The sequence below is a fragment of the Coregonus clupeaformis genome, chromosome 31 (assembly GCF_020615455.1).
Source record: "Coregonus clupeaformis isolate EN_2021a chromosome 31, ASM2061545v1, whole genome shotgun sequence".
NCBI lineage: Eukaryota > Metazoa > Chordata > Actinopteri > Salmoniformes > Salmonidae > Coregonus > Coregonus clupeaformis.
The window spans coordinates 20,331,127-20,475,305 of NC_059222.1; the positions used below are offsets into that span (position 1 = coordinate 20,331,127).

General features: G+C 42.8%; 4 protein-coding genes across 5 annotated transcripts; 2 read left to right on the forward strand and 2 right to left on the reverse strand.

Annotated features, from left to right (window-relative positions):
• Positions 1-10,300: 10,300 nt before the first annotated feature.
• LOC121547228 (protein FAM234A) lies at positions 10,301-28,345 on the reverse strand. The gene is made up of 12 exons (XM_041858388.2): positions 28,230-28,345; positions 27,357-27,638; positions 26,985-27,095; positions 23,698-23,880; positions 23,297-23,421; positions 22,937-23,069; positions 19,402-19,534; positions 19,055-19,198; positions 18,729-18,810; positions 18,450-18,602; positions 18,079-18,181; positions 10,301-12,185 (listed from the first exon to the last, which is right to left on the reverse strand). Exons 2-12 carry the CDS (start codon positions 27,604-27,606, stop codon positions 11,974-11,976), a joined length of 1,629 nt encoding a protein of 542 aa, XP_041714322.2. The 5' UTR covers positions 27,607-27,638; positions 28,230-28,345; the 3' UTR covers positions 10,301-11,973.
• Positions 28,346-45,139: 16,794 nt separating this feature from the next.
• Positions 45,140-72,161, forward strand: LOC121547227 (putative RNA-binding protein Luc7-like 1). 2 transcript variants are annotated; one of them, XM_041858387.2, is made up of 11 exons: positions 45,224-45,358; positions 46,736-46,806; positions 47,943-48,037; positions 59,680-59,778; positions 59,930-60,040; positions 60,172-60,315; positions 70,367-70,543; positions 71,013-71,101; positions 71,281-71,322; positions 71,426-71,590; positions 71,738-72,161. In XM_041858387.2, exons 4-11 carry the CDS (start codon positions 59,683-59,685, stop codon positions 71,883-71,885), a joined length of 972 nt encoding a protein of 323 aa, XP_041714321.1. In that variant the 5' UTR covers positions 45,224-45,358; positions 46,736-46,806; positions 47,943-48,037; positions 59,680-59,682; the 3' UTR covers positions 71,886-72,161. The 2 variants fall into 2 exon arrangements, with proteins under 2 accessions (XP_041714320.1, XP_041714321.1); XM_041858386.2 differs by lacking the exon at positions 46,736-46,806 and having other exon boundaries at positions 45,140-45,358.
• Positions 72,162-74,382: 2,221 nt separating this feature from the next.
• Positions 74,383-85,496, reverse strand: LOC121547946 (epidermal growth factor receptor kinase substrate 8-like protein 1). The gene is made up of 15 exons (XM_041859347.2): positions 85,411-85,496; positions 82,979-83,115; positions 82,567-82,631; positions 82,335-82,464; positions 82,077-82,165; positions 81,925-81,999; positions 80,965-81,113; positions 80,226-80,370; positions 80,035-80,087; positions 79,825-79,933; positions 79,226-79,351; positions 78,913-79,066; positions 78,405-78,570; positions 76,289-76,421; positions 74,383-74,885 (listed from the first exon to the last, which is right to left on the reverse strand). Exons 2-15 carry the CDS (start codon positions 83,067-83,069, stop codon positions 74,799-74,801), a joined length of 1,572 nt encoding a protein of 523 aa, XP_041715281.1. The 5' UTR covers positions 83,070-83,115; positions 85,411-85,496; the 3' UTR covers positions 74,383-74,798.
• Positions 85,497-113,261: 27,765 nt separating this feature from the next.
• LOC121547225 (vesicular glutamate transporter 1-like) lies at positions 113,262-136,966 on the forward strand. The gene is made up of 13 exons (XM_041858384.2): positions 113,262-113,744; positions 124,663-124,915; positions 125,597-125,715; positions 125,825-125,939; positions 126,296-126,383; positions 126,702-126,788; positions 128,181-128,323; positions 129,383-129,532; positions 130,130-130,262; positions 131,513-131,623; positions 133,424-133,551; positions 133,865-133,934; positions 134,326-136,966. Exons 1-13 carry the CDS (start codon positions 113,683-113,685, stop codon positions 134,610-134,612), a joined length of 1,746 nt encoding a protein of 581 aa, XP_041714318.2. The 5' UTR covers positions 113,262-113,682; the 3' UTR covers positions 134,613-136,966.
• The last annotated feature ends 7,213 nt before the right edge of the window (positions 136,967-144,179 follow it).

The following is a 144,179-nucleotide window of genomic DNA, read 5'->3' on the forward strand; positions in this document are numbered from 1 at the left end:
GAAACTTTTGATATTGACCAAATACTTATTTTCCACCATAATTTGCAAATAAATTAATTAAAAATCCTACAATGTGATTTTCTGGAATATTTTTTCTCATTTTGCCTGTCATAGTTGACGTGTACCTATGATGAAAATTACAGGCCTCTCTCATCTTTTTAAGTGGGAGAACTTGCACAATTGGTGGCTGACTAAATACTTTTTTCCCCCACTGTATATATATATATATATATATATATATACGCAACACCAGTTATTAGAAGTACTTATTTGCAAAATAAGTTACCTTTATTGAAGTTGTTTGATATTAAAATTATTTTTTGAGACGCCCATTTGTTTGCGAAAGTTGTCAACTATAGTTATTACCAAAAGTTGAGTTGGAGATATATTACCAAGATATACATTGTTGTGTGAACAACATGTTGGCTTTTGGTTGAAAAACACTTAAAAATATGTAACCAGAAACAACTTTTAATATTTAATATGCAAACACTGAAAACATACCTCAAATAGGGAAGATGTGATCTTTAAAAGGGATGGCAATTTGATGAAATCTTGTTTTATCTTGAATGTTTGAGTATAATCCATAGTTGGCGTTGTATTCCTATACCCAGTAGGATTTTGTTGCATGGACAAGTTACCACGGTTGAGCCACAATATAGCCTATTTCTTACCCTTGTACTGTATATGACAGAGGAGGTGCATAGTTTTTTTGAAATGCTGTTTTATGTACTTGATTTTAAAATGTCAGTCTGCAGGTATAGGCTTCACACTGCACCTCAGTCATGCATTGAGTGGCTATTACTGTATGTGTGACATTTTGTATTTTATTTTTTAAATCTTGTTCAAATACAGTTGAAGTCGGAAGTTTACATACACTTAGGTTGGAGTCATTAAAACTTGTTTTTCAACCACTCCACAAATTTCTTGTTAACAAACTATAGTTTTGGCAAGTCGGTTAGGACATCTACTTTGTGCATGACACAAGTCATTTTTCCAACAATTGTTTACAGACAGATGATTTAACTTATAATTCAGTGTATCACAATTCCAGTGGGTCAGAAATTTACATACACTAAGTTGACTGTGCCTTTAAACAGCTTGGAAAATTCCAGAAAATGATGTCATGGCTTTAGAAGCTTCTGATAGGCTAATTAACATCATTTGAGTCAATTGGAGGTGTACCTGTGGATGTATTTCAAGGCCTACCTTCAAACTCAGTGCCTCTTTGCTTGACATCATGGGAAAATCAAAAGAAATCAGCCAAGACCTCAGAAAAAAATTGTAGACCTCCACAAGTCTGATTCATCCTTGGGAGCAATTTCCAAACACCTGTAGGTACCACGTTCATCTGTACAAACAATAGTACGCAAGTATAAACACCATGGGACCACGCAGCCGTCATACAGCTCAGGAAGGAGACGCGTTCTGTCTCCTAGAGATGAACGTACTTTGGTGCAAAAAGTGCAAATCAATCACAGAACAACAGCAAAGGACCTTGTGAAGATGCTGGAGGAAGCAGGTACAAAAGTATCTATATCCATAGTAAAACGAGTCCTATATCGACATAACCTGAAAGGCCGCTCAGCAAGTAAGAAGCCACTGCTCCAAAACCGCCATAAAAAAGCCAGACTACGGTTTGCAACTGCACATGGGGACAAAGATCGTACTTTTTGGAGAAATGTCCTTTTGTCTGATGAAACAAAAATAGAACTGTTTGGCCATAATGACCATCGTTATGTTTGGAGGAAAAAGAGGGAGCTTGCAAGCCGAAGAACACCATCCCCACCGTGAAGCACGGGGGTGGCAGCATCATGCTATGTGGGTGCTTTGCTGCAGGAGGGACTGGTGCACTTCACAAAATAGATGGCATCATGAGGAAGGAAAATTATGTGGATATATTGAAGCAACATCTCAAGACATCAGTCAGGAAGTTAAAGCTTGGTCATAAAAGGGTCTTCCAAATGGACAATGACCCCCAGCAAACTTCCAAAGTTGTGGCAAAATGGCTTAAGGACAACAAAGTCAAGGTATTGGAGTGGCCATCACAAAGCCCTGACCTCAATCCTATAGAAAATGTGTGGGCAGAACTGAAAAAGCGTGTGCGAGTAAGGAGGCCTACATACCTGACTCAGTTACACCAGCTCTGTCAGGAGGAATGGGCCAAAATTCACCCAATTTATTGCGGGAAGCTTGTGGAAGGCTACCCGAAACGTTTGACCCAAATTAAACAATTTAAAGGCAATGCTACCAAATACTAATTGAGTGTATGTAAACTTCTGACCCACTGGGAATGTGATGAAAGAAATAAAAGCTAAAATAAATCATTTTCTCTACTATTATTCTGACATTTCACATTCTTAAAATAAAGTGGTGATCCTAACTGACCTAAGACAGGGAATTTTTACTAGGATTAAATGTCAGAAATTGTGAAAAACTGAGTTTAAATGTATTTGGCTAAGGTGTATGTAAACTTCTGACTTCAACTGTACGTGTATATTTCATGTAGGTACATTTTAATAAATACAATTAAATACTTTTAAAACCAAGTGACAGAGTTGGTCTTGGTGTCATGATGTCAGACATCTAATACTACTTCTCTTCAATACCCCAAAAAACAAGAGGGACTCTTCAGTTCGATAAATATCACCCGAGGCACTTTAATGCAGAATCTGCAATGCAATTATTCTCTTTGATAAGGAATGACTATGGTATTCAGTTTTACTCTGCACACATTCTAGAGGAGCAGTACTTAGAGAAAGGGTAGCAGAGGACCAACCTGGATTTCTACAACTCATCCAAACATATTGCCGTGAAGATGAGTTCTTTGGAGATGCCTCTCAGATTGTCCCTGGGAAAGTCCCCTCCTCCCTCTGGTCTTCCCATTTCTGAACCTGGGGGCAAACAGGTCAAATAAACATTTACTTGACAGACCATAGTACAGTCCCTGAAAAAATAACTAAATGTTGACGTAGTTGTCACAGACCAATTATCTTGCATGATTTGAATTGGATTTGGATTATGTACAATTTCTAACAGTTTGTCCAATACTAATATCTAATTTTGTAATGGGTCGGACTAGGTCAATAATCTCTAAGAGAAATCTGATGTTTGAATATTAACTCAGCTGACTAAAGAGTTTGCCTTTGTATGGCCACCATGGTCTATTTGCTTGACTAGATAAGGCCGGAGTCATGTATAGCTCAGAATAGGGCAAATGTTTCTCCGCTAATGTCTATTGTACCAGCAATAGTTGAAATTTGATTGAAAACAAACCCCCCTCTAAATGATGTCTTTAACACTTTGAACCCAGTGACCCCTTCAATAAAAAATTTACATACTTGAAATTCAGTTAAGTGTACATGTGTGCAAATCACATTATGTACCTTAATATCCTGTGGTTTTGCTTGTTGAATGCAGAACAATGTGTAACAGGATGGTTGAACAGTGGACACATTACCTCAAATTACCTTATACTGTACTAAACCAGTCAACCCATAGCAAATGTGTTATCAATACTTCTGAAATCCTTTGCAATTAGCTTCAGGATATTTAGCTAATGAAAACGCATATTTGCTTAAAAGCATTTACCCAGGAAATGGGGCACAGTGATTTGTAGACGCTCTTATACCAGTCATACGGGGCAGTGTCGAATCCTTTAACATCCAGGGATTTTTGGCAGCAATGATAATCTATAAATATAGCAACAACAACGGAGATGTTAGGAATAAATGTGTACATCTATGAGTTCGGGGCAAGGGTCGTGGTCATGTAAGTGGTCTTGTGGAAATCTAAAGAAATTGGATTACAGTCCTCTAAAAAGATTGAGGTCGTGGTCTTTAATCACCTTTGGGAGTTGACGCATTCTCAAATAGCAGTTTTCCTTAAAGAGCCTATCTGCAGTTGCTATTTCCATTTTTGGATGTATAAATTAATGTTAAACACTACCGGTCAAAAGTTCTAGAACACCTACTCATTCCAGGGTTTTTCTTTATTTTTACTATTTTCTACATTGTAGAATAATAGTGAAGACATCAAAACTATGAAATAACACATATGGAATCATGTAGTAACCAAAAAAGTGTTTAACAAATCAAAATATATTTTTTATTTGAGATTCTTCCAATAGCCACCTTTGCCTTGATGACAGCTTTGCACACTCTTGGCATTCTTTCAACCAGCTTCATGAGGTAGTCACCTGGAATGCATTTCAATTAGCAGGTGTGCCTTCTTAAAAGTTCATTTGTGGAATTTCTTTCATTCTTGATGCGTTTGAGCCAATCAGTTGTGTTGTGACAAGGTAGGGGGGGTATACAGAAGATAGCCCTATTTGGTAAAAGACCAAGTCCATATTATGGCAAGAACAGCTCAAATAAGCAAAGAGAAATGACAGTCCATCATTACTTTAAGACATCAAGGTCAGTCAATACGGAACATTTCAAGAACTTTGAAAGTTGCTTCAAGTGCAGTCGCAAAAACCATCAAGTGCTATGATGAAACTGGCTCTCATGAGCACCGCCACAGGAATGGAAGACCCAGAGTTACCTCTGCTGCAGAGGATAAGTTCATTAGAGTTACCAGCCTCAGAAATTGCAGCCCAAATAAATGCTTCACAGAGTTCAAGTAACAGACACATCTCAACATCAACTGTTCAGAGGAGACTGTGTGAATCAGGCCTTCATGGTCGAATTGCTGCAAAGAAAACACTACTAAAGGCCACCAATAAGAAGAAGAGACTTGCTTGGGTCAAGAAACATGAGCAATGGACATTAGACAGGTGGAAATGTGTCCTTTGGTCTGGAGTCCAAATGTGAGATTTTTGGTTCCAACCGCCGTGTCTTTGTGAGACGCGGTGTGGGTGAACGGATGATCTCTGCATGTGCATTTCCAACCATAACGCATGGAGCAGGTGTTATGGTGTGGGGGTGCATTGCTAGTGACACCGTCTGTGATTTATTTAGAATTCAAGGCACACTTAACCAGCATGGCTACCACAGCATTCTGCAGCGATACGCCATCCCATCTGGTTTGGGCTTAGTGGAACTATAATTTGTTTTTCAACAGGACAATGACTCTCAGCATCCTCCACTGCTAGTTAAGTTAGAAAATATGACCTTACAGTGTTAGGCAAGTATATTAAGGTTATAATATTGTAGAGAACAATCTAGCTAATGATTAATTCTATGTAATGTATAACGACATAGGGCAAAGAAAACTACTTTTTGACCTTAATTTCGTAGCACCCTCTTGAAGTGCCCCGTTTTTCTCTACATTGTTGTACAGTAGTGAGTGGACACCCTATAAAATGTAAATAATGTTAGCTAGCCTTAATCCCATTGAGAACTTGTGGTCAATCCTCAAGAGGCGGTGGATAAACAAAAACCCACAAATTCTGACAAACTCCAAGCATTGATTATGCAAGAATGGGCTAACATTCCTTGTGCTTTCTAACGTTAGTATAGTAATTAGTCAGCTATATTCAGTGACAATAGTCAATAGTAATAGCTAAGATAATTAATTACCTTCGTCCTTCTTGCGTTGGTTAGCTAACGTAGTGGCAGCTAACGCTTGCTGTTAGCTAGCCGGGCTAACTTAGCTAAAACGAAACAAACTTAATTTTTTTACATTTTTTACAAATACACAAAATACATGCAACACACTCAAATATATATAAGATTGTCCCATTATAATAGGTTTTCGTTAGATTATTTTTGGAAACCTTCAACGAGTTAGTAAACCGACAGTCGAATAGTTCTGGGCCTTGTCAGTGTTCGCAGGCTTGCTTTGATCCCGGTAGTTTTGCGCGCTTGATCCTAGTCCAGTCTCCCCATTTTTTGATGGACATTTCTCCCTTTATCAAGCATCTCTGATAAAACAATTTCCGGCAGACTGCCTTAATGTACTGTTTTATTGATACGTTTGATTTATTTTAAGCAATTGGCTGTTTTATTGATACGTTTCATTTATTCTAAGCAATTGGCATATGTCTCAGCATTATGTGATTCAGATTTGCATGTTAATTAAAAGTGTAGATGAGTGAGTGAGTGAAATGTGCAACTGGTGGGATGTGAACCGTGGTCTCCCACTTATCCAAAGATTGGATGTGGAATTGCATTTTTATGAGACGCCATGTCGATGTATGATCCAAATCATATTCAATAACTTCATTACACAAATCCATGAAGGGAAGTGAACAAATGCACACTTCAGGAGAAAGGACAGATTAATGGGACAAAGGCAGCGGCATTTTGGAGGCGACCCGGACTCATGACTATCAAATTTCATGCAGGCTTTTTCCAAAAGTGCCAGGGTTAGAATACTGTAGCTGGTGTACTTTGTGATCTTGGATATGCTGCCACTAATTACTTTTCTCTCTCGTAAATATTACCTAAGGGACAGAGATATGCTCGGGCCTACCCGGTTGTGTCTGATTCACCAATGCCTCCCTTCCTGTGACCTGAATTAAACTATCTGCCTGCACAGCATCTCCTGCCCTGTCAGCACCACTGACAGCATCTTGACTGGCTGCATCACCGCTTGGTATGACACTTTCTGCTTTTCACCCCTACCTACATGTGCATTGTACTTCAATCACCTAACCAAACCTACATGTACATATTACGTCAATCAACTCAACTACCTCTTACCCCAGTACACTAACTCAGTACCAGTACTCCTTGTATATAGCCTGTATATAGCCTCGTTATTGTTATTTTATTGTGTTACTATTTTTCTTTTTGATCTATTGTTCATTTTCTTACTTTTTAACTGCATTGTTGGGAAAGGGCTGTTCACAGTAGACTCTACATACTTGTTATATTTTCACTCAATTTGTATTCTTCAGTGTTTATTTACTGTCACAGAGGGTAGGTCCTCCTCTTCCGGGTGGAGAGACAGACTGTTGCGGTACGGTTGGGTGGAGAGACAGACTGTTGCGGTACGGTTGGGTGGAGAGACAGACTGTTGCGGTACGGTTGGGTGGAGAGACAGACTGTTGCGGTACGGTTGGGTGGAGAGACAGACTGTTGCGGTACGGTTGGGTGGAGAGACAGACTGTTGCGGTACGGTTGGGTGGAGAGACAGACTGTTGCGGTACGGTTGGGTGGAGAGACAGACTGTTGCGGTACGGTTGGGTGGAGAGACAGACTGTTGCGGTACGGTTGGGTGGAGAGACAGACTGTTGCGGTACAGTTGGGTGGAGAGACAGACTGTTGCGGTACGGTTGGGTGGAGAGACAGACTGTTGCGGTACGGTTGGGTGGAGAGACAGACTGTTGCGGTACGGTTGGGTGGAGAGACAGACTGTTGCGGTACGGTTGGGTGGAGAGACAGACTATTGCGGTACGGTTGGGTGGAGAGATTTCTGTTAACAGACGTGTAATGTTCAAAATAAGGTCTACTGTTTTGATGTGAATGCTTCAATGTTTTTAAATATATGTAGTTACTGAAAGTCATTTACCTCTGCTGTCTTGCAGTATGGTTGGTTGGAGAGATGTCTGAGACAAAATGAATCACATGTTACCATTAACAGATGTCTAATATATGTCAGACTTCATTTGAAAGTTCCGGCTCAAAAGTATGACACTACAAAATAAGGTCCACTGTTTCGATGTGAATGCTTCAATGTTTTTAAATACTATCAAGTTACTGTAGGCCATTTACCTCTGCTCTGTGACACTTCCAGGTGAGCTTATTGGAGAAACTTATGTGAGACAAAATTAATCACGTTAACAGTAACAGACGTATAATGTATGTCACACTTAATTTGAAAGTTCTGATTCCAAAAGTATGGCCCAATTCCAAATCAACCCCTAGACCCCTCAAACTCAACTCTGGACCTCGAAGTCAGTTCCACTGCATTTCTTCATTGTTCCCCTCTAATCAGGGATGGATTTAGACCTGGGAAACAAGGTGTGTACAATTAATTATCAGGTAGAGCAGAAAACCAGCAGGCTCCGACCCTGGTAGGGTAAGAGTTGTATACCCCTGCCCTAGACCCTCCTCCCTATGAATTTGAGGAGATCTGAGAGGATTGGACAGGTGTAAGCAATTTGGAAATAATTCCAATTAGCTCTCTGAAAGGCTAGGTGGAAGTTTCACCATATTGTTTAGGCCCATCAAATCATCTCAGATCTCCACAAGTGCATAGGGTATAGGGGTCCATTTGGGATTGGGCCTATGACAACAACATAAGGTACATTGTTTCGATGTGAATGCTTCAATGCTATTAAGTTACTGTAAACCATTTACCTTAGAGGTTAAGTAGGTGTTCACAAGTGGTGGTGTCCCACAATTGCTCCATCTGTAAAAAAGGGAAAACAGTCGCCAAGAGATTAGATAAGCGGACTAGTAGCTGTAGGAGCAATCCATTTTCGTGAACGAGGTGGTGTACCTAATAAACTGTCCGGTGAGTGTACATTGTAGTAGTAAAGCAAACCTGCTCACTTTTAACTAGTAGACATCTGGACAAAATGGAGCTGCAAATGAGACAAAGAATCAGAAACCGATTAATCACTTAGTAAATGTATTGTTTTCTCATGCACTTATCAACTCTGTAGTGGCCTTCTGTTAAACTGCTTCAAATACAAGGTAGAGAATTACAGTGACTAGAAGATAACTCACATGGTGCAGGTGGAGAAACTGTCCAAGCAAGCTAAAAGTAAAACAGAAAGTGATGTTAAAAGAATCAATTTCTATATAAATTAAACTTTTTATTCAATTGTGACCAATTTAATTAATAACTCATGTGATTCAGTGGAAATAATGTGATATACAATTTTTTTTAAAGCTCTCTTTACTATTTAATTGCAATATCTTTCTTATTTACATGACGGGTCATGTGACTTGGTTACCATCGTCAGGTACTAGCCAAGTAGCCTAGTCATTCAATAAATCAAATCTATCGCCATCCGTTTCAAAATACTCAAAAATTATAACCCAATTTATGACATAGCAAGAGGGTTATCAGACCTCATTTGTCAATATCCATGGAAATACGTTTTTAAAGTTGTTTATGGTCAGACCTAGCTAGCAGCCAATGCAGCTGGAGAACATGCTAGAGCTAAGCTAGCTAACTTACGCATAAAAAAATAATAATCTGCCTACACAACAGGTAAAGAAATACTGTAACTATGCTACCCCCTAACATGTTCATATAAAAACACTGAACCAAAATATAAATGCAACATGTTGGTCCTATGTTTCATGAACTGAAATAAAACATCCCAGAAATCTTCCATACGCACAAAAAGCTTATTTATTTCAATTTTTTGCACAAAAGCATTTCTCCTTTGCCAAGATAATCCATCCACCTGATCATTACACAGGTGCACCTTGTTCTGGGGACAATAAAAAGCCACTCTAAAATGTGCAGTTTTGTCACACAACACAATGCAACAGATGTCTCAAGTTTTGATGGAGCGTGCAATTGGAATGCTGACTGCAGCAATGTCCACAAGAGCTGTTACCAGAGAATTGAATGATAATTTCTCTACCATAAGCTGCCTCCAACATCGTTTTAGAGAATTTGGCATTACCTCCAACCGGCCTCACAACCCCAGACCACGTGTAACCACGCCAGCCCAGGACCTCCACATCCGGCTTCTTTACCTGCGGCATCGTCTGAGGGGGGGGGGGGTGCTGAGGAGTATTTCTGTCTGTAATAAAGCCCTTTTGTGGGGGAAAACACATTCTGATTGGCTGGGCCTGGCTCCCCAGTGGGTGGGCCTGGCTGCCAAGTGGGTGGGCCTATGCTCTTCAAGGCCCACCCATGGCTGCGCCCCTGCCCAGTCATGTGAAATCCATAGATTAGGGCCTAATGAATTTTTTTCAATTGACTGATTTCCTTATATGAACTGTAACTCAGTAAAATCTTTGAAATTGTTGTGTTTATATTTTTTACAGTATAGATGGACAGACAAAGCCTTTGTATAGACACATGCGCTCTGTCGGGTTGTACAATTATTACCTACACATAGCTGAGGAATACAGAAATTCAGAGAGGACATATGAATTTAAAAATCATGACTTCTCTTATAATCACATTAGAGGATCTGGAGGTGTGGCCTTATATTAGCTCGGTTTGGACAGACCGTGGGTAAAAGTGTCATGCCAGTTAATCTATTATGCTGTACTCTATTAATAAAGGTTAGGCATGTCAACTGCTAGTTCTTCAGTCATAATGCAACTGAAATAAGTGTGTGACACCAAAGAGCCAACTAGAGTTCCATTGTTAAGACAGTCAACATTTTGTTACAATATTTAGATTTACAGTGGATGAGCATCGTTCCTGACAGGCTGACCAGATTCAATTTCATCTTTAATAATATATTGGTACAGGTAAGCATTTTCAGAAATGACATTTATACAACTTGTATAAGAGAGCAGAGTTGAGCGTTCCACAGCTACCCTACACAGTACACTATAGGCTAAAGATAATCTCCAAATGAACCCGAACAAACTCAAGAGACCCGTGTCACTGCGCAACAGTCTGCTCTGTCACATAATGTCGAACCGCATTAACCTTAATTTAGGCAGGGTGGAGTCCAATTGAGACCAAGCCCACTGGGCACACACTGGTTGAATCAACGTTGTTTCCACGTCATTTCAATGAAGTTAATTGACGTCTGTGCCAAGTGGGAGGTCTCTTTTACAAGGGAACCCTGTATGACAAACAATATAGGATTCTGTGTAAAACTCCATTTACTATGGGCAATTGGTAGCCAGGTCCCTCCCCTCTGACCTTCTCCTCCAATGGGTTTTGAGGAGGCAAGGAGGGAGGACACGAGGAGTTGCAATTGAGATGCTCCCTATACATTTATAGATCTAGAGATTAAGTAATAACGCTGACCCTAGTGAGACGTGACCGACCCCTCGTCAACCCACGTAGGTAAGTGGGTTTGCTGTAACATACCTGTATGTCCCTTTAATATGCATTATAGACATAAACATTGTCATTGTGTACTTACTAATAATATTTAGCCTTTTTTCAAATTCAATTGAAATTCCAACAATTAAAAATAAATCATAGATAATAGATAGTCAAATGAGAAGGAAAACCAGCTCAAAAGGAAGCCTGTTCTACAGGTTCAATATATTCATGTAAGGCAAACGATAAAAAAAAACAAGAGCATTAATTATTTTATGAACCCCATGAGTATCTTTTAAAGCTTTCTACATCTCTCCTCGTCAACTTGTGCCTGGTTTGAACGTCAACACACAACGCCAAACAGATCACCAGAGACGTTCAACTTTCAAGGCTCGAGTCCCTCATACAGGGCCTACAGTTCTATCAATGTACATTTAATAGACCTTAATTTACAGCAACTTGAAATAGTACAGTACCTGCTACTAGTTTCATCTGGATTGTCATCTAGCACAGTACCCTCTGGCTAAAATATAAGGTTATGACTTTTTATATACTTGCAATAACCAGTGTTGTCCAGCTCTTTAGGGCTATTAGTGCCTCTTTTTGTGGCATATCATCAACACTTAGTCACTTTAACTGTCTTTAAATAGCCTCAAGCTGCAAGAGAAAAGGTTTCTAACAAGTAGTTGTGCATAAATGCATTAAGCTACTTAATAATACCATCCTGCCTGGTTGGTATGCCCTGGCAGTCTTGTGAGTTTTGCAGTTATTAGTTGCATAGACCCCAAGCCAAGTCTGTCTCTACTAAGAGACTTGTCCATTTGTGCGCTAAGAAAACTGAGCTTCGCAGCGATGCTCAAAAGTGCTTAGTTAAGGAGACGAGAAATGTAGACAAAATGTGACCATTTCTCTATAGGAGAAGAGCCGTTTGTAATCTGATTGTCATGACGACAGTCTGAATACATGGTCAGCCGAAGAAGGTTTAGTTGTCAGCAGTAAGGTAACCAGTTTGGTTGATTGTCAGAACTAATGGTTGTCAAAGCTATTGTAATAATGTACACAGCTTAGATACATCAGCAGTAATGTTGTCATGGTAACAGCGGCCTGTCACTCGTCACTGAAGCGCAGTCTCTGGAAGGCCTCTTTGATGTCCTCGTTAGTGTCTTTGCTGCTCATGGAGCCCATTCGGAGGACCCGGCTGTCGGGGACGTCTTGTTTCAGCTTGCGCTTGCTGAGGACCACCGTACCCTCGGCCCCCTCCCCCTCGGGCCCCGTAAGCAGGATGTAGCAGGCGTGACGCCCCCGCTCCAACAGGGTGGCTGGTACAGGCAGGAAACACATAGACAACAAGTCATTTACCACACAGAGAACAGTCATTATCCGGAAGTACAGTAGACTAGGGCCCGGTTTCCCGATGGCAATGGAACTTAGGCTTACGAATGTTTTAACGGATGTGTCGTAAAAGATGACACACCCGTTTCCCAAAACACCACGCAGCACACTCGTTACAAAGTGAAACTTAACTGTGTCGTTACAGGTGCTGTCCAGTGCTGAAAACGATTCCAGAATATATAGGCTAAAGAGCTCCCTGTACCTCTTAAATGTATGTCATCTTTTTTATACAATACAGTTTTCCCATCAAGATAATACATGTTCTGTAGCCTATTATTCATGTGGGTTTTCCATGTGTTATGTATTCTAAGTGTTTTCTAGTGCTATTTTGTATGCAATGTTTATATACATTTTGCATTTCTTCAGTTTGTGTCAACTGTGAGCAAGAATGAATTGAGCCAAAGTCGTTCGCTGTTTAGAAAATATCAAACGTGACCTAAAAATAGGATCATGATTTTCGTAATTGCTCGACAAATCATCGTAGCCTAACGGCAGGCAGGTATTGAGCTTTAAGTAGGCCTATAGATATTCTAAAATTCTATAATTAAACTTGAAGTAGCCTAGCCTACGCTACAAGTTAAGCGACGTTGCCATTTACCCAATATGTTGATCTTTAGGTTATTGGTTAAGCGATAGTGAAATGCGTGAGCTTTGAGATAATAGTAGCCTATAGGCTACAAATATTGAATCGGCTTAGTACTTGGTAGGTCTATCGATTGCACATACATGAAAGTGATGTCAATATGTAGCCTTTTTGAAATGGCGCCGGAGGGAATGGCTGCTGTTTTATGGGCTCTTAACTAACCGTTTCTATTTTGTTTGTTTTTTTCGCATTGTTTACATTTACATTTTAGTCATTTAGCAGACGCTCTTATCCAGAGCGACTTACAGTTAGTGAATACATTTTATTTATTTATACTGGCCCCCCGTGGGAATCGAACCCATAACTTATTTTGTACATAATGTTGCTGCTACCGTCTATTATGACCGAAAATAGCTTCTGGACATCAGAACAGCGATTACTCACCTTAAATAATTTTTCTTTAACGAGTCGGACGACAGGGATTTCCCCCAGACAGGGTCCTCATCCCAGTCATTCACAGGGGGAAGAGACGGAGATATCTCGGAAGGAGATCGGGGTGCCTGATAAGGCTAATCTGCCTTTGCCATCGGTACTATTGGCCAACATAAAATCGCTGGATAATAAAGTGGACAAACTAAAAGCACGTATATCCTACCAACGGGACACTAAAAACTGTAATATCTTATGTTTCACCGAGTCTTGGCACGAAGACATGAATAACATACAGCTGGTGGGTTATACACTGTATCGGCAGGATAGAACAGCAGCCTCTGGTAAGACATGGGGTGAAAGTCTATGTATATTTGTAATCAACAGCTGGTGCACGATATCTAAGGAAGTCTCGAGGTTTTGCTCACCTGAGGTAGAGTATCTCATGATAAGCTGTAGACCACACTATCTACCAAGAGAGTTTTCATCTATATTCTTCGTCGCTGTCTATTTACCACCACAAACCGATGCTGACACTAAGACCGCACTCAATGAACTGTATACGGCCATAAGCAAACAGGAAAACGCTCATCCAGAGGTGGCGTTCCTAATGGCCCGGGGACTTTAATGCAGGGAAACTTAAATCCGTTTTACCTAACTTCTACCAGCATGTTAAATGTGCAACCAGAGGGAAAAAAGGAGTACACCACATCAGTCATTGGCTTCATCAATAACTGCACAGTGACTGTACATACATACCCCAACCAGAAGCCATGGATTACAGGCAACATCCGCACTGAGCTAAAGGGTAGAGCTGCCGCTTTCAAGGAGCGGGACTCTAACCCGGAAGCTTATAAGAAATCCCGCTATGCCCTCCGACGAACCATCAAACAGGCAAAGCATCAATACAGGACTAAGATCGAATCGTACTACACCGGCTCCGATGCTCGTCGGATGTGGTAGGGCTTACAAACTATTGCAGACTACAAACGGGAAGCACAGCCGTGAGCTGCCCAGTGACACGAGCCTACCAGACGAGTTAAATTACTTCTATGCTCGCATCGAGGCAAATAACACTGAAACATGCATGAGAGCATCAGCTGTTCCGGAAGACTGTGTGATCACACTCTCATTAGCCGATGTGAGTAAGACCTTTAAACAGGTCAACATTCACAAGGCCGCAGGGCCAGACGGATTACCAGGACGTGTACTCCGAGCATGCGCTGACCAACTGGAAAGTGTCTTCACTGACATTTTCAACCTCTCCCTGTCTGAGTCTGTAATACCAACATGTTTCAAGCAGACCACCATAGTCCCTGTGCCCAAGAACACTAAGGTAACCTGCCTAAATGACTACCGACCCGTAGCACTCACGTCTGTAGCCATGAAGTGCTTTGAAAGGCTGGTCATGGCTCACATCAACACCATTATCGCAGAAACCCTAGACCCACTCCAAAATTGCATACCGCCCCAACAGAGCCACAGATGATGCAATCTCTATTGCACTCCACACTGCCCTTTCACACCTGGACAAAAGGAACACCTATGTGAGAATGCTATTCATTGACTACAGCTCAGCGTTCAACACCATAGTGCCCTCAAAGCTCACCACCAAGCTAAGGACCCTGGGACTAAACACCTCCCCCTGCAACTGGATCCTGGACTTCCTGACGGGCCGCCCCCAAGTGGTAAGGGTAGGTAACAACACATCCGCCACGCTGATCCTCAACACGGGGCCCCTCAGGGTTGCATGCTCAGTCCCTTCCTGTATAACGACGAGACAGACCTGAGAGACCTGGCCGTGTTGGTGCCAGGACAACAACCTCTCCCTCAACGTGATGAAGACTAAGGAGATGATTGTGGACTACAGGAAAAAGAGGACAGAGCACGCCCCCATTCTCATCGACGGGGCTGTAGTGGAGCAGGTTGAGAGCTTCAAGTTCCTTGGTGTCCACATCACCAACAAACTAACATGGTCCAAGTACACCAAGACTGTCGTGAAGAGGGCACGACAAAACCTATTCCCCCTCAAGAGACTGAAAAGATTTGGCATAGGTCCTCAGATCCTCAAAAGTTTCTACAGCTGCACCATCGAGAGCATCCTGACTGGTTGCATCACTGCCTGGTATGGCAACTGCTCGGCCTCCGACCGCAAGGCACTACAGAGGGTAGTGCGTACGGCCCAGTACATCACTGGGGCCAAGCTTCCTGCCATACAGGGCCTCTATACCAGGCAGTGTCAGAGGAAGGCCCTAAAAATTTTCAAAGACTCCAGCCACCCTAGTCATAGACTGTTCTCTTTGCTACCGTACGGCAAGCGGTACCGGAGCACCAAGTCTAGGTCCAAGAGGCTTCTTAACAGCTTCTACCCCCAAGCCATAAGACTCCAGAAAAGTCACTTTATTAACTCTACCTACATGTACATATTACCTCAATTACCTTGACTAACCGGTGCCCCCGCACATTGACTCTGTGCCGGTACCCCCTGTATATAGCCTCGCTATTGTTATTTTACTGCTGCTCTGTAATTATTTGTTACTTTTATTTCTATTTTTTTGGGGGGGTATTCTTTCTTAAAACTGCATTGTTGGTTAAGGGCTTGTAAGTAAGCATTTCACGGTTGTATTCGGCGCATGTGACAAATAAAATGTTATTTGATTTAATCTAGCCATCATATAATTTGGTTGTAATTTTTTTATGTATCCTTGCTTTGCTTGTTTATAACATTGCAAACTTTTTAGGCTAATTATATTCAACTATTAAGTTTTAGGCGGTCACAGAGAGACATCTTCCTTCTATGTTTATTGGAGATCTTCTGTGTTTAAAGTCAAGCGGGAGGGCAAACGGTGATCTAATGACGCACTTCTACGAGTGGTCTAAGGCAGGCGTTAGATAATGAGCGTTTTCAAGTGCAACGTTAATAAAGACGGTTTTGGGAAACATCTTGGAAGTGTTAAGATGTTCTTACGTAGGTTCTAACAATGAAATTAGCCTTAAGATGCTTTTGGGAAACCGGGCCTAGGGCGGTGTCTGAAAACTTTACTAGCTGTCAAATCCTTGCATCCACAGTCCTTTTTTCCTCAATTCCTCACCTCCCTCTCAAAGAGTATTGGAGTAGAGGATCGAAGGTCCCTCCCTCAGACCTCCTCCAATGAGCATTTGTGAGGGAGGTGAGGTAGTAACGTTGTCAGACAACCTAGATACAGTGGGGGAAAAAAAGTATTTAGTCAGCCACCAATTGTGCAAGTTCTCCCACTTAAAAATATGAGAGAGGCCTGTAATTTTCATCATAGGTACACGTCAACTATGACAGACAAAATGAGGGAAAAAAATCCAGAAAATCACATTGTAGGATTTTTTATGAATTTATTTGCAAATTATGGTGGAAAATAAGTATTTGGTCAATAACAAAAGTTTCTCAATACTTTGTTATATACCCTTTGTTGGCAATGACACAGGTCAAACGTTTTCTGTAAGTCTTCACAAGGTTTTCACACACTGTTGCTGGTATTTTGGCCCATTCCTCCATGCAGATCTCCTCTAGAGCAGTGATGTTTTGGGGCTGTCGCTGGGCAACACAGACTTTCAACTCCCTCCAAAGATTTTCTATGGGGTTGAGATCTGGAGATTGGCTAGGCCACTCCAGGACCTTGAAATGCTTCTCTACGAAGCCACTCCTTCGTTGCCCGGGCGGTGTGTTTGGGATCATTGTCATGCTGAAAGACCCAGCCACGTTTCATCTTCAATGCCCTTGCTGATGGAAGGAGGTTTTCACTCAAAATCTCACGATACATGGCCCCATTCATTCTTTCCTTTACACGGATCAGTCGTCCTGGTCCCTTTGCAGAAAAAACAGCCCCAAAACATGATGTTTCCACCCCCATGCTTCACAGTAGGTATGGTGTTCTTTGGATGCAACTCAGCATTCTTTGTCCTCCAAACACGACGAGTTGAGTTTTTACCAAAAGTTATATTTTGGTTTCATCTGACCATATGACATTCTCCCAATGCTCTTCTGGATCATCCAAATGCACTCTAGCAAACTTCAGACGGGCCTGGACATGTACTGGCTTAAGCAAGGGGACACGTCTGGCACTGCAGGATTTAAGTCCCTGGCGGCGTAGTGTGTTACTGATGGTAGGCTTTGTTACTTTGGTCCCAGCTCTCTGCAGGTCATTCACTAGGTTCCCCCGTGTGGTTCTGGGATTTTTGCTCACCGTTCTTGTGATAATTTTGTACCCCACGGGGTGAGATCTTGCGTGGAGCCCCAGATTGAGGGAGATTATCAGTGGTCTTGTATGTCTTCCATTTCCTAATAATTGCTCCCAGAGTTGATCTACAATTTTGTTTCTGGTGTCCTTTGACAGCTCTTTGGTCTTGGCCATAGTGGAGTTTGGAGTGTGACTGTTTGAGGTTGTGGACAGGTGTCTTTTATACTGATAACAAGTTCAAACAGGTGCCATTAATACAGGTAACGAGTGGAGGACAGAGGAGCCTCTTAAAGAAGAAGTTACAGGTCTGTGAGAGCCAGAAATCTTGCTTGTTTGTAGGTGACCAAATACTTATTTTCCACCATAATTTGCAAATAAATTCATAAAAAATCCTACAATGTGATTTTCTGGATTTTTTCCCTCATTTTGTCTGTCATAGTTGACGTGTACCTATGATGAAAATTACAGGCCTCTCTCATCTTTTTAAGTGGGAGAACTTGCACAATTGGTGGCTGACTAAATACTTTTTTTCCCCACTGTATAGACGGTTAATTTGTTCCCCATAATAATATTGTTTTGCTAAAGCATGTAACTCACCTTTAAATGCGATGATGTGGTCTATGATGTTGCTCTTCTCCAGGAGAACTGTGGAGTAGAGGGGGTGCATCATGTAGGAGTGCCGCTCCTTACTCAAATCGCTCTGGAGGAAAGCATTCATTTAGAAACAGGTCAGAATGTCTAGAGAACAACACTATGACTGATGTGAATGTGATTGACCACGGTTCAAACCCTGCATGCCACAAGACTGTGCTAGCCCACTGAGCTGAAGCCTAGGCATTAGCTCAGGAAGCTAAGACAAGTCTTCAGATTCTCAGTCAAGGTTACATGAACACAGAGTAAGATGTAACGACATGGAGATCAGTAAATTATCTGTTCTCATAAATTCACTGTGAAGTCAATGTACTCACTGTGGAATTGGCCTCTGAAGGCATCACCCCCCAGAACATGAACACAGAGAAGGAGTTGATGGTGTTGACCGAAGCTGGCTTGGGTGAGTTGGGACTGGCCAGTAGGATGACCTCCCATAGCGTTCCCCCAGTGTTTCCATCCAGGATCACCACCTACCATTCACACAGACCATGGATGGATGTCACATTCAATTCAAATACTGCAGGAGTGGAAAAACATGACATACTCAGCAGATAAGCTGAATATATTCCAACGCTTCCAAGCTGGTCCCAACTTACCCTTTTAATGCCGTTACCAATTTCCTCCTCGATCACTATGTCTGGTGTCCCATCTTTGTTAAAGTGGCCAAATGAAGGCTCACTGAGTGGAGAGGAGAAACTTGCTTAAAACCCTCCCATTCAGTAGATGTCATTGGCTCAAATACATTGGTTATCACGGTTGTCATTAGATAAGAAATTTAGAGCGTGGCAATTTACTACAAATGCCAAGGAATACAAGGAGGTTGTTAGTCCTGATAAGCCCATTCAATACTGTGTATCGAGTAAGCTCCCTAACAATGTTAACTAGCTAACCAATCAGTGTGTCGGGTGATGTCGTTTTTTACCTGAGGATTGTGCTGATGTTGACCCTCCACAGTGAGTTGAGACTGTTGCCATCCATCAGCTCCACACTGCCCCCAGTGACCAGTAGCAGGTTGGAGAGACCCTCTGCCTTTCCTGTCATCAACACATGTCTCAATGACCCAGACCTGCAGAGGAGGAATGACCATCAAAGGAAAGCCTCAATGTTAGCATTAGCAATTCATTTCTGTCCATGGTCCAGGTTATTGGACATAGGAAATGATCATTTAACCACTAAACAGTTGCTATATTGGTGTTACGTTTGCCCCCAAGTTGTGATATTCGGAGGCATCGTGAGAATTGTGTATTAGCGTCTACCTGCTGCTCTTACTCATAGATTGGTACAAGGCCAGAGGAGTCATTGGCTTTGCTCTCCCAGTGCTTGTCCTTCTTGAGGCCTTTCTCCATGCCTGCCTTAGCCTGGGCTGCAATCCTCCACAGGGCCAGGCCATACAACCCTGAGTCTGGGGAGAGGGGACAGAGGCAGTGGCAATGGTTATATAACATTACACTAACATCACACTAAGAATGGCGCCGGAGGGGATGGCTGCCATTTTACAGGCTCCTAACCAATTGTGCTATTTTTCCATGTTTTTCCGCATTGTTTGTAACTTATTTTGTACATAATGTTGATGCTACATTCTCTTATGACCGAAAAGAGCTTCTGGATATCAGAACAGCGATTACTCACCTCAAACTGGACGAAGATTTTTTATTTAATGTGTCGGACACGAAGGATATAATGTTGCTCCTAGACAAGGCCCAAATCCAAGTCATTCGCATGAAGAAAATAAGGAAATACAGGGGGCGGAGATCAGGGTGCCTTGTGAGAATTCGTCGGCGAGTGGGTAACCTCTACCGTCCGTTCTATTAGCCAACATGCAAGAATAAACTGGATGAGCTCCGTTCGAGACTATCCTACCAACGGGACATTAAAAACTGTAATATCTTATGTTTCACCGAGTCGTGGCTGAACGACGACACGGATAATATATAGTTGGCTGGGTTTTCCGTGCATCGGCAGGACAGAACAGCTATGTCTGGTCAGAAGAGGGGTGGTGGTGTGTGTCTATTTGTCAATAACAGCTGGTGCGCGATGTCTAATATTAAGGAAGTCTCAAGGTATTGCTCGCCTGAGGTAGAGTACCTCATGATAAGCTGTAGACCACACTATCTATATTTTTCAGAGCCGTCTATTTACCACCACAAAACGACGAAGGCACTAAGACCGCACTCAACGAGCTGTATAAAGCAAACAAGAAAATGCTCATCCAGAAGCGGCGCTCCTAGTGGCCGGGGACTTTAATGCAGGCTAATTTAAATCAGTTTTACCTAATTTCTAACAGCGTGTCACATGTGCAACCAGAGAAAAATAAAACTCTAGACCACCTTTACTCCAAACACAGAGACGCGTACAAAGCTCTCCCTCGCCCTCCATTTGCAAATCTGACCATAATTATATCCTCCTGATTCCTGCTTACAAGCAAAAACTAAAGCAGGAAGTACCAGTTACTCGCTCAATACGGAAGTGGTCAGACAACGCGGATACTACGCTACAGGACTGTTTTGCTAGCACAGACTGGAATATGTTCCGGGATTCATCCAATGGCATTGAGGAGTATACCACCTCAGTCACCGGCTTCATCAATAAGTGCATTGACGACGTCGTCCCCACAGTGACAGTACATACATTTCCCAACCAGAAGCCATGGATTAGAGGCAACATCCGCACCGAGCTAAGTTGCCGCTTTCAAGGAGAAGGACACTAATCCAGACGCTTATAAGAAATCCCGCTATGCGTCAATACAGGACTAAGATTGAATCCTACTACACCGGCTCAGATGCTCGTCGGATGTGGCAGGGCTTGCAAACTATTACGGACTACAAAGTGAAACCCAGCCGCGAGCTGCCCAGTGACGCGAGCCTACCAGACAGGCTAAATGCCTTTTATGCTCGCTTCGAGGCAAGCAACACTGAAGCATGCATAAGAGCACCAGCTGTTCCGGACGACTGTGCGACCACACTCTCCACAGCCGATGTGACCTTTATGAACAGGTCAACATTCACAAGGCTGCGGGGCCAGACGGATTACCAGGATGTGTACTCAGAGCATGCGCGGACCAACTGGCAAATGTCTTCACTGACATTTTCAACCTCTTCCTGACCGAGTCTGTAATACCTACATGTTTCAAGCAGACCACCATAGTCCCTGTGCACAAGAAAGCAAAGGTAACCTGCCTAAATGACTACAGCCCGAAGCACTCACGTCGGTAGCCATGAAGTGAAACCCTAGACCCACTCCAATTCGCATACCGCCCCAACAGATCCACAGATGACGCAATCTCAATCGCACTCAAAGGAACACCTATGTGAGAATGCTGTTCATTGACTACAGCTCAGCGTTCAACACCATAGTGCCCACAAAGCTCATCACTAAGCTAAGGACCTTGGGACTAAACACCTCCCTCTGCAACTAGATCCTAGACATCCTGACGGGCCGCCCCCAGGTGGTAAGGGTAGGCAACAACACATCCGCCACGCTGATCCTAAACACAGGGGCCCCTCAGGGTTGCGTGCTTAGTCTCCTCCTGTACTCCCTGTTCACCCACGACTGCGTGGCCAAGCACGACTCCAACACCATCATTACGTTTGCTGACGACACAACGGTGGTAGGCCTGATCACCGACATCAATGAGACAGCCTATAGGGAGGAGGTCAGAGACCTGGCAGTGTCGTGCCAGGACAACAACCTCTCCCTTAATGTGAGCAAGACAAAGGAGATGATCGTGGACTACAGGAAAAGGAGGGCTGAACACACCCCCATTCACATCGACGGGGCTGTAGTGGAGTGGGTCGAGAGTTTCAAGTTCCTTGGTGTCCACACCAACAAACTATCATGGTCATCACACAAAGAAAGTCTCCCTCAGGAGACTGAAAAGATTTGGCATGGGTCCCCAGAGCCTCAAAAAGCTATACAGCTGCACCAGCGAGAGCATCCTGTCCGGTTGCATCACCACCTGGTATGGCAACTGCTCGGCATCCGACAGTAAGGCGCTACAGAGGGTAGTGCATACAGCCCAGTACATCACTGGGGCCAAGCTTCCTGCCATCCAGGACCTATACACTAGGCGGTGTCACCCAAGTCATAGACTGTCATCTCTGCTACCGCATGGCAAGCGGTACCGGAGCGCCAAGTCTAGGTCAAAAAGGCTCCTTAACAGCTTCTACCCCCAAGCCATAAGACTGCGGAACAATTAATAAAATGGCCACCTGGACTATTTGCATTGACACACCCCCCCTTTGTTTTTACACTGCTGCTACTCGCTGTTTAATATCTATGCATAGTCACTTTACCCCTACCTACATTTACAAATTACCTCGACTAACCTGTACCCCCGCACATTGACTCAGTACCGGTACCCCCTGTATTTAACCTCATTATTGTTATTTTATTGTCGTTTTTTTTTTTTTTACTTTTTTTCGTTTGTTTATTTTGTAAATATTTTCTTAACTCTATTTTCTTAAAACTGCATTGTTGGTTAAGGGCTTGTAAGTAAGCATTTTAGGATAAGGTTGTATTCGGCGCATGTGACAAATACTATTTTATTTTATTTGGATTTGAGATCAATATGCTGTGGGCTGTTGCCAACCTGCCATATAGGACCCTTATATCAATATAGTGGGATAACTCACTGATCGGTGCACTAGGTCACATACAGTAGGACTGAAATCAATGTGTTCTATCACATAGAATGTTATGAGATCAATAGTTTGGTCAGTTAGTTATTGGCTTTTTAAATGATACACTAACAGCAGATCAAGAACTGTGTTCACTAGCATGCTGTGGTAAATGATGGCTTGCTCACCTTTCTGCAGCAGTACATAGTGGGAGCCTTTCCCTGTGGAGTGGAGGAGATGCATGGCACTCTCAGCTGTGTCCAGAACCACCTCTGAGCCAATCTGGACACCCGTCTTTCCTGAGAGGATCGCCAGCTGTGTCTAGAAAGCAAAGCATAATAATAGAACGAACTGACTTGAGGTCTTCTGTTAAAAGGTACTGGCACAGAGATTGCCATTCTATATGTAAAGCTCACATTTTCTAACATTATTGTACAGTGTTTTAAAGCAGAAATCGAAAACATAAACCTAGTCTGAGCAGGTGTCATAAGGCACACAGCTGGTGAGTGAGTCTATCCTGAGACAACGAGGATGCCCTTCAGGTTTACCTGCGTTGGGCTGGGGGCCACCAGAGCCACGTCGCTGACCCCATCCCCATCCAGGTCTGGGACACTGAGGACTGGTAGGGTGCTGCTCAGGTTGGGAGGCTGGGGCCACGACCACGTCACCACTCCTGTACAGAAATACCAGTTATTCAGAATGCACTCACAGCTACAACCCACCTCCATTAGAAATCATTTTTAAAAAATAGAAAGACAGTTTGTCCCACTTTTCTTTGAAGTGAGTCTGGTTACAAAATAGTGATGAGACACCAACCAAACTATGCAATAGTGGGATATGAAGGCACATATTTGTGCAGTATGAGAGGTGTGAGGAGAGAAAGTATGATTGCTTGAAGTGTGACGTTAGTAGAGATGGAGGTGAGTAAACGAGAGTCTAAGTCACTCACCAGTGTATTTGTCGATAGCAGTGAGCTGGTTGGAATGGGACAGCAGGCAGCCTCTGTCCATCTCTCCCAGCCCGTCCAGACCACAATGGGCCCAGTGGAACTCAGGGGCCAAGGGCCGCTCCCACAGAGTCTCGCCGTTGGTCCCTGCTACCGCCGACACAAACACACAAGGTGTGTCCAGACCTGGAAGACGTAAAAAGCACACCTGAATCTCACAGACACTACAGGTTTTACAATGACACAGCAGACACGATATGGGGTAGAACAATTACAGTAGGTTCATTAGTAGGAAAAAGGTAACAGTATCTTTGTATTGAGGAAACTTGTCTAGCCTGTCTTCTAGAAATATTTGGCTGGCAGCCTCTACTTTAACTGGACTCTCAGTGAAACCATTCTACAAAAGAAGCTACAGCACCTTCAGAAAGTATTCACCCCCCTTGGCATTTTTACTATTTTGTTGCCTTACGACCTGGAATTTAAAATGGATTTTTGGGGGGTTTGTATCATTTGATTTACACAACATGCCTACCACTTCGAAGATGCAAAATATTTTTTTCTTGTGAAACAAACAAGAAATAAGACAAAAAGAAATTACTTGAGCGTGCATTTCTATTCAACCCCCCAAAGTTAATACTTTGTAGAGCCACCTTTTGCAGCAATTACAGCTGCAAGTCTCTTGGGGTATGTCTCTATAGCTTGGCACATCTAGCCACTGGAATTTTTGCCCATTCTTCACGGCAAAACTGCTCTAGCTCCTTCAAGTTGGATGGGTTCCGCTGGTGTACAGCAATCTTTAAGTCATACCACAGATTCTCAATTGGATTGAGGTCTAGGCTTTGACTAGGCCATTCCAAGACATTGAAATGTTTCCCCTTAAACCACTTGAGTGTTGCTTTAGCAGTATGCTTAGGGTCATTGTCCTGCTGGAAGGTGAACCTCTGTCCCAGTCTCAAATCTCTGGAAGACAAACAGGTTTCCCTCAAGAATTTCCCTGTATTTAGCGCCATCCATCATTCCTTCAATTCTGACCAGTTTCTCAGTCCCTGCCGATGAAAAACATCCCCACAGCATGATGCTGCCACCACGCTTCAATGTGGGGATGGTGTTCTCGGGGTGATGAGGTGTTGGGTTTGCGCCAGACTTAGCGTTTTCCTTGATGGCCTAAAAAGCTCAATTTTAGTCTCATCTGACCAGAGTACCTTCTACCATATGCTTGGGGAGTCTCCCACATGCCTTTTGGCAAACACCAAACGTGTTTGCTTATTTTTTTTCTATAAGCAATGGCTTTTTTCTGGCCACTCTTCCGTAAAGCCCAGCTCTGTAGAGTGTACGGCTTAAAGTGGTCCTATGGACATATACTCCAATCTCCGCTGTGGAGCTTTGCAGCTCCTTCAGGGTTATCTTTGGTCTCTTTGTTGCCTCTCTGATTAATGCCCTCCTTGCCTGGTCCGTGAGTTTTGGTGGGCGGCCCTCTCTTGGCAGGTTTGTTGTGGTGCCATATTCTTTCCATTTTTTAATAATGGATTTAATGGTGCTCTGTGGGATGTTAAAAGTTTAGGATATTTTTCTATAACCCAACCCTGATCTGTACTTCTCCACAACTTTGTCCCTGACCTGTTTGGAGAGCTCCTTGGTCTTCATGGTGCCGCTTGCTTGGTGGTGTTGCAGACTCTGGGGCCTTTCAGAACAGGTGTATATATACTGAGATCATGTGACAAATAAAGTTCACCTGTGTGCAATCTAACTAATTATGTGACTTTTGAAGGTAATTGGTTGCACCAGATCTTATTTAGGGGCTTCATAGCAAAGGGGGTTAATACATATGCACACACCACTTTCCCGTTATTTTTTTGGGGGGATTTTTTTAAACAAGTTCTTTTAATTTTTTTTATTATTCACCAATTTGGACTATTTTGTGTATGTCCATTACATGAAATCCAAATAAAAATCAATTACAGGTTGTAATGCAACAAAATAAAATAAAGAAAAACGCCAAGGGGGCTGAATACTTTTGCAAGGCACTGTAAGTATGTAAGTATTGCTGTAAGTATTGCTTTGCTTTATCTTGGCCAGGTCGCAGTTGTAAATGAGAACCTGTTCTCAACTGGCTTACCTGGTTAAAAAAAGGTGAAATAAAAATAAATAAAAAAGTATTCTGTAGCCTCTGTAGCTCAGCTGGTAGAGCACGGCGCTTGTAACGCCAAGGTAGTGGGTTCGATCCCCGGGACCACACATACACGAAAATGTATGCACGCATGACTAAGTCGCTTTGGATAAAAGCGTCTGCTAAATGGCATATTATTATTATTATTATTATTCAACCCCCTGAGTCAATGCATGTTAGAATCACCTTTGGCAGCGATTACAGCTGTGAGTCTTTCTGGGTAAGTCTCTAAGAGCTTTGTACACCTGTATTGGACAATATTTGTACATTATTCTTTAAAAAATTATTCAAGCTCTGTCAAGTTGGTTGTTGATCATTGCTATGAAGCCATTTGAAGTCTTGCCATAGATTTAAGCCGAAGTAACTCAAAACTAACTAGGCCACTCAGGAACATTTAATGTCGTCTTGGTAAGCAACTCCAGATAATATTTGGTCTTGTGTTTTAGGTTATTGTCCTACTGAAAGGTGAATTTGTCTCCCAGTGTCTGTTGGAAAGCAGACTGAACCAGGTTTTCCTCTAGAATTTTGCCTGTGCTTAGCTCTATTCCATTTATTGTTATCCTAAAAACCTCCTTAGTCCTTGCCGATTACAAGCATACCCATAACATGATGCAGCCACCACCATGCTTGAAAATACGAAGAGTGGTAATCAGTGATGTGTTGTGTTGGATTTGCCCCAAACAACACTTTGTATTCTGGACATAAAGTTTTTTCTTTGCCACATTTTTTGCTGTTTTACTTTAGTGCCTTATTGCAAACAGGATGCATGTTTTGGAATATTTTTATTCTGTATGTGTGGGGTACTGAGATGAGGTAGTTATTCAAAAACCATGTTAAGCACTTATTGCACACTGAGTCCATTCAATTTATTATGTGACTTGTTAAGCTAATTTTTACTCCTGAACTTATTTAAGCTTGCCATAACAAAGGGGTTGAATACTTATTGACTCAAGACATTTTAGCTTTTCATTTCCACTGACATTATGGGGTATTGTGTGTAGGACAGTGACAAAAAAATCTGAATTTAATCCATTTTAAATTCATGCTGTAACAACAAAATGTGGAAAAAGTCAAGGGGTGTGAATACTTTCTGAAGGCACTGTAAGACCTGCTTTCCTAGTACCTGCGTCAAAACAGCTGATGTTCTGACTGCCCTCCGAGTCCTTCAGGACAAACAGCACATCCATCACTTTGTCTTTGCTTGCATCCTCTATGGCCAGGAAATCATAGGTGGCTGTGATGGAGAGAAAGGAAGTACATTTAACCTTTTGGGTAAGGAAACAAACATTACATCTAGGGCTGTTTTCCCAGACACAGTTTAAGCCTGGTCATATACTAAAAAGCTATTTCAATTAAACTATTTAGAGACGTTTTAGTTCAGGACTAAGCTTAATCAGTGTCTGGGAAACCGGCCCATAGTGGAAAAAACACAAGCGTTAACACACTTCTTAACTTGCCTTCTCAGGTATAATGTGTTACTGTATCTCTTCCTCACCTGCTTGGGGGAAGGAGCGGTTCCAGAAGGTGAGATATTGTGGCCGGACGGGACAGGGGATGATGAAAGAGAAGGCGAAGACTAGGATGAGGCAGAGGAAGAGGGAGAGGAAGAAGGCAGCCGTCCTCCAGTGGGACAACTTGGCCAGACCCAACTTCTTCTTGGTCTGAGCTGGTGGTGCTGCTCCACCACCCTCAACCTCCCTCTTCAGAGGGTCGGCTTCTGTGGCATGATCTGTTGGCTCCATCATCTCCTCAACAATGCATCACAGTCCAAACAGACCTAAACACAGAGCAAATGTGGTGTAGGGGTTAGAGGAACGGACACAAACCTGCACCGCCCCTAGTTTTGACACAGTACCAAAGATATTCAGGGCTGCCTGTGGGACTCCAGCCATCTCACTCCAAACCTTTTCAAGTTTGCCTCCAGAAATTTCTGAACAGAACAATAATATGCTTAACCCATGACCTAACACGCACTGTTCATATCCTGAGGCAGAATTCCAGTGTTTCACTCTAGCTATTCACTCTGACTCCATATGGCTTTGGATTCACCACTTCCGTAAACAAATAACTATTTGGCTAAATTAATAATCCATAGCATGTACATTTAGCGAGTTCATTTCGTGATCCATTGAAAGCCTATAGGTGTCAAGTTATCAAAACTCAAGTTATCAAAACTCCTAGCTAGCTACCCGCTAACAGTTAACGTTGGCATAGCTAATCTGCCATAGCTACTGGCTACAAAACGTATTCGTCGGCATTCTCTCAGACAAGACTAGCTAGCTAGTAGTGTCACCATTCATTTTCCAGCTCATAAATAAAGAAGTCTCATTTATTTCAATTAGCGGGTTGAATTAATTATTTATCTTACTTTAGATGCTACTTCTGTCCGTGTCTTTGTCTGATCCAGAACTGTCAACACAACGTCACCTGCGTAAACCATTCACACGCACCCTCTACGGGGAAAGTTACAACCGGATGCATCCAGTTTTCAGGAGAATTGGAAAGAGAGCCTGTCTTCTTCGGTGGGGTTTATCGGCGGTTGGCATCCAACATTATGGTGCATTACCGCCACCTACTGTATTGGAGTGTAGGCCAGAGACCGGGAGAAACGAAATCCTACCTGCCAGCCCCGTTGCTCTGAAAGAAAACCAAATATTTGAGACTATATCTAATGACGTTCTACTCAATATACTCTTTAAACTAATTTCCTGTATCCCCTTTTCCCTCATACTATATCTCAGCCTCTCTCTTTCCCTCTGATACTGCCCACACTGTAGCAATACATGCTCCACGGTCTCTGTTTCCTAGAAATAATCACACTTTCCTGTTGGATGCTTTCCTATCACATTTAAGGTCTTATTCAACCGGCTGTGTCCCATCTTTAATCTTGTAAAAATAGCCTCCTCTCTTCTGTCCCTTCCTGCCGTCCTCTGTACTTGAAATAAATTGCTTCCCTTAGTCAAATCAAATGTATTTGTCACATGCGCCGAATACAACAGGTGTAGACCTTCCCGTAAAATGCTTACTTACAAGCCCTTAACCAACAATGCAGTAAACTAAATAGAGTTAAGAAAATATGTACTAAATAAAATAAAGTTATAAATAAAATAAAAAGTAACACAATAAAATAACAATAACGAGGCTATATACAGGGGGTAATGTGCGGGGGTACAGGTTAGTCGAGGTAATTTGCACATGTAGGTAGGATAAAAGTGACTATGCATAGATAATAAACAGCGAGTAAATAGTCCGGGTGGCCATTTGATTAATTGTTCAGCAGTCTTATGGCTTGGGGGTAGACGCTGTTAAGGAGCCTTTTTGACCTAGACTTGGCGCTCCGGTACTGCTTGCCATGAATCAGAGCAAATAACTACTCTGTCTGGCTTGACCTCCTCCACCCACTGCAAGGCCATCAGCTCCGCCATATATACAGCCAAATTATCAGTAATTTCGTTTCCTGACTGCCACCCCACATTCCTGCACTACAAATACTGACCCAGTACGTCCTGTCCTTGGATCTTTTGAACCATCTGTGTAAATGGCCATAAAATCCTGATACACAGTATCCAGACGTCGCTTAAACAAATCAGATGGATCAACATCCTCCCTATCTTTCTTTAATATCGCCAACACTTCTAGATCAACTACTGGAGGCAGGAGTAGCCATGGTCGATTTACAGGAATAGATAGAGAGCCTGTGACGAGTTTTCCGCTTTTGGAAATTGAAGGTGAACTTCTTCCTCTTCTTCTATGGTATATTGGCGATCGCACCATTTAATGCGGGATGAAAATAGGATTCACAAAAATTTAACTAAATACCAAAAAAACTACCAAACTACCAATAAATAAATAAAATAAACTAAATCAAACAACCTTTCTGAACAGATCTGACCCCTACACAGGCTCAAGGGGAACCTGGGAGGGTCGGTCTTCCAGCGCCAGTACGCCTTGCAAGTCTTCAGATGTAAAATCCTTAAGGTCATCCAATTCGGAATTCCAACTCGGGAACTCTGGCCTCTTTCTAGAGGTCCAACTTTCCGACCTGAAGATTACTGACGTCATGATTTTACCTCTATTTTTTCAGAGTTCCCAGTTGTTTTAAACACGGCAATACTGACAAAATAGCCTACATGTCTCGCCGCCCTAACAATGGGAGTCCTTGTCCACAAAGTGGCACGGCCAGCTGTCTAGCTCCAGCCTATCCTTTCTTTGGATTGGTGTTTACATGTCATTATTGTAATCCTTTTTTGAATATTCGATCTATACTTTACTTTACTATTTATATGTTTGACAAATTTACTTTTACTCCACCACATTCCTAAAGAAAATAATGTACTTTTATGTCCACCGGGAGTCCATCGATCCGGAAGACGTTCTGCACCATGAGCTGGGCAGTCTCTTTGGCAGAGGAATTAAATGGGCGGCTTTGGAAAACCGGTCCACCACAGTAAGGATGACGGTGTTGCCATCAGAGGGGGGCAGGGGGGAGACCAGTGACGAAGTCCAGGGATACACTACCAGTCAAAAGTTTGGACACACCTACTCATTCAAGGGTTTTTCTTTATTTTTATTATTTTCTACATTTTAGAATAATAGTGAAGACATCAAAACTATGAAATAGCACATATGGAATCATGTAGTAACCACTTATTTTTTTAAACAAATCGAAATATATTTTATATTTGAGATTCTTCAAATAGCCATTCTTTGCCTTGATGACAGCTTTGCAAACTCTTGGTATTCTGTCAACCAGCTTCATGAGGTAGTCACCTGGAATGCAATTCAATTAACAGGTGTGCCTTCTTAAAAGTTAATTTGTGGAATTTCTTTCCTTCTTAATGTGTTTGAGCCAATCACTTGTGTTGTGACAAGGTACAGTGGGGAAAAAAGTATTTAGTCAGCCACCAATTGTGCAAGTTCTCCCACTTAAAAAGATGAGAGAGGCCTGTAATTTTCATCATAGGTATACGTCAACTATGACAGACAAAATGAGGGAAAAAAATCCAGAAAATCACATTGTAGGATTTTTAGTGAATTTATTTGCAAATTATGGTGGAAAATAAGTATTTGGTCAATAACAAACGTTTCTCAATACTTTGTTATATACCTTTTGTTGGCAATGACACAGGTCAAACGTTTTCTGTAAGTCTTCACAAGGTTTTCACACACTGTTGCTGGTATTTTGGCCCATTCCTCCATGCAGATCTCCTCTAGAGCAGTGATGCTTTGGGGCTGTCGCTGGGCAACACAGACTTTCAACTCCCTCCAAAAATGTTCTATGGGGTTGAGATCTGGAAACTGGCTAGGCCACTCCAGGTCCTTGAAATGCTTCTTACGAAGCCACTCCTTCGTTGCCCGGGCGGTGTGTTTGGGATCATTGTCATGCTGAAAGACCCAGCCACGTTTCATCTTCAATGCCCTTGCTGATGGAAGGAGGTTTTCACTCAAAATCTCACGATACATGGCCCCATTCATTCTTTCCTTTACACGGATCAGTCGTCCTGGTCCCTTTGCAGAAAAACAGCCCCAAAGCATGATGTTTCCACCCCCATGCTTCACAGTAGGTATGGTGTTCTTTGGATGCAACTCAGCATTCTTTGTCCTCCAAACACGACGAGTTGAGTTTTTACCAAAAAGTTATATTTTGGTTTCATCTGACCATATGACATTCTCCCATTCCTCTTCTGGATCATCCAAATGCACTCTAGCAAACTTCAGACGGGCCTGGACATGTACTGGCTTAAGCAGGGGGACACGTCTGGCACTGCAGGATTTGAGTCCCTGGCGGCGTAGTGTGTTACTGATGGTAGGCTTTGTTACTTTGATCCCAGCTCTCTGCAGGTCATTCACTAGGTCCCCCCGTGTGGTTCTGGGATTTTTGCTCACCGTTCTTGTGATCATTTTGACCCCACGGGGTGAGATCTTGCGTGGAGCCCCAGATCGAGGGAGATTATCAGTGGTCTTGTATGTCTTCCATTTCCTAATAATTGCTCCCACAGTTGATTCCTTCAAACCAAGCTGCTTACCTATTGCAGATTCAGTCTTCCCAGCCTGGTGCAGATCTACAATTTTGTCTCTGGTGTCCTTTGACAGCTCTTTGGTCTTGGCCATAGTGGAGTTTGGAGTGTGACTGTTTGAGGTTGTGGACAGGTGTCTTTTATACTGATAACAAGTTTAAACAGGTGCCATTAATACAGGTAACGAGTGGAGGACAGAGGAGCCTCTTAAAGAAGAAGTTGCAGGTCTGTGAGAGCCAGAAATCTTGCTTGTTTGTAGGTGACCAAATACTTATTTTCCACCATAATTTGCAAATAAATTCATTAAAAATCCTACAATGTGATTTTCTGGAATTCAGGGCATTGTATGCAAAGGCCTATGGGCTTAGATGTCCACTGTATGATATTCATATTTAAAAAAAAATATATAGCCTATATAAAGGAAGAGAAGCATAGGCCTAGCCCCAGAGAGATATGCCAGCGGCATGCTACAACACTGACATGCATTTATTTATGTCAGATATCTGCTACACAGATATAGATGTACAGAAAGAGGTTAATTCATAAATGTTCTATCATAATGGTTTGTAAAAAGATAAGCATTATATTGTTAGATTATAGGAGTAACTTTGGTAGGCCTGAAACATTCTTCCGCACCTCAAGTTCAACTGTTGGAGTCAATTGGAGCACCAGTGCACACTGCCTTCATATCATAGGCTTCAGTAGCTAAAGCTTAATAATAGTGACACCAAACCTTCACAAATGTTTCTAAACTTTAGTAGGGTAATATCAAAAGTAAGTCAAGCCAATGTTTATAGGGAACATACAAGCAGGCTGTTATATTGCGGCAAACATAGTATTACAGTTGGAACTTAATTAACAGAATGAAACAAAACACTTGTGAACTGGTTTAAACCTTCACAAAAGTTTTGAACAGGCTATATTGCAGCATTTACCAACAAAGGCAAGTGCCTACCATACCCAACAAACAACAGAAATAGGCTAATGTTAGGCCCTATTTATTTTACAACAGACCTACTTACAGTGGGGGAAAAAAGTATTTAGTCAGCCACCAATTGTGCAAGTTCTCCCACTTAAAAAGATGAGAGAGGCCTGTAATTTTCATCATAGGTACACGTCAACTATGACAGACAAAATGAGAATTTTTTTTCCAGAAAATCACATTGAAGGATTTTTAATGAATTTATTTGCAAATGATGGTGGAAAATAAGTATTTGGTCAATAACAAAAGTTTCTCAATACTTTGTTATATACCCTTTGTTGGCAATGACACAGGTCAAACGTTTTCTGTAAGTCTTCACAAGGTTTTCACACACTGTTGCTGGTATTTTGGCCCATTCCTCCATGCAGATCTCCTCTAGAGCAGTGATGTTTTGGGGCTGTCGCTGGGCAACACAGACTTTCAACTCCCTCCAAAGATTTTCTATGGGGTTGAGATCTGGAGACTGGCTAGGCCACTCCAGGACCTTGAAATGCTTCTTACGAAGCCACTCCTTTGTTGCCCTGGCGGTGTGTTTGGGATCATTGTCATGCTGAAAGACCCAGCCACGTTTCATCTTCAATGCCCTTACTGATGGAAGGAGGTTTTCACTCAAAATCTCACGATACATGGCCCCATTCATTCTTTCCTTTACACGGATCAGTCGTCCTGGTCCCTTTGCAGAAAAACAGCCCCAAAGCATGATGTTTCCACCCCCATGCTTCATAGTAGGTATGGTGTTCTTTGGATGCAACTCAGCATTCTTTGTCCTTCAAACACGACGAGTTGAGTTTTTACCAAAAAGTTATATTTTGGTTTCATCTGACCATATGACATTCTTCCAATCCTCTTCTGGATCATCCAAATGCACTCTAGCAAACTTCAGACGGGCCTGGACATGTACTGTCTTAAGCAGGGGGACACGTCTAGCACTGCAGGATTTGAGTCCCTGGCGGCGTAGTGTGTTACTGATGGTAGGCTTTGTTACTTTGGTCCCAGCTCTCTGCAGGTCATTCACTAGGTCCCCCCGTGTGGTTCTGGGATTTTTGCTCACCGTTCTTGTGATCATTTTGACCCCACAGGGTGAGATCTTGCGTGGAGCCCCAGATCGAGGGAGATTATCAGTGGTCTTGTATGTCTTCCATTTCCTACTAATTGCTCCCACAGTTGATTTCTTCAAACCAAGATGCTTACCTATTGCAGATTCAGTCTTCCCAGCCTGGTGCAGGTCTACTATTTTGTTTCTGGTGTCCTTTGACAGCTCTTTGGTCTTGGCCATAGTGGAGTTTGGAGTGTGACTGTTTGAGGTTGTGGACAGGTGTCTTTTATACTGATAACAAGTTCAAACAGGTGCCATTAATACAGGTAACGAGTGGAGGACCGAGGAGCCTCTTAAAGAAGAAGTTACAGGTCAGTGAGAGCTAGAAATCTTGCTTGTTTGTAGGTGACCAAATACTTATTTTCCACCATAATTTGCTAATAAATTCATTAAAAATCCTACAATGTGATTTTCTGGATTTTTTTTCCTCAATTTGTCTGTCATAGTTGACGTGCACCTATGATGAAAATTACAGGCCTCTCTCATCTTTTTAAGTGGGAGAACTTGCACAATTGGTGGCTGACTAAATATTTTTTTCCCCCACTGTATAACCTCAAACTAAATATGGAGCACACAATTAAAAAGACAGATTACATTTAATTTAGCCAATGAAAAAGTCTCAACAGAATTTAACAAAACAGGTTTTGCATATTTAAAGAACTGGTTTCGATTAATAGTCTTACAATAATAACAATGATATACAATAACAATAATAATGATTTAACAAATTATTATAAATAACTTTAAGTTCCAAAATTGCATCCTACCTGAATAGGGACTGGCACAGTAGCCTACATTCTTCTCATCTTAGTCCACTACAATATAAAAACTTCTATTAAATTCCCCTTGTAGGCGTTTCACTATAGGCATACTCTTTTTCCTCTATCTTTTATTTTACTTAAATGAAAAAGCCCTCCATCTTCCCAATCAACAGTAGCCTAGGCCAAGGCTCCTCTGTTGCTCTCTCTCTCCTCAGCAGCAGGCGCACATGCTCAAGGCTTGAGAGAATGGTGCCGAAGCGTGAATTCAGGGTGTAGGCTATGATAGACAGCCTCTCCTGGACAGTAGGGCCTGGTACAATTTGTTTTATCAGCCAAATGGCGGCAATTACCAGCTAAAGGAAACCCTGGAGCATTTCCCCATCCGTGTTGTTTCCATCAATTGACTTGTTGCAGATACAATTCTGTGGGTAAATACATAGTGCAGATAAAAATACCTTTTGAGGTTAAATAAAAAATACAAGTTAAATGGGTTTCCATCGCATTTTCAACTCTAGGCATACTGATGGTTTTGTCACAAAAAATGTTTCATAGGTATAGCAATGTGCCCACTCCGGTGTTGCAGGTTGAGTATTGGTACGTGCACTCTAGTCAACAGCTTGCAGATATAGTGCAGGTATAAGCTACTACATGATGAGATTATTATGGACAAAAGTACGAGATTATTTTTATTTGTCAAATGCCACCTAAGCATCGATCATCATGTCACCAGAATAAGACCTTCGATATTTATTGAAAGGAGCATCAACCTCATCACTGTGCACTTTCACCACCCTGTGAAGCTCATAATAATGTATTTAAACTGTAGCCTAATAAACTGCATGCTTTCCCATGATGTGGTGGCATTTATTATCAGACATGTAGGCTACTTTACTTGCATAGAAAGGTTGGATGGAAACCTGATTAATGTCAAGACATTTTGAGGATGCTAGAATTATATTTTGAGGAAGTACACCTGCCTACAGGAAACGTTTGAATTAGCCTAATCAGATTAAAATATTGCGACTGGTTGTGTTTATGCCACATATAAAAAAGTTAAATGATACATATTTCGGCTATACTGAAGCGTTAGGTTCTAGGTGAGCGAGAAATAGGCTCTCAGATTGGAGAAGAGGCAGAGTGTGTGTTAAGCTTTCCTGAATAACTGGGCCTGCCGGGAGCAACAGTATGTGACCACATTATTATAGGAAGACTTGGGAGAACGATGATCCGCAACAGACAGCGCATTCAGTATCAGAAGTAAAAATACAGCCAGACTGGCCTGCTACTGTGCCTTTCTAGACCTTATAAACTGTCGAGAGTAGACCCACAACTGATCCAAATCGAATGAAACATTCAAATCACAGGTTTTTTTCGCCATTATTCAAATGCAATTGTTTTCACTGCAGCCTACAGCAGGCTGGAATGTTGTACTCAATTGAAAACAATACTGCAATTATTCATTGCATTGTGGTGTTGTAGGCTTGCTTGTTTAGGTAGGATAATTATATTGTCCCTCAACAAGATCAATAGGGAAGATTTTTGAGCTGTGTGCCTCGTCTTCACTGTTCTTTTATGCGCAATGATGCACCTGGCCTCTCCGCAGCCTTTCAGCTATTCATATTTGTTCATGGCGATTCATATAAAAAAAAATATGCAGATTTGAATGTTTTTATGTGTGGCATGATTGCTAGTTAGCCTATTGCAGATCATGCAAGCAGATGAGGAAATGTGGCTAGGATGGAAGAATTTATATAGTAAAACCTGCAAAAGAGCGAATGTAAACCAGGGGGAAAATGCACCACCCTCCCCTGTGCCCAATAAAAAACCACACAATCCTCCCCAAAGCAAAAAAAAAGGTTGACACCCCCCACGTAAATTGCAATCTGTCCCTAACTGGCTAGTTTTGTCTTGTCTCTCCCTGTCTGCCATTAGATATTTCCCGGGGGACAAATCCCAGAACTAATATCCCTACAGGTGTCGGCTACATGTGGACATTGCACAAACATGGCCAGCTTGAGTGTAGATACATTTATTACAAAAACAAAACATTTTCTGCTGTAAATAGGTTATCATATTGATTTGCTTATAAAGACAGTATGCCTACACTTTACCTAGCAAATGAAAATAAGTTCTGTGTAGAGTACAACCACAGATAGAACAAGGAACATACAAATCTTTGGTACAACTTCAGCTGTCCCAGAACTAACATGGCATTCTGTTCTATTTCTATAGTGTAAGGATTTGGCTGTCTAACCACACACTGACATACACAGCTCTCTAGGTGAGGTTCTGTCTTCAAGTCTCCAGTGGGTGATGAAGTCCCTTCCATCTATGTAATGTATTACAGGTTATGGACAGCAAGCTGGCTAACATTAGGCGACATCCTACCAAACCTTATCAGGTGCAACGTTAGCTATGCAAGTCTTCCTCTATATGACATTACATCACACATTAGGGAGTATGTTGTATGTTGATTTTTTATTTAACCTTTATTTAACTAGGCAAGTCAGTTAAGAACAAATTCTTATTTACAATGATGATGGGGATTTCCCCAAGGGAAAGTGGCTAGTGCTAAGGCTGAGGGTGGTCAATTTAAGGCTAAAACTGCTTCTCGGTTAGAAATCCCCGATCACCAGTGTTGCCAACTCCTCAGTAAGGAAAGTAGCTATTGGCTGTCCTAAAAGTCGCTGAATGACGTCATCATCTAATTTGCATAATTGGCCATATGCATGTAATTGTGAATAATGTCGTGGGAGAGACAAAAAGTGAGTAAAAAACACCCTAAATATGTTTAGAACTACAAATGAACTTTCTTCTGTCGATTCTTGTTTTTTTTTTATGTCACAATTCCAACCCTCCTCCTTTATCCGGGCTTGGGACCGGCAAAAGTGACCCAAAAGAGACACTCTGGCAGAGTTACTTCATTATTATTATTATTTTATTTTTTTACTTTTTTTTAGTTTAGTTTTCTTAAGTTTGGTTTGGTTTTTAACCTTATGGTCCACTTAGGAGCCTTCAACAAGTCACAGTAAAACATTAACATTTGTAACCATAACATTTAAAAACATTTGTTGTATACAATCTACATTAACAATCTAAATGGACCAAAAAGAGACAATAGAAAAAACTGTCAATGGCAATGTGAGAAAATGATGGTAACTAGTCTGGCCCTAATTCAGGTTAATTGTTGTTGTTTTACAGACCACCCTCAACACACACACAGGCTGTGCTGGCTCACAGAAAGAGTGGGTCATCATCATTTTGGTCAAGGCTCTCTGTGGCAGGTTCAGCAACTGAGGGAGCTGACTTAAATGAGTAAGCAGCTGATGTGCCAAAAAGCTGCAAAACATTATCAGGCAGCTGGTGCTCATAGCAAGCCTCACCAGACAGCTTCAGTCCATATCGAATGTACAGGATGGAGTTAAGGGTCTGCAAGGACATCCAATTTTACCACACTCATCTGGCTGAATACTCTCGACTTCAGCATTTGAATGTGGCAAGGACAACAAAGACACAGCAGCCATGGCAAGTTCTTGAAACGGGGTTGATATCAGCTGCATCCCTGAACTTCCAAATCTCACTACAGAAGCCCACTGTGTTTTTTGTCTCATTCCATTTACTAAGATGGATGGCACGCCATTGCTGGACACTCTTGTCTATCTCTGCAGGGGAGTAGCCAAGGAGCTTGGCAATTTTTTCTATTTCTCCAGGGCTCTTCTTGTGCTTTAGAGTTTCCTCCACATTAAAACTGACATGTACTGCAATGCTTCGATGTTGTCCGGCAGTCTCACCCTCAACTCATTAGTGAGGGAGATGGTGAAGGCTACACACCGCTTTCGGACATTGTTTTCATCCTAATAATAATAATATAATAATATGCCATTTAGCAGACGCTTTTATCCAAAGCGACTTACAGTCATGTGTGCAAACATTTTTGTGTATGGGTGGTCCCGGGGATCGAACCCACTACCTTGGCGTTACAAGCGCCATGCTCTACCAGTTGAGCTACAGAGGACCACATCCTCAGGCGCAAGGTGGAGCTCAGCTGCCTTTGACTCAAAAAGGTAACCAAGGTACGGTTTGGGACTGATGTATCCATCTATTGGCCCTTTGAGTACATCAACATTTGCCAGTGGATTCAGCACCATGCTGCTCACAGACTTGATCAGGCTAACCAATGGTCTGATGGTGATGTGGATATACTCGGAATACATATCCCAAAGGAAATAAATGATCTCACTCCAATACATTTTAATAGAAAGTTAGCAAAAATAGATAAGACCTTGCTACCATGGAAAGGTAAATACCTGTCAATTTGTGGAAAAATCACCCTGATTAACTCTTTAGTATTATCCCAGTTTACCTATTTGCTTATGGTCTTGCCTACGCCTAGCGAACAGTTTTTTAAATTATATGAGAAAAAAAGATTCCATTTTATTTGGAACGGCAAGCCAGACAAAATTAAACGGGCCTATTTATATAATTAATTTGAATTCGGAGGACAGAAATTATTAAATATTAAAGCATTAGACCTATCACTAAAAGCTTCAGTCATACAAAAGTTATACTTAAATCCGAACTGGTTCTCTAACAAATTAGTAAGATTATCTCACCCAATGTTCAAGAATGGCCTTTTTCCCTTTATTCAGATTACAACCACTCACTTTAAGTTATTTGAAAAGGAAATAATCTCCCAAATATCACTATTTCTAAAACAAGCCATAGAAAGTCGGTTGCAATTTCAATGTAATCCTCCAGAAACGACAGAACAAATAATGCAACAAATATTGTGGTTAAACTCAAATATACTAATTGACAAAAAACCTTCTTTTTTTTGACAAAATGTTTAAAAAAAGGTATAATCTTCGTAAATGATATCATCGGTAGGACTGGTGGAGTTATGTCGCACATGCAGCTAACAAAAACATATGGAAATGTCTGCTCTACCCAAAATTACAACCAAATAATTGCAGCCTTACCGCAAAAATGGAAGAGGAAAGTGGAAGGGGGAGAAAGTAAGGCATTTGTCTGTCGGCCTTGAATTAAAGAACATAATTGGTTAAGGAAAACTGTGATAAATAAAAAAGTATACCAGTTTCATTTAAGGACCAAGGGATTGACAGCCGTCCCATATAGATTGCAAAATAGTTCGGAAGAGATTTTTGACGTACCGATCCCATGGCATAGTGTTTATGAACTGATACGCAAAACGACACCGGATTCAAAACTTAGAATCTTTCAATTTAAATTATTATATAAAATTCTTGCTACCAATATAATGTTATTTATATGGGGGATACAATCTTCCCAGCTCTGCAGATTTTGCTGCGAAGAGACAGAAGCATTAGATCATTTGTTTTGGTACTGTCCATTTGTAGCTTGTTTTTGGACACAGGTCCAGGAATGGCTAAAGGATTGCAATATTTACCTGGAGCTAACCTTGCAGATAGCATTACTGGGTGATCTGAAAAGTCATAGTCAGTTGATCAATAATATAATAATACTTTTAGCAAAAATGTTTATTTTCAATTAACAATCTGTAGAAACAATGAGAATAGAAAGGTTCAGAACTTTTGTAAAACATCACAGTACAGTTGAAATATATATGGCAAATAGAAATCCTATATGGATGGTGTTAAGAGATAGAGGGGAGGTGTTGAATGGAATTGAAGGATGGGACTAATAACAACTAACAACAAATAATAACAAGATAACTAATAATGTAAGAATACTGTGTCGATAATAAGTATATAGGTTGTAGGTTGGGAGCTTTTGTGAAAGAGCACAGTTAGAAAGATATGGCATATAGAAGCAAACCGGATGGACATCATGAAAATTATCGGAGATGTTGAGAGTAGAAGAAGTTCAGGAGAAAAAACAAACAAAATATAATTATTGTAAAATTGACTGTGTCAATAAAATGTAGATAGTAAGTATAAGCTGGAAGTAGAGGCCTAAGCATTGTTGTTCACTAGTTTACTCCAAGTAGGGAAAGGGTGGCAGGGTTGGAAAGTAATAAAGGGGAATATATATTTTTTAAAGGATATGTATGTGTATGTATGTATGTATGTATGTACAGTGAGGGAAAAAAGTATTTGATCCCCTGCTAATTTTGTATGTTTGCCCACTGACAAAGAAATGATCAGTCTATAATTTTTAATGGTAGGTTTATTTGAACAGTGAGAGACAGAATAACAACAAAAAAATCCAGAAAAACACATGTCAAAAATGTTATAAATTGATTTGCATTTTAATGAGGGAAATAAGTATTTGACCCCCTCTCAATCAGAAAGATTTCTGGCTCCCAGGTGTCTTTTATACAGGTAACGAGCTGAGATTAGGAGCACACTCTTAAAGGGAGTGCTCCTAATCTCAGCTTGTTACCTGTATAAAAGACACCTGTCCACAGAAGCAATCAATCAATCAGATTCCAAACTCTCCACCATGGCCAAGACCAAAGAGCTCTCCAAGGATGTCAGGGACAAGATTGTAGACCTACACAAGGCTGGAATGGGCTACAAGACCATCGCCAAGCAGTTTGGTGAGAAGGTGACAACAATTGGTGCGATAATTCGCAAATGGAAGAAACACAAAATAACTGTCAATCTCCCTCGGCCTGGGGCTCCATGCAGGATCTCACCTTGTGGAGTTGCAATGATCATGAGAACGGTGAGGAATCAGCTCAGAACTACACGGGAGAATCTTGTCAATGATCTCAAGGCAGCTGGGACCATAGTCACCAAGAAAACAATTGGTAACACACTACGCCATGAAGGACTGAAATCCTGCAGTGCCCGCAAGGTCCCCCTGCTCAAGAAAGCACATATACAGGCCCGTCTGAAGTTTCCAATGAACATCTGAATGATTCAGAGGAGAACTGGGTGAAAGTGTTGTGGTCAGATGAGACCAAAATCGAGCTCTTTGGCATCAACTCAACTCACCGTGTTTGGAGGAGGAGGAATGCTGCCTATGACCCCAAGAACACCATCCCCACCGTCAAACATGGAGGTGGAAACATTATGCTTTGGGGGTGTTTTTCTGCTAAGGGGACAGGACAACTCCACCGCATCAAAGGGACGATGGACGGGGCCATATACCATCAAATCTTGGGTGAGAACCTCCTTCCCTCAGCCAGGCATTGAAAATGGGTCGTGGATGGGTATTCCAGCATGACAATGACCCAAAACACACGGCCAAGGCAACAAAGGAGTGGCTCAAGAAGAAGCACATTAAGGTCCTGGAGTGGCCTAGCCAGTCTCCAGAACTTAATCCCATAGAAAATCTGTGGAGGGAGCTGAAGGTTTGAGTTGCCAAACGTCAGGCTCAAAACCTTAATGACTTGGAGAAGATCTGCAAAGAGGAGTGGGACAAAATCCCTCCTGAGATGTGTGCAAACCTGGTGGCCAACTACAAGAAACGTCTGACCTCTGTGATTGCCAACAAGGGTTTTGCCACCAAGTACTAAGGCATGTTTTGCAGAGGGGTCAAATACTCCCTCATTAAAATGCAATTCAATTTATAACATTTTTGACATGACTAGCTGTCAAGTAGCTTAAGAGGATCTACTTGCTCTCCCTCAAAAGCTGTGATGGCCAACTGTACCTCACCCAGCACTGACTTCAAAAAAGTCAGATACAATATGTTTTGAGGATCACTGTACATGGAGTATAAAACCTCAGCCATGTAGCAGTGTTCACTGGACTTGGTGACTGCGAAATGCAGCCTAAGCTCCTCCCACTGGTCCAAAATGCGTGAAACCGCGGGTTCAATGGAGAGCCAACGTGTGGCACACACCTTGGTTATCTGTATAGGTTTCTCCCCACAGATGATGGTCTCATATATGGCCTTGTAGGCCTCCCTGCGCTTTGGAGACACTGAAAACCAGTTATAAGTACTCCACACTACGGGGGATGGTGTCATTGGAATCATGACTTACAGCAAACTGCAGAGAGTGGCACACACAGCGAATAAGAACCAGATCTTTGAGGCCATACTCCTCCTTCAGCACTTTATGGACCCCATTGTTAATCCCCGTCATAACAGAGGCATTGTCAGTCCATATCCCCAGGATTTTCTCTTTTTTAAGACAACACTTCTCGAGGAAAGCCACAACAGCACGGGCTATAGATTTGGCATCTCCTCCCTCCAACTCAACAAGCCCCAGAAATGTTGATACAATTGTCTGCTTGGTGTCACTAAAGTACCTTATCACAACCCCCAGGTACTTATAAACACTTACATCCGTGGACTAATCAAGGAGGAGGCTGAAACGCTGGTCACCCACATCTGCGACCAACTTTTTCAGAAAGTATGGTGCTAGAACACCATTAATCATTTCTGTGCACTTTGTCCTGTGCATTTTGAAGTGGGTAGCAGCACTGGAGTCTGAGAAAGCAGCTCTACATGCTTCTCCAATGTGATCACATGCCAGCATGGAACAGTGTTCAGCGATAGCTAATGCCATCGTGGCCTCAGACTTTTTTGCAGAGTCAATTTTCTTAACCATAAATGGCAGATTGTTTTGGGTGGAACTGTTATAAGGCTTTGCCTTTTGAGTATGTTTTTGAGTTGTCATTTGTTTCTTTACATCACTAAGTTTGGCGTAGAAATCAGCCTTACAATACAGGCAGTATGCCCGTGTATCATCTCCAATAAACGGCTTCAACCAGCCTTTGAATTCAGGGTTTGATTCCCACTCCTTTCTGTATTTTTGAGTGTACAGTTTAGACTGAGACATGATGAGCTAGCCAGCTAGATGTTTAGCTTATGTCACAGAGAGGCACACACACAGTGGACGAGGTGAGTAAGTGACTGAGGCTGTGTGAGTCAAATGCAGTGATTTATTTTTGTGCAGTGATTTATTTTAGACAAAGAACATTTTACATTTACATCCCGCCCTTAATGTAAGCCAGGGCGGGATCAGCCAGCGGCTGACAACTGGGAACTCTGAAAAAAACTAGGTAAATCATGATGTCAAGTGATCTTCAGGTCAGGAAATCCGATTTGTAATTCCGAGTTGGATGACCGTTCAAAAAAAGAGTAATCCCAGGCAGAGCTAGTGTTTTTTTCTTCAGATTTCACAGTTGTTTTGAATGCACTGAAATCGGAAGTTGGTGATTTCCGAGTTCCCAGTTGTTTCGAATCGAGAACCACAGTATGAGTCATAATACCCACAAAGCCTAGCGGTCAAAAAGGAAATGGTTCCAATTTCTTTAAATTGTCTAGAGCAAGTTTTAAATTGACATAATACCTGTTAGCAAAGGTGTCCACTAGAGAGTATGTGCTGGAGCTTGAAGGGATTTGTAGTCTTGCATGATGTCTACTTTGGTTCTAATTAGCATTTTCGAATCTGAGAGTAAATAGAGCCACATATATTGATAAATGTCACCTTGTCCGAGAGAGATTTACATGGTTATCGAAACACAGACCTTATTTTAAGTGTTTTAAAATTTCCCAATGGTAAAAAACGATTGGGACCATTTCCCTGTTTGACCTCTAGATTTTATGGGTATTATGACACCTCCACTGTGGGGCGTTCAACTAGGAACTCGTAAATCTCAATTCCGACCTCAGTGCGTTCATAACATCTGGGAACTTGGAAAAAACAAGCTCCGACTAAAAAAATAATATTTGAACGGTCATCCAACTCTGAATTCCAACTCCGGACACTTTCTAGAGCTCAACTTTCCAACCTGAAGATCACTGACGTCATGATTTGACCTCGTATTTTTCCGACTTCCCAGTTGTTTTGAACGCGGCATTGAAAGTGCCATCTATGCTGCATTCCATGCAGTTTGAGCTACTCCAGGAAGTGGCGTTGCAGGCTAGCTCAGTGCTGCCCCCTCTCATTGAGTAACTCAAATTGAAAGCCGACCGGGGTACTGCATGCTGCCATTAGCAACTAAATTATCCTTATAACTTCTTCTGTGTGCAATTGTAAAATAATCGGTTAAAGGACAATACATGTATTAGAAGAAATTATTGGTACCAAGATTGTCTTCGAAACATTGTTTTATTTATACGAAGATTGACCACGAAGATTGTCATTTTTCCATTCACTATATAATAGGGGATCCTGTTTTCTGCTGACAATGCCTGCAGTACCGCGATCAGCCTTGAATTTCCGTGACTTCAATGAGAGGTGGCAGCACTGAGCTATACTATGGGGGGCAGTCGTTCTCCCCTTGCGGGAAGGAAGACGACAAGCTTAGGTCTAAAATAAGCCCATAGAAACGCATTAATCTTATTTTGGACAGATTTTGGCGAGAGTGAAACCTCTCGCTTCGCTTCTTCCTCTCTGGTTAGGATACGTGAAATGAGCTAATTTGCGTTCAAGTGGCTGTGATTGGTTAGTTCTCTTACCAACCACCACTCCAATTGGCCAATTCTAGCATATGGGCGTGTTTTCAATAATAGAAGGTGTCGTCATTTCCTCAATTGCGAAAGAAGGGCCTGGCGAGATCGTTGAAGAAGCCTGTCCAAAGAGTAAACATATTTCATCAATAATATAGGATACGCCTCAATAGACAGTGTTATCGTATTTGTTGTGGGGAGAAGCTTTAAACAATTTACCCACAGCAATGTCGGCCCAAGCTCAAATGAGAGCTTTGCTCGATCAACTAATGGGGACTGCGAGGGATGGTGAGTAGCGAAAAGGCGGTGGCTAGCTTGTTAGCGTGCTAGCTAAAAGATGGAGCCAGTGGCTTGCAGTTAGCCTAGCGAACTAGTTTTTGTGGCGTGTGTCAGATGGCCATACCTTTAATGAATGGCGTACAAGAGGACGTCTGTGTGATATAAAAGGAGCGCATTCATGATTTGGCCCCGGCCTAGTTGTTGTTTCACGATTTAATGTTTGTATCCATAGCTAATGACGTCCATTTCGCCATTAATTGTTGATAGACCAGCCGTCTAGATCAGTGATTCTCAACTATAGGGCCCCTGGGTGCTTCAGAGTTTTCAAGAGGTCCCTGAAAAATCTGGGATAAAACTCATGTTATAGCTACATTTTCATAATATTTTCAATTAACTTAAGAATGTTAAGTTCTTGCAACAACTTGCCATGTAACTCTGTTTTTAGAACATTGTGGGTATATATATTTTTTTGACTTGAGATACTATTACAATGTTATATGCATGTTTAAAAAAAGAAAAGTATATTTCTATGTAAGTATTAAGCAGTTTGTTGTGCTATGAGGTGTAATGGATGATGATAAACAGGTATCAAAACTGTCAAGCAAATTTACTTTCAAAGATGAGACCACCTAATACCCCCATCAACAAGGTTATACACACAACCCATAATGACAGAGGCAAATGCATCATCCTAAAATGCTTGCAGCGCTACCTCCACAACAATGCCTGCGAAAGTGGGTTAAAATGGCTAATAATCTAAAGCAGAAAACAATGTTTAACAATAAGACATGATCACTGGAAGTAACAATCAAAAATATGAAGTAGCTCTAACGAATAATAACAGTTTTGGAATTGATCACATTTTTTAGATGCTGGACTTAATATAATGTGTTTGAAACACCAAAGGTTAAGTATATATATTATACATAAGAATACCTCATGTTGGAAATACTAGAAAAGCTGATGCAAATAGTAAACTCATTTTAAAAAAGTAGAACTAGCACAATATTTTTTACAGTGTTGAGAGTCTGCATGTCATTGACAGGAGGTTAAAACAGTTAGTCATACAGTGCACAGTATCTACTATATTGTGTAGCATTTGTACAAGCACCACTTCTATAGTAAATGACGTATCTGGCTACAAGGATACAAACATTAAAAATATAACAGCCGCCATTTAGTAAGGATGTAATGTCTACAATGGTAACATATAGAGTCGGATAAGCTGACTTCAATCCATGGTTCGTCTTTGGGCTTAATCAGACTAACAAAGTGAGTTTGTGTCGAGTGAGGTTGTGTGTGAGTGTTGAGATGAATTCAAATTTTTCCCGTACATATGTTGCATACAAATTGAACAATTGTGGCCCCTTTATTTTATTCATAAAGGTTCAGTGTATCTTTGCCAGCCTACATCAATCTGCAAAGGAGTTGCAGAAAAGCCTCATGTTCATCGAGCCGTGAGTCACATGATTTTTAAAGCTGTTATGAATAATAGTAATCCAAACAATTGTTTGCTTTCCGGAAGTTGTTGTACTTTTTTTTTAGCATCACAACAAAGGACATTAAAATCTTCAATGACTCTTTGAATTACAATTTGGAAGTAGTACATGCAGCTTGAACTAAGACATTGTCTGGTTGCACTGAAAGCCAAGGAGCTTTAGACGTCTATTGTCAAGCAAGACGTCTATTGTCAAGCAATACAATCTGACTTGTGTATCATTCATATCAACTTCCTTACTACAGGTATGGGCAAGAAAACAGTTCCCATTTTATACTTTTCTACAGTGGGTTTAAAATTCTGCAGCTGAGGTCTTGAAGATGCAGATGGGTACAGTATATGTTGCAGCTCGCAGTGTGTATAAAACTAACATTTTTTTTCTTGGTTTTATTTTCATTTTCTATGTTCCATTTGTGTCAGGGACTTGCTTGGCGCCACCTATAGGCCAAGCCTAAATCTTTTTTTAATGGCCTTTTATTTTGTTGGAGTTAGTGTGTCAGCTAGATCTCCTCCTAACAGCTGTTAGAGTGACACAGGTAGCCCAGTTACGCTGAGTGACAATCTCATGAGACCAAGGTAGCCTGATGAACACCCATACAGTAACCATAAGAACACCCATACAGTAGGCTTACTACCATGTTGTGATTCTATAGGGCAATATTCTTTAGTTGAACAGGTGCTTTCAGAAAGACATAATGAAAGTGGAAAGTCAGTCTGAGTCTTAGCGAAACGTAGGCCTATATTATTACATGATTCATGTAGTATCGAGGCTCTGGTAAGGTAAGCCTCTAAGTCACGGCAGAAAATACATCAAGCCATCAGGGACACGCCACTCAGGTCCCAATGCAGGCCCCAAGTGGATGTCGTGAATACTGTCCAAAGGCACACATTCTGCCAGTACCATACATTGTAGTTCAATATATCTGTTCATTTCATCCCAATAAGGAGAATCCCAAGATGCAATTGTACAAATTGTCAAATCTATGCCCCTTTACCCTAATATGGGCACACATAGTTATGCTAAAGCATTGGATACCTCGCTCTAGTGGACGAGTATGTGAGGTCTTTCTGACTGTTGGTTTTGTACTGTTTCAGGGGATGAGACGCGGCAGAGGGTCAAATTCACTGATGAGCGGGTCTGCAAAAGCCATCTCCTGAACTGCTGTCCCCACGACATCCTCTCCGGAACTGTAAGCAGACTAAGCACTCTCTTCTTCCATTGTGTCTCCTCCAGGCAGGGACGGCGAAATTTGTTTTTTGAAAGGGGGTGTGGGGAATACGTATTTTTTTTAAAGCCTCATTTAGATATTCTTCTACTCTAAATTTCTGACATTTGGTAGGCTATTTGTTAGTCAACTTGTCTTGTTGCTCTAGAATACTAAACAAAGCCTTGCTCACCAGAAGAATGTCCTACATCGATAAAATGAAAGAATGCATTATCAATAATCTAGTTGACGTTGGTAAAGTTTTCTCTTACATTTCTGCTTCTCTCGTGGAGCGAGGACATTTAGGGACCGGGGAGATTAAAAAGCTGAAATGTCTTGAGTCAATACGTTTTCAACCCCTTTATTATGGCAAGCCTAAATAAGTTCAGGAGTAAACATGTGCTTAACAAGTCATACAATAAGGTGCATGGACTCACTCTTGTGTGCAATAATAGTGTTTAACATGACTTTTGAATGACTACCTCATCTCTGTACCCCACACATACAATTATCTGTAAGGTCCCTCAGTCGAGCAGTGAATGTCAAACACAGATTAAACCATAAAGACCAGGGAAGTTTTCCAATTCCTCACAAAGAAGGACACCTATTGGTAGATAAGCAGACATTGAATATCCCTTTGAGCATGGTGAAGTTATTAATTACACTTTGGAGTGTGTATCAATACACCCAGTCACCACAAAGATACAGGAAGGAAACTGCTCAGGGATTTCACCATGAGGCCAATGGTGACTTTAAAACAGTTAGAGTTTATTTGGCTGTGGTAGGAGAACACTGAGGATGGATCAACAACATTGTAGTTACTCCACAATACTAACCTAAATGACAGAGTGAAAAGAAGGAAGTCTGTACAGAATAAAATTATTCCAAAACATGCATCCTGTTCGCAGTAAGGCACTAAGGTAAAACTGCCCAAAAAATTGCGAAGAAATTAGGGCTGACCCCAATTAGTCTACTGGTTGATTGTTTGGTCGATAGGCTGTTGGTCAACCAATATTTTTTTAGTCGAGCAGTAGCAAATATATGTAACTCTATACGCCCATCTCAGTGAACTAATCCATTGTGGAGGCCTAGACTAAAAGCCAATTTATGATTGATCCGAAAATGTTGTCAGAGGCTCCATATGGAGGGTGTGACGCAATTGTGGCGCCTCCAGAGGCATGCAGAGGCCATATCGAGCTCAGTACCGCATCGCCATGCGCCTCCCAAATGTTGTAACAATGCGGAGGGCTCTGTATAGCTCCGCATTGACATGATTGGTTGACGGTAGGTGGGGTTGGTACATCCTGTATAAACACAAACTCACTTTTACATAAGTATTCAGATGCTTTACTCCAATCAAGCTGTAGAAACATCAAGGATGATCAATGGAGGCAGGATGCACCTGAGCTCAATTTCGAGTCTCATAGCGAAGGGGCTAAATACTTATGTAAGGTATTTCTGTTTATTTTTGATAAATGTGCAAAAATGTCAAACTGTTTTCGCTTTGTCATTATGGGGTATTGTGTGTAGATTTATGAGATAAAAAATATATATATTTTAGAATAAGGCTGTAACGTAACAAAATTGGAAAAAGGGAAGGGGTCTGAATACTTTCCGAATGCACTGTATATCACCAGTAATACATTTACTGTTAATTCTTATAATTTCTAATCAACAATGTTTGTTTGGTTATGGTAATTTCAATTCAAATTGTATTTGTTACGTGCCGAATACAACCTTACCGTGAAATGCTTACTTACAAGCCCTTAACCAACAATGCAGTTCAAGAAATAGAGTAAAGAAAATATTTACTAAAGAAAATAAAAAGTAACACAATAACGAGGCTATATACAGGGGGTACCGGTACCGAGTCAATGTGAGGGGGTACAGGATAGTCGAGGTAATTTGTACATGTAGGTAGGGGTAAAGTGACTATGCATAGATAATAAACAGCGAGTAAGTAGTCCGGGTGGCCATTTTATTAATTGTTCAGCAGTCTTATGGCTTGGGGGTAGAAGCTGTTAAGGAGCCTTTTGGACCTAGACTTGGCGCTCCGGTACCGATTGCCGTGCGGTAGCAGAGAGAAGTCTATGACTTGGGTGACTGGAGTCTTTGACAATTCTTTGGGCCTTCCTCTGTTAATGCGTTCATGTGTATATATTATTATTCCAGTCTTACCATTGTTTGCAGAGTGCACAACCTATGCTACACTTGTGAGAAACAAGTTTTGGTTTATTTCATTCCATTTACGAGTTTTGTCAATTCAGTTTAGTCATTGACAGGAGCTCTCCAAACAAAATACAATGTTGATTACGCATAGAAGTATATAGGCCTATAGGCTACCTGGCCTGCGCACAAATTTGGGGATCTGATAGTATTTCTGATTGGCTTAACGCACCACCACTAATGATCTGTGGAGCTTCTCAAAGTAATGTTTTCTTCACCTCAAACAGCAAGCAAACAAAGTCTGTTTTAACATCTATTGAGAATGACAATAGTTCCTCAATGTAGGCTATTTGAAAAATCTTTCCCGCTCTCTCCTTTTCAATAACCACTCAGCATGAAAGGTAAAAATGTAATGCTCTGATCCAGTGGAAATGTCATAAAATAGGCCTACCTGATTACTTCTTGTCAGTGCTTGACTTGGACTGAAATAGGTTCCAGTACTCATTTTGGGTACCGGTACTGTTTTCTAGTTAGGTGCAGGAGCTCCACAATTCTTTTGAGCTAATATGCTATAAGAGGAACAGGAGCTCAAGTAGTAGAACATTTGAGGTGCCGGTATTTGGCTCCGGTGAGCTCCTGCCCAAGTCAAGCACTGCTTCTTATCCCTTACACAAATGGCCTACAGCTGTGTCTGTCCTGAGCTCACTGGCTCTGGAGAATCTGAGGGCCCAGAATATTTTATACAATGTTGCAAGTTCGCTAGCACAAGCTTCAGGCCGGACCCAAGTTAATAGTTGTTTCAAGTTCGTTGCAGATAGGCCATTTGTAGCCAATGTGATTTATAGGATTATTTTTTTATCCTGGTATTTTCTACCTGCAGCCTGCAATGTTTTTATCTGTTGGCTTTATGTAGGCTATTTTTACATACAGTGCATTTGGAAAGTATTCAGACCCCTTGGCTTTTTCCAAATTTTGTTACATTACAGCCTTATTCTAAAATGGATTAAATAAAACATTTTCCTCATCAATCTACACACAATACCCCATAATGGCAAAGCAAAAACTGTTTTTTAGAAATGTTTGCAAATGTATTAAAAATAAAAACCAGAAATATAACATTTACATAAATATTCAGACCCTTTACTTTGTTGAAGCACCTTTGGCAGCGATTACAGCCTCGTCTTCTTGGGTATGACGCTACAAGCTTGGCACACCTGTATGTGGGGAGTTTCTCCCATTCTTCTCTGCAGATCCTCTCAAGCTCTGTCAGGCTGGATGGGGAGCGTCGCTGCACAGCTATTTTCAGGTCTCTACAGAGATGTTAGATCGAGTTCAAGTCCGGGCTCTGGCTGGGCCACTCAAGGACATTCAGAGACTTGTCCCGAAGCCACTCCTGCATTGTCTTGGCTGTGTGCTTAGGGTTGTTGTCCTGTTGGAAGGTGAACCTTTGCCCCAGTCTGAGGTCCTGAGGGTTCTGGAACAGGTTTTCATCAAGGATCTCTCTGTACTTTGCTCCGTTCATCTTTCCCTCGATCCTGACTAGTCTCCAAGTCCCTGCCGATGGAAAAACATCCCCACAGCATGTATGCTGCCACCACCATGCTTCACCGTAGGGATGGTGCCAGGTTTCCTCCAGACGTGACGCTTGGCGTTCAAGCCAAAGAGTTCAATCTTGGTTTCATCAGACCAGAGAATCTTGTTTCTCATAGTCAGAGTCCTTTAGGTGCCTTTTGGCAAACTCCAAGCAGGCTGTCATGTGCGTTTTACTGAGGAGTGGCTTCTGTCTAGCAACTCTACCATAAAGGCCTGATTGGTGGAGTGCTGCAGAGATGGTTGTTCTTCTGGAAGGTTCTCCCATCTCCACAGAGGAGCTCTGTCAGAGTTACCATTGGGTTCTTGGTCACCTCCCTGAACAAGGCCCTTCTCCCCCGATTGCTCAGTTTGGCCGGGCAGCCAGCTCTAGGAAGAGTGGTGGTTCCAAATGAGACCACTGTGTTCTTGGGGACCTTGAATGCTGCAGAAATGTTTTGGTACCCCTCCCCAGATCTGTGCCTTGACACAATCCTGTCTCGGAGCTCTACGGACCATTCCTTCGACCTCATGGCTTTGTCTTTGCTCTGACATGCATCAACTGCGGGGCCTTATATAGACAGGTGTGTGCCTTTCCAAATCATGTCCAATCAATTGAATTTACCACAGGTAGACTCCATTGAAGTTGTAGAAACATCTCAAGGATGATCAATGGAAATAGGATGCACCTGAGCTCAATTTCGAGTCTCATAGCAAAAGATCTGTCATACCCAAGAAGACTCGAGGCTGTAATCCCTGCCAAAGGTGCTTCAACAAAGTACTGAGTAAAGGGTCTGAATACTTAGGTAAATGTGATATTTCAGGCTGTAACGTAACAAAATGTGGAAAAAGTCAAGGGGTCTGATTACTTTTGGAATGCACTGTATTTGAGAAAATACACATTGGCTACATCATGTTATGGGTATGCTTGTCATTGTCAAGGACTAGGGAGTTTTTAGAATAAAAATAAATGGAATAGAGCTAAGCGAAGGCAAAATCCTAGAGGAAAACCTGGTTCAGTCTGCTTTCCAACAGACACAGGGAGACATTCACCTTTCACCAGGACAATAACCTAAAACACTAGGCCAAATATGCACTGGAGTTGCTTACCAAGTGGCCTAGTTAGTTTTGACTTAAATCGGCTTGGAAATCTATGGCAAGACTTGAAAATGGCTGCCTAGCAATGAACAACAACCACTTGACAGAGCTTGAAGAATTTAAAATAATAATGTGCAAATATTGTACAATCCAGGTGTGCAAAGCTCTTAGACACTTACCCAGAAAGACTCACAGCTCTAATCGTTGCCAAAGGTGATTCTGACGTATCGATTCAAGGGTGTGAATACTTATGTAAATGAGATTTCTGCATTTCATTTTCAGTACATTTGCAAAAAAATCTAAAAACATTATGTTTTCACTTTGTGATGGGGTGTTGTGTTTAGATGGGTGATAAAAAAATAATCAATTTTGAATTCCAGCTGTAAAAACGTGGAATAAGTCAAGTGGTATGAATAGTTTCTGAGGGCACTGTACGTACAAAATGTCTGAATGTCATCAGTTTGACCAGTTTTAAAGAAATGAAAAGCTGTGAAAATGATCCAACATGTTTCTGATAGTATTTCAGTGGATCTTGGATGCATATTTTATGTGGTTGAAAAATGAAATACTGTCAGCTTTTATGTTGCTGAAAAGAATAATCACGTTTAAGGTACACAACAGTCCCTATCCATGCATTCACATTCTCTCAAGATGCTGAAATAGATCAATCATATTTCTCTACTCTTGTTCCTGAGACAATATTAACATTTGGTGTATCATTTTACTGCAAGAAACACTTAATTATGCAGGAGTTAATGGTCTACATATGAGGCCTACAGTCAGTGTCCATACTTCTGGTACTATTCCAACTATTACTGTTCCCGTCTCTACCTCCAGTGCTCTAAAGTGCAACCATTTTGGTCGCATATGCTCCTACATTTTTATATGGAAGCACCAGAGTACCTAGGGAAAAAATCAACCAGATATTAATTATTGTAATGATTAGGCTTTGCTTGTCCCTAGCCCAAACAGTTCAAAACTTATGACCCATATTGCCGGCGCTACGATTTCTTTCCTTCTGGTGGCATATACCATGTCGCAGCCATTCTGAAACTACTCACGGGCATGAACCATTTGTTAACACCTTGTTCAATCATGTTACCTCATTAGCTAAACATAAAGAAAGGAAAAGGGCTTCTTACAATTAAAATGTTCTTTAGGAGATCAATGATCATAGCAATGAATTATTGACAAATCTCTTCAGCTTTAATATTGCAGATTAAACCCTAAATCTATCCAACTAATTGTTTGCATCATTTGTAATGCCCCATTCCCCCCCCCCCCCTTATTTTTCAACCCTACTTACCCCTCCCCTGATTGGAGTAAACTAACGGCCTACAATACGTCTTCTGCTACCGATGACTACGCTGAGTGTACAAAACATTATGAACACGTGCTCTTTCCATGACATAGATTGACCAGGTGAAAGATATGAAGGATTTTGAAGCCTTAAGACAATTGAGACATGGATTGTGTACGTGTGCCATTAAGAGGAAGAATGGGCAAGACAAAACATTTAAGTGCCTTTTGAACGGGGTATGATAGTAGGTGCCAGGCGCACCGGTTTGTGTCAAGAACTGCAACGCTGCTGGGTTTTTCACACTCAACAGTTTCCCGTGTGTATCAACAATAGTCCACCACCCTAAGCACATCTAGCCAACTTAACACAACTGTGGGTCGCATTGGAGTCAACGTGCCAGCATCCCTGTGGAACGCTTCGCCACCTTGTAGAATCCATGCCCCAACGAATTGAGGCTGTTCTGAGGGCAAAAGAGAGGATGCATCTCAATATTAGGAAGGTGTTCTTAATGTTTTGTACACTGTGTATATATGAATGGACAAAGCCATCGATCACGTGACACCATTCATTCCTATGTGAAGACTCAATAACACATTGAAGCCAAATGAAGTCTGTTAAGATGGCGTCTCATGGAGACATAACATGCGAAGTTTGAGCTACTCCAGGAAGTGACGTTACAGGCTAGCTCAGTGTTGCCCCTCTCATTGAGGAACTCTAGTTGAAGGCCAGCTGGGGTACTGTAGGCTGCCATTAGCAACTAAATTATACTTATAACTTCTTCTGTGTGCACCCATTGAGATATCAAAGAGGCGCGACCAGATCTTGTCCCTGTGTGATCACTACCTTCTCTCTCGAAATGAATGACTGAGCACAGAATGCATCCCTATGCGTCCGACAAATAGAATATCAAACAGAGTTCAGAGTGTGACGTCATATCAGAATGGGTGCTTCATCCAATATCACCTGTGACAGCTGTGAGCAGCCAGTCGCATCCCCTCACCAGCCATTAGCCTACTTAGCTGCTTCTCGCCGTCGGTTCCTTCTGCGCATCTCCATCAGTTTTAAAATGTTATTTAGCCGTGATGGTGAGCTGGGATGTGCAGACAGTGATGGGGTTTCTGTTACATTTGTTTTAAATATTAGCGCGGCTTGCTGTGCGAGCGAAATGGATAGGTATCTTTTCATTTCGCCGGTAAGAACAAGCAGGCCAGTCTGACTAGTTTTTGTTGTCACGTAGCCTCTAAATGCCACTGCCATAGAGGACAAATAGAGCACGGTGACATCCATGCTTGCGCCTTTACATCACTGAAATCCGCGAGTTTCTAGCCCAAACCACTCAAAGGTTATGCCCCATATTACCTGAGCTACAGTACCAGTCAAAAGTTTGGACACACCTACTCATTCCAGGGTTTTTCTTTATTTTTACTATTTTCTACATTGTAGAATAATCAAAACTATGAAATAACACATTGAATGATGTAGTTACCCAAAAAGTGTTAAACAAATCAAATATATTTTATATTTGAGATTCATCGAAGTAGCCACCCTTTGCCTTGATGACAGCTTTGCACACTCTTGGCATTCTCTCAACCAGCTTCATGAGGTAGTCACCTGGAATGCATTTCAATTAACAGGTGTGCCTTGTTAAAAGTTAACTTGTGGAATCTCTTTATTTCTTAATGCGTTTGAGCCAATCAGTTGTGTTGTGACATGGTACTGTACCTTGCAAAAGTGTTCATCCCCCTTGCCGTTTTTCCTATTTTGTTGCATTACAACCTGTCATTTAAATTGATTTTTATTTGGATTTCATGTAATGGACATACACAAAATAGTCCAAATTGGTGAATATTTTTTTATTTTTAAGAACTTGTTTCAAAAAATCGGAAGAAATAAATAATGGAAAAGTGGTGCGTGCATATGTATTCACCCCCTTTGCTATGAAGCCCCTAAATAAGATCTGGTGCAACCAATTACCTTCAGAAGTCACATAGTTAAATAAAGTCCACCTGTGTGCAATCTAAGTTTCACATGATCTGTCACATGATCTCAGTATAGATACACCTGTTCTGAAAGGCCCCAGAGTCTGAAACACCACTAAGCAAGGGGCACCACCAAGCAAGCGGCACCATGAAGACCAAAGAGCTCTCCAAACAGGTCAGAGACAAAGTTGTGGAGAAGTACAGATCAGGGTTGGGTTATAAGAAAATATCAGAAACTTTGAACATCCCACGGAGCACCATTAAATCCATTATTAAAAAATGGAAAGACAACAAAGCTGCCAAGAGAGGGCCGCCCACCAAAACTCACGGACCAGGCAAGGAGAGCATTAATCAGAGGCAACAAAGAGACCAAAGATAACCCTGAAGGAGCTGCAAAGCTCCACAGCAGAGATTGGAGTATCTGTCCATAGGACCACTTTAAGCTGTACACTCCACAGAGCTGGGCTTTACGGAAGAGTGGCCAGAAAAAAGCCATTGCTTAAAGAAGAAAATAAGCAAACACGTTTTGTGTTCATCAAAAGGCATGTGGGAGACTCCCCAAACATATGGAAGAAGGTACTCTGGTCAGATGAGACTAAAATTGAGCTTTTTGGCAATCAAGGAAAACGCTATGTCTGGCGCAAACCCAACACCTCTCATCACCCCGAGAACACCATCCAGCATCATGCTGTGGGGATGTTTTTCATCGGCAAGGACTGGGAAACTGGTCAGAATTGAAGTAATGATGGATGGCGCTAAATACAGGGAAATTATTGAGGGAAACCTGTTTCAGTCTTCCAGAGATTTGAGACTGGGACGGAGGTTCACCTTCCAGCAGGACAATGACCCTGAGCATACTGCTAAAGCAACACTCAAGTGGTTTAAGGGGAAACATTTCAATGTCTTGGAATGGCCTAGTCAAAGCCCAGACCTCAATCCAATTGTGGTATTGCTGTACACCAGCGGAACCCATCCAACATGAAGGAGCTGGAGCAGTTTTGCCTTGAAGATTGGGCACAAATCCCAGTGGCTAGATGTGCCAAGCTTATAGAGACATACCCCAAGAGACTTGTAGCTGAAATTGCTGCAAAAGGTGGCTCTACAAAGTATTGACTTAGGGGGTGTGGGGGTGGTCAAGTTTTCGGTTTTTTCACACAAACATTTTTATTTTGCATCTTCAAAGTGGTAGGCATGTTGTGTATATCAAATGATACAACCCCCCCAAATCCATTTTAATTCCAGGTTGTAAGGCAACAAAATAAGAAAAATGCCAAGATGGGGGGGGTACTTTCGCAAGCCACTGTAGGGGTGCTATACAGAAGATATCCCTATTTAGTAAAAGACCAAGTCCATATTATGGCAAGAACAGCTCAAGTAAGCAGAGAAATGACAGTCCATCATTACTTTAAGACATGGTCAGTCAATACTGAACATTTCAAGAACTTTGAAAGTGGCTCTCATGAGGACCGCCACAGGAAAGGAAGACCCAGAGTTACCTCTGCTGCATAGGATAAGTTCATTAGAGTTAACTGCACCTCAGATTGCAGCCCAAATAAATGCTTCACAGAGTTCAAGTAACAGAAACATCTCAACATCAACTGTTCAGAGGAGACTGCGTGAATCAGGCCTTCATGGTCGAATTGCTGCAAAGAAACCACTACTAAAGGACACCAATAAGAAGAAGACTTGCTTGGGCCAAGAAACACGAGCAATGGACATTAGACCGGTGGAAATCTGTCCTTTGGTCTGGTGACTCCAAAATTGAGATTTTTTATTCCAACCGTCGTGTTTTTGTGAGACGCAGTGTGGGTGAACGGATGATCTCTGCATGTGTGGTGCCCCCCATGAAGCATGGAGGTGTGATGGTGTGGGGGGTGCTTTGCTGGTGACACTGTCAGTGATTTATTTAGAATTCAAGGCACACTTAACCAGCATGGCTACCACAGCATTCTGCAGCGATACGCCATCCCATCTGGTTTGTGCTTAGCGGTACAGTCATTTTGTTTCTCAACAGGACAATGACCCAAAACACACCTCCAGGCTGTGTAAGGGCTATATGACCAATAAGGAGAGTGATGGAGTGCTGCATCAGATGACCTGGCCTCCACAATCACCGGACCTCAACCCAATTGAAATGGTTTGGGATGAGTTGTACCGCAGAGTGAAGGAAAAGCAGCTAACAAGTGCTCAGCATATGTGGGAACTCCTTCAAGACTGTTGGAAAAGCATTCCTCATGAAGCTGGTTGAGAGAATGCCAAGAGTGTGCAAAGCTGTCAAGGCAAAGGGTGCCTACTTTGAAGAATCTCAAATATAAAATATATTTTGATTTGTTTAACACTTTTTTGGTTACTACATGATTCCATATGTGTTATTTCATAGTCTTGATGTGTTCAATATTCTTCTACAATGTAGAAAATGGTAAACATAAAGAAACACCCTTGAATGAGTAGGTGTGTCCAAACTTTTGACTGGTACTGTACCTTCTCCCCTTTCTACTGCGAATTGGCACACATTTTATATAATTTTATAAACCATGTCGCTGGCCGCAAGTTTTTGGTTTGATAACAAACAACCTTGTTTAGTCATGTTACCTGGCTAGCTAGCTAACAACATGATACCTTGGCTATGCACAAAGGTGGATGGCACAGGAAAAAAGGGATAGATGGCTACTCAGAGATGCTTTAAAGGTAGGATTCATATGCCTAATCAATGTAATTCTAAGCTAAATCTGAATCAAATCAATATTTTTCTAGTGTTCCTTAAATTCTATTTGGTGCGTCACTTTTGGGAGGGGTGTGTGTGTGTGTGAGAGAGGAAAAAAAAAAGTGTGTGTGTGGGAGAGGGAGTGAGTGAGAGGCTGTGTGTAAAGTTGTCTGAAGAGTAGGCTAAAGATGGTTTCATATAGGCCTAGTGTGCTTTCCCCTTACTGCCACAATGAAATGCAGAACATTATGCATTTGTATTCCTCCTGCCCACAGGTAGGCCTTCGGCCTGGTATCACATCGTTAGTACAATTTTGGTATTGTGACAACCCTACTCTGAAAATATGCACATTTTCTTGCAGTTTCCACAGATTTTTCGTGTTTCCGTGCAAATTCTTTTTTCACATTTTTGGACCCCTTGCCAGTTTGCATCCATGGTTATGACACATCTCTTGCTTGTCACTCAGTCTTGACTTTCTTAAAGAGACAGTGTAGAATTTAATGTAAATCACCTCAATAGGAAATAGTGATTTTAACACAATGAAAAAACCTAATATCCCACAAGTGACTTTGTATTTCAATGCAAGGTATTTGTATTAACATCTTAGCTATTATAATAAACATATCTCTTTACAGGGTTACATATTAGTTTCTAGGGTAGGGAATCTTCATGTTACCCAAATATGATTATTGAATCAGCAGTTGAAGTGAATATTTTGTGACGTGACTGTTAACTTTCTGAAGTAGTTCACTGCAGACTATGTTGGAACTATGGCTGTGTCTTGTCTGGCTGACTTTGACTTCATCAACAGCGTATGGATCTAGGAGAATGTGCAAAGACCCACGACCTGGCACTCCGGGCCGACTATGAAATTGCCTCCAAGGAGAGAGACCTCTTCTTCGAGCTTGACGTAAGTGATATCAGTCAGTTCGATTTTAAATACAACTTAATTTATCCCCTCAGGGGCAAGTAAGTTGTACTTCTCCCAGTTCATTTTACCAGTGCAGCAGTCTGTGTTCCATTGACTTGTATGGAGTTTACTTTTCTGTTGTTGACTATAGGCTGTGGATCATCTGGAGTCCTTCATCGCCGATTGCGACCGGAGAACAGAGTTGGCCAAGAAACGACTGGTTGAGACCCAAGACGAGATCAGTGCGGAGGTGGCTGAAAAGGTGAGAGGGCAAGATTAACCTTGTTCACTGAATCTTATTGTGGAGTGTAAGGATGACATGTTGTTGAAAACTTTCTGATCTTGACGCGATATATGCTGTTGTTGACATGTGTTGTTTGTATTATTCTCCAGGCAGAGACGGTCCACGAGCTGAACGAGGAGATCGGGAAGCTCCTGGCCAAGGCAGAGCAGCTGGGTGCCGAGGGGAATGTGGACGAGGCCCAGAAGGTCCTACAGGAAGTGGAGAAGGTTCGCAGCAGAAAGAGGGACGCTGAGGTGAGGAGGAGGGGTTGTTTTCCTCACGGCATGTTTATTTTTCATCAAATCAATCAGTCAATCAAATCTATTTATAAAGCCCTTTTTACTTTTATTTTTTTATTTCACTTTTATTTAACCAGGTAGGCCAGTTGAGAACAGGTTCTCATTTACAACTGCGACCTGGCCAAGATAAAGCAAAGCAGTGCGATAAAAACAACACAGTTACACATGGGATAAACAAAACGTACAGTCAATAACACAATAGAAAATCTATATACAGTGTGTGCAAATGTAGAAAGTTATGGAGGTAAGGCAATAAATAGGCCATAGTGCAAAATAATTACAATTTAGTATTAACACAGGAGTGATAGATGTGCAGAAGATGATGTGCAAATAGAGATACTGGGGTGCAAATGAGCAAAATAAATAACAATATGGGGATGAGGTAGTTGGGTGGGCTAATTACAGATGGGCTGTGTACAGGTGCAGTGATCGGTAAGGTGCTCTGACAACTGATGCTTAAAGTTAGTGAGGGAGATATGAGTCTCCAGCTTCAGAGATTTTTGCAGTTCGTTCCAGTCAAAAGCAGCAGAGAACTGGAAGGAATGGAGGCCAAAGGAGGTGTTGGCTTTGGGGTTGACCAGTGAGATATACCTGCTGGAGCGCATACTACGGGTGGGTGTTGCTATGGTGACCAATGAGCTAAGATAAGGCGGGGATTTGCCTAGCAGTGATTTATAGATTACCTGGAGCCAGTGGGATTGGCGACGAATATGTAGTGAGGGCCAGCCAACAAGAGCGTACAGGTCACAATGGTGGGTAGTATATGGGGCTTTGGTGACGAAACGGATGGCACTGTGATAGACTACATCCAATTTGCTGAGTAGAGTGTAGGAGGCTATTTTGTAAATGACATCGCCGAAGTCAAGGATTTGTAGGATAGTCAGTTTTACGAGGGCAAGTTTGGCAGCATGAGTGAAGGAGGCTTTGTTGCGAGATAGGAAGCCGATTCTAGATTTAACTTTGGATTGGAGATGCTTAATGTGAGTCTGGAAGGAGAGTTTACGGTCTAACCAGACACCTAGGTATTTGTAGTTGTCCACATATTCTAAGTCAGACCCGCCGAGAGTAGTGATTCTAGTCGGGCGGGCGGTTGCAAGCAGCGTTCGATTGAAGAGCATTTAGTTTTACTAGCGTTTAAGAGCAGTTGGAGGCTACAGAAGGAGTGTTGTATGGCATTGAAGCTCGTTTGGAGGTTTGTTAACACAGTGTCCAATGAAGGGCCAGATGTATACAAAATGGTGTCGTCAGCGTAGAGGGAGATCTGAGAGTCACCAGCAGCAAGAGCGACATCATTGATATACACAGAGAATAGAGTCGGCCCGAGAACTGAACCCTGTGGCACCCCCATAGAGACCGCCAGAGGTCCAGACAACAGGCCCTCCGATTTGAAACATTGAACTATCTGAGAAGTAGTTGGTGAACCAGATGAGGCAGTCATTTGAGAAACAAAGGCTATTTAGTCTGCCAATAAGAATGTGGTGATTGACAGAGTCGAAAGCCTTGGCCAGGTCGATGAAGACGGCTGCACAGTACTGTCTTTTATCGATTGCGGTTATAATATCGTTTAGGACCTTGAGTGTGGCTGAGGTGCACCCATGACCAGCTCAGAAACCAGATTGCATAGTGGAGAAGGTACGGTGGGATTCTAAATGGTCGGTGATCTGTTTGTTAACTTGGCTTTCAAATACTTTCGAAAGGCAGGGTAGGATGGATATAGGTCTGTAACAGTTTGGATCTAGAGTGTCACCCCCTTTGAAGAGGAGGATGACTGCGGCAGCTTTCCAATCTCTGGGGATCTCAGATGATACGAAAGAGAGGTTGAAAAGGCTAGTAACATGGGTTGCTACAATTTCGGCGGCTAATTTTAGAAAGAAAGGGTCCAGATTGTCTAGCCCAGCTGATTTGTAGGGGTCCAGATTTTGCAGCTCTTTCAGAACATCAGCTATCTGAATTTGGGTGAAGGAGAAGCGGGGTGGGGCATGGGCAAGTTGCAGCGGAGGGTGCAGAGCTGGGGGTAGGGGTAGCCAGGTGGAAAGCATGGCCAGCCGTAGCAAAATGCTTATTGCAATTCTCAATTATTGTAGATTTATCGGTGGTGACGGTGTTTCCTAGCCTCAGTGCAGTGGGCAGCTGGGAGGAGGTGCTCTTATTCTCCATGGACTTTAGTGTCCCAAAACATTTTGGAGTTAGTGCTACAGGATGCAAATTTCTGTTTGAAAAAGCCAGCCTTTGCTTTCCTAACTGATTGTGTATATTTGTTCCTGACTTCCCTGAAAAGTTGCATATTGCGGGCGCTGTTTGAAGCTAATGCAGTATGCCACAGGATATTTTTGTGCTGGTCAAGGGCAGTCAAGTCTGGGTTGAACCAGGGGCTGTATCTGTTCTTAGTTCTGAATTTTTTGACTGGGGCATGCTTATTTAAGATGGAGAGGAAAGCACTTCTAAAGAACAACCAGACATCCTCTACTGACGGAATGAGGTCAATATCCATCCAGGATACCCGGGCCAGGTCAATTAGAAAGGCCTGCTCGCTGAAGTGTTTTAGGGAGCGTTTGACAGTGATGAGGGGTGGTCATTTGACCGCGGACCCATTACGGACGCAGGCAATGAGGTAGTGATCGCTGAGATCCTGGTTGAAGACAGCGGAGGTGTATTTAGAGGGTAAATTAGTCAGGATGATATCTATGAGGGTGCCCATGTTTACGGATTTAGGGTTGTACCTGCTAAGTTCCTTGATCATTTGTGTGAGATTGAGGGTATCTAGTTTGGATTGTAGGACGGCCGGGGTGTTAAGCATATCCCAGTTTAGGTCACCAAGCAGTAAGAACTCTGAGGATAGATGAGGGGCAATCAATTCACATATGGTGTCCAGGGCACAGCTGAGGGCAGAGGGGGGTCTGTAGCAAGCGGCAAAGGTGAGAGACTTATTTCTGGAAAGGTGGATTTTTAGAAGTAGAAGCTCAAACTGTTTGGGCACAGACCTGGATAGTATGATAGAGCTCTGCAGGCTATCTCTACAGTAGATTGCAACTCCGCCCCCTTTGGCAGTTCTATCTAGACGGAACATTTTGTAGTTGGGGATGGACATTTCTGCATTTTTGGTGGCCTTCCTAAGCCAGGATTCAGACACTTCTAGAACATCAGGGTTGGCAGAGTGTGCTAATGCAGTGAATAACTCAAACTTGGGGAGGAGGCTTCTGATGTTAACATGCTAGAAACCAAGGCTTTTACGGTTACAGGAGTCAACTAATGATAGCGCCTGGGGGGGTAGGAGTGATACTGGGGGCTACAGGGCCTGGGTTAACCTCTACATCAACAGAGGAACAGAGGAGGAATAGAATAAGGATATGGCTAAAGGCTTTAAGAACTGGTCTTCTAGTGCGTTGGGTACAGAGAATAAAAGGGGCAGGTTTCCGGGCGTTGTAGAATAGATTCAGGGCATTATGTACAGACAAGGATATGGAAGGATATGAGTACAGTGGAGGTACACCTAAGCATTGGGTAACGATGAAAGAGAGAGCATTGCTGGAGGCGCTGATTGAGCCGGTCTCCGTGTGGGGGGTGGGACAAAGGAGCGATCTGAGGCAGGTTGAGCGGGACTGGGGGCTCTACAGTGAAATGGTACAATAAGAACTAACCGAAACAGCAATAGGCAAGTCATATTGACATGGGAGAGAGGCAAAAAGCAATCACAGGTGTTATTTGAGAGAGCTAAGACAACAACTGGTAATGGCGACGAAAGTTTGGGCTGAGGCTAAACAGATAAACAGGATGGGGTACCGTGTAAAGGAACAGTCCAGCAGGCATCAGCTGTGTAGCTGAGTGATCATAAGGTCCAGTGAACAGCAATAGGTGAGTCCGGGAGCAGTTCGATGGCTGCTACGGCACAGGCTGTTGATTGCGTGTGCTAGCGGGCCGGGGCTAGCATATTGATCTTCGTGGTCGTCGCAACGGGAAGCCTGTTGAAACCACATCAGGCAATTACGTCAGCAGACCAGTCGTGATGGATCAGCGGGGCTCCGTGTCGACACTAGGATGTCCCGTCCGGTTGACAGAGAAGTAGATAGCCGGGAGATGGGCCTAGCTCGAGGCTAGCTCAAGGCTAACTGGTGCTAGCTTCGGGACAGTGGTGATTAGCCAATAACAACATCCATTCGGTTGCAGCAAGCTAGTTGCGATGATCCGGTGTTAAAGGTCCAGTGATTCAGTGATTCAGTGATTCCGGCAGAAAATCTGATATGTTCTGGGTCGATAGCGCGCTGTGCAGACTGGCCGATAATTGTCCAGGTTAGAGCTGGCTGGTAGGTAGTGCAGGCCACGGACAATGGTGAAAACCGCTAACGGTGGCTAATAGCAAGTAGCTAGTTAGCTGGCTATTTTCAGCCGGTTCTAGATAAAAAGGTATAAGAAATAATAGAATCCGTTCCACATTGGGTGAGGCGGGTTGCAGGAAAGTATATTTAGTTGAAGGATGAAAAGCAAGATTGAGAAATATACATATATATATATATATATATATATATATATATATATATATATATATATATATATATATATATATATATATATATATATATTAAAACTGGCTATTTACACGAGCACACTACAGAATACACGGCCGCACTGCTACGCCATCTTTGATATTGTAGATGTCACAAAGTGCTATACAGAAACCCAGCCTAAAACCCCAAACAGCAAGCAATGCAGATGTAGAAGCACGGTGGCTAGGAAAAACTCCCTAGAAAGGCAGAAACCTAGAGAGGAACCAGGCTCTGAGGGGTGGCTGTGCTGGGTGGAGATTATAACAGTTCATGGCCATTAAGGCCAGATTTTTCTCTAAGATGTTCAAATGTTCATAGATGACCAGCAGGGTCAAATAATAATCACAGTGGTTGTAGAGGTTGCAACAGGTCAGTACATCAGGAGTAAATGTCACTTGGCTTTTCATAGCCGGGCATTTAGAGGTTGAAATAGCAGGTGTGGTAGAGAGAGAGAGTTCAAAACAGCAGGTCTGGGACAAGGTAGCACGTCCGGTGAACAGGTCAGGGTTCCATAGCCGCAGGCAGAAGAGTTAACTGGAGCAGCAGCACAACCAGGTGGACTGGGGACAGCAAGGAGTCATCAGGCCAGGTAGTCCTGAGGCATGGTCCTAGGACTCAGGTCCTCCGGGAGGGAGAGAGAGAGAATTTAGAAGGAGCATACTTAAATTCACACAGGACACCGGATAAGACAGGAGAATAACACCAGATATAGCAGACTGACCCTAGCCCCCCGGCACATATACTATTGCAGCATAGATACTGGAGGCTGAGACGGGGGGTCGGGAGACACTGTGGCCCCGTCCGACGATACCCCCGGACAGGGCCAACCAGGCAGGATATAACCCCACCCACTTTGCCAAAGCACAGCCCCTACACCACCAGAGGGATATCAACAGCCTACTACCCTGAGACAAGGCTGAGTATAGCCCACAATGATCTCCTCCACTGCACGAGTCAGATGGGTGACAAACCTGACAGGAAGGTCACGTCAGTGATTCAACCCACTCAAGTGACGCACCACTCCTAGGGACGGCATGGAAAGCACCAGTAAGCCAGTGACTCAGCCCCTGTAATAGGGTCAGAGGCAGAGAATCCCAATGGAGAGACGGGAACCGGCCAGGTTTGTCTCTCCAGTGCCTTTCCGTTCACCTTCGCACCCCTGGGCCAGACTACACTCAATCATAGGACCTACTGAAGAGATGAGTCTTCAGTAAAGACTTCAAGGTCAAGACCGAGTCTGCGTGTCTCACATGGATAGGCAGACCATTCCATAAAAATGGAGCTCTAAAGGAGAAAGCCCTGCCTCCAGCTGTTTGCTTAGAAATTCTAGGGACAATAAGGAGGCCTATGTCTTGTGACCGTAGTGTACGTGTAGGTATGTACGGCAGGACCAAATCGGAGAGATCGGTAGGAGCAAGCACATGTAATGCTTTGTAGGTTAGCAGTAAACCTTGAAATCAGCCCTAGCCTTAACAGGAAGCCTTTCCGTTCACCTTCGCACCCCTGGGCCAGACTACACTCAATCATAGGACCTAGCACTGGAGTAATATGATCAGATTTTTTTGTACTAGTCAAGATTCTATCAGCCGTGTTTAGCACTAACTGAAGTTTATTTAGTACTTTAACCGGGTAGCCGGAGAGTAGAGCATTGCAGTAGTCTAATCTAGAAGTGACAAAAGCATGGATTAGCTTTTTTGCATCATTTTTGGACAATGATATTTGCAATGTTACGAAGATGGAAAAAATCTGTCCTTGAAATATTCTTGATATGTTCGTCAAAAGTGAGATCAGGGTCCAGAGTAACGTCGAGGTCCTTTTCTTTTTTTTTAACGACTACAACCATCAAGATTAATTCTCAGATCCAACAAAAGATCTCTCTATTTCTTGGGACCTAGAGTTTAAAAGTAAATCATTTGCAGCCATCCACTTCCTTATGCCTGAAACACAGGCTTCCAGGGTAGGCAATTTTGGGGCTTCACCATGTTTCATCGAAATGTATAGCTGTGTGTCGTCTGCATAGCAGTGAAAGTTAACATATATGGTGAAAACAATAGTGGTCCTAAAACGGAACCTTGAGGAACACCGAAACATACAATTGATTTGTCAGAGGACAAACCATTTACAGAGACGACCTGATATCTTTCCGACAGATAAGATCTAAACCAGGCAAGAACTTGTCCGTGTAGACCAACTAAGGTTTCCAATCTCTCCAAAAGAATGTGGTGATCGATGGTGTCAAAAGCAGCACTAAGGTCTAGGAGCACGAGGACAGATGCAGAGCCTTGGTCTGACACCATTAGATGCAGAGCCTTGGTCTGACACCATTAAAAGGTAATTTACCAACTTCACGAGTGCAGTCTCAGTGGTATGATGGGGTCTAAAACCAGACTGAAGCGTTTCGTATACATTATTTGTCTTCAGGAAGGCAGTGAGTTGCTGCACAACAGCTTTTTCTAAAAAAATTGAGAGGAATGGGAGATTCGATATAGGCCGATAGTTGTTTACATTTTCTGGCTCAAGGTTTGGCTTTTTCAAGAGCGGCTTTATTACTTCCACTTTTAGTGAGTTTGGTACACATCCAGTGGATAGGGAGCCATTTATTATGTTCAAAATAGGAGGCCCGAGCACAGGAAGTAGCTATTTCAGTAGTTTACTTGGAATAGGGTCCAGTATGCAGCTTGAAGGTTTAGAGGCCATGACTATTTTCATGAATGTGTCAGGAGATATAGGATTAAAAAACTTGAGTGTCTCCATTGATCCTTGGTCCTGGCAGTTATGTGCAGACTCAGGACAGCTGAGCTTTGGAGAAATACGCAGATTCAAAGAGGAGTCTGTAATTTGCTTTCTAATGATCATGATCTTTTCGTCAAAGAAGTTAATCACTTCATCACTGCTGAAGTGAAAGGCATCCTCTCTTGGGGAATGCTGCTTTTTTTAGTTAGCTTTGCGATAGTATCAAATATACATTTTGGATTGTTCTTATTCTCTTCAATTAGGTTGGAAAAATAGGATGATCGAGCAGCACTGAGGGCTCTTCGATATTGCACTGTACTTTCGTTCCAAGCTAGTAGGTAGACTTCCAGTTTGGTGGAGTGCCATTTCCGTTCCAATTTTCTGGAAGCTTGCTTCAGGGCTCTGGTATTTTCTGTATACCAGGGAGCTAATTTCTTGTGACCAAATGTTTTTTGTTTTTAGGCGTGCGACTGCATCTAGGGTATTAGGCAAGGTTAAATTTAGATCCTCAGTTAGGTCGTTAACTGATTTTTGTACTTTGACGTCCTTGGGTAGGTGGAGGGAGTCTGGAAGGGCCTCTAGGAATATTTGGGTTGTCCAAGAATTTATAGCACAGCTTTTGATGGTCCTTGGTTGGGGTCTGAGCAGATTATTTGTTGCGATTGCAAACGTAATAAGATGGTGGTCCGATAGTCCAGGGTTATTAGATCCACAATATTTATTCCACGGGACAACACTAGATCCAGGGTATGACTGTGGCAATGAGTAGGTCCGGAGACATGTTGGACAAAACCCACTGAGTAGATGATCGCTCCGTAAGCCTTTTGGAGTGGGTCTGTGGACTTTTCCATGTGAATATTAAAGTCACCAACAATGTGAATATTATCTGCCATGACTACAAGGTCCGATAGGAATTCAGGGAACTCAGTGAGGAACACTGTATACGGCCCAGGAGGCCTGTAAACAGTAGCTATAAAAGGGATTGAGTAGGCTGCATAGATGTCATGACTAGAAGCTCAAAAGACGAAAAACGCAGTATTTTTTGGGGGGTAAATTCACATTTGCTATCGTAAATGTTAGCAACATCTCCGCCTTTTCGGGATGCACAGGGGATATGGTCACTAGTGTAACCAGGAGGAGAGGCCTCATTTAACACAGTAAATTCATCAGGCTTGAGCCATGTTTCAGTCAGGCCAATCACATCCAGATTATGATCAGTGATTAGTTCATTGACCATAACTGCCTTGGAAGTGAGGAATCGAACATTAAGTAGCCCTATTTTGAGATGTGAGAGATCTCTTTCAATAATGACAGGAATGGAGGAGGTCTTTATTCCAGTGAGATTGCTAAGGCGAACAACGCCATGTTTAGTTTTGCTCAACCTAGATCGAGGCACAGACATTGTCTCAATGGGGATAGCTGAGCTGACTACACTGACTGTGCTAGTGGCAGACTCCACTAAGCTGGCAGGCTGGCTAAAAGCCTGCTGCCTGGCCTGCACCCTATCTCATTGTGGAGCTAGAGCCCTGTCTATGTTGATAGATAAGATGAGAGCACCCCTCCAGCTAGGATGGAGTCCGTCGCTCCTCAGCAGGCCAGGCTTGGTCCTGTTTGTGGGTGAGTCCCAGAAAGAGGGCCAATTATCTACAAATTCTATCTTTTGGGAGGGGCAGAAAACCGTTTTCAACCAGCGATTGAGTTGTGAGACTCTGCTGTAGAGCTCATCACTCGCCCTAACTGGGAAGGGGCCAGAGACAATTACTCAATGCAGACACATCTTTCTAGCTAATTTACACGCTGAAGCTATGTTGCTCTTGGTGACCTCTGACTGTTTCATCCTAACATCGTTGGTGCCGACGTGGATAACAATATCCCTATACTCGCCAGTTTTTGCCTTAGCCAGCACCATCTTCAGATTAGCCTTTATGTCGGTAGCCCTGCCCCCTAGTAAACAGTTTATGATTGCTGGATGATTATTTTTAAGTCTAATATTGTGGGTAATGGAGTCGCCAATGACTAGGGTTTTCAATTAGTCAAAGCTAGTGGTGGGAGGCTTCGGTGGCTCAGACCCCGTAACGGGTCAAGGAGAGACCTAATAAGGCTCGGCCTCTGACTCCGACTCGTTGCTTAATGGGGAGAACCGGTTGAAAGTTTCTGTCGGCTGAATGAGCGACACCGGTTGAGAATGCAGACAGCATTTCTTTCCAGAAGCCTTGAGAAAATTGTCCGGCTACGGGGACTGTGCGGGGGGATTTATACTACTATCTGTACTTACTGGTGGCACAGACGCTGTTTCATCCTTTCCTACAATTACATTGCCCTTGCCTAACGAATTCATCAGAAGCTGAGATTGCAGCAAGGCTATCTTCACCAGAAGGCGAAAGTTTTCCTGTATATTATTAGTACAACGACTGCAATAACTAAGACGTTGGTAAAATGTGTTAAATGAAGATTGATTAACAACAAGTTTGGCAGGTAGCCAAGCAGCAACAAACAGCACAGCAGCACGGAGAGAAGTGACGCGCTCAAAAAACTAGCCCGGAATGTAGACCTGGGCGTGTTCAGTAGGGCACAACGTAGCAAAAACATTTTGCAATGGAAAATTAAATGTTTGTTCTTATTGGACAAGGTTAGGTGGAACCGTCCTGTTTTTCACCACACTGAACTCGACCCCCTTCTTTCCTATCCTGACTCAATCTCTTTCTCCATCTCTTCGGTTTTCACCTTCTCAGGAGGAGTACAGAAACTCCATGCCTGCCTCCAGTTTCCAGCAGCAGAAGCTTCGTGTCTGCGAGGTGTGCTCGGCCTACCTGGGTCTCCACGACAACGACCGTCGCCTGGCCGACCACTTTGGTGGGAAGCTGCACCTGGGCTTCATCCAGATCAGGGAGAAACTGGAAGCCCTGAAGGTATGCTCTGAACCACCTCAGACCACATAGCTTACTTAATACACGTAGCGAGATGTGGATGTATAATCCTCAAAAGGGGATTTTTGACTGCTTTCCCCTTTTGAGGATTATACAGGGACATTGTTTGGGATTAAAGCACTGCAAACATCTCCCTTTTGGGATTAATTTTGCAGCAAGGACATTCTTTTTGACATTAGAATGTATTAACATGAGAACACATTTTAATGTAAACACTGAGGCTACTGTCTATGCTGAACACTGAGGCTACTGTCTATGCTGAACACTGAGGCTACTGTCTATGCTGAACACTGAGGCTACTGTCTATGCTGAACACTGAGGCTACTGTCTATGCTGAACACTGAGGCTACTGTCTATGCTGAACACTGAGGCTAATGTCTATGCTAAACACTGAGGCTACTGTCTATGCTAAACACTGAGGCTAATGTCAATGCTCACCATTTTCTATCAGAAAACCGTCCTTGAAAAGCAGGAGAAGAGGAACCAGGATCGTCTGAAGAGGAGAGAGGAGAGAGAGAAGGAGGAGAGGATGAAGAAGAGGTGGGTACAGGTCTTAACTTTTCCAAAATAATGAAATTGATGTAGGCAAATTTGATAAACATGTCTGTGGTGATGGCAGCACTACTTGGAAAATATAATCGATCCGTGTACTGTATGTGGAGACAAATGCAGATATTTTCACTGTGGCATCTTATCAATTGTTTTCTGTCACTTTATAGGACCAAATCACGGAGCAGGGAAAGGAGCAGGGAACATAGAAGGTTAGTATAAGCCACCAGCCATCTACTGCCATATGAACCCTATTGAATACACTATCTCCTAGTTTATTGCTGTATAAAACACTTCTCTGTGTCCGTGCTGCAGGTCCAGCTCTCGCGACCGTAGGAGACGGCGTTCGCGTTCCTCGTCTCGGGAGAGGCGGCGTTCCTCCCGCTCTCGCTCCAGGGACCGGGAGAGGAGGAGACGCCACCGCAGCCGGTCCCGCAGCAAGGGCTGCCGCCACAGCCACGAGCCCAGCTCCAGACACAAGTAGGAGTACACACACACACACACACGTTCCATCTCATTACTTAAACAAGTGCGCACTTAATCATAAAGCTTATTTTCATAATAAATACACATGACAAACACACATACACAGATTTGTGTGTAACAAGACCGTGTTTACGTTTCCAGGTCATCCAGGGATCGAGAGCGCTCCTCCAGAGACCGTTCACGGGAGCGAAGCAGGAAGAGGGGATCCTCGGAGCGGCGGCAGGACAGCAGGGATCAGAACGGGAGGACCGACTCACGCCGGGTTGAGGACAGGGATAGAGACCTTTGACCTCTCTCGCTGTCTCCATCCTCAACACACAACCTCCTTTTGTCTCTCTCTTTCATATCTGTCCATACATCTATTTGAACTCTCCTTGTATGAATCCTCCCTCCATTCCCTTATCAGAATTGTCCAGAGATGTTTTGCTTTGACCGATATTCCAGCCAACCCACTGTCCCAAATACATAGCGCTTATATGACCACAGAAGTATATACAGGTAACTGCCAAAATAAAGGAAACACTTGAGTAAATAAAAGCAGGTGCCTCCACACGTGTGGTTCCTGAGTTAATTAAGCAATTAACATTTCCATCATGCTTAGGGTAATGTATAAAAATGCTGGGCAGGCCATTATTTTGGCTACCATGGCTATGCTCCCATAGGATAACAATGCCCCCATCCACAGGGCACGGAGTGGTCACTGAATGGTTTGATGAGCATGAAAACGATGTTAAACCATATGCCATGGCCGTCTCAGTCACCAGATCTCTGCCCAATTGAACACTTATGGGAGATTCTGGAGCGGCATCTGAGACTGTGTTTTCCACCACCATCAATAAAACATAAAATCATGGAATTTCTTGTGATAGAATGGTGTCGCATCCCTCCAATAGAGTTCCAGACACTTGTAGAATCTATTCCAAGGTGCATTGAAGCTGTTCTGGCCCAACGCCCTACAAAGACACGTTATGTTGGTGTTTCCTTTATTTTGTCACTTACCTGTATATCGTACATGCATATATATATTTTAGTTTCAAGCGTTCAAATATATCTTGGGATAAGGGTGTGGGGGGTTGTTAAACATTGGGCGTGGGGGTACATAAAGTCCTGCCAGTGTATGTTAGATGTGATTGCTGTTGATTACATACATATGATTATATATATTATATAAAACTGTCCTAAATATTAATTTCCTGGAGGAATCAGTAGCCGAAGCTAGAGAAACAATAAATTAATGACCATTGACCATACACTTAAAGAATAGAGCATTTCCATATTGCTGTGTTTTATGATGCTGTTAGTTTTAAACTGTCAGAATTGCTATGTGTGATTAAGATACTTTGCATAATCATACCTCCTGCGTACTGTCCTGGGTGATGTTCATTAGGCACCAAATGAAAGAAACCGGACTGAAACAGGGAGGGGTCACCTGGACTTGTCCAATAAAAAACCTAAATTTTTTATTTCCTGTAAAAACATTGCTAAATGTTTTCAGTTATTGCCCTAATAAACACGACCCAGCAGACTGTCTTGGATTGGCTTCTCCCTGCAAGGCTTTCTTCCCTTCCTAGAGGCTATTTCACAACGCTGGTTGCATCAATTTGCCATTTGATGTTGCACTAAATATTTAATATACCAGTAATCATAGAATCTCTTCTGCACATATCTGGCCTAAGATTGATAAACTAACCCATATTGTTATTTTTTGACTGGATCAGGACATTTGGAAATCAAAGGGAATTTGGTCAGTTGTGAATATCAGTGACCTCATTTCTGTCAGCTTGTGAAATACCCTCTGCTTCTATATCTGTGGTTTATACTGACTGAGGATGTTTATCGCTGGAGAGATTGTAGCAGTTCAATTTAATGTCATGATGACTAATACGGACAAGGTTTTCATACGTTTTAGATTTTATTGTCCTTTGTGTTCAACGGTGGCTAGTTTTTTTTTTTCTCTCCATAGAATTGTACAAGTTTGTTCCAAGTTTTCATGTTGAATACAAATATTAACCCTTATTATCATAGTCTTGGCATGCGAGCGGTCAAGTCTGCATATGTGTGTAGACATGGACTTTGCATGCCTCTCCAATGTTTTGAGTAGTAAATGCTGTTTTGGATTGAAAATGACTGTTCCAGGCTTCTTACTGTATGTGACCCTAGAAGTTGGCTACGTTACCCTGGTAGTCCCCTACGTTACCCTGGTAGTCCCCTACGTTACCCTGGTAGTCCGCTACGTGGCCCTGGTAGTCCCCTACGTTACCCTGGTAGTCCGCTACGTTACCCTGGTAGTCCCCTACGTTACCCTGGTAGTCCGCTACGTGGCCCTGGTAGTCCGCTACGTTACCCTGGTAGTCCGCTACGTTGCATTGGTAGTCCGCTATGTTGCCCTGGTAGTCAGCTACGTTACCCTGTTTTTGGCCTACGACACTTTGTGCTGGGAACATTGTCTTAAGCACAGTAGGTGCTTATGTCCATTTCACTTTCCAATATTTTGATGCTGATTCAACAGTTTGTAAATGTTCTTTCTTTTTTGGTTAAAGTCAGTCACTTGAAGTTGGATGCAAACATATATAAATGATGCATTGCTTTTCCTAATGTGTGCTGTCTGTAGACTTTGTCTGGTCTGTTTGTATTATTTCCTGGAAGATGATTTTCTCTTGAAGCCTGAATAAAAATCCCCGTTTTCATGTATTTACCTAAGATCTGTGTAAAACTGAAGTTCTATTAGAAGAAAAGGCTTTCTTGTCTAATATATTGTGAGTGTATAAAGAATGGACAGAATCAAGACAAGTATACATTAATTTAAGTTGGTCTGCAAATAGCAGGGGGACATGGTACAATTGATTCAGTCAAGTCAACATAGAAAGGAGAGAATATTCCAGAGTACAGCCAAGATAATGGATGTACATTGTCTTAACAGAGGACAATTGCTCATAAAAAGTTTAACTTAAAAGCAAGCATTTACAACAAAAGGCAAAGCCTTGATTCAAGACTAGACAGTCTGACTTGAAGAGCAACCAATTACATAAAATTCATATCGGCATAATGTTACATCCGTCAGTGAATGTCTTTTCATGGATAGAATCAAGACAGTCTTTGTAATTGTGTGTGTGCGTGCATGTATGTGTGCAGGGGTTGTTCTCTTTTAGCATGAGTCTTTTCCTTTTTAGGGGAGTGATACATGATATCTGACACTTGGGTCTTACAGTGTGCTACTCTCCAGTTTCAGATCCACCTTCATCTTCTGCTTTTCCATCACTGCCTCCAGCTCTGTGGCCTTCTTGGCGTCCTGGAAAAACAGCATTTCAATCAGGTACAAATTATGGTAGGTCAAAACATGGAAAGATGACACAACAGGGACATTATGGATTTAAAACTCAGAACTGTGTGCAGCTGGAGTAAAACTTGGAAAATATATTATTTTGTATTAGTTTTATACATAAGATAATGCTGAGGCACACTGCAATCATCATAAGATCTATATGGCACTCATCAGAGGTTGCCTACTAAAATAATTCCCACTTATATGACCCTACACTAAAGTATGTGGACACCCCTTCAAATTAGTGGATTTGTCTATTTCAGCCACACCCTTTGCTAACAGATGTATAAAATCGAGCACACAGCCATGCAATCTCCATAGACAAACATTGGCAGTAGAATGGCCTTACTGAAGAGCTCAGTGACATTCAACGTGGAACCGTCATAGGAGGCCACCTTTCCAAAAAGTCAGTTTTTCACATTTCTACCCTGCTAGAGCTGCACCAGTCAACTCTAAGTGCTGTTATTATGAAGTGGAAACTTCTAGGAGCAACATGAGCCGTGAAGTGGTAGGCCACACAAGCTCACAGAACGGGACCGCCGAGTGCTGAAGCACCGAGTTCCAAACTGCCTCTGGAAGCAACTTCAGCACAATAACTGTTCGTTGAGAGCTTCATGAAATGGGTTTCCATGGACGAGCAGCCGCACACAAGCTTAAGCTCACCATGCCAAGCGTCGGCTGGAGTGGTGAAAAGCTCACCGACATTGGACTCTGGAGTGATGAATCATGCTTCACCATCTGGCAGTCCAACGGACTAATCTGGGTTTGGCGGATGCCAGGAGAAAACGCTACCTGCCCGAATGCATAGTGCCAACTGTAAATAATGGTCTGGGGCTTTTTCATGGTTTGGGCTAGGCCCCTTAGTTCCAGTGAAGGGAAATATTAACGCTACAGCTTACAAGGACATTCTAGACAATTCTGTGCTTCCAACTTTGTGGTAACAGTTTGGGGAAGGCCCTTTCCTGTTTCAGCATGACAATGCCCCCGTGCACAAAGCGAGGTCTATACAGAAATGGTTTGTCGAGATCGGTGTGGAAGAACTTGACTGGCCTGCACAGAGCCCTGATCTCAACCCCATCGAACACCTTTGGGATGAATTGGAACTTCGACTGCGAGCCAGGCTTAATCGCCCAACATCAGTGCTCGACCTCACTAATGATATTGTGGCTGAATGGATGCAAGTCCCCGCAGAAATGTTCCAACATCTAGTGGAAAGCCTTCCCAGAAGAGTGGAGGCTGTTGTAGCAGCAAAGGGGGGACCAACTCCATATTAATGCCCATGATTTTGGAATGAGATGTTCGACGAGCAGGTGTCCACATACTTTTGGCCATGTAGTGTATAATAATGTGCAGAATAGGTTGATCAGTACCTCCAACAGTGCTTTCTGCACAGTGAGCTGGCTGTACACTCTGGCGCCCTCGTCTGGTAGGACTTCTCGTAGGTCCTCCTTGTTCAGAGAGAAGAGCAGGGCTCCTGTCAGCTTTCCAAGTAACGTCACCGTCCTGAGGGGGGAGACACACACAGGTAGTCAGTCACTACCCTTCGTTTATCTATCCTATTCAATCATCCGTTAACAACTGAGTCATCTCTGTGTATGAACTAGAAAGATCTATTGAGTGACAGGGTTACTCAATCCAGGTCTTGAGGACTGTTTCAGGTTCAACCAATTACAATTGATTCGGTAGAAAGTAAATGAATATCGGTATATTGCGACAAATGCCTTTGAACTGATCAATAAGCAATGCATGTAACTACAGTTAAAGTCTGAAGTTTACATACACTTAGGTTGGAGTCATTAAAACGTGTTTTTCAACCACTCCACAAATGTCTTGTTAAACTATAGTTTTGGCAAGTCGGTTAGGACATCTAGTAAATTTTCCAACAATTTTTTACAGACAGATTATTTCAATTATAACTCACTGTATCACAATTCCAGTGGGTCAAAAGTTTACATACACTAAGTTGACGGTGGCTTTAAACAGCTTGGAAAATTCCAGAAAATTATGTCATGGCTTTAGAAGCTTCTGATATGCTAATTGACATAATTTGAGTCAATTGGAGGTGTACCTGTGGATGAATTTCAAGGCCTATCTTCAAATTCAGTGCCTCTTTGCTTGACATCATGGGAAAATCAAAAGAAATCAGCCAAGACCTCAGAAAAAGAATTGTAGACCCCCACAAGTCTGGTTCATCCTTGGGAGCAATTTCCAAACGCCTGAAGGTACCACGTTCATCTGTACAAACAATAGTACGCAAGTATAAACACCATGGGACCACGCAGCCATCATACCGCTCAGGAAGGAGACGCGTTCTGTCTCCTAGATATGAATGTACTTTGGTGCAAAAAGTGCAAATCAATCCCAGAACAACAGCAAAGGACCTTGTGAAGATGCTGGAGGAAACAGGTACAAAAGTATCTATATCCACAGTATAACGAGTCCTATATCGACATAACCTGAAAGGCTGCTCAGCAAGGAAGAAGCTACTGCTCCAAAACCGCCATAAAAAAGCCAGACTACGGTTTGCAACTGCACATGGAGACAAAGATCATACTTTTTGGAGAAATGTCCTCTGGTCTGATGAAACAAAAATAGAACTGTTTGGCCATAATGACCATCGTTATGTTTGGAGGAAAAAGGGGGGTGGCTTGCAAGCCAAAGAACACCATCCCAACCGTGAAGCATGTGGGTGGCAGCATCATGCTGTGGGGGGGCTTTGCTGCAGGAGGGACTGGTGCACTTCACAAAATAGATGGCATCATGAGGAAGGAAAATTATGTGGATATATTGAAGCAACATCTCAAGACATCAGTCAGGAAGTTAAAGCTTGGTCGCAAATGGGTCTTCCAAATGGACAATGACCCCAAGCATACTTCCAAAGTTGTGGCAAAATGGCTTAAGGACAACAAAGTCAAGGTATTGGAGTGGCCATCACAAAGCCCTGACCTCAATCCTATAGAAAATGTGTGGGCAGAACTGAAATAGCGTGTGCGAGCAAGGAGGCCTACAAACCTGACTCCGTTACACCAGCTCTGTCAGGAGGAATGGGCCAAAATTCACCCAACTTATTGTGGGAAGCTTGTGGAAGGCTACCCGAAATGTTTGACCCAAGTTAAACAATTTAAAGGCAATGCTACCAAATACTAATTGAGTGTATGTAAACTTCTGACCCACTGGGAATGTGATGAAAGAAATAAAAGCTGAAATAAATCATTCTCTCTACTATTATTCTGACATTTCACATTCTTAAAATAAAGTGGTGATCCTAACTGACCTAAGACAGTGAATTTCTACTAGGATTAAATGTCAGGAATTGTGAAAAACTGAGTTTAAATGTATTTGACTAAGGTGTATGTAAACTTCCAAATTCAACTGTATATCCTGGAGTTACTATAAGTCCACAAAGTCCCCATGACCAGAATAGGTCCCTGATTGGAATGGGATGAGTACGGAGTTTAGGGTTAGAGGGGGTCACGTCAAACTCACATCTCACTGAAGCCCTTCCCCCTGAGCCACTCCTCCACCTCCTCGGGGGGTGAGCGGTAATCCAGGGGGACCAAGGTGTCTGAGGAGCGAGGGATGACCAGGGGCTTGTTCAGGCTGGCCTTCCCATTGGTCAGTCTCTGGAGCAGCTTGTCGTTCACCATCATGACTGAGGAGAGGGAGAGTTTTTACGATGTGTTATAGTGTTATCTACAGTAGGTTGTCTATCTCTCTCTGGTTGATCTTACTAAAACAGGGCAGCCATAAGACCTGAAAGCACTGTCTGTCGTTCTCTCCTGTTTTTATGTCATTCACACACAGTGCAAACAGACAACCACTTTCCCCCCTCTCTGGAGCCTCCCTCACACACACACTTGCGTGTGCACACAGACACACATACACATTCACACAACAGAGAAAAGACAGAAAGCGTCTCTGTATAGTGCAGCGCCTGAGCTGCTCCTCTGACACACAGTGCAGAAATATAAAGCCTCTCAGGATAGTGTGATACCTTTGTCTGTGTCATCTCCGGCTGGAATGGATTGGCTGTATGATAGTGGGCGAGGGCGGTGGTGGGCTGAGGGGCGAGGGGTCAAGGAGCTAGGATTCCAGGCAGGAGGGCTGGGAGGAGTGTGAGTCTTGGTCAGGGCAGGTGAGACTGGAGGCTGGACCGGAGCAGAGGGGAAAAGAAAGAGAGTGAACAACATTGATAAGGAATATTGAATCAATGAATGGAAAACCAGTACCAGTATGAGGGTGTGAGTAAAGGAATGGGCATGGATTGGGGTGTGTGTGTGCATGTGTGTGTTACATTGGTGTGTTACCTTGGGTGGTCTCATGGTCACAGGGCTTTCTATGTGAGACACTGGCTCCAGGATGTTGAAGGGGACAAAGCCGACCTCGTTGAAGCGATTACGACACTTCCACCAGCGTTTGGACGACTCCACCACCTGACACAGAAAAGGAGAGGAGCCAATGTTTATACAGAGAATAATTAAGGAAGAATGAAACAAGTGATAGACTTAATCGTGTGGTATTGCGCAACTCACAATTTTCTATTTCTAGCAGTGATAGTTGTTGCCCAGGTAACAACCCGTATGTATGTACAGTATGACCAGAATCTGGCAAGGACAAAGTGTACCTGTGCACCAATATTTGTTTACTAGGTTTTTTAACTCTGGCGTCACACCCTGATTAAACAATAATGCTTGATTGAGGAGACATTTCTTTTTACAGTACACCAATATTACCGGATTGTATACCAGATTTTGTCTTTATCAGCCATGTGTCTTACCATTAAAAGAGAGCCCTAGAAGCGTGGCACAGAGACTAGCTGCCAGGCGTGTGTTTTTCAAGAATGTTCCTGAATAGTTCTGTTGTGTAATGTTACGTAATGTCACTTAATGACTTTTCAGATGTTTACCTCCAGTGTATCTCCCTGTTGCACTGACAGCTCACTGTTGTTGCGGGCCACAAAGTCATAGCTGCAGCTGTACATCCTCTCTCCCTCAGGGGGTAGGACACTGCTATCCCTGAGAGGGACGGAGTGGATGATTGATATTACTACAAAATAAAAGTAAACAATACAAAGAAATAGTTTTGTTTTTAATCCAAAGGTGACTTCAATACGTACGCTTCATCGCTCATAAAGGTGACTGGAGGTCCAACTGGCTGAGTAGGCTGCAGCTGAATTAGCAAAGAGGGGGGACGGTAGGGGGGGGGGATGATGTCAGGACAGTACAGAGCAAATTCATATGATGTTACTCACTTTGTGAACTCCTCAATGTACATGATTGACATGGATGTACATCTCATATTCCATACCTGTTGTTTTTCCCGCAAGGCTTCATGTTTGTGTTGTGACTCGACCGGATCCTCCCAAACCTGCCCATCTGCCCTGGAGGCCTCTGGCTTCCACCCATCCAGGAACACAGGCGTGTACGGAGCCACGGGCCCACTGAGCTGGGAACTTAGAGGAGAGAGAGAGAGAGTAATTGTAACAGTGTTGCTTCCGTCCCTCTCCTCGCCACTACCTGGGCTTGAACCAGGGACCCTCTGCACACATCGACAACAGTCACCCTCGAAGCACCGTTACCCATCGCTCCACAAAAGCCACGGCCCTTGCAGAGCAAGGGAAACAACTACTTCAAGGTCTCAGAGCGAGTGACGTCACCGATTGAAACGCTACTAGCGCACACCGCTAACTAGCTAGCCATTTCACACCGGTTACATAAGTAATGATCTTTGACCTTTAAAAAACAAATATTATAACGAATATTATAACCAGTGTAGACATAGCCTAGAACTTGACTGAGATGAGCCAAAGGAATTAGGTCATCTCTCTCCACAGTACTATTTCAGTGGCACGTGTTACTGGCTGACTAAATATTGACATTGGCATGTCATGCTGTCTCATCATGTCATGCCTGCGGCGGTGTCAGTAAAGAGAGCCATACAGGTCTATCACGTGAGACTATAGACTGCCACACTCAATAGCCAAGGGTTTATTCATAATAAGGGTTCATAGGGGTCCATGAGGCACAAAGCACTTGTTAGTACTGACCGTGGGAGTGTCCAGTGGGGCCCAAGGGCCGTCCATAGCTGCCTCTCCTCTTCGGACAGGTTGTCTTGAAGTAGGGATATGGCTGAGTTGGTCAGGGCAGGGCTGATCACTGAGGCTCCTAGAGCAGGGCCCCCAGTAATCCTCACCAGCTGGGGCCACACATGAAAGAGACCACAGTTTAGATCAGGATCATTGGAAATAATGGATTGACTGGAGAATTGGCAACAGTAGATTCATAATGAAGAGCAAGCTAGGCCTAATGAACTCTATGGTCCGGTTTTCCCAGACACAGATTAAGCCTAGTCCTGGACTAAACATAATTCTCAATGGAGATTCTCCATTGAAAGCACTTTTCTATCCAGGAGTTACTATAAGTCCACAAAGTCAGCAATACACAGGGAGTGTGTCTGAAAAACCAAACCTATAAAAGCGTCTAAAACATGTTTTCACTTTGTCATTATGGGGTATTGTGTGTAGATGGGTGACAGAAAAAATCTATTTTATCAATTTTGAATTCAGGCTGTAACACAACAAAATGTGGAATAAGTCAAGGAGTATGAATATTTTCTGAAGGCACTGTACATGTGTAGCAATACACATGAAGTATATACGGACAAACATATGGACAAATAGACAGAGCAGACATACAGTATAGCCAATAAGTATGTAACAAAGGGAGTCAAAAATCTACATAATTTCTAAACATACTAATTTAGCCCTTAAATATGAGAATCACTCACCTATCTAATTTCATAATTGAGATGACATAAGAATACTAATGATCATATAAAAGTTATTTTTAAAGATAATGCTTTTGTTCCCCCCCCTTCTAGTTATAACGATCTAATCCTGTGTTGACAACAATAGCAACAGGTGTTGTCCCCATAGCTTTCTCCCTCTGTTGGCCTCTTATAGCCAGAGCATAAGCAATGGGTATAAAGGTTATCATTGTTGACTCACCATATCAAGAGGTTTGAACATATGGTGGAGCAGCTCTTCTGAGGATGGGTTGGAGATGGAAGACTTGAGACGAACCTGGAAATAAATATGATGAGTACACAATATCTAAACTGTTTTGTTGACATAGTAGTGGCAGTGTTCCCTTTACTCACCAGTAGACTGAAGCAGTATTTGAATTTTTGGAAGATATCCATGAATTCTTCTTTAGGTGGAGGGCAAGCCTTTGCAGTAAGCAAGTCCTCTATAGTCAAGGCAGAGAAAAAATACATTATCAGGAAAGGATCATTGATTTTAGCTTTGAAAGGCATCCTGAGTTGAACCAGTTCAGGAGGTCACTTGGCTAGCAAACCTATTGTTGCTCATGTGAGTAGCTTAGGACAAAACAAAAACAAATTCCTTATCCCTCTTACCCTCTGCTCTTTGCTTGCGACTTTTCTTATTTTTCTTCTTCCTCTGGCTGAAAACTGTGGCAGCCACTGCAGTCTGTTGTAGCTTTGCCATGAAGACCTCAATGTCATTGAAACAGTGATTAAGGATCCCCTAAAATTCAGACACATGAGAAAAGAGTTAACCCTACAGTAAAATTGTGATTAAATCATTTAATATTGAAATTGTAAAGTGTATTATAATATTATTACATACCACTTCTCTCTCAGCTCGTAGAAAATAAATATCAGGCTGAGGTTGCCCGCCGTTTACACCATTCGCTGTTGAGGACAGAAGAGAAGATTCCTAGCGTCCATTTCTATTCATTGCCATAGTTGGAATTTCCTGCATTCAGAATTCCTGCCCACTCTAACTCCCCACACACCTTCCCCCAACACACACAATGTAATCTCTGTATTCCTGATAATATTTTACCTTAAATACCTCTACCAGTGCCTCATTTCTCCCCTCCCTCCCCCTCTCTCTCTCTTCCTCTCTCTTCCCAACTCTTCCCCTCCTTTTAGCCAATTCGGTTCAAAGCATTTCATTGACATGGCAAACATGTAAATTGCCAGAGCATGCACAAACATTGGCTCTCAAACAAAGAAGATGGCTCCCATCTTTATACCTCTGATTCCTGGGTAAGGTGGAGGGTTGGAAAGCAGGGGGTTGGGAGCATGTGGAATGGGGGGGCTTGGAATTCCGTAGGGGTCCATCATCGCTGCTTTGGTATTTTGGGGAAGAACAGGGTCTATCGGAGGAAGTCTGGAGGAAAAGGAGAGAGAGATTTTTTAAAACCAGGACACTCATACTGTATCATGCACCTTTCTACCTTCAAGGGATAGTTTTTGTAAAGCACCTTTGTCATTTGACTTCATGGTTGGAATCCAGCGGATAAAACACAAATGAAGCTACAGTCAGTAAGGTCAATATTGTCACACCCTGGCTCTGGGACTCTATATGTTGAGCCAGGGTGTGTTCATTCTATGTGTTCTATTTCTATGTTGGGGGTTCTAGGTTGTGTATTTCTATGTTGGCCTGAGTGACTCCCAATCAGAGGCAACGAGTGTCAGCTGTTGGCTGGTTGTCTCTGATTGGGAGCCATATTTATACTGTCTGTTTTCCTTTTGTGTTTGTGGGTTCTTGTTCAGTGTCGGTCATTGTTACCGTGGACTTCACGAGTCGTTTATTGTTTTGTTGTTTCGTGTGTGCACTTTAATTAAATAAAGTATCATGTTCGTTCATCACGCTGCGCATTGGTCTCTCCCTGACGATCGTGACAAATATCCTCACTTGCAACAAAGGCCTGCCACTGTCATGAATATGATTAAGGCAAAAAAAATGTTGTTCCTAAGACTTAGTTCATGACTGTTGCTAATAACAACCATTGATTCAACACCATGGGAAACGCCCTTCAGTAAATGCATATGGAACTGTGACATATTTAATCTCCTTGGTAAATAATGAATGACATATAGAGTCAATGGCACCCACCACCTTCCTCTCAAATGTGCATAATAGGTTTACAAAAGGAAGTCTTGAAATGAAGGCACAAACTATCTTGATCAGTGATAATCTAGTAAAAAATTTACTTTAAAAACAATTCAATGTAATATTTAACAAGCAGAGGTCCAAATATCAATATTTACGTAGGCCTACTGTGACTAACACACGTCAACTCACATTTATACAACTTTATATGGCTAAAATGACAAAGCAAATGTATTCCTCAACAACTTTAGACAGAATTGGAACAACAGATTTAGACAGATAAATAGTTTTGTCACGTTAGGTCGAGACATTGTTTGTTATTGGTCTGTTTGCTAATTCTCGAAGACACACATACACTCTTAGAAAAAAAGGGTTCCAAAAGTGTTCTTCGGCTGTCCCCATAGGAGAACCCTTTTTGGTTCCAGGTAGACCCTTTTTTGGTTCCAGGTAGAACCCTTTTGGGTTCCATGTACAACCCTCTGTGGAAAGGGTTCTGCATTGAACCCAAAAGGGTTCTACCTGGAACCAAAAAGGGTTCTTCAAAGGGTTCTCCTATTTCTATTTATTTATTTAACCTTTATTTGACCAGGAAAAGCCCATTGAGACCCAGAGTCTCTTTTTCAAGGGAGACCTGCAACAATCAATACATTACAGAATTAAAACATACAACAATACAATACAATTCAACAACATGATCCAGCCTAAAATAAGCATTTACACTACTCTGTAACAGAGCCTCCCAGCATAAATCCTATGGGGACAGCCAAAGAACCCTTTAAGGTTCTAGATAGCACTTTTTTTCTAGGAGTTTACTGTACACAAAGTACTCAAATCAAATCAAATTGTATTGGTCACATACACGTATTTAGCAGATGTTATTGCGGGTGTAGCGAAATGCTTGTGCTTCTAGCTCCGACAGTGCAGTAACATTTACATTTTTTACATTTTAGTCATTTTGCAGACGCTCTTATCCAGAGCAACTTACTGTTAGTGAGTGCATACATTTTCATACATAACATCTAACAAGTAATATCTAACAATTTCACAGCATATACCCAATAAACACAAATCTAAGTAAGGAATTAATTAAGAATATATACATATATGGATGAGCAATGTCAGAGCGGCATGGACTAAGATAAAGTAGAATAGTATAGAATACAGTATATACATATGAGATGAGTAATGCAAGCTATGTAAACATTATTAAAGTGACTAAGATACCGTAGAATAGTATAGAATACAGTATATACATATGAGATGAGTAATGCAAGCTATGTAAACATTATTAAAGTGACTAAGATACCGTAGAATAGTATAGAATACAGTATATACATATGAGATGAGTAATGCAAGATATGTAAACATTATTAAAGTGACTAAGATACCGTAGAATAGTATAGAATACAGTATATACATATGAGATGAGTAATGCAAGATATGTAAACATTATTAAAGTGGCTAGTGTTCCATTTCTTAAAGTGGCCAGTGACTTCTAGTCTATGTCTACATACTCAACAATGTGCAATGTAGAAATATACACCAGGTAGCATCTAAATTATATCTTACCTTTTCTGTGTGTCCTTTAAATGTCCTTTAACTGTGGGTTTCAAAGTAAGTTTAAGCCTGTGTCAGTGAACTGCCACCATCCTCTCCTCCCTACCACAATGGCCTTGTTCTCTCAGTCACACCTTAAGTTATGCAAAACCGGTCCAACGAGTCTGTCCTCTCGTTCTCAGCTGCTCACTCTCTCCCATCCACCTCTCTCTCTCTCTCTCTCTCTCTCTCTTGCGTGTGTGCGATTGCTTTCAGTCTGACATGTGCATGCTCTCACCTTGGCCTAAATCCATATAGAAACTGAGAATGGATGGTAGTGATGCATAGAGGTAAACAACGTAAAAGTCATCTCTGGCTGTGGGACATTTCTACTTCCTTAAAAGTATCTATTATCTTTTCAATCTCTCTGTCTGTGTATGCGTCTGTGTCTGCAGGTGCATTCCGGCAGACGAGTAAAAGAAGGGATGGGAATTATTTCTCAGTGAGGATAGTGTCACAGTGATGGATAGATGAAACAGGATACCTTTCCAACTCATCCTGCATTAAAACAATACATTCAACATTTGAAATGGCCGGAACTGTAACGCCTCACATGTAACCATAGCTAATTAAGCAATATGGCTTTAAAAGACTAAAGTGCTTTTAAATAGTAGAATCATAAAGGTCATATGTACAAGCCCCTTAACCAAAATGTAATTTGTGTTTGTTAATTAATAAGGCATTGTCCTACTGTTCACGCCCCTTATATAAAGCAACTTTTTTGTCTCGCTAAATTGTATTGTGACCCCCATGTTTCAGTCACACATTTCCTCTATCCACAGTTCTATATATAGAGTGCCTTCAGAAAGTATTCATACCCTGTGACTAATTCCACATTTTGTTGTGTTACAGCCTGAATTCAAAATGGATTAAATTGATAATTGTGTCTCTCACACATCTACATACAATACCCCATAATGACAAAGTGAAAACATGTTTTTAGACATTTTTGCAAATGGATTGAAAATGAAATACCTAAATATCTAATTTACATAAGTAGTCACACCCCTGAGTCGATACATGTCAGAATCACCTTTGGCAACGATTAGAGCTGTGAGTCTTTCTGGGTAAGTGTCTAAGAGCTTTGCACACCTGGATTGTACAATATTTCTTCAAGCTCTGTCAAGTTGGTCACTCAGAAACATTCAATGTTGTCTTCATAAGCACCTCCAGTGTATATTTGGCCTGGTCTTTTAGGTTATTGTCCTGCTGAAAGGTGAATTTGTCTCCCTGTGTCTGTTTGAAAGCAGACTGAACCAGATTTTCCTCTAGGATTTTGCCTATTCCGTTTATTTTTATCCTAAAATAACTCCCTAGTCCTTGCCGATGACAAGCATATCCATAACATGATGCAACCACCACTATGCTTGAAAATATGAAGAGTGGTACTCGGTAATGTGTTATATTGGATTTGCCCCAAACATAACACTTTGTATTCAGGACAAAAAAGTTAATTTCTTTGCCACATTTTTATCAGTTTTACTTTAGTGCCTTAATGCAAACAGGATGCATGTTTTGGAATATTGTTATTCTGTACAGGCTTCCTTGTTTTCATTCTGTCAATTAGGTTAGTATTGTGGAGTAACTACGATGTTGTTGATCCATCCTAAGTTTTCTCCTATCACAGCCATTAAACTCTGTAACTGTTTTAAAGTCCCCATTGGACTCATGGTGAAATCCCTGAGTGGTTTTCTTCTTCTCTGGCAACTGTGTTAGGAAGGATGCCTGTATCTTTGTAGTGACTGGGTGTATTGATACACCATCGAAAGTGTAATTAATAACTTCACCATGCTCAAAGGGATATTCAGCGTCTGCTTTTTATTTTTTACCTATCTACCAATAGGTGCCTTTCTTTAAGAGGCATTGGGAAACCTCCCTGGTCTTTGTGGTTGAATCTGTGTTTGAAATTCACTGCTCGACTGAGTGAACATACAGATAATTGTATGTGTGGGGTACAGAGATGAGATAGTCATTCAAAAATCATGTTAAACACTATTATTGCACACAGAGTGAGTCCATGCAACGTATTATGTGACTTGTTAAGCACATTTTTACTACTGAACCTATTTAGGCTTGCCATAACAAAGAGGTTGAATACTTATTGACTCAAGACATTTCAACTTTTTATTTTTTATTAATTTGTAAAAATTTCAAAAAAACATTATTCCACTTTGACATTATGTAGCATTGTGTGTAGGCCAGTGACACAACATCTCAGTTGAATCCATTTTGAATTCAGGCTGTAACACAACAAAATGAGGAAAAAGTCAAGGGGTGTGAATACTTTCTGAAGGCACTGTACATCACGCCAAATGTATTGAAAAGGAGATTTACATTTACGTCATTTAGCAGACGCTCTTATCCAGAGCGACTTACAGTTAGTGATTACATTTTTTTTTTTTTTATACTGGCCCCCCGTGGGAATCAAACCCACAACCCTGGCGTTGCAAACACCATGCTCTATCAACTGAGCTACATCCCTGCCGGCCATTCCCTCCCCTACCCTGGACGACGCTGGGCCAATTGTGCGCCGCCCATGAGTCTCCCGGTCACGGCCGGCTGCGACAGAGCCTGGATTCGAACCAGGATCTCTAGTGGCACAGTTAGCACTGCGATGCAGTGCCTTAGACCACTGCGCCACTCAGGAGACGTACAGATGTACAAAGCATTATTTGTACTGTGTGTCTCTGAGTCGGAGGACCTCAGGGACGGCCTCCAGAACTATCTGCTGGCTCCACAGCTTCTCTGCCCAGGCCAGGAGGGACAGACACGACTGGGCTTCCTCCACACTCTTCACTTTGCCATTCTGCACGGAGAACATCACTTGGTGCTGCACAGGGAAGAGGAAGAAGAAAAATAAAGAGATTTGGGATATTTCCAAGGAAATCAATTAGAAACCACATCTACACAGGTATATACAGTATTGTCATGGTTGTAATAACACAGTATAACAATGGTTATATAACAAATTCTGATATGACGTAATATAAAAACATTGAAGAAATGTTCAAAGCACTTATGTTGATGAGATACCGTGAGACGTCTGTCATCATGTGACTTTTACTTGGAAAATGTCTGCATTTTCCTGGAGGCAGAAGGTTTGAGAGAAAACTATTACTTGATAAAGGTGAAGATCACTGTTAAAGGATGATGAAACTAAAGGGCTTCTCATTCATAAACCATTTAGAACTGTAACAGAGGGTGTAGTCAAAATACCTTTGTTCTATGATGGGTGTAGTTAATTTGGTATTGTCCAACTGCTTTGATTCTAGCTATTTACTGTCCTGAGTTAGTCTGGCTAACACCTAACTCAAAGTCCTCCTGACTTCAGAGTCTGGAAAGGCTATTTTGATGTTTTCGGTACGATACGTCCATTACGAAGGGGATGTGTTTTCTTTCTCACTCAAACAACCACACAGTTAGGAGCGCCACATGAAATTTAGGAGCACCAGAATATATATATATATTTTTTTAATTGACTTACAGCCTATATTGGGCCTATATGACTTCTGTCATATGGTGTGCCCTAGAAACTAATATGTAACACTGTAAAGACATTAGTTTATTATAAAAGCTAAAATATTGATACAAATACCTGTTATTGACATTTCAAAGTAATTTGTTGAATATTAGGTTTCTACATTGTGTAAAAGCACTACGGTATTTTCCTATTGAGATACATTCCATTTAAAATTGTACACTGTCTCTTTAAAAACGTCAGGTTTGTAATGATGACATGTAAGAGATCTGTCATTCATTCATTGCTATGCTATGAACATTGATCTCCTGAAGAAACTATCCATTTTCCTTTCTTTCTGTGCCACCAAATGTTTGGATATACTAGTAAAGTTAGCTAACTTGCCAATGAGGTAACATGACTGAACAAGGTGTAAACAAATCGTTAACGCGTGCAACCATGACGCTATCGAATCTGCACTCACTTTTTTCTCTAGGGCATGGTTCATCAATTAGAATCAGCCACTTGCCGACTTTTTCTTGAGTGGATGGTCAGCTGGCCTGAACATAATTACCTTGCTTACATACAATCACATATACTCAGTGGACCGTTAATTAGTTAAACCACCCCATTCACGAAAATTGTTAGCTCTTACAGACATTAGTCACATGGCCGTGGCTTACTATATAAAGTAGGCAGACAGGCATCGAGGCATTCAGTTACTGTTCGATTGAACGTTAGAATGGGCAAAACAAGTGACCTAAGCGATTTTGAGTGTGGTATGATCATTGGTGCCAGGCACGCTGTTTCCAGTATCTCAGAAACAGCCAGCCTCCTGGGCTTTTCACACATGACAGAGTCTAGGGTTTACCGAGAATGGCGCGACAAACAAAAAACATTCAGTCAGCGGCAGTCCTATGGGCGAATACAGCTCATTGATGAGAGAGGTCGAAGGAGAATAGCAAGAATCATGCAAGCTAACAGGCGCGCCACAATCAGGCAAATAACGGCGCAGTACAACAGTGGTGTGCAGAACGGCATCTCGGAAAACGCAACTCGTCGGTCCTTGTCACGGATGGGCTATTGCAGCAGACGACCACACCGGGTTCCAGTCCTATCAGCTAAAAACAAGAAGAAGCGGCTCCAGTGGGCACACGATCACAAACACTGGACAATTGAGGAGTGGAAAAACATCGCCTGGTTCGACGAATCCCGGTACCTGTTGCGTCAAACTGATGGCAGAGTCAGGATTAGGCGTAAGCATCATGAGTCCAAGGCCCCATCCTGCCTGGTGTTAACGGTACAGGCTGGTGGTGGTGGTGTAATGGTGGTGAATGTTTTCCTGGCACACGTTAGGTCCCCTGATACCAATTGAGCAACGTTTGAACGCCACAGCCTATCTGAACATTGTTGCTGACCAGGTATATCCCTTCATGGCTACAGCGGGGTCAGACCCAGTACTACACTAAAGAAAAATATAAACGCAACATGTAAAGTGTTGGTCCCATGTTTCATGAGCTGAAATAAAAGAGAGCAGAAATGTTCCATACGCACAAAAAGCTTATTTACATCCCTGTTAGTGAGCATTTCTCATTTGCCAAGATAATCCATCCACATGACAGGTGTGGCATATCAAGAAGCTGATTAAACAGCACAATCATTACACAGGTGCAACTTGTGCTGGGGACAGTAAAAGGCCACTCTAAAATGTGACAATAACACAATGCCACAGATATCTCCAGTTTTGAGGGAGTGTGCAATTGGCATGCTAACTGCAGGAATGTCCAACAGAGCTGTTGCCAGAGTATTTAATGTTAATTTCTCATGAGGCTCATTGTCGTGCCATTCAATTTCTCTACCAAAGTTGTTTTAGAGAATTTGGCAGTACGTCCAACTGGCCTCACAACCGCAGACCACGTTTAACCATACAAGCCAGGGCCTCCACGTCCGGCTTCTTCACCTGTGGGATCGTCTGAGACCAGCCACCCAGACAGCTGATGAAACTGTGGGTTTGCACAATCAAATAATTTCTGCACAAACTATCAGAAACTGTCTCAGTGAAGCTCATCTGCGTGCTCGTCGTCCTCACCAGGGTCTTGACCTGACTGCAATTCGGTGTCGTAACCGACTTCAGTAGGCAAATACTCACCTTCGATGGCCACTGGCATGCTGGAGAAGTGTGCTCTTCATGGATGAATCCCGGTTTCAACTGTACTGGGCAGATGACAGACAGCGTGTATGGCGTCGTGTAGGTGAGCGGTTTGCTGATGTCAACGTTCTGAACAGAGTGCCCCATGGTGGCGGTGGGGTTATGGTATGGGCAGGCAGGGGCGCAACTTTCACTGGGGATGGGGGGGACATGTCCCCCTCACATTCTGAAATTGCATTTTTGTCCCCCCCCAGTTTTATAATTGGAATGTGATGCAAAACGAGGCAACGGCGTGCTTTAGAACCATGTGGACATCTCCGAGCAGTCGGGTAGGCTGTTTGGAGTGTTTATCCGACTGAATAAAAAATGTACAAAAACCAATGTTGTGCCCCTGTGGGCAGGCATAAACTACAGACAATGAACACAATTGCATTTTATCGATGGCAATTTGAATGCACACAGATACCATGATGAGATCCTGAGGCCCATTATCGTGCCATTCATCTGCCGCCATCACCTCATGTTTCATCATGATAACTCACGGCCCCATGTCGCAAGGATCTGTACACAATTCTTGGAAGCTGAACATTTCCCAGTTCTTCCATGGCCTGCATACTCACCAGACCCATTGAGCATGTTTGGGATGCTCTGGATCGAAGTGTATGACAGCGTGTTCCAGTTCCCGCCAATATCCAGCAACTTCGCACAGCCATTGAAGAGAAGTTGGACAACATTCCACAGGCCACAATCAGCAGCCTGATCAACTCTATGCGAAGGAGATGTGTCGGGCTGCAATGAGGCAAATGGTGGTCACACCAGATACTGACTGGTTTTCTGATCCACGCCCCTACCTTTTTTTTAAAGGTATCTATGACCAACAGATGCATATCTGTATACCCAGTCATGTGAAATCCATAGATTAGGGCATAATTAATTTATTTCAATTGACAAATGTTCTTATATGAACTGTAACTCAGTGAAATCTTAGATATTGTTGCGTTTATATTTTTGTTCAGTGTAGATGGGTGTACCTAAAAAACTGGCCACTGTGTGTATATCTCTCTATTATGGGTGGCAATACTTTGGAACAGATTTCCAAAATTAAAATCACTTGGAGCTGATTTGCAGATGTTTTTACAGTCTTTTATGTCCAACAATAAAGAATAACAAAATAAAAAAAGTTTAATTTGTTTTGCTCAGAGAAGTTGGGGAGCCAAATAGAATCGCTGCCTGTTGGGGTAACCTGCTCTAACACCCGGAACAATGGTACAGCGAAGCCTTGTCACCACAACAGTTATAATCTGGGAGAGAAAAAAAATCCTAGTCGCACAGTGCTACCAAAATAAAACTCCTGGTCGCCAGAAAAATATTACGTGGCATATGCAACCAAATTGGTCACACTTTAGAGCCCTGCCTGTATGACCCAAGAGGGACCTGAACACCCTCACCCCTCCCTGGGTCAGTCTCGATCTGTCCCTCTCCCTGTTTCACTCACTAACCTGTGATTTACCCACCCAACCAGTTTGACCACAGAACTGTGGTGAGCTGTGAGACAGCTTGTAAGGAAGGACGTCACTAAATCATGAAATTATTGCTTGCAAGACTCTACCTGGGACTCTGAGAAACTGATATAAGGCAGAGCCAAGCATGCAGGCAGGTCTTAACCGGGGAGATGTGGTTTGATGAGCGTTGGGCTTGTAGCCTTTGCAAGTATGCGCATTGCAAACACCTTGATGAGGGAGGTTGTCGTTCGCCCCTGGGTAGGGAAGCCGTCGACGAAGATGGGTAGTGAGGGGGAAATTGGAGAACTAGATAAAATAGTGGGGATTGCTAGGACAGCGAGCCATCTCCCCGGCGTTGCAGCATCAGCCAGCCAGCTGGCTTTTGGGAACAGACCGCGCTGCGCGTTGTAGCGTGTTCTTTGACATGCAAATTAATTAGCTAAGCTTTATCAGTGTTTGTAAACAGAGCACGCTGCGAGTGTAGTGCGCTCCTCTATTCTACGTAATGAATCGGGATAAAACCTACAGTGATCAACCTGAATCCAAGTATAGCCAAGTTGTTCCTGTCCAGTTTGTAGCCTATTCAGTGCACCATGTTTTCTATGGTGTTTATTCTATACAAGAGCAAGGTCATGTTGATTATAAAGTCTTTACTTCAGCATCACTCTGTAGCATGCATACAGCTCCATTCAGTGTATAGTAAGTAATGCCTAACTTGGCTCACTAGTATCACAATCAGATGCACATAACAGCAGCGCCATCTATTGGCTTGGCGACATCTCGCAACATCTTCCTTTACCCAACAAATGAAGATAACTCCTCCTCGTCTCATAAACAGGAGAACTGGGATTAGACCCTTACATATAACTGTGTTCTTATTCAAGTACCTTCAATAAGCATCAACTTTAAAGTCAATAAGCAGACTACCCTCTTCCCCCTTACAAAAAAAATATATATATTTAGATTAAACAACATAGTCTCTGGAGTATTTTACAGGCAGCCTGATATTTGCCCTGGTTGTGGTGTGTCTCAGAGTTATATTTTCAGGCAGTGGGGCTGCATCCATGTCAGCAGCCTGTTGTTCACCACCACCTTGGATGGCAGGTTCGTTCCATGGTCCCCAGTCATCCTCATCCATGTTTGTTTGGTGGTCTTTCGGAAGGATTCTGAGTTGTTCAGTCACTGGACGAATGTCTTTTCTGTTTCTGCAGTATTTTTTACCATTAACTAGTACTTCATACGACCGGTCACTGAGTTGATCAACGCACATGCCCAGCGTCCAAGTGCTGGCTGAGTTGTTGGGGTGGAGAAGAATCCTTACTCTTTGTCCTTGGATGATGTTGGGCATGTCACAGGCATGTGTGTCCTAGTGGTGTTTTTCTGTCAGCCCTTTGGCTTGTTTTCTTGGAATGACACTTTGTACCACTTGGGGTTTGAGCAGTTTTTTCATGGTGGGTAGGATCGTGCGTGTGCGTCTGGATATGAGTAGCTGGACCGGAGAACTGTTAAGTCCCTCTGTTGGAGTTTCGCCATTCCGCCATGCCAACACTGCTTTCCATGGGTCTTCACCATCCATCGCAGCCTTTTTTAGGAGCGTTTTGGCAATTTTCACAGCTGATTCCGCTTTGCCATCGCTTTGGCTGTGATACGGTGATGACGTCACATGTTTAAAGTCCCACTCATCAGCACATTTTTGAAAGTCCATTCCGGAGAAGGGGGGGGCATTATCAGAAACAACAGTGTGGGCAACGCCATGTCTGCTGAACTGCTTTTTGCAGCATTCAATGATTTTGTCTGATATGGTGTCAGTCAGCTCATCGAGCTACCAGTAGTCCAAGTAATAATCGACCATGATGAGGTAATTGCTTTTGTTGACTGTGAGTAAGTCCATCCCGATCTTGGACCATGGGAGGGGAGGGATTTGGTGGGGGATGAGTGTCTCCTTTTGTTGTCTCTTCTGGATGGAGTTGCAGGTTGCACATTTGCTGATAAAAATCTTTACGTCCTCCGTAATCCTTGGTCAGAAAACAGCATCGCTTGCCTTTCTGAGACTGGCCTCTGCCTGAGTGGCCAGAGTGTATTTTGTGTAGAATGTCAGCGCGTAACATGTCAAGGATGAAGACCCTGTTTCCTTTAAATATCAGTCCATTTTCTGTGGTGAGCTCCTCTTTGTACGTCCAGAAATCTTTCAGTGTGTGACTCACAGCCTGCTTGGTTCCAGGCCAGCCGTTTTTGATTTGATTTGTGTGTACAGAGCCTGAAACAGTGGGTCCTGGGAACAGAGTGCTTTGATTGACTCCATTGTCTTAGTTGAGATGTTGACATCACTGGTGTGATCCACCTGTTCCAGGTCAGTTGTGGCTAGACCCATAGTGTAGACCGTGGCTGGTGTTTGCATTGGTCTGTGTTCTGTGGTTGATTGAGCTGTTCTGGACAGGAAGTCAGCTACATGTAGTTCTTTGCCTTGTTTGTATTGCATGTGGAGTTGGTGTCTTTGTAGCCGTAGCAACATTCTCTGCAGTCTCTTGGGTGCTGTGAGTAGGGATTTCTTGAAGATCGTCTCAAGCGGTTTGTGGTCGCTGTGTATTGTGATGAACTCTCTGCCATGCCGATACTGGTCAAACTTGTCACATGCAAAAACAATGGAGAGACATTCTTTCTCAATCTGTGCATATCTTTGTTCTGTCTGAGTCAATATTCTGGAGGCAAATGCAACAGGTTGTCTTTTCTGTAGAAGGGCTGCGCCCAAACCTGTCTCATTGGCATCACACTGCAGTGTGACTTCACCATTCAGGTTGTAGTATTTGAGCACTGGGTGTTGTCTGACTAACTGTTTGATAGTCTCCACTGCTGTCCATTCAATGTCCTTGTCAGTCAGTCTTCTGAGTGGCTCACACACATCAGATAGGTGGGGCATGAATTTTGCAAGATAGTTCACAAATCCCAACAGCCGCTGTAGTGACTTGACGTCGGTCGGTGTACCCATGTTCTGAATGGCTGTTATTTTCTCTGGGTCAGGGCAAAGGCCCACTGTGGTGAGAAGATGACCCATGTATGTCACACTAGGTAGCTTTAACCAGAGTTTATTTTTGTTCAGCTTCAGGTTGACATCTCTTGCTCTCTGCAGGAGAGCTGTAAGGTTTTTGTGTCACAGTTCCCTCAGCCAGAACCCAAAAGCAGACCAGGACAAGGAGAGTTGAACGAAAGTGAGGGTTTATTCGGATACAAACAAAAGGTGCAGAATATTCCAGGGACAGAGCGGGCGGCGTGGATGAGTAGTTGGGGGTGCAGTGCAAGGTCCAGTGATGGCTCGGCAGCCGCCGACCATCAGGCAGAGGTGGGGTGAAGGTTCCGGACGTGTGACTGCAGGTGAAACAAAAACGGAGGTAAGGACACAAAAACTCAACAAAGTACAAAACAACAAAACTCACGCTAGATACTCTAACTGATACGCAGATACACCTACTGTTCATGGCTAACGATCCGGCAGGAACTGGATGTTGGGCCAGAGCCTAAGAAAGGTGCTGATTAGGCCCAGGTGTGCAGATTGCTAATGGGAAGCAGGTGCGGAAACCAGAGCGCTCCCCGGAGCGTTCCCGAACCCTCGGGAAACTGGAGATTACGACCAGGACCCGACTCAGACAGCCGGGATCGTTACAGTACCCCAGGATGGAGGCGGTAAAAGTCCCTGATGAGATCCGCATCTAGGACCTGTCGCCGCGGAATCCAACTCCTCTCTTCAGGACCATACCCCTCCCAGTCCACGAGATACTGGAAACCCCGGCCCCGCCGTCTGGAATCCATAATGCGACGCACCGTGTAGGCAGGACCACCTCCGATCATCCGAGGAGGAGGAGGAGGAGGCGGAGGAGGCAACAGAGGACTGAGGAAGACAGGCTTGAGGCAGGAGACATGAAAGGTGGGATGGACTCTGAGCGTCCCTCGGTAGTTTGAGTCGCACTGCCACTGGATTGATCACCTTCTCCACCACAAACGGACCAATAAACTTCGGTAACAACTTCCTAGACTCAGTCCGTAACGAAGATCCCGTGTGGCCAACCAAACCCTATCTCCGATGGTATAGGTGGGAGCGGGGTCCGGCGACGATTCGCCTGGAGCTGATACCGGTCCGAACCTCTAAGGAGTGCCTTTCTGGCCCGATGCCAGGTCCGGTGGCAACGACGAATATGGGCCTGAACAGAAGGCACAGAGAGCTCCTTCTCCTGAGAAGGGAACAGGGGAGGTTGGTAGCCATACAGGCACTGGAAGGGAGACATCCCAGTGGCAGATGTAGGGAGAGTATTGTGGGCATACTCAACCCAAGGCAACTGAGAGGCCCAGGAGGTGGGGTTGGAAGAGACCAGACAGCGTAAGCGTGGATTCCATCTTCTGGTTGGCTCTCTCCGCCTGACCATTGGATTGGGGGTGAAAACCAGATGTGAGACTGACTGTAGCTCCAATGGCCAAACAGAAGGACTTCCAGACAGCAGAGGTAAACTGAGGGCCACGGTCGGAAAGCGATATCACTGGGCAAACCGTGGACCCTGAAAACCTCCCTGACCAGGATCTCGGACGTCTCCGAGGCAGAGGGAAGCTTGGCAATAGGCACAAAGTGGGCGAACTTGCTGAACCTGTCCACGATAGTCAGAACGACTCGTGTTCCCTCAGAAGCGGGCAACCCCCGTGACGAAGTCCAGGGCCAGATGCGACCATGGACGCTGGGGAATAGGAAGGGGGGTGAAGTAGTCCAGAGCTGGGCCGATTGGTACCTCTTATTCTGCGCACACACTGGACAGGCAGCAACAAAACCCCCGAGTATCTCGGCCATGGCAGGCCACCAAAAACGTCTGCGAAGAAACGCCATTGTCCGAGCCACGCCAGGGTGACAAGCCATCTTACTGGCGTGGGACCATTTGAGAACAGCAGGACGAACCGACTCAGGCACAAACAACCGACCGGGTGGACCGTTACCGAGTCCGGGCTGAGTCCGAAGGCGCCAGCACCTCCTCCTCAATCTTCCACATAACTGCTCCCACGACGCAGTTCCGGGGGAGAATTGTCTGGTCTTGGACCCACTCTCCTCCGTCTTGGAGAACATCCGGGACAAGGCGTCCGCCTTGCCGTTCTTAGATCCAGGTCGGAACGTCAGGACAAACTTGAATCGTCCGAAAAACAACGCCCACCTGGCTGACGGGGAGTTGAGCCGTTTAGCCGATTGCACGTAAGCAAGATTCTTGTGGTCAGTCCAGACAATAAACGGTTGCTCCGCCCCCTCCAACCAGTGGCGCCACTCCTCCAAGGCAAGTTTCACCGCGAGAAGCTCCCGGTTACCCACATCGTAATTCCTCTCCGCAGGCGAAGGCGACGAGAGTAGTAGGCGCAGGGATGGAGTTTACTGTCCGTGGAGCATCGCTGCGACAGGATGGCGCCAACTCCCACATCAGACGCGTCCACTTCAACGACGAACTGACCGGGCCGTGTCCGGTTGAGAGAGAATCGGGTGCGTTGGTGAATCGCTTCTTCAAATCCAGAAACGCTCGATCCGCCTCCGGATTCCACTTGAAGGTCCTGATGCTGGAAGTCAAGGCAGTTAATGGAGCGGCCACACGGCTGTAATCCCGGATGAATCTGCGGTAGAAAGCAGAAACCCCAAAAATCTCTGGAGCTGCAATCTCGTACCGGGCTGGGCCCATTCCAGAACCGCTCTAACCTTCTCCTGGTCCATCCTAATCTCACCCCTGAGATGATGTACCCGAGAAAGGATGTCGTGTGGGCGTGAAACTCGCACTCTCGGCCTTCACGAACAGGCGATTCTCCAATAATCGCTGCAGAACCTGCCGGACATGCTGGAGCGTGGTCGGAAGGTTCCTTCGAGAAGATCAGAATGTCATCCAGGTAAACAAACACGAAGAGACCGATCATATCTCTCAGGACGTCGTTCACCATACTCTGGAATACCGCTGGAGCATTGGTCAGTCCAAACGGCATCACCTGATACTCGAGGTGCCCCATCGGTGTATTGAAACCCGTCAACCACTCGTCCCCCCTCTGATCCGGACCAGGTGATACGCATTGCGTAGGTCTAACTTGGTGAACACCGTAGCACCCTGTAAGGAGTCGAAGGCAGAACTCATCAAGGGCAGGGGATACTTGTTCTTGACCGTGATGTCTTCAACCCCCGATAGTCAATACATGGTCGAAGAGAGCCATCCTTCTTACCCACAAAGAAGAATCCTGCCCCCAGGGGTGATGACGAGGGACGAACGAGACCAGCAGCTAGGGACTCCTTGATGTAGGTCTCCAACGCCTCACGTTCAGGTCGGGAGATACTGTATAACCTTCCCTTGGGGTAGACAGCTCCAGGGACCAGGTTGATGGCACAATCATATGGTCGGTGGGGAGGGAGTGACAGAGCCTTCTGCACTGAAAACTTCCCCAAATCGTGATATGTCTCGGGAACCAGGGACAAATCTGGAGGTTTAGCCTCAATCACCTGACTGGGAACCGAATGGGGGCAGGCGGTCTTGAGACAGTTAGCATGACAATCCAGGCTCCAACTCGTTACCTTGCCCGTCACCCAATCGAACGTGGGATTGTGTTCCCTTCAGCCAGGGGTATCCAAGGACCAGAGGAACATGGGAAGACGGCAGAATGAAAAATGAAATCATCTCAGAATGATTCCCTGACAACCGCATCTTAACCGGTTCAGTCCTCATCGTGATACGTGCCAGACTACTGCCGTTCAGAGTGGTCGCTTCAATGGCTTCCGGCAATTGCTCCTTGGAAAGCCCCAGCTGTTCCACCAACTCGGCATCAAGAAAGCTTCCATCGGCACCTGAATCGATAAAAGCGTTAAGCGCTAAGCTCTGATTCCTGTTCACAAGGGTAGCCGGGAAGCGGGGTCTGACAGAGGTACTGAGAGGTTGAAACTGGCTCGCTAAAAGTCCTCCCAACTTTAGCGAGCCGGGCAGTTTGACGACCGCAGGGAGCAAGTGGAGATGTAATGTCCCGAGCGACCACAGTAGAGGCAGCAGTTGGTCCCCACGTCTCTGTTGACGCTCCTCCTTGGTTAACCCGTGCCGCCCCACTTGCCTGGGTTCAGAATCGGGAGAGAGGTCCTCTCCACTAATCCTTCGTGGTGGAGAATGATCGACGATGTTCTGGTTCACCACCCGACCCGACTGGGAACTGAGAAGCTGATCGATTGGAAGGACCCCATTGCTTCTCCCTCCTTCGCTCTCGGACTCGATTATCCACCCGAATAGACAAGGCTACCAAGCTGTCCAGGTCACTAGGCTCCGGATAGGAGATCAACTCATCCTTGAGCTGCTCCGACAGACCCTGGTAAAAAAGCCGCTTGCAAAGACTCCTCGTTCCACCCACTCTCCACAGCCAACGTCTTGAACTCGATCACCGAAATCGCCCACGCTACGAAGTTCCTTGGTGAAGAGAAAGCAGGCGCCTAGCTGCGTCCCCCCCTCGGACGGAATGGTCGAAGAGCTTCCTCATCTCGGCCGTGAACCCCTGGTATGAAGCCATGCAGGGATCCTGTCGTTCCCAAACGGCTGAAGCCCACTCCAGCGCCGACCACGCAGCAACTCAATCACAAAGGCTATCCTAGCCTTGTCTGTGGCATAAGAGTAGGGCTGTAGATCGAACACTAATCCACACTGCATAAGGGAAGGAAGCATCCTCCCAGCTCCCCCTCATATTTATCCGCGTCGGAACCTTGGGCTCACGGAGGGACACAACTTCAGAAGCGGCAGGCGAGATGGGTGAAACCGGTAGTGGGTCCTCCACCGGACACTGGCGTTGGTTTTGGACCTCCATCAGGCGGTAGAAAGGTTCCGAACTGACAACGCGATCTCCTGTAGTACCGTGCTATGATGGCCCAACATCTTCTCCTGCTGGGTAATGGCATGGCGAGACTGAGTCCAGGTCCGCTGGGTTCATAATTGGCCGGATCGTTCTGTCACAGTTCCCTCAGCCAGAACCCAAAAGCAGACCAGGACAAGGAGAGTTGAACGAAAGTGAGGGTTTATTCGGATACAAACAAAAGGTGCAGAATATTCCAGGGACAGAGCGGGCGGCGTGGATGAGTAGTTGGGGGTGCAGTGCAAGGTCCAGTGATGGCTCGGCAGCCGCCGACATCAGGCAGAGGTGGGGTGAAGGTTCCGGACGTGTGACTGCAGGTGAAACAAAAACGGAGGTAAGGACACAAAAACTCAACAAAGTACAAAACAACAAAACTCACGCTAGATACTCTAACTGATACGCAGATACACCTACTGTTCATGGCTAACGATCCGGCAGGAACTGGATGTTGGGCCAGAGCCTAAGAAAGGTGCTGATTAGGCCCAGGTGTGCAGATTGCTAATGGGAAGCAGGTGCGGAAACCAGAGCGCTCCCCGGAGCGTTCCCGAACCCTCGGGAAACTGGAGATTACGACCAGGACCCGACTCAGACAGCCGGGATCGTTACATTTTGTCATGAACTGCCATCGCCTCTTCATGTGTGTCACCACATCCATAGAGTAGAATGTCATCTGCGATCACACTCACTCCTTTTAGTCCCTGTAGTGCTTCACACTGTTTTCGCTGGTATTCTTCAGCTGCTGGCTTGATTCTAAATGGCATTCTCAGCCATCTATACCTGCCTACAGGTGTCCAGAAAGTTGTTAAGATAGCTGCTCACTTCATCAAGTTTGACTTGCCAATATCCATCTTTGGCATCGAGTACTGAGAATACCTTTGCGTTGGATATCTCTGGTAGAATCTCTTCTATTGTGGGCATCTGGAAGTGCGATCTCAGTAAGGCTTTGATGAGTGCACTGGGGCCCAAGCATATTCGTAGTTTATCAGGTGTTTTCAATGACAACCATGTTGCTGATCCACGGTGTTGGCTCTGTGACTTTCGTGATGATTTCTGCATTGCCCATTGAATGTATGGACTTTGTGATCCTTTCCTTCAGTGGAATAGGTATCCGTCTTGGTAGCTGCTGCACAGGCCGGGAGGCATTGTCTACTTCTAGGTGTAACTCTCCAGGAAGGCAGCCAAGCCCATCCAACACGTCCTTGTACTTGGAGATGATCTCCTCAGTTGTCATGAAGACCTCAGTGGATGTGGTGCTTGGGGCGTCGACGTAATGTAACATATGGCTGTGGTTTACATGTAGTAGGCTGAATCTTTCACACATGTCAGCTGACAGCAGAGGAATCTGGGATGTCTCCATGTATTCTACTGTTGGCTTTATCAGTGTACTGTCATTTGCTTGATTGTAGCTTTGCTGGGTAGGAGAACTGGATTGCCGTCTTGCATGACTCGCTGTAGGTCCCCATAGCTTATGACATTCACTGTTGATCCTGTGTCTAGTTGGCACTTAATTGTGTGGCTGGGGTCATATGTCAATGGCTCATCACTGAGTGGAGCTACCTTAAGGTTAATGAACAATTGTTTTGCCTTGTCTTCCACATAATTAACCTGTGAGATGTATCACATTGCATCTGTTGTTTGGTCATCTGACTCATTATCTTCCTCTAATAGATTGAGTTGAGGTTTGTGTTGTGCTTGTTTGCAAAGTGGTTTCGTTTGCCACATGCTTTACAGGTGACATGCTGGGCATTTGGCTTTGGCATGTACTGAACCACAGTAATGACAGGGTAAGTCGTTTGGCATTCTATGTTTGTTATTATCCCCTGTAAACTCTGTCTGTTTACGACCATATGTTTGGCGTTTTGATTCTGAACGTCGCTCACGGGAGGTAAAATGTACAGTCTCTGGGTCAGTTCTCTCTGCTTCAGGCATATGAAGATGCCACTGTAAGAGATGACATTCCTTTCCCATCATGGTTAGCAGAGTTGCTTTGCAGACGTTTGCATCCTTTTCGTCCAGACTGGTAGCTATCTCATAGTTTTCCCATTGTGCTCGAAAAATTTCCAGTTGTTGTATGTATCGCCCTTCATGTCCATAGGCTCTGGTACTGGTATCCTTCATGTCCATAGGCTCTGGTACTGGTATCCTTCATGTCCATAGGCTCTGGTACTGGTACCCTTCATGTCCATAGGCTCTGGTACTGGTATCCTTCATGTCCATAGGCTCTGGTACTGGTATCCTTCATGTCCATAGGCTCTGGTACTGGTATCCTTCATGTCCATAGGCTCTGGTACTGGTACCCTTCATGTCCATAGGCTCTGGTACTGGTATCCTTCATGTCCATAGGCTCTGGTACTGGTATCCTTCATGTCCATAGGTTCTGGTACTGGTATCCTTCATGTCCATAGGCTCTGGTACTGGTACCCTTCATGTCCATAGGCTCTGGTACTGGTATCCTTCATGTCCATAGGCTCTGGTACTGGTATCCTTCATGTCCATAGGTTCTGGTACTGGTATCCTTCATGTCCATAGGCTCTGGTACTGGAATTACCGGGTAAGCCATTGTTGTCGTTGTTGTTATTATTTTTGGTAGCTGGTTAGCTAGTTGGCATGTCTCTTCCTATTGTGCATTGATCCGTGTGTTGTTTTGATATTTTGATTCGTCAAGGATATACCTATTTGGTTCTGACTTCTGACACCATGTTTTGTATGGTGTTTAGTCTATACAAGAGCAAGGTCATGTTGATTATAAAGTCTTTACTTCAGCATCACTCTGTAGCATGCATAAAGCTCCATTCAGTGTATAGTAAGTAATGCCTAACTTGGCTCACTAGTATTTATATAGTATCACGCTCAGATACACATAACAGCAGCGCCATCTATTGGCTTGGGGACATCTCGTAACAGTACCCACTGCCGGTCTGCCACTAGTCACGCCGACCGGCCCAACGGTTGTGCACACGCCCAGACCCAAATGGGGGTCCCTTCAGCTGGGAGAGCTAAGTGTTTTTAAATGTTACATTTAAATGGTATGTCCTCTTTCATTGGCCTAGTCTTGTTAAATGTTTTAAAAATACAGCGTGGGTTATATTTATTTATCCCTTATTTTACCCGGTAAGTTCACTGAACACATTCTAAGCAACAACCTGGGGAATAATTACAGGGGAGAGGAATGAGCCAATTGGAAGCTGGGGATGATTAGGTGGCCATGGAGATGATTAGCCAGGACCCCAGGGTTAACACCCCTACTCTTACAATAACTGCCAAGGGATTTTTAATGACCACAGAGAGTCAGGACACCCATTTAATGTCCTATCTGAAAGATGGTACCTTACACAGGGCAATGTCCCCAATCACTGCTCTGGGGCATTGGGATATTTTTTTTTAGCCCAGAGGAAAGAGTGGCTCCTACTGGCCCTCCAATAACACTTCCAGCAGCATCTGGTCTCCCATCTAGGGACCAACCAGGACTAACCCTGCTTAGCTTCAGAGGCAAGACAGCAGTGGGATGCAGGGTGGCGAGCAGAACGGGGATTGCAGACTGCATAGCTCAATGTGGGAGGGTTCTATGAGGTTATTATCACGTGTGGGTCTCCGGACCGTGCATAGGCTATTATGCCCCTGTGTGCAGTGAATTTGCATGTTGGTACAATTGCGTTTCATTGGGCTAGGCCCGGTTTGCAGTGAAGTAGAATCTTGGACGTTCTCCTTAACCGTATACCTCACTACTGTGTGTAGGGTCCCTTTTTAGAGCAATATCACACTTAATAACCTGTGTGCCTTCGGGTCATTGCAGCACCTCTGATAAGGTTACAGAGACTGCATGAATTGAGCAGGTCGCCTATAATTTAATGCACACCGTCTTATGAAATGGTGTAGTTAATAAAGATCATTGTTTGCTATATCTGTGTTGAGTTTTGGTGTCATATCCTCTGACACCGGACCATACAGGTCAAACAAAGGTGGTGCTAGCGTCACGCAACTCTGGATCCCTCTCAGGTGGTCTAGCGAGCTTTATTACAGTACTTTGGTGCCACAGTCATTGATCTGCCTGAGAACTCAAGTGACTCCCCTAATTACATTCTGGAAAAGTCAGAGTTTCACTTCACACCAACTTCCCTTCCACACCAACAAAATGTAATTAGCATAAAGCATGGTAGTATTAGCATGTCAGTAAATATATGGGACCTGATGTTGAAATGTACAGTAGGTACCATGATGTACAGCTCATTAACAGTGAGGTCCCACATATTGTCAACGGTGGATTTAGTGACTTGGAGACCCTCCCCCCATGTCTATTCAACACAATCAAGGCTACTGAACGAAAAGCTGTTCGGAGCCAGCTCTTTTAGGTGTACAAAGCAGAATGAAAAGGCAAATTGAAAAGACTTGAAATGCCCTTTACTAGTAAAAGGGCGCCACAGATGTTTTTACGGACTGATTTGTTTTCTGGTCGGGCCTGTTCTTCCTAATGCTGCTCAACCTGGGCCTCAGCACCTTGGAGGGCATCCTCACACCCCTCACCGACAACTTCAAAGTGCTGAAGCGCCACCAGACCAAGCTCAAAGGTAAAGAGAGAGAGATGGTGTCTGTGTGTGTGTTTTCTCTCATGAGCCCATTTTTCTATCAGGTGGCCCATCTTGGGGTTCTGACCCTAAGTTTGGGAACCACTGGATGTAACTAGACAAATTGGGAAACATTTGAAGTCTTATTCATATACAGTAGAAGTGTTATAACATGCCATCATAATGGGGTCTGAGTGTTAATCCTCACTCCTCTTTACTAAATATGCCAAGTGTATCTGTGTGGGGTCTGTCATGTTCTCCCTCTCCTCCCCCAGTGTTTAGCTGCATCATGGGCTTTCTGATTGGCATGCTGTTCACGCAGCGCTGTGGGAACTACTTTGTGATGATGTTTGACGATTACTCCGCCACCCTGCCCCTCATCATAGTGGTGGTATTTGAGTGTTTCAGCGTGTCCTGGGTATACGGCCCTGACCGGTAAGAACCTATTAACTACACTGATCACATAAACCACACGATGCCCATCAGAAATTAGATGACACCATTTCTTTCTCGAAAGAGGAGTTATTCATTGATGAAGAAATAGTCATACTTCAATTATTCAGTGTAAAATGAAGGTGGCTCCAAATTTGGATTCAAAACATCAATCCTTCAGGTCGACTTAATAATAATATGCCATTTAGCAGACGCTTTTATCCAAGCGACTTACAGTCATGCGTGCATATATTTTTTGTGTGTGGGTGGTCCCGGGGATCGAACCCACTACCTTGGCGTTACAAGCGCCGTGCTCTACCAGCTGAGCTACAGAGGACTTTAGACTTGCTGTGTCTGTTTGTTCCCCCTTGTCACTGATCATTGTCTTGTGCATCTGAATGTCCAGGTTCCTTGATGACATAGAGAAGATGCTGCGCTGGCGCCCCACTGTGGTCTATAAGTACCTGTGGAAGTATGTGTGTCTGCTGGCCATGCTGGGACTGCTGGGAGCCAGCCTGATGAGGATGTGCTTCAAACGGCCCAGCTACACCGCCTGGAACAGAGAAACGGTAAGGAGGCTGCTCGTCTTTCTTCCCTAACTCAAAGGCGTCTTTACCATGGTTGATATACGACCATATACAGTGCATTCGGAAAGTATTCGGACCCCTTGACTTTTTCCACATTTTGTTACAGCCTTATTGTAAAATGGATTAAATAGTATTTTCCCCCTCATCAATTTACACACAATACCCCATTATGACAAAGCAAAAACAGGTTTTTAGAAATGTTTGCAAATGTATTCAAAACCTTTACTCAGTACTTTGTTGAAGCATCTTTGGCAGCGATTACAGCCTCGGGTCTTCTTGGGTATGACGCTACAAGCTTGGCACACCTGTATTTGGGGAGTTTCTCCCATTCTTCTCTGCAGATCCTCTCAAGCTCTGTCAGGTTGGATGCGGAGCGTCGCTTCACAGCTATTTTTAGGTCTCTCCAGAGATGTTTGATCAGGTTCAAGTCCGGGCTCTGGCTGGGCCACTCAAGGACATTCAGAGACTTGTCCCGAAGCTACTCCTGCGTTGTCTTGGCTGTGTACTTAGGGTCGTTGTCCTGTTGGAAGGTGAACCTTCACCCCAGTCTGAGGTCCTGAGCGCTCTGGAGCAGGTTTTCATCAAGGATCTCTGTACTTTGGTCCGTTCATCTTTCCCTCGATCCTTTTATGCAGTAAGCCAAAGGGTGAACAACTGCGTTTTCAGTAGTTGTCAGAAGTTGTTCAGAAGTGAGGAGATATGTGTTGCCGTGACATTGCCTCAAATGTTCAAATCTTCAGCCCACCTCAAGTGTTTTTCCACACAATATTGTTGCTTTTTAACATCCCACACTTGGTTACATGGAGTAGAGAACTCTTAAGGACTGGAATATTCCCTTCCACCACTGTACGATTGTGTTCCAAAGTAAAAGCAGGAAAAGTTACACAGACCGCCCCTGTTAAATGTCCTCAAAATATGTGTTGAGGTAACTTGGTGCATGCATACACCTTATCCAAAAAGGCTGGGGGAAGAAACAGAGAATTTATGAATATCTGATATTTGCATACCGAAGTCGTCCACGCACTTGTCAATTAAGACATTGATGGAAATATGTTGTCAATTTGTTTTAGTTTTTTAGTTTTAGCATAATGTAAAAGAAGGTCCTTGCCAAATTTCACTTTGCCATTGTGTTGGTAATACAAGAGCCCAAGTGCATTCTCTAGGTTACAGTACCAGCAGCAATGTATCAATTTGACCAGTATAGGAGCACCTGTTGGGAAGTCCAACTAACAATTACTCCTTTGTTATTTATTTACGGATATGGTTAGAATTTAGCTTCCTTTTACTTGAGCATATTGAACTTGATTTTGATTAATGTAAGTGAAATGTTCTGAATTGCCTCCGTGTCCTCAATGCTGTATTTTGTCCGTCCATTAGGATATGTGCCATGAACTTGACTTGCATTCCATTTTACTTTTAGATGGATTTGAATGTTTTTAGAGAACGGTTAACACATAAGATTCACGTTGTGTGTTTTAAGATACACCTTTGTATAAATAGTACTTAGATAAAATGTAATATAATGCAAGTGCAACTTTTTAATATTTCTTAACTTTTGGGGGGTTTTCTCCTTATGTTTCAAAAGAAAGAAAAAAACATGCAGCTGGCTGGAGTTGTGGTAGACTCAGGGCTGGTTTTAGCCTTTTGGGGGCCCTAAGTTACATTTGGTTGGGGGACCCCCCACCTTGCAGTTTTAAAGCAGGTTTGCAGCAACTACAAATTTTTCCATGGGGCAGAGAGAACATTTAGCAATTTTATAAACTCATTTCTTGCAATTCTACTCATTTTTCCATGGGGTGGGAAGAAAAATGTGCAGTTTTACAGCTAATTTCCTGCATTTCTACACGTTTTGCCATGACTTATGCCATGTTAATATGATATGAGTGAGAGTGACGAAATCAATGGGCACGTGCCCTGTCGGTAATTCGACTATGACTACTACAAGTTTAGATTGGTACATTAGTCAGCGATCTAAAACATGTTAGCTGACATGGGCTAATTGAGGGACTGACATAAGAGAGACACTGCTGATGCGCTACCACATTTTAAAATGGCACCTTGTGTATTTTACTATTCTCCTAACTCTCAACAGTAAGTTGAGACCCCGACTGATGGGGCCTAAGCGATCGCTTATTGGCTAGGGCTGGCCCTGGGTAGACTTTTCTGACTTGTGCTTGTATTTTAAATATCCTGGGTAGACGTTTCTGACTTGTGCTTGTATTTTAAATGTTTGTTGCCTTAACTGTATTTGAAATATTCCATATGCTGAAGCAAATGCATGTTTGTTCATGCTTTATTCATTCAGTTTGTAAAACTGGTTTGTGCCATGATATGGCCATTTTTGTAAGTATTTTTCTATGAGGTAACCGCCATTTCGGGACAGTCAAGGGATCAAAAACATTCTCAACTGTGATACTGATACCTGTATGTTAGCAGTTGGTTGTAAGATCATTTCTGTGCTTGCTATAAAATAATAATGAACAGTGCAAAACCCTGACAATTGTCAATTTTTATTGGAGGGGCTCAAGTTATATATCTTGTGAGTGTATATTTTGTATGCGAGTGCATGCATGTACAGTGCATTCGTAAAGTATTCAGACTCCTTGACTTGTCCCACATTTTGCTACGTTACAGCCTTATTCTAAAATGGTATAAATCGTTTTTTCCCCCCTCATCAATCTACACACAATACCCCATAATGACGAAGCAAAAACTGGTTTAGAATACATTTACAGTATACGTATTCAGACCCTTTACTCAGTACTTTGTTGAAGCAGTTATTACAGCCTCAAGTCTTCTTGGGTATGACGCTACAAACTTGGCACACCTGTATTTGGGGAGTTTCTCCCATTCTTCTCTGCAGATCCTCTCAAGCTCTGTCAGGTTGGATGGGGAGCGTCGCTGCACAGCAATTTTTAGGTCTCCAGAGATGTTAGATCGGGTCCTTGTCCGGGCTCTGGCTGGTCCACTCAACATCATTCAGAGACTTGTCCCGAAGCCACTCCTGCATTGTCTTGGCTGTGTGCTTAGGGTCGTTGTCCTGTTGGAAGGTGAACCTTCGCCCCAGTCTGAGGTCCTGAAAGCTCTGGACCAGGTTTTCATCAAGGATCTCTCTGTACTTTGCTCTGTTCATCTTTCCCTCGATTCTGACTAGTCTCCCTGTCCCTGCCGCTGAAAAACATCCCCACAGCATGATGCTGCCACCACCATGCTTCACCGTAGGGATGGTGCCAGGTTTCCTCTAGATGTGACGCTTGGCATTCAGGCCAAAGACTTCAATCTTGGTTTCATCAGACCAGAGAATCTTGTTTCTCATGGTCTGAAAGTCCTTTAGGTGCCTTTTGGCAAACTCAAAGCAGGCTGTCATGTGCCTTTTACTGGGGAGTGGCTTCCGTCTGGCCACTCTACCATAAAGGCCTGATTGGTAGAGTGCTGCAGAGATGGTTGTCCTTCTGGAAGGTTCTCCCATCTCCACAGAGGAACTCTGGAGCTCTGTCAGAGTGACCATTGGGTTCTTGATCACCTCCCTGACCAAGGCCCTTCTCCCCCAATTGCTCAGTTTGGCCGGGCGGCCAGCTCTAGGAAGAGTCTTGGTGGGTCCAAACTTCTTCCATTTAAGAATGATGGAGGCCACTGTGTTCTTGGGGACCTTCAATGCCGCATACATTTTTTGGTACCCTTCCCCAGATCTGTGCCTTGACACAATCCTGTCTCGGAGCTCTACGGACAATTCCTTCAACCTCATGGCTTGGTTTTTGCTCTGACATGCACTGTGGGACCTTATATAGACAGGTGTGTGCCTTTCCAAATCATGTAAAATCAATTGAATTTATCACAGGTGGAGTCCAAGTTGTAGAAACATCACAAGGATGATCAATGGAAACAGGATGCACTTGAGCTCAATTTCGAGTCTCACAGCAAAGGGTCTGAATACTTATGTAAATAAGATATTTCAGTTTTTTATGTTTAATACGTTTGCAAAAAAAAACAAAAAAAAAACGTTTTTGCTTTGTCATTATGGGTTATTGTCACGCCCTGGCTCTGGGGACTCTTATATGTTGAGCCAGGGTGTGTAGGGTCTATGTTTTGTGTTCTATGTTCAGTTTCTAGTTCATGTGTTTTCTAGGTTGGCCGGGGTGGTTCTCAATCAGAGGCAACGAGAATCAGCTGTTGCTTGTTGTCTCTGATTGGGAACCATACTTAGGCAGCCTGTTGTGCACTTGTGTTTTGTGGGATCTTGTTCCGTGTTGGTTTGTGTTGTTAACCGAGGACTTCACATTTCGTTTGGTTGTTTTGTATTTTGTATCGTGTTGCCAGTACACTATTAAAAAAGATGTACGCATATCACGCTGCGCCTTGGTCCAATCATTATGACGATCGTGACAGTTATTGTATGTAGACTGATGAGGAATTTTTTGAAACCATTTTAGAATAAGGCTGTAAGAAAATGTGGATAAAGTCAAGGGGTCTGAATACTCTCCGAATGTATTTATGCATTGCATGTCCCTTTCATACTGTATGTGTGTGTATTCTCTGTTTGGATATGTGGGTGGCTGGGGACAGTAGTTGTCTTGGATGCAGTCTTGTCAATCATCTAGGGACACTGGGAGTAGGATCCGAGGTACAGATAAAGCGAGAGAAGGGAAGGAACCGCTGAGTGAACACACCTGGCAGACGAGAGTGGCTACCAAACCAGGTAAAGAACTGGTATGTACGTATGTCTGTATATCTGATTTGTATATCTAAATGTATCATTGAATGGGAGAGAAACAACCTAAATATACATGGAAATGCATGAGAATTTAAATAAACAGTAAGTTGTGCTTACTAAGCTTAAACCGCATATTTCAAGACCTATCATTTTTATTGGTCGAATACACATATTTAGCAGATGTTATTGCGGGTGTAGCGAAATGCTTGTGGACCTAAAGGTAAATGTTGCAACAAAAAGTTGTCTTATGAGCTGTGTGGTAGTTGGATGCTCATAATAAGAACATGAATTACAGGAGCTTCTCTATGTGACTAATCTAAATATCCTAATGTAGAACTCAAGGATGAAAGGGAGATTTTAACTGCACTCTGAGCATGATAAAGTAGCAACATGGAAGCCATTACTTCTAATTGCCAAAGAAGTCCTCATTTCTTTCTCAAAGGTGAACCTGCTAGTATGGATGTCTTCATGGCCTGCCTGGTGGCCATGTGTCTCTGTTCGGTCCTCCCAGTGAGCTGGTCCCAGAGCACCAGTCAGAGGAGTTTATCAGTACCACATCCAGCTCCTGCAGAAACACACATACAGGATGGGCTGAAGAGTAAAGAGGAGACCGAGATCACTCCAAAACAAATGTGTGAGTGAAAGTCACAGATGGGGAAATGTTCATAGATGCAGGGTCTGGGAGAAACAAATGTTGAATTCACGTTAGAGGGAAAGAAATCACTGACGGGTAGCTGTTGGGAGAAATGGAGAGAGAGGAGGGGTGGGGTTCATTTGTTGTTTATTTGTTCGTTCTGGGCTACTTTATGATGTTGCTGTTGTTCTCAAACAATACTGCAGTTTGAGGGTAGGTTATGTTCGATCTGAAAGGCTGGTGTATGAAGTGATCCATGAATATCCAAGGAATTCACTTTTACTTGTTTTAATAATTTATGATATTCAGAGATGGGTAGCAAGCGTGTGTCACTCTTTCCCATCAGATGCGACTGTGGGCCACGACAATGCCAAACTGGGCCTGTTCATGGCTGCTGCCCTGGGAACCATGGTGCTGATGGGCATGATCTACTGCATCTACATGAAGTTTTACACCAAGCACCAGTACCTGCACACACAGCTCCACAACCACTCTGGTAATAGTACTATCTAACTCCTTTTCAATACTATCAGAGAATTTTACCCTCAACAATTTTGGGCTAGTTTTGAAACTATTGGAAACAATAGAAATTACTGCACTTGTGATCACTCTTGTTGTTGACTCATTCTCTGTCCGTCACCTTTTCTCTTTCTCACCTTCTCTCGCTAAAGAGTTGACCCTTGACCTCCCAGAGGAACCTCCTGTTTTCTTCCACGGTTCCGTCAGTGCAATGGACAGAAAGGGAGAGGTGCGAAGATCTGGTAATGGGTCTTTCACCCCCTCCATCATCTCCGTACCACCCAGGCTGTCCCCTCCTCCCTCCGCTGTGCCCTACCCTCCCCTCTTCCTCTCCTCTTACCCTCTCAGGACCATATCCGTTAGAGATCTGGAGAGAAGCTTTGTCTGATATTAGATACTAATCAACAGTGACTGGAGACATATTAACCTGATCATTAAGAACAATTGTTGTTCACTAGTTTACTCCAATTAGGGAAAGGGTGGTGGGGTTGGAAAGTAATAAAGTGGAATATATATATTTTTAAAGGATATGTGTATGTATATGTGTGTATGTATGTGTGTGTTTATTATATATATATATATATATATATATATATATATATATATATATATATATATAAATAAAACATGGGGGCTTGGAAGTGATACAGACAATTACATTGATGGACGTTACAATCTGTCTGCAATATTAAGCTGATCTACCCCCTAAAAAAAAAAAAAAAAAATATGTTTTTTCTCTTAGCTAAATTAACTAAAGTTGGTGCTATTGAACACATAATAAAATGGACTCTCTCACACACTGTGCATTTCCTGTGATCCTATGGTTTTTGGAAAATCAAAAATTCAAGAACTGCAATACTATGGTAGTGTATGGTAGATGAGTAGCCTACTGTAGATCACATGGCACGTCATATTCAGGCCAGTAGGTCCTGGAACACCAGGATACTGGTGATACAGTAGGGTGATTTTATGATAAAGACCTCAGTGATGGCAGGGATTGGAATAAGAATCTCATCAATAAAAACAAAAAAGCCTAAAATAATAGCCAATAGCACTCATAATGTGGACAGATTAGAGCACATCTGTGTTTGTGGGTGTACAGTTATTATGGCAACAAACAGACCTGTCTACTTGGTGAGCTTTCATTTTAAATAGTGGTTATACTTCCAATCACATCCCCAATCTCTGGGGACCACTCTGGCCCTAAAGGACCTGTTTCTCCAGCACATGTTTGTCAGAATAGACTAAACGAATGCTCTTCATTCAGTGTTTGTGTGGTACAAGAATAGCCAGGCTACTTAACACACCGGGATGCAGGAAAGGAAGTGACACCATACCTCACTACACAATCGGGCAGATTAGCGTTGGGGGCTGTAATCTGGTTTCAGCACCATGGATAGCACACTCGCCGCCAGACAGCGGTCGACCGTTTATTCAAGATATACATTTGGATTTGTTTTAGGAGTTCTTTTTAACTTGCTAAAGCGCTGCTAAAACAACGTAGGCTATTGTCTAATCTCGATTTTGTCAAATGTGGGCGTGGGAAGTTTTTGTGCTTTTTCTTGAATATCTACTTACGGCTCACTTTGGTTTGAATTAGACTAGAATAATCACAAAGAGGGCATAGGTATGACTGTCTGTGTGCATAACTGTGCGTAAAAACGGTGTGGACCAGCTGGTTGAGAAAGGGAAGCGAGGTTTAATGGTGTGTGAGTGAAAGGTTAAGGGCGGAGGGAGAAGGTGATAGGAAAGCGGGCTACGCGCTCAAGCGGGAGTGCGCGCGGAAAGCAAATCGGTCGGAGCTTGGAGCAGCGAGGATGGAGATCCGACCAGATAGGTTTAAGATCGTCGCGGGCAAGACCCTTGGAAAATTACATAAGTAAGTTAAAACAACAGCATCATGGTTTACTTTTTCTGTACGGTTTATTTGTTCAAGTTGTGTAGCCTAAACTATACTTTGTTCGCGTAGCGCACGCAATCCAGATCAAGGTCCTTATTTTTTTGTTACAATATTTGGCTACCTACCCACTTGTCGTCCCGGCACTCAGAGTTTATATACAGTTTATACCAATATATAGGCATATTCAATATTAGCTTAGTGCTATTTATGTTTGTAAAATATAAAGTAGGCTATGACTTTTATCCGAACTTTTGTTTAAAAAACCGAACGGATAGGCCTAGATACTAGACAAATTTGCCTATCTAAAATCCACATGCCCAAAGCCCTGGATTACGAGGTTTGATGACCTGACGAAACATCTGTTTTATCAATAGGACAGTCAATTTAGTAAAACCAACGTTCTAAAATCTTACTCCAAATAAGTAAGAGATGGAAGATATAGCCTACATTTTTTAAATGTAGGTTGAGAAATTCCTTTGTACCCCATTGAATGTGTGATGTTTTTACATTTAGCCTGATTTAATGATATGTTATGGTAAATTACAATTGTAAAGGAGTGGGTGGGTTATGGTTACTTTAATGGAAAATATTTGATTTCCACTGTGTTAACGTAGCGTGTGCTCTGTGTCATGGATATCTAAATTAACTTCATTCAGGCCCTATAAATATTGACCTATAGGCCTACCTCGGAATGCAGTCCTCACCCTTTATTTACCAGACAACTTGAGACAGTTGCCATTCCGGCCATTCTAAAGTCTATAGATTAGAAATTATTTCCTGAAGGCTTAGAACCGATCTTCGAGTTCATGAATGTTTTCTGTAGGATAAAATGTGGACATCAAAACTGTCAATTTGCTCTCTATAGGCAGTGATGCAGTGCTAGACTATTTGATATTTGGAGTATGTCACTTTGTCATAGAAAGAAAAAAACGTATTTTCTTGTTTTAGAAATAAAATAGGGCCCATCTGCAATTTTTCATTGTCAATTCATTATTATAACACCTGAACCATGAATTCCTTAGCAAGTGCTACGACGAGTTGACAGCATCTATTATTTACAAAGGTAAACCACACTAAATGGTGTACGAATAATTTATAATCTGGCCATAATTAATGTATATTAACATGCTGCTAAAGGTATATATACCTATAGGCAAAATGTGTCTAAAACGTGGCATTGCTTTACATGTTTAGGTGCCATCAAAATGTGTATAGCCAAGAGAAGTATCTCTGTCTAATGTTCATGCTTGGTTCATGTTTACCCCCCCCCCCTTTGTGCCCGGGGTTTGTAGGCTATGAATTTTAGTTTACTTTTTTTATGCAAAAGAATGGTGGTGTCCAGGCCAGCTGGTCAACTAAATATTGACACTTAGTAAAAGCATTTAGAATACGCCTAGCTAAGCTTACATGCAGTGAAAGTTAGATCAGCATCTCATTTGCCTAATAAGATACAGTGTGTGGCCACTTGAGAGAGCAAGTGCTGGATATTTTGCTCAAGAAATGTGGAAGATATTTATACTTTAATAAGGGAACATAACGTCTCTTTGGTATGGCCACGATGCAAAAAAATGGGTGATGAATCTGCAGAAACATTGATGGATATCGGTGCGCAAATAGTTCGCGTTCTCTCGGGATTTGAAGAAGCGTCTAAACACATAAATCCTCTCCCGAAATAGCCCTCTCCCTCTCCAAGCTGTCGGCCCACGTAAATCCCCACACACCTCTCTCTCTTTCTTTCTCTCTCTCTCGCTCGCTCGCTCTGTAGGTAGCCTACCTCTCCAGGTTCGCCCCGTCCACGGTTTGATAACTCGTCATCGTCTGCCCCCCTCCCCCAAAGGCAGGGATTACTGTACCTACCTGCCCTACGCATTGGTGTCCGGTAAACCGTCACTTCCTTATCACTTGCGTGCGCTGAGGTGTCCCCCAGTGCGTAATATGGTGCCTTGGTTTGTGGCTGTTGTTATGACCCTATGTTATGTGTGAATTTCTGTGACATTTAGCCTATTCCGACATAGCAATAGTTAGGCCTATTTATCTTCATACGTATATGTTTTAGGTTGTCAGACTCATTCAGTTAATTTTGAATAACCCCTTTTGATATAACCAATCCATGTAATGTCAATTGTAGGCCTGGCTTTTATGTTTTATCAGAACCAAAACTTTAAGGTCCAATGCAACCATGTTTTATCTCAGTATCAAATAATTTCTGTGTAACAATTAAATACCTTACTGTGATTGTTTTTAAATCAAGTGGTAAAAAAGAAACGAAAATATCTTCTTAGCAAAGTGCAATTTCTCAAGCAAGAATTTTGCAAGGACTGTCTGGGAGTGGAGAGGGGGAAACTGAAAACTAGATGTTATTGGCAGAGAGGTTTGGAACTCTCTTTCTTATTGGGCTATTAATTAATTTACCGTCTGGTGATGTCAGCAGGCAGGACAAAATTCCATCCCACCAAACAGGCAGAAATTTCAGGCGGTCTTTTCAAACAGCTCTTACACTAAAAGTGTATTATCATAATTTTCACAATTTTACAGTATTATTCCAACCTCATAGTGTGGAAATATACATTCACTGGCCAGTTTGTTAGGTACACCTCTCCGTTCACGAAAATGGATTGCACCTACAGACAGAGAGTCACGTTGCCGTGGCTTGCTATATAAAGAAGGCAGACAGGCATCGAGGCATTCAGTTACTGTTCGATTGAACGTTAGAATGGGAAAAACAAGTGACCTAAGCGGCTTTGAGCGTGGTATGATCGTCGGTGATAGGCACGCCGGATCCAGTATTTCTGAAACTGTACATCAGTGGTGTGCGGAACGGCATCTCGGAACGCACAATACGTCGATCCTTGTCATGGATGGGCCATTGCAGCACACCGGGTTCCACTCCTTTCAGCTAAATCCAAGAAGAAGTGGCTCCAGTGGGCACGTGATCACCAACACTGGATAGTTTACTTGAGTGGCCTTCGCAGTCCCAAGACCTAAACCTAATAGAGCAGCTTTGGGATGAGATGGAACGGGCTGTTGGTAGCATGAATGTACCGCCGTCCAATCTGTTTCTGACACTTTGTAGAATGCCTTGAAGAATTTCTGGAGTCAAAGGGGGGTCCGACCCGGTACTAGATGGCTGTACCTAATAAAGTGTCCAGTGAGTATATATAAAATACAGGAAAATCACGTTTTTGACTGCACTGGGCCTTTTAATATGCTACTCTAAACTTCCTTGATATCTGTCAGATGAATAACCAACCCTGACACTTGTTTAATTATGAATAACTTCTTGTTGTGAGGATTGTGCTCGTGCCCTCATAATTCACAATAACAAATAACTTACGTAAACATCTTATAAACAGTTGCATAATTACTTATCCTTAACTGCAATAAGATTTTTCAGATACTCTGGAAAGGCATTGGGTTGACATTGTCCCTAAGACAGGGAGTAGATAGTTCGATCCAGCTGTTTGGTCATGTGTTGAGGTCGTAACAATAACAAATTTAGCTGAATGCAATTAATATTCTTATGGCTGGGTCCCTTGCCCACATGATAAAACTGGGAAAATTCACCACAGACGAACTTGTCTGCAGTATAGTGTGTCTTATTTACCCAAGTAGCCACTGTTTTTGACCCTGTGATGCATTTAAAATTGATTATTATAATAATATGGGGTGTGCTTATATTTGTCCTATATAAGTGTTTTTTGATACGCATGTGTGAATTGGAAATGTGTTTTTTGCATGTCCCAACTCCCCCTGAAACACCCTCAGAGAGTGGAGTCATGGCCAGGGTCTGCCATTATCAACGGCGACCCTGGAGCAATTAGTGTTAAGTGCCTTGCTCAAGGGCACATCAACAGATTTTTCACCTTGTCAGCTCAGGGATTCAAATTAGTGACCTTTCGGTTGCTGGCCCAACGCTCTAACCTCTAGGCTACCTGCCGCCATCATATTCATAATGACATGTCATGACATTTCAACAAAATAATATCAGAGCCACCAATCACCTGTCTAAGTTTAGAGCTTTTTGTAAACCAAATACAAAATGGATGAATGTTTCTAAAGCTAATTTAGGTCCAGTCCAGTGTGTGGATTGTTTAGAAAATTAGGCGTTTGGTTATTGTATTATTCAAGAGAGAGTTCCATTGCCCTTAGCTGACTTTTCACTCTGTGTTGAAAGGTTTTCCTATGGTAGCCATTTTCCATTTTTCGTTGTGTGTTCAGTAGTCTGCAACCTCCATCTCTTTATTCTGATGAGACCTAAGTTATGTAGTTGATCAAGACGGGGGGCCAGTATGAAAAAATGTATGCACTCACTAACTGTAAGTTGCTCTGGATAAGAGCGTCTGCTAAATGACTAAAATGTAAAATGTAAGACGGTCTGTGCCAAAAGTGTCATATTCAGGTGGTACGGTATCTGGAAAATAATACCCATACTAGTTGCTTCCCAGATCCAGTCCTATTCCTCATGTACAATTTATTCTTCAATCAATAATCTTCACCTGTTTATTGAACTGTGAACTGCACTGCTGAACTGTCCTCACACCTATGTCCTTGACGAATGAATTAAGAGATTAAGTTGGAGAGAAAACCAGTATACTCATTTGACTAACCAATGAGCAAGGATTCAGAGTCACTGACCTCTATTTAATTTGCTACACTGTAATATGTCTCAAAGAGTATTGTGCAGACAGACTTCCACATTTACCTCACAAGTATGTGTCATTCTGTCTGTTTGTGTGATATTACGAGAGGGGTTAGTAAAGAGCTAAGGATTAAAAGGGATATACATCTCAGGGTCAGACGAAGACAACCGGAAGTTGAGACATGGAGGGAAAATGAACAAGAGTTAAAACTCTAAGACAGAGAACGAAATACATTAAAAAGTATCTGCTGCAATGTTATTTACATTTGAGTCATTTAGCAGATGCTCTTATCCAGAGCGACTTACAGTTAGTGAGTACATACATTTTCATACTGGCCCCCCGTGGGAAACGAACCCACAACCCTGGCGTTGCAAGCGCCGTGCTCTACCAACTGAGCTATCACGCGAGTACTGGTGTATTTTCTACTTCATTACTATGGGACAGTTGGCTCCTAGCCCCTTTTCAGCTGTTGTTCGCAAGGCAATAGTGTTGAGCACGTTTCACCTTTAACACATTTAATAAACACCTGACAGGTATCAAAAGGACATTGTGTCACCAGTACAGATGTGCCCTTCTACATGCACTCCTGTTTAGACAGGGAGATATTTCTCAGGACGCAGAAAGGGGGATTGGTGTTAAAAAAAGAACAGTGGTGCAAGATGGGTATGACGATGTGAGAGGAGAGGGAGTTGACAATGAAAGGCAGGGACTGAGACGAGACCAGAAAGATGAACGAGGGATAGGAAGAATAGAGGGAAAGAGAGGCCCACAAGTACAGAAATAGTAGGAAGAGGTATTAATAATTCATCGCCAGCGAAAGTCATTAATGCTTAATGTCAGAGAATGCTGGAGAGATTGCTTGTGTGAACTGTTTTTGGTATGGGCACCGTTGTGGCACCCATTTTGTGGATGTTGCTTAGTCACATGTATTGGCGTACAAAGTTTCCGCATACCACAGCAGTTTTCGACTTGCCACAATGCACAGTATGTAAACTGTAGTTGGAAGCAAACTGTAGTTGGATGCCAAATGAGGTATACAGTTTGCTGTCAAAAGTGTAGGTGTAATTCGGGCATGTTTATTTGACCTTCTCATCATTCTCCAGCCTCCACATAGCAAGTCACCTTGTAAAATGGCCTTGCATGTTGATGGGGTGACAGATGCACACCTTTTGCCCAGTAACAGTGCTGCTGTGTGGCAGATTGCTATGACATTGTGACATTGGTCTACATACTGCTTTGGTGACACTGTCAGATTACCCTAGCCTGATTTATCATGGGTTTGACTGGCCTTGGTTAGTCTGTCTCAGTAGATGTTGCCCTGGTACAGCACAAAATGTGGTTCTCCAAACTCTGGTGGTTCTGAACTTCTGGTCAAGGTTCTGGTAGGGACATCAGAGCATTGACCCAGTATGATAAATCATTTTGTCTTGATCCGGAGAAATGTATCCAAAAATGTTTTCTGTATATTTATATTTGCAAGAATCCCATCTAAGCATCACCTTTCCCTGTTTCTTGTGAGACGTTTGATCTTAATGAGCAGTTTCTTCCTTCCACCTCATACTATATTGTTTCTGATATGTCTGTAAAATGACAATAGTTAGATTTTGGAGGGATGAAAAGGTCTGGCCAAAGAAAATGACACAGCACAGTGTGGTTCAAAGGAGTACCCATTTGTTATCATTCCCAAGAACTACGCCCAACTAGCCAAAAATTATTCAAGACCAATAGTCTGATTCCTCAGACGAGAAACTGTCAACTTTGCAGTTCAAACAATACTGGCTTCAACACTGACTGACAGTTTGGTATTCTTCCGCCTCCTACAGCCTGCTCTGAACCAATGTTACATCTTTATTTCCAAAGCAGAGATGATATGATTGACTCTCCTCCCCCCTAATCACTTGAGCATTAAAAACATATGACCAAACTGGAAATAAAGCAGGGGCATGTGAAACCTCAGTCTCCCCCACATCCCCCCATATCCCTTGGTCTTGCAGCAGAGGTATGAAGTATGGTCTGTGAACTCAGCACAGCCTCGCATTGGGGCTGGGCTGATCTCATGCTTAATGGATGATGTGTCTCGGCTGACTACGTGTTTGATGTTTCCTAGACTGGAGGCTGGCGCAGGTCGTTAGCATGTTTGCTCAGTGAGCTGGATGAGTCGGGAGAGAGAAGGAGAGAGCGAGGTGGAGAGAAGGGGCCAGAGATGTGCCAAAGAGACAAGTGCTGTTTTCACCGTATGGTTTTAGCTCTACTGTATTGCAGCCTGCCTGCCAAGGCCTGTCAGGTTGGTCATGTCAGCAAAAAACCTCTTCGAAAAAAATAACTCACTGCAGGCCAGGGCTTGACCAAGGTGACATTGAAGTGTACAGAGGTGGTTAATATATTTTTTAAGAGGTTTACAGGAAGGAAAGTCTGTCTTGGAAGAGTCTTCTGTTTGTGTAGTAAATATTTTTATGTTGTCAAGCATAGCAATTAAAATACTTTAGCAATGAATACAATCTCATGTAAGTTCAATACATTTACATTTTAGTCATTTAGCAGACGCTCTTATCCAGAGCGACTTACAGTTAGTGAGTGCATACATTTTTCATACTGGCCCCCTGTGGGAATCGAACCCACACCCCTGGCGTTGCAAGCGCCATGCTCTACTAACTGAGCTACAGTTGGTAGAGCATGGAAGACACACACTCAAACCTACACAATTATTGCCATGATCCAATGATGCTTACAAGAACATACAGTTGAAGTCAGAAATGTACATACACTTAGGTTGGAGTCATTAAAACTTGTTTTTCTACCACTCCACACATTTCTTGTTAACAAACTATAGATTTGGCAAGTCGGTTAGGACATCTACTTTGTGCATGACACAAGTCATTTTTCCAACAATTGTTTACAAACAGATTATTTCACTTATAATTCACTGTATCACAATTCTAGTGGGTCAGAAGTTTACATACACTAAGTTGACTGTGCATTTAAATAGCTTGGAAAATTCCAGAAAATTATGTCATGGCTTTAGAAGCTTCTGATAGGCTAATTGACATCATTTGAGTCAATTGGAAGTGTACCTGTGGATGTATTTGAAGGCCTACCTTTAAACTTAGTGCCTCTGCTCAGCGCCTTTGCTTGACATTATGGGAAAATCAAAAGAAATCAGGCAAGACCTCAGAAAAAAAATTGTAGACCTCCACCAGTCTGGTTCATCCTTGGGAGCAATTTCTAAACGCCTGAAGGTACCACATTCATCTGTACAAACAATAGTACGCAAGTATAAACACCATGGGACCACGCGGCCGTCATACCACTCAGGAAGAAGATGCGTTCTGTCTCCTAGAGATGAACGTACTTTGGTGCGAAAAGTGCAAATCAATCCCAGAACCACAGCAAAGGACCTTGTGAAGATGCTGGAGGAAACAGGTACAAAAGTATCTATATCCACAGTAAAACGAGTCCTATATTGACATAACCTGAAAGGCCGCTCAGCAAGGAAGAAGCCACTGCTCCAAAACCGCCATAAAAAAGCCAGACTACGGTTTGCAACTGCACAAGGAGACAAAGATCGTACTTTTTGGAGAAATGTCCTCTGGTCTGATGAAACAGAAATATAACTATTTGGCCATAATGACCATCGTTATGTTTGGAGTAAAAAGGGGGGCGGCTTGCAAGCCGAAGAACACCATCCCAACCGTGAAGCACGGGGGTGGCAGCATCATGCTGTGGGGGTGCTTTGCTGCATGAGGGACGCTTTTTCAGTTCTGCCCACACATTTTCTGTAGGGTTGAGGACAGGGCTTTGTGATGGCCACTCCAATACCTTGACTTTGTTGTCCTTAAGCCATTTTACCACAACTTTGGAAGTATGCTTGGGGTCATTGTCCATTTGGAAGACCCATTTGCGACCAAGCTTTAACTTCCTGACTGATGTCTTGAGATGTTGCTTCAATATATCCACATAATTTTCCTTCCTCATGATGCCATCTATTTAGATGGCATCATGAGGAAGGAAAATTATGTGGATATATTGAAGCAACATCTCAAGACATCAGTCAGGAAGTTAAAGCTTGGTCGCAAATGGGTCTTCCAAATGGACAATGACCCCAAGCATACTTCCAAAGTTGTGGTAAAATGGCTTAAGGACAACAAAGTCAAGGTATTGGAGTGGCCATCACAAAGCCCTGTCCTCAACCCTACAGAAAATGTGTGGGCAGAACTGAAAAAGCGTGTGCAAGCAAGGAGGCCTACAAACCTGACTCAGTTACACCAGCTCTGTCAGGAGGAATGGGCCAAAATTCACCCAACTTATTGTGGGAAGCTTGTGGAAGGCTACCCGAAATGTTTGACCCAAGTTAAACAATTTAAAGGCAATGCTACCAAATACTAATTGAGTGTATGTAAACTTCTGACCCACTGGGAATGTGATGAAAGAAATAAAAGCTGAAATAAATCATTCTCTCTACTATTATTCTGACATTCACATTCTTAAAATAAAGTGGTGATCCTAACTGACCTAAGACAGGGAATTTTTACTAGGATTAAATATCAGGAATTGTGAAAAACTGAGTTTAAATGTATTTGGCTAAGGTGTATGTAAACTTCCGACTTCAACTGTACACTTTATATACAAAAGTATGTGGACACCCTTTCAAATTAGTGGATTAGTCCTTTTCAGCCTCACCCGTTGCTGACAGATGTATAAAATGGAGCACACAACCATGCAATCTCCGTAGACAAACATTGGCAGTAGAATGGCCTTACTGAAGAGCTCAGTGACTTTCAACGTGGCACCGTCATAGGATTCCACCTTTCCAACAAGTCAGTTCGTCAAATTTCTGTCCTGCTAGAGCTTCCTCAGTCAACTTTAAGTGCTGTTATTGTGAAGTGAAAATGTCTAGGAGCAACAACGGCTCAGCCGCGAAGAGGTAGGCCACACAAGCTCACAGAACGGGACCGCTTAGTGCTGAAGCGCGTAACGCGTAAAAATCGTCTGTCCTTGGTTGCAACACTCACTACTGAGTTCCAAACTACCTCTAGAAGCAACATCAGCACAAGAACTGTTCGTCGGGAGTTTCGTGAGATGGGTTTCCATGGCCGAGCAGCCGCACACAAGCCTAAGATCACCATGCGCAATGCCAAGCATCGGCTGGAGTGGTGTAAAGCGCTCCACCATTGGACTCTGGAGCAGTGGAAACGTGTTCTCTGGAGTGATGAATCACACTTCACCATCTGGCAGTCCGACGGACGAATCTAGGTTTGGCGGATGCCAGGAGACGGTACCTGCCCCAATTCATAGTGCCAACTGTAAAGTTTGGTGGATGAGGAATAATGGTCTGGGGCTGGTTTTCATGGTTCGGACTAGGTCCCTTAATTCCAGTGAAGGGAAATCTTAACTTAATACTACAGCATACAATGACATTCTAGACGATTCTGTGCTTCCAACTTTGTGGCAACAGTTTGGGGAAGTCCCTTTCCTGTTTCAGCAATGCCCCCGTGCACAAAGCGAGGTCCATACAGAAATGGTTTGTCGAGATCGGTGTGGAAGAACTTGACTGGCCTGCACAGAGCCCTGACCTCAACCACATCGAACACCTTTGGGATGAATTGGAAAGGCAACTGTGAGCCAGGCCTAATCACCCAATATCAGTGCCCGACCTCACTAATGCTTTTGTGGCTGAATGGAAGAAAGTCCCTGCAGCAGTGTTCCAACATCTAGTGGAAAGCCTTCCCAGAAGAGTGGAAGCTGTTATAGCAGCAAAGGGGGGACCAACTCCATATTAATGCCCATGATTTTAGAATGAGATATTCGATGAGCAGGTGTCCCCATACTTTTGGTAATGTAGTGTATATGAAACATTCAATGTCTACAGACACTTTCAACTAATATCAAAACAGTTCTCGACCCTGCCTTGCTCAAGGGCACATTGACTGATTTTTCCCCTAGTTGGTTTGGGGATTCAAACCAGCAAACTTTCAGTTACTGGCCAAACGCACTTATCCGCTAGGCTACCTGCTGCCATAATTTGCCATTTAGCAGACACTTTTATCCAAAGTTAGTCATGACAGCATACATTTTACATATAGATGGTCCCAGGAATCAAACCCACTACTCTGGCGTTACAAGTGCTGTGCTCTACTGACTGAGCTACAAAGGACCCGTCTTTGAACCGCCTTTAACGTCTGTATGTTACAACTGTCTATACAAGTCACAAGCCAACTCTCTCTCTATATATATATATATCCTCTCCTTTTCGTTCTCAGAATCCTAGAGAAGCGGCAGGAAAATGGGGAGACCATCGAGCTCACCGATGAGGGCCAGGCAGTTATCGTGGAGGAGAAGGAGATGCCCGTGGTGGACTGCACCTGTTTCGGCCTGCCCCGACGCTACATCATCGCCATTCTCTCCGGCCTGGGCTTCTGCATCTCCTTCGGTATCCGATGCAACTTGGGCGTGGCCATCGTCAGCATGGTCAACAACCAAACTATCTACAAGGGCGACAAGCCAATCCTCGTGGTGAGTCCAAGAGTCAGAGATATTGTCTTAGAACAAAGGGTTCTAAAAGGGTTCTTTGAGGACATAATAACTAACCCCTTTTGACCGAAAAAAGGGTTGTTTGAGGGTGCTTTGTTGAGTGAAAACATTTTACCTGAAACCAAAAAGGGTTCTCCTACAGGGACAAGCCAAAGAAATCTATATGGTTCTAGGTAGCACCTTTGTTTCCAAGAGTGATATGTGTGACTTGTTGGTAACCAGTGAGGGGAGAATTAATCCCTATTGTCAGTGGTGGTATGTCTGCTCTCAAAGGGTCAGAGTTGGACCAATCAGGTTGCTTTAGCTTTACCTCCTTCTCCTAAATGGATAATGACCTTATTGGTTGTAATGACCAACAAACACGAGACTCATGCCTTGTTGCACTAGCTGAAAGAGGATTGTTGCTGCCAATTGAAACGTGGTGGCTATCAAAGTTGCTAGGTCCCTATAATCGCAATGAAATAGTTTGATTATCAACTGCGACTTTGTCTTTTACTGAGTTAAGACTTTGATTAATAATTACCATAGAAGGGTGGTAGTTACGGTCACTTACTTTAGCGATCTCACATACATTTTTTCCCACCACCCCAGAAAATCTTTTCCTCCCCTTTCTTTGTCTTGAACTCTCCTTTCGTTTATCTCACTCTCTCACTCTCTCCATAGAAAGCTCAGTTCAACTGGGAACCAGAAACGGTCGGAATGATCCATGGGTCATTTTTCTGGGGATACATAGTAACCCAAATACCCGGGGGATTCATCTGTCAAAAATTTGCAGCCAACAGGTCAGCTGCTTATACTTATATGTAAATAATGTGCTGTGAATTTTTCAATAACTATTACTGTAGATAGATTTCTAATTCTATTTCCTCTTTTTCCCCCTCTATCACGCAGAGTCTTTGGCTTTGCCATAGTGGCCACCTCATGCCTGAATATGTTGATCCCATCGGCAGCACGAACTCACATTGGCTGCGTTATCCTTGTCAGGATATGTCAAGGACTCGTGGAGGTGCTTGGCTACATTCCATGGCTTCCCCTAGCATACATCAGAGTTCACACTTGCGCTATGCTGACAACTGATTGTTTTCTCTATGGTGAACTGGCCACTGCCCGGCCATGTGTCATACTTGACTTGGCATTTCACCTGAAATACCCTATGAGAGAAAGAGTTACACCAGGAAGTTATGTCATTGATTTTAGGAGATCAACAACTTTTCATATTAGAAAGAAAACATTCTCGTCAAGTGTGACACATAGCCAGTGGCCAGTTCACCATAGAGAAATCAATCAGTTGTCAGCAACCTTTCAGTACAACTGCAAATATGAAAAGTTGTTGATCTCCTAATGTATCTCTTTCTCTCATAGGGTGTTTCATACCCAGCATGCCACGGCATCTGGGCAAAATGGGCCCCACCTCTTGAAAGAAGTCGATTGGCCACGACAGCCTTTTGTGGTGAGGTCATCTTGCTCTTCTGTCATTCTCTCTGTCTCCCGTCTTTGTCTGGACACTACAAAGGGACACAGTTTCGACTACAATTAATATAACTTATTGTGATGACGTATTTCTCCATAATTCTTCTTGTAAAACTGATGTTTTCTACATGACTATAACCATTTCAACATCTATTGTGACTATTTCTACCATTATAATCATACTGTGATTGCTCAAGATAGTTCTAGTTCCACAGCAATGTGTTTAATGCTGTTGATTTCCATATGACTGACCTTTCTGTCTCCCTCATGTTTGAGTGTGTCTGCCTCTGCATCTCAGGGTCCTATGCAGGAGCTGTGATAGCCATGCCACTGGCTGGAGTGCTAGTCCAGTACTCAGGGTGGTCATCTGTCTTCTATGTCTACGGTTAGTGACCTCTGTTTGTCATAAATGTTCCCAACTTAAAGTGATAGTCAGGGCGGGACTTAGGGGGTCTGGCCCGCCCTACCGTACCTCCTTGCCCGTCCAAATAACATATCGAAATATTGGTCATTTATTTGACTGAGACGTGCGCCGACAGAATGATGCTTCTATATCAGAGAAAGCATCCGAGCGAGGGAAACAGTGCCCATCTGTCTCAGAATGTGTAGACCATGTATCTGATTCTGTATGGACCAAAAGAGTATGGCATGTCATACTATTTCTGGCCAGACAGCATCAGACACATGGGCTACATATAGTGAGACAGAGGGGCGCTGTTTCGCTCACTCGGATGCTTTCTCCAGTGAGAGAGTTTCAGCAGAGAGGAAGAGGCGAAGCGAGAGGGCTCACTCTCACCAAAATCTGTCCAGAATAAGCCCAATGCGTTTCTATGGACATAGTATGCAGACCAAAACTTGTCGCCTGCCTTCCCAGCTTTTGGACAACAACTCCCATTGTTAGAGCGGAAACATGAGCCTCTCGTCATTATATACAGAACTCTGGTTTCAGACTCTTGCGAATTGAAAAGGAAAGTTGGCAGGTGCATGTTAGGATAATGGCTTCCCCTAAAGCCAAAATTATATAATTACTACTAAATAAAAACATTCAAAATACTTCACCAGAGAGAATGACTTGGCCACAGAGGATCATTAGCTTGTTCAGTTTGTATGATTAACCACGTGACAATGATTTTGAGAAACAAAAACGTTATTATTGAAATTAAACTGTTCCACGAAAATGCGCATGTAAAAAAAAATCACAACTGTCACTCAGATCAGTAGAAATTATCAACTTCCCCAAACTTGAAACTCACGAGCTGCCTATGGTCTTTACTATTGCACCCATTAAAACTCATTGTGAACGCACAAGCACATGCACACATAGGAGGTCCCGTGAAAAAACGTGCCCGCCTATGGAAATCAAAGGCCCGTCCAAAGGATTCGTTCTGCCACAGGCTCTAGTGATAGTTCACTTTCATGTGAAGTTTGAGTTAATTTAGGACTTCCCTAGGTTATTGTCGTTTACTCCAAATTGTTTGCTGGTTATTTAGCAAAGTCCACAATCTCCTGGCTAGAATTTTTGGAGAACGTAGCAATGCTACCGGAAATGGATTGTATCTGTTAGCAAAAGTGAACAATCCCTCAGTTCACTTCAAGTATGCAAATTCTACAAAGGCTTATGAATTGGTTGTGAAACATGTAGCTCTGACCCTCAGTCTGTCCTAGTTTTAAACTTCCTATTCCCTTTTCCTCATCTTCCATCAGTTCCCTCCTTTTACGCTTCCTCTATTCTTCCTATTTTCTCTCCACTCTTTTCACTCTTCCTTCCACCTCCCAGGCAGCTTTGGGATCTTCTGGTATCTCTTCTGGATCCTGGTGTCATACGAGAGTCCGGCAGCCCACCCTACCATCACAGAAGAGGAGCAGAAATACATTGAGGAGGCTATCGGAATGTCAGCCGCTAATGCCACACCTGTTACGGTTAGTCAATAGTACACCAATTCCTCTATCCACTAACTCACTTCTGAATTAAACTTCACTTCTTCTCCAGATCCACTTTTCATGGCCCCTCCTTGCTGTGTTCTGATGGTGTGATTTAGTGTTTTTGAGCCTTTTTTTTTTTTGTCAACAGTGGCTGGGTCTGAAATGGCCCACTTTTCCCTATATAGTGCACTACTTTTGACCTGAGCTCTGGCCAGCACAACTCTGGTCAAAATAGCTTTTAAGGAGAGCTTTGGCCCAGTGTTAATTTCTTAAACAAAACTAGTGACAAAAATATTTGTCAAACAACCATTTTTAAGTAGCAATTGACGAGACTATAATTGACTAAATAGACCCAGAAAAAACTATAACTAAACAAAAAAGATTTTTAATTTCAGTTGACTAAAACATGATGAGACTAAATTATCTCTGTGACTAAAATCTGACTACTAAGTGGACTGGACAAGAGTTTTTGGAGAGATTGAGAGCTTTTCAGTGATAAGCACAATTAACATTAGCAGCACAGATGCGCAGCGCAGTTCTGTTCAGCAGTGGGAAGGACGTGTCATACACAGCTTAAATCAGCTGGGGAGCTGCGGAGGAGCAAGCGATGAGGGCAGACATGGAGACAGGCTCCGCTCCATCTCCGGCTCCAAGGAAAGGGCATTTAGTTGACTAAAATGGCCCACTGTTTTCGTCATTTTGACAATCTAGACTAAATCATTGTTCAAATGACAAAAGTGTGACTAAAACATAATGATATTTCAGTCAAAATGACTAAGACTAGACTAAATCTAAAAAAGAGTGCTGAAATGAACACTGCTCTGGCCAAAAGCAGTGCACTATATAGTGAATATAGTGTATTTTAGAGCACACAATGGAATCATGATAACACAATCAACCCTGGTCTCAATGTGGTGGTTGTTACAAAAGCTCTAAATCAGTCTAACATTTTTAAAAATCTATCGAGTATCTTCTGTATTACATGTTTTGGGTTTTATTTTACTGTGCACAATTGCCTGCAACCTAACACTGAACGTTTTCCGGTCCTTCCTCTAGAAATGGAACACACCTTGGAGAGCCTTTTTCACTTCGATGCCAGTCTACGCTATCATCGTCGCCAATTTCTGTAGAAGCTGGACCTTCTACTTGCTCCTCATCAGCCAACCTGCATACTTTGAGGAAGTGTTTGGGTTTGAGATCAGCAAGGTGACTAAGACCAGGAATATCCATGTAGAGCTGGCCTAGAGCTACACTCAGAAAAAAGGTTCCAAAAGGATTCTTTGGCTGTCCCCATAGGAGAACCCTTTTTGGTTATAGGTAGAACCCTTTATGGTTCCAGGTAGAACCCTTTTGGGCTCCATGTAGAACCCTCTGTGGAATGGGTTCTACATGGAACCCAAAAGGGTTCTACCTGGAACCAAAAAGGGTTCTTCAAAGGGTTCTCCTATGGGGACAGCCGAAGAACCCTTTTAGGTTCTAGATAGCACCTTTTTTGCTAAGAGTGTAGTGCTGTACTAGTACAGGTTTATCTGGCTTTGTGTGATCCTAGGGTTTTGTGATCCTAGGGTTTTGTGATCCCAGGGTTGTATGATCCAAGGGTTGTGTGGTCTCAGGGTTGTGTGAGCCCAGGGTTGTGTGATCCCGGGGTACACACATTTTATTTTTATATTTTCTTGTGAGGACTACTAACAAGCAGAGGCATGCTCCTCTAAGTCTTGTCTTATTTGTTGTACTGTACTAAAAAATATCTTCCCTCTCCATCCTCTGCCCACCTCCTAACCACCACGCCACCCCTCATCCCAGGTGGGCTTGGTGTCGGCCCTCCCCCATCTAGTGATGACCATCATCGTACCGATTGGGGGCCAGCTGGCTGACTACCTACGCACAAACAAAATCATGAGCACCACCAATGTCAGGAAGATGATGAACTGTGGAGGTAAGAAAGGAGGGTGAAAAGAGGAGGAAGGAAAGAGGAGGAAGGAAAGAGGAGGGGGGAAAGAGGAGGAAGGAAAGAAGAGGTAGGAAAGAGGAGGAAGGAAAGAGGAGGAAGGAAAGAGGAGGAAGGAAAGAGCGGGAGCAGGCGGCAGTGCAAGAGATGTCATCGATTTAGAAATTTGCTATCAAGTGTTTGTATCCATGAACCATAAAATATTATTGGTTGTTTGTATAAAATCAAATCAAATTGTATTGGTCACATACACATACGCATACAGATGTTATAGCAGGTGTAGCGAAATGCTTGTGTTCCTAGCTCCAACAGTGCAGTAATATCTAACAATACACAACAGTACACACAAATGTAAAAGTAAAAGAATGGAATTAAGAAATATTAGGACGAGCAATGTCGGAATCCAGAGTAAATATATATATGTGATGGGATTTATGGAGAGTATGTGGATAGAATATGTAGTATATCTGTAGAATACGTAGGATAGAATAGTGGTCCTCTGTAGCTCAATTGGTAGAGCATGGTGCTTGTAACGCCAGGGTAGTGGGTTCGATCCCCGGGACCACCCAAACGTAAAAAATGTATGCGCACATGACTGTAAGTCGCTTTGGATAAAAGCGTCTGCTAAATGGCATATTATTATTATATTATAGTATATGTACAGCAATAGTTGAATAGGATGGTATTGACTAGAATACAGTATTATGTACTGACCTATCAGTCAGCTTGTGCCAGTTATATAACCTCTACTTTTACAGTACATGAGCAAAACTACTCAACTACAAAGAGAAATAGCAGGTAAAAAAAAGTTGAACTAAAATATTTAGGAAAGATATTGACCTGGAAAATACAACACCTTGTTTTGTGGTAACCACGGAGTCCAGTTGGTGCATGAGAAAATGATCACTGCATAAGGCAAATGATGACTCACCGTAACGCAGTATTGCTTGCCACTGTCGACTATTTTTGAACTGCAGAGAAATCGATAGAGGAGTGAGGGGAATGAGAAGCGTGTATATATACTGTATATCTCACTGTGTGAAACTGCAACATGTAGAGCCACAGTTAGGTTATACTTCCCTCAATACCCTTTAACTAGAAGGAAACAAAGGAAATCATTTTCTGCTGTTGTTTTATCCACAACACAAATCAATCCCCATTCATTTACCTGTGTATTCAAAGAATGCTCACTTGATTCTTGACATATTTGTTTATGTGTCTTTACTTCCTTGTAATAGGTTTCGGAATGGAAGCCACCCTATTGCTAGTGGTCGGGTTTTCTCATACGAAAGCTGTGGCAATCACCTTTTTGGTTTTGGCTGTAGGCTTCAGTGGTTTCGCTATTTCAGGTGAGACTTGGGTTGTTATCTTTTATATCTCTCATATATCTCATACCTCTGCTATTCTCTCCTCAAGACACTTTTTGGCATTCTCACACAACAGAAAAGAAACAGTTAACTGCAGCACCTCACAGAAACGAATAAGCTCCATCAGCAGAACAACTAACCCTGATCTGTCCATAGAGAATTGCATAATCTCTCAAACTCAGTTATTTAGGGGATCGTCTCTATCTTGCATAGAGTTTGGCTACTAATACAGTGAGGGAAAAAAGTATTTGATCCCCTGCTGATTTTGTACGTTTGCCCACTGACAAAGACATGGTCAGTCTATCATTTTAATGGTAGGTTTATTTGAACAGTGAGAGACAGAATAACAACAAAAAAATCCAGAAAAACGCATGTCAAAAATGTTATAAATTGATTTGCATTTTAATGAGGGAAATAAGTATTTGACCCCTCTGCAAAACATGACTTAGTACTTGGTGACAAAACCCTTGTTGGCAATCACAGAGGTCAGACGTTTCTTGTAGTTGGCCACCAGGTTTGCACACATCTCAGGAGGGATTTTGTCCCACTCCTCTTTGCAGATCTTCTCCAAGTCATTAAGGTTTCGAGGCTGACATTTGGCAACTCGAACCTTAAGCTCCGTCCACAGATTTTCTATGGGATTAAGGTCTGGAGACTGGCTAGGCCACTCCTGGACCTTAATGTGCTTCTGATGCAGTGAAGTTGTCCTGTCCCCTTAGCAGAAAAACACCCCCAAAGCATAATGTTTCCACCTCCATGTTTGACGGTGGGGATGGTGTTCTTGGGGTCATAGGCAGCATTCCTCCTCCTCCAAACACGGCGATTTGAGTTGATGCCAAAGAGCTCGATTTTGGTCTCATCTGACCACAACACTTTCACCCAGTTCTCCTCTGAATCATTCAGATGTTCATTGGCAAACTTCAGACGGGCCTGTATATGTGCTTTCTTGAGCAGGGGGACCTTGCGGGCACTGCAGGATTTCAGTCCTTCACAGCGTAGTGTGTTACCAATTGTTTTCTTGGTTACTATGGTCCCAGCTGCCTTGAGATCATTGACAAGATCCTCCCGTGTCGTTCTGGGCTGATTCCTCACCGTTCTCATGATCATTGCAACTCCACGAGGTGAGATCTTGCATGGAGCCCCAGGCCGAGGGAGATTGACAGTTATTTTGTGTTTCTTCCATTTGCGAATAATCGCACCAACTGTTGTCACCTTCTCACCAAGCTGCTTGGCGATGGTATTGTAGCCCATTCCAGCCTTGTGTAGGTCTACAATCTTGTCCCTGACATCCTTGGAGAGCTCTTTTGCCTTGGCCATGGTGGAGAGTTTGGAATCTGATTGATTGATTGCTTCTGTGGACAGGTGTCTTTTTTATAGGTAACAAGCTGAGATTAGGAGCACTCCCTTTAAGAGTGTGCTCCTAATCTCAGCTCGTTACCTGTATAAAAGACACCTGGGAGCCAGAAATCTTTCTGATTGAGAGGGGGTCAAATACTTATTTCCCTCATTAAAATGCAAATCAATTTATAACATTTTTGACATGCGTTTTTCTGGATTTTTTTGTTGTTATTCTGTCTCTCACTGTTCAAATAAACCTACCATTAAAATTATAGACTGATCATTTCTTTGTCAGTGGGCAAACGTACAAAATCAGCAGGGGATTAAATACTTTTTTCCCTCACTGTATATCATACTCTTGAAAATTGATGGTCTGTGTAGTTTACAACAACAACATGGTGACCTTTCACAAATCGGTGTCCTTTCTCTCTGTTTCCCCATTAGGCTTTAATGTGAACCACCTGGACATTGCTCCCCGCTATGCCAGTATCCTCATGGGCATATCCAACGGTGTGGGCACTCTGTCTGGCATGGTGTGCCCGCTCATTGTTGGCGCCATGACCAAACATAAGGTACAAAATGACTCTACTTCCACACAATATAATACATCACACTGCCCACTGCATTCATTACTAACTACTACACATCATATAAATCATTATCTATCATAACACAGCAAGACACTCATGGAGGAGTAAGAGACGCATTCTTATTCAATATTCATCCTTTCAGACCTTTCTCTTTTATCACTTGTTTAATTGATTGTTCTCACCCCCATTCACTTTCTTTTGTACTTTCTCTCTCCCTCACACACACACTCTCTCACTCTCTATCCCTCGGTCTAACAATCTCCTCTTTCTCTTTCTCCTCCCTCTCTCGCCTTAGACGCGGGAAGAGTGGCAGTATGTGTTTCTCATTGCTGCACTCGTTCATTACGGAGGTGTTATATTCTATGGTGTGTATTCTCTCTCGATAGTCTTTCCCCCATCCCTCTCTTTGTACATCCTAATGAAGCTGTATAATAATGCTCCGTTTCACAACAATTGTTTGCCATTTACTTTTGAATTGACCCTGAAGTAAATAAATGTGTCTCATTTGTATCAAACTCATTTCATGCCAAACAAGCTAGATCATTCATAAAAAATCAAACATGTATTCTCATATTGCTATTCCCTCTTGCACTATTGCGTAACCTTTTGTAATAATATTTAGATATCATTAATTTTGGTCCTACATTTTTTTCCATATGTTAATGCAACCCTTTAGTGTAGAACTAAATCATCTAGATCCAAGTCAAGTAAGTACAGCTTTGGGCAGAATTATTTTATTTGTCTTTTGTATTCCAGGACTTTTTGCCTCCGGAGAAAAGCAGTGGTGGGCAGAGCCCGAGCAACTTAGCGATGACAAATGTGGAATTCTGGATGAGGATGAGCTGGCCAACGAGACGGAGGAGTTGTACCGTACCAGCGGAGGAGGCGGCTACGGAGCAACGAGCCAAGCCCCGGATCCCAATGGAGGAGGAGGGGGTGCAGGAACCTGGGTTTCGGACTGGGACAAGACTGAAGAGCTAGTACAACCACCAGGAACCAATAGTTACCTATATGGAGGAGAGGAAGACAGGGAACTAACATAGAGGGAGTTACAGGTATGAGTTACAGGGTGGGGTAGCAGACAGAAAGAGTACATAAAAGAGTGAAACGTTTCCTTGTGGCACAGGAACTTGGAAAGGGGTGGGGTAGGTGGACGGGATGAGGGCAAGGAGCAGAACAAGGAGGAGGAAGAAAAAGCCAGCATGACCAAAGTATTATTTATGGAGAACTGAAAATGATTGTACAAAGGTGGAAAGAGGAGGAGCCATAGCTGTACCAAGCGTGTGTATGTGAGTGTGTTTTTACATTTGTGTACCGTGTATGAGACAGTCTCACTAAGAGTATTTTAGGGAACCAAAGCTTCTTTGTCCATACTGGTACACCTCTTATTGAAGAGGGATATTTTTAGGCCTAGTTTGGTTGCTTTCATTAACAGTGTGTGTATTATAACCCACCATATGGGTTGTCAGTTTGGTTATATTCCATTATGTGTATGAGCCTGATTTTTGTTACCATGTTTGTCACAAGACTACCTGTAGATCTACAACTGAATGCCATATACTATATTACAATCTGGCGGCTAACATCCATGAAAGCTAAATTATATCAGAGCAAAATGCGAATTAAATCCATGATAATGTTCACACTTTTAAGAAAAAGCATCTTAATTGTGCCATTAAGTGGTATTTGTTTGCTTAATCTGGAGAGATGCAGTCTCAAAATTCAAAAGTTATTGACTTACAAACTGGTAGTCACAATGCTGTGTCTTTAGTCTGTTCAGATTCCTTCCACAGTATCAGTTCAATGAGTACAATTTTCAATTCTATCATGTCAACGAATTGTATATATTAGGCCTCTAACCTGTCTGCCTGGTTGAAAATGATTGTCTATTGAGATGTTGTCTTGTAAAGAATTACAAGGGATGTGGTTTTAGAAAAATAGTCAGAAGGATGAAAAAAATTATTGCACCAAAGACCAACTCAGAATTATCACACAATCCATGTTCTGCAAAATACAGTGAAATACGTTTATTTACAGGTAATACTGGTATTTGACAGGTAATACTGGTATTTGACAGGTAAAACTGGTATTTGACAGGTATACTGGTATATATTTCACATACATTTGTTCGACTCTTCTGTTTTACTTTATATAAGGCTGTATGTATGAAGGTGTTTTGGGAAAGGAAAATGTAGAATCGCATAAAACGTAATAGTATTGTTCTGTAACAAGTCTGGATTCCGTATATACTATATTCTCCACCTCCAATAGTCTCGTAGTTATGTTATTGTAGCTTTGTATCGATTTCCACTGTTTGTCTTGCCGGTCACGCTTGATGTATTGTGATGTCAGTGCGCTCTCGCCGAAGAACCAGTTTGCTGGCACCAAGGAGCCAAAAACGAAACACACGCCAGCCTGTGCCCGCCGTCACAGTGACTAAGCAATAACACACTGAGGGAGAGAGACTGTGGTGTCATGATCCCAAAGACCACCCACCATGACCCTATCAATCACTCATCCAAACCAATCAAATAGTGACAGCTTTGAAGGGCAACATGGTGCATGAAGCTATATACCAGTCAATGGTTGACAGTACATGTCAAACATGATATTGATGTAGCCCCTGCCTCCCTCCACTGCCCTGGTGTCCATACAGAGCAGAGAAGGGGAACCGGAGATCTCTCTCTCCTATGGAGGAATATCTCTCTCAGCAACCCCTCCCTTTACTTATATAGTCTGCACTGAAGTGTAACTCTGGATATACTTAGAAACATCGGTAAGCTATATTTTTAAGCACTTAGTCAAAAAGCAATAACTAATGAATTATGTATGTCACTGAAAATGTTGCATTTCTGTACATACATAACTTTACTGGTAAGCCTTTTGAGTTGTTTAGTTAGCCTCAGAGCTAACTGAGGCTAAGATAAAGCCCATGTTTTCATTGGTAAAGCAGTGGTGTATCACTTTCAGACTTGGCTCAAATACATACCGTATGTCAAAAACATGAAAGTATTTTGATGTACACTTGATTTAGCTTGAAGTTTGCACTTGGGACTGTTTCATTGGCTCTTCTGTACCAGGCAAACTAAATCAAGTGCAGCTTAAGTATTTAACAGTATTTTACTTACATATTTGACCCAGGTCCAATCACTTTGACTGAAGAGTTTGTTTCAGTCATTGGCGATAAACAATATTAGTATTTCACAGTCCAGGAAAGGATGAATATTTACTGTTAGGGTTTTTACTGTTGTGTGTTTTTGTTTATTTTTTATAGACTGTCAGTTGCTTTAATTGTTTAACTGTTTTGTTCTTTACTGTAAAATGTAAAATTGGATATGTAAAAAAACATGTACATGTGGGAAAAATATTGTATAATAAAAGCTAGATGACAATGTTATTATTACTATTATCATTACTACTGCTATTATCAACATTATTACACATTATTCAACATTATTTTTGAACATTACATTCAATTTATTTCTATGAACCTGTTCAGGTTTGTATACTTCTAGATGGTATATGAATGTGAATTGTTAACAAGCTGTATAATACACAAAGCCTCCTGTCTGGTTCCCACTCTATCTGCCACAACTTTCCCTTCTAACACCCCCATTCTTTCCTCTCCCTCTGGTTGGGCTGCTAATGGGCAAAGAACCCTTCTCTCCAGATACGAGGTGTCATATTACTTCTACGCTATATCCCTTCTCCATCTATTGATCACTGGGCTTCAGATATCACCCGTAGAGAAAATGGGAGAGAGAAATAGAGATTTTGATGGGCTTTGCCACTGTCCAGGGAGCACGTGGAGGGTCTATGTCATGTCAGACAGAGATGGAAGAGTTTTCTACACTGGTCATAAGGGACAGGACTCTCTATATCACTCTCTTTCTCTGCCCTCTCTTATCGTTAATAATCCTGCATCCATCGGCCTGAGAGAGAGTGAAAAGGAAGGGGGAAGGGAGAGACATTGATAACTGATATTAGATAATAATATGACACTTGATTTCTATCTGTACACTGTGCTTTCTCTTGGCATTGCTCTGTGAGTGGAGGGCGTGAAGGGGAGAGAGACGAGGAGGGAAGGAAAGAGGGAGGGAAAGGGCGGAAATAGAAGCTGTCAGGTTAGCTGAGGTCTTTCTGACACACTTAGCTGGGCTGAGGAGTTCCCTGGTGGGAACAGCAGGTTCAGGGAATTAGAGTCGAGATGGATGAGTGTAGTGCAGGAGGATTCCACCCCTCCTCTCCTCCTCTGCCCGCCCCGGGACTCCCTCAGCTTCCCTCTTCTCTGACCACTCAGTGGTATTTCTTGGGTCAAAGATACTGGCTTCAGTGTTGTTAAGACAAAGGTCCGTATTCACAAAGCGAGACGCTGATCTAGGATCAGTTTTGCCTTAGTTCATTATGAATAAGATGACATGGACAGAGAGGATCTTAGATCAGTACTCCTATTTTGAGACGCGTTGTGAATACAGCCCCTGAACAGTAACCAGTTGTAGAGAGTGTTAATTACTCATCCCTATGGTAATATTAAACCCTGCTGCTCATTCTATTGTTCTCAGACCTAATTTTAATATAATTATTCCAGCACACGGTGATCCCGCACCAAGGTACACCAAAGTAACATTGTACAATAATACTGACTCAATCTGTGTCTGGTTGTGGGACCCAAATAACTGATTAAACATTGAGTTTCCATAAAACAACATGAGAATTGATTATGCAAATACTTTTATTTCAGCAAACTAAATGATCATAATAATGATACCCATGCTATACTGTCGCCCACTATAACTGACATAGATATACAGTTTGGAGTATTGCATTGAGATATATCAATATGTTTTAATATACATTCTAACTAAATGCAGACTGTATAATTCGTAACTAAAAAAATTCCAAGTGCTTGATTAAAGGGGCAATCTGCAGTTCAAACAACAACAAAGCGAGCATCCAGCCACAGTTTTGGGTAAACAGCTTAGGGGTGAGACTGGATAAAGAACCACTCTCAAATTCATAGACGGGACTAGATGCAAGAACTGACCATCCATGAGATCAAAATGATTTTTTAAACCATGTTTTGAAGCTACACAGTGTTTATTTTTTTATTACAACGTTAACAAACAATGGGGTCAAACAGTTGAGCTAAGTTATATTGCCATGAGGCATTTCTAAGTTATATTCTTCAAGAATCAATGGCTACATATTATTAATTTAAAAGTCAAAACATTTATATAGCAATCACAGATTTCCCCTTTAAACTGAACTGTGCATATTTGCCTTAATAGCACAAATGTATGCAACACCAAAACATACATCAACGTTTTTTGTAAAACTTTCAATGTTAAAGTCAAATCTGTCTCACAAATTCTGACAATTACTAAATTACAAAGACAAGAAACTATAATCCCTCCTTTTGAACATTTCACACATCACAATGATCAAAGCATTATCCTACACCCCAACTTTCCGATTGTCCTTACATGACTTTCTATTGTCTCAGATGTAGGCCTACTTCTCCTCCTATCCCCCTTCTGCTCACAGAGTATGGTATATGTCAGCCTTCTTCAATGCTTCATACCCTCTCTCACTCTTTACTCCCTTCTGCCCCCAAAGTATGGTACAGATTCTCTCACTTTTCACCCCTCTTCACCCATCTCTCCTCCTGCTGCTGGAGTTGTGTTCAGGGTGTCGTACGCTCCCTTTCTCTCAGCTCTTCATACCGTCCGTCTCCTCCATCCTGAGGCTTCACTGTCCTCAGGGGCATGTCTTGGTAAACGGCGTCTAGCAGACAAACACAAAAAAATACATTTGAAATTAAAACTGTTTGAATTACAAACAATTTGTCATCTAAAGACTTACATGTCATTTAAACAAACACATGCACCCACACACACCCTAGCATTTTGGGGGCCCTGAGCGATATTTGGTTGGGGTGCCAAACCCACCTTGCGGCAAAACATTTTAGTGACCCCCTATTGATGGCGTAGAGAAGTTTTAATGTTCATTTCCTGCAATTCTACACATTTTGCAATGGGGAGTAGAGAAAATGTTGCAGTTTTAAAGCACATTTTTGCAATTCTACACATTTTGCCATGGGGTGGAGAGATCATTTAGAAACTTTATAACACATTTCATACAATTCTACTCATTTTGCCATGGGGCAGAGAGAAAAATGATGCAGTTTTCCAGCTAATTTCCTGCAATTCTACTACTTTTGACATGGGGTGAAGGTAAATTGTTGCAGTTTTATAGCAATTTTCCTGCAATTCTACACATATGCCATGTTAATGATATCTGAGTGAGAGTGACTAACAAAATCAATGTGGGCCCCCTGGAGGTCAGGACTCTGGGCACATGCCCTGCGTGCCAGGTTGGTATTCGGTCATGATTACTACAAGTTTAGAAAGCTGGCTATACTAACTTACCAAACTAAAAATCGTTAGCTGACATGGCTAATTGAGTGATTGTCCGTATCTAGGTTTCTATCCAATTGGCAACAGATTTTCATGAGAATATTCCAAAATCTGCATGAAGAAAATATGCGCATTTTCCCACCAGTGGTTTGTTTCCACCAACCGGACTTGTTGCGGATAAAAATCAGTGTTTGATGACATGGTGCACACAAAATGTACTTTTTCGCTTAAGTTTTCAAATACCAAATACAAATCTAAAGTTCAATGTGTTTCCATCGCATTTTCAAATCTACCTATAGTTTTGTCACAAAAACTGTTGTGTTAAATAGCAAATCTGCCTACTCAAGTCTTGGCAAGCACGCTCTAGACAACAGCTCGTAGATACAATGCAGGTAGACTGTGCGGGTAGGGTAGTGTACATGATGAGATTATTAAGAGCGAAAATATTTTTATTTGTCAAACGGCAGTTAAGCATCGATCATCATGTCACCAGAATAAGACCCACTTTCACCACCCTGTGAAGTTCATCATAAATTATTTAACCTGTAGCCTAATAAACTGCATGGTTTGCCGAGTCGTAGTGGGAGGACCACACACCATATATCAATGTGTGACTCCACGTCTACTTTGATATGATGGTTATTATATCAATATTTGCGCATTAAGGCATTTCCACCGCCATTTCTCGATAATTAATTTTACCGACACGTCGAACGAACAAATGATCTGTCGCCATTTATAAAATTGTACTGAAACTTCCTGTTTCCATCACAGCTATCGGGATTTTTTTATTCGGTATGACTTTACTCGCATATAAATTGTGGATGGAAACATTGTTTGTGATTGACATAACAAGAGTAAAAATGTCTGATGCGCAAGAAATTTCGAAACTGCACCTTGTGTATTCTACTATTCTAACTCTCAACAGTAAATTCAAATCAAATCAAAGTTTATTGGTCGCATACACAGTTTAGAAGATAGATACTTTATTGTGGAAAAAATTACTTACTATGACTGTGATTGGTTGTCCCACCTAGCTATCTTAAGATGAATGCACTAACTGTAAGTCGCTCTGGATAAGAGCGTCTGCTAAATTATTATATGTAAAAATGTTATTGTGGTTGCAGCGAAATGCTTATAAGTTGAGACCCCGACTGAGTTCCTAAAAAATTTAAGTACTTATTTTTGTATGTATGTTTTCTGGGGGTTGGGGGCCCTAAGCGACCGCTTACATCGCTTATGCCTGGGGCCGGCCCTGACACACACACACACTGAGTGGCTGAGGAAATCAGTGGTAGGCTTACCTTAATCAGTCCTCCTCTTGCGACACATGACTATGGCTCTTGTGACCAGTACAGCCCCCAATACGATCACCGCCTTGATGACAGCTTTGCACACTCTTAGCATTCTCTCAACCAGCTTCAAGAGGTAGTCACCTGGAATGTATTTCAATTAACAGGTGTGCCTTGTTAAAAGTTAATTTGTGGATTTGCTTTCCTTCTTAATGTGTTTTAGCCAATCAGTTGTGTTGTGACAAGGTAGGGTTGGTATACAGAAGATAGCACTATTTGGTAAAAGACCAAGTCCATATTATGGCAAGAACAGCTCAAATAAGCAAAGAGAAACGACAGTCCATCATTACTTTAAGACATGAAGGTCAGTCATCCCGGAAAATTTTAAGAACTTTGAAAGTTGCTTCAAGTGCAATCACAAAAACCATCAAGCGCTACGATGAAACTGGCTCTCATGAGGACCGCCACAAGAAAGGAAGACCCAGAGTTACCTCTGCTGCAGAGGATAAGTTCATTAGAGTTACCAGCCTCAGAAATTGCAGCCCAAATAAATGCTTCACAGAGTTCAAGTAACAGACACATCTCAACATCAACTGTTCAGAGGAGACTGCATGAATCAGGCCTTCATGGTCGAATTGCTGCAAAGAAACCACTATTAAAGGACACCAATGAGAAGAAGACACTAGCTTGGGCCAGGAAACACGAGCAATGGACATTAGACTGGTGGAAATCTATCCTTTGGTCTGATGACTCCAAATTTGAGATTTTTGGTTCCAACCGCCGGTTGAACGGATGATCCCTGCATGTGTGGTTCCCACCGTGAAGCATGTAGGAGGTGGTGTGATGGTGTGGGGGTGCTTTGCTGGTGACACTGTCTGTGATTTATTTAGAATTCAAGGCACACTTAACCAGCATGACTACCACAGCATTCTGCAGCGATACGCCATCCCATCTGGTTTGTGCTTAGTGGGACTATCATTTGCTTTTCAACTGGACAATGACCCAACACCTCCAGGCTGTGTAAGGGCTATTTGACCAAGAAGGAGAGTGATGGAGTGCTGCATCAGATGACCAGGCCTCCACAATCACTCGACCTCAACCCAATTGAGATGGTTTGGGATGACCGCAGAGTGAAGGAAAAGCAGCCAACAAGTGCTCAGCATATGTGGGAACTCCTTCAAGACTGTTGGAAAAGCATTCCAGGTGAGGCTGGTTGAGAGAATGCCAAGAGTGTGCAAAGCTGTCATCAAGGCAAAGGGTGGCTACTTTGAAGAATCTAAAATCTAAAATATAATTTGATTTGTTTAACACTTTTTCGGTTACTACATGATTCCATATATGTTATTTCATAGTTTTGATGTTTTCACTATTAATCTACAATGTAAAAAATTGTAAAAATCAAGAAAAACCCTTGAATGAGTAGGTGTGTCCAAACATTTGACTGGTACTGTATATATAAGGGGTCAAGGGGTCTGAATACTTTCCGGATGCACTGATATATATATATATATATATATATATATATATATATATATATATATATATACAGTGCATCCGGAAAGTATTCAGACCCCTTGACTTTATCCACATTTTGTTACATTACAGCCTTATTCTAAAATGGATTAAATAAATGTTTTTCCTCATCAATCTACACACAAAATACCCCATAATGACAAAGCAAAAACAGGTTTAGAAATGTTTGCAAATGTATTTAAAATAAAAAACAGAAATACCTTATTTACATGAGCATTCAGACCCTTTGCTATGAGACTCGAAATGTAGTTTAGGTGCATCCTGTTTCCTTTGATCATCCTTGAGATGTTTCTACAACTTGATTGGAGTACACCTGTGGTAATTTCAATTGATTGGAAATGATTTGGAAAGGAACACACCTGTCTATATAAACTCCCACAGTTGACAGTGCATGTCAGAGCAAAACCCAAGCCATGAGGTCGAAGGAATTGTCCGTAGAGCGCCGAGACAAGATTGTGTCCAGGAACAGATCTGGAGAAGGGTACCAAAAAATGTCTGCAGCATTGAAGGTCCCCAAGAACACAGTGGCCTCCATCATTCTTAAAAGAAAGAAGTTTGGAACCACCAAGACTCTTCCTAGAGCTGGCCGCCCGGCCAAACTGAGCAATCGGGGGAGAAGGGCCTTGGTCAGGGAGGTTACCAAATACCCGATCGTCACTCTGACAGAGCTCCAGAGTTCCTCTGTGGAGATGGGAGAAGCTTCCAGAAGGACAGCCATCTCCGCAGCACTCCACCAATCAGGCCTTTATGGTAGAGTGTCCAGATGGAAGCCACTACTCAGTAAAAGGCACATGTCAGCCAACTTCGAGTTTGCCAAAAGGCCCCTAAAGACTCTCAGACCACGAGAAACAAGATTCTCTGGTCTGATGAAACCAAGACTGAACTCTTTGGCCTGAATGCCAAGCGTCACATCTGGAGGAAACCTGGCACCATCCCTACGGTGAAGCATGGTGGTGGCAGCATCATGCTGTGGCGATGTTTTTCAGCGGTAGGGACTGGGAGACTAGTCAGGATCGAGGGAAAGATGATCGGATCAAAGTACAGAGAGATCCTTGATGAAAACCTGCTCCAGAGCACTCAGGATCTCAGACTGGGGCGAAGGTTCACCTTCCAACAGGACAACGACCCTAAGCACACAGCCAAGACAATGCAGGAGTGGCTTTGGGACAAGACTCTGAATGTCCTTGAGTGGTCCAGCCAGAGCCTGGACTTGAACCCGATCTAACATCTCTGGAGAACTGCACCAGGTTGGGAAGGAAAATTCCAGAAAATGATGTCATGGCTAAAAATGCTAATTAACATCATTTGAGTCAATTGGAGGTGTACCTGTGGATGTATTTCAAGGCCTACCTTCAAACTCAGTGCCTTT

Bases quoted from the DNA above. Each gene is read 5' to 3' on its own strand.
- LOC121547225 (XM_041858384.2), top strand. From the start codon at position 113,683: ATGGAGATCCGACCAGATAGGTTTAAGATCGTCGCGGGCAAGACCCTT. The intron at 130,263-131,512 runs GTAAGAAAGGAG...TCCTTGTAATAG, and splicing joins GAAGATGATGAACTGTGGAG to GTTTCGGAATGGAAGCCACC. The intron at 133,935-134,325 runs GTGTGTATTCTC...TTTGTATTCCAG, and splicing joins CGGAGGTGTTATATTCTATG to GACTTTTTGCCTCCGGAGAA.
- LOC121547946 (XM_041859347.2), bottom strand. From the start codon at position 83,069: ATGATGGACCCCTACGGAATTCCAAGCCCCCCCATTCCACATGCTCCC. The intron at 82,166-82,334 runs GTAAGAGGGATA...CCTTGACTATAG, and splicing joins TCGCAAGCAAAGAGCAGAGG to AGGACTTGCTTACTGCAAAG. The intron at 76,422-78,404 runs GTGAGTTTGACG...CTCCCCCCTCAG, and splicing joins GGGAAGGGCTTCAGTGAGAT to GACGGTGACGTTACTTGGAA.
- LOC121547227 (XM_041858386.2), top strand. From the start codon at position 45,298: ATGTCGGCCCAAGCTCAAATGAGAGCTTTGCTCGATCAACTAATGGGG. The intron at 48,038-59,679 runs GTAAGCAGACTA...CTTCATCAACAG, and splicing joins ACGACATCCTCTCCGGAACT to CGTATGGATCTAGGAGAATG. The intron at 60,041-60,171 runs GTGAGAGGGCAA...ATTATTCTCCAG, and splicing joins GTGCGGAGGTGGCTGAAAAG to GCAGAGACGGTCCACGAGCT.
- LOC121547228 (XM_041858388.2), bottom strand. From the start codon at position 27,606: ATGATGGAGCCAACAGATCATGCCACAGAAGCCGACCCTCTGAAGAGG. The intron at 18,603-18,728 runs GTAAGTTGGGAC...TGTGAATGGTAG, and splicing joins TTGGTAACGGCATTAAAAGG to GTGGTGATCCTGGATGGAAA. The intron at 18,182-18,449 runs GTGAGTACATTG...GCTTTCCTCCAG, and splicing joins CTTCAGAGGCCAATTCCACA to AGCGATTTGAGTAAGGAGCG.